Source organism: Lucilia sericata, unplaced genomic scaffold (assembly GCF_015586225.1).
Source record: "Lucilia sericata isolate MDLA Ls3-8-SP2 unplaced genomic scaffold, ASM1558622v1 Contig000444F_arrow, whole genome shotgun sequence".
Lineage (NCBI taxonomy): Eukaryota > Metazoa > Arthropoda > Insecta > Diptera > Calliphoridae > Lucilia > Lucilia sericata.
Genome location: NW_023994459.1, coordinates 86,235 through 230,413, shown reverse-complemented (window position 1 = coordinate 230,413; position 144,179 = coordinate 86,235). Strand labels below are relative to the sequence as shown.

The window sequence follows — 144,179 nt, the reverse complement described above, 5'->3', positions numbered from 1 at the left end:
ATGCAAGTATAGCGATGAAATTCGGTATAAGTATGTTTCTTACGAACCAAAATCTCTCTACAAATATTTTTTTGGATCGGCCCATAAATGACCCTACCCCCCATGTAAGGTCCTCTTTAAAAAAATGACTTTAACACTCATTACTAGCCCAAAAATTCGAGTATAGCGATGAAATTCAGTATAAGTAAGTTTCTTACGAACCAAAACCTTTTAACCAATCTTTTTAGGATCGGCCCATAAATGACCCTACCCCCCATATAAGGTCCACTCCTGAAAATGACTTTAACACTCATTACTGGCCCCAAAATGCAAGTATAGCGATGAAATTCGACATAAATAAGTTTCATGTAAGCCAAAATCTTTCTACTAAATTTTTTGAGGATCGGTCCATAATTGACCCTACCCTCCATATAAGGTCCCCTTTAGAAAATTACTTTAACACTCATTACTGGTCCAAAAATGCTAGTATAGCGATGAAATTCGGTATAAGTAAGTTTCTTACTAACCAAATCGCTCTACGAATTTTTTTTAAGATCGGCCCATAAATGACTCTATCCCCCATATAAGGTCCCCTTCTGAAAATGACTTTAACGCTCATTACTGGCTAAAAAATACGAATATAGCAATAAAATTTTACACAATTAAGTTCCTCGCGAGCCAAAATCTTTTTAATAACTTTTATGTGAATAGGTCCATAATTGGCCCTACTCCCCCTATTGGGTCCACTTCAGGAAATAGCTTAAACGCTTACTACTGTCTTAAAAATACGAGTAAAGCGATGAAATGCTACACACGTAAGTTTCTTACGAGCCAAAACTTCTGTACCAATTTTTTTGGATCGGCCCATAAATGACCCTTCCCCCATATAAGGTCCCCCTCTACAAATAACTACAATGCTCATTACTGGCTTAAAAATATGAATGTGACGAAAATTGACGCACATAAGTTTAATGTCTCCACCAAATTTAGGGAGGATCGGTATATAATTTACCCTACCGCCCATATAAGGTCCCCTTCAGAAAATTACTTAAACGATCATTACTGGCTTAAAAATATGAGTTATGAAATACGGTTATGAAATTCGCTCCGAATTTGTTGTGGCCTCCGGTAGGTTAGTGGTTAGTGTTCTAGTCTGGTAGACCGGAGGTGGTGGGTTCGATTCCCACCTGAGGCACTGGTTAAGGAGCGCACAACAGGCCCGATAGAGGCCTAGGTGTATTTCTTCGGATTTGATGTATATTCATCCTCCTTTCAAACTAACTAACTAACTATAGGTAAGGTTTGTTTGGTATTGAAAATGGGCAATATAATATGGCTTTAACAGCCATAACTTGTTTAAAAATACGAATATAGCGATGAAATTCGACATAAGTAAGTTTCTTATGATCAAAAATCACTATGCAAAGTTTTATGAGGATCGGTCCATGATTGACCCTACCCCCCATATAAGGTCCCCTTCAGAAAGTGACTGCAACGCTCATTAATAGCTTAAAAATACGAGTGAAGCGATGAAATTCGACACAAATAAATTTAATACGAACCAATTTCTGTCTACCAAATTTTATGAGGATCGACCCATAATTAACCCTACCCCACTATATAAGGTCCCCTTCAGAAAATTACTTTAACGCTTATAACTGGCCTAAAAAATACGAGTATATAGATGAAATTCGACATAAGTAAGTTTCATTCGAGTCAAACGAGGTTTGATGGTGGATATATAAGATTCGGCATAGCCGAATATAACACTCTTACTTGTTAAAATACCAAAATAGTGATGAAATCCGTCATAAACAAGATTTATGGGACCCAAAAACTATTTACAATATTTTATGAGGATGACCCTACGCCCAACGATTTTAAAGCGCACAACTAGCTTAAAATACCAGTATAGCGATGCAATTCAACGTTAACAAGTTTTAAAGGAAACAAAATCTCCTTACTAACTACTATGAGATTCGGCCCATAATTTGCGCTATTCTCTATATCATCCCTCTTAAATCAAATCAGCTTTTTGGCAATATTTACTTCTTTTATTTTATTTTAAAAAGTATTCCATGATTTCTTACTCAATCGAATCGATTTTACAAACTACAACTATTTCATAGACGTTGATGTACAAAATGTTTGATATGTATTTCTTTTTACATTAGTCATGTAAAAATAATAGGAAATTGTAAAGACTTAGTACTTTTTATACCCACCATCAAAAAAGTAGCTACTATCTTTTGCATAGATACTTTTAGTCGATGAAGTTTGTTTGGTATTGAATATATTGGTAATATCGGTCCATGATTTCGACTAGCTCCCATATAAAGCCCCCTTAAGAAAATCGATCATAACTGACTAAAATAAGTATCTATAGCGGTGAAATTCGGCACAAACATGTTTTAGAGGAACTAAAATCTCTTTATAAAATTATATAGGCCCATAACTGACCCTACCCCCTATATAAAGTCCCTTTCAGGAAATGACTTTAACGCTCATAACTGGCTAAAAGAAGCCAGTTATGAGAGAAGAAGTTTTATAGGATGTAAAATCTCTTTGTTAAATTACATAAGGATAGGCCCATAATTAACCCTACCCCCAAATAAAGTCCTCTTCAGAAAATGGCTTTAACGCTCATTACTAGCTTAAAACTGCGAGTACAGCGATGAAATTCGACATAAACAAGTTTTGTATAAGCCGAAACCTCTCTGCTAAATTTTATGAAAATCAGTTTATACCCCTCTATAAAGTTCCCTTCAGAAACTGACATAAACTTTAATAACTGACCCAAAATGCGATTACAGCAGTGAAATTCTACATAAACAAAATTTGTGCGTGCCGCAAGCTCTTTATAAAATTTTATGGGTATCGGTCTATAATTGACCCCCTCCCCCCGTATAAGGTCCCCTTCAGAAAATGATTCTAACGCTCATTACTGGCTGCAACGTTCAAATGCGACTACAGCGATGAAATTTCACTTAAATAAGTTTTTTATGAGCAAGAATTTATGAGTATATAATTGGCCCTACCCCCCATGTAAGGTCCCCTTTTGAAAATGATTTTAACGCTCACTACTGGCTCAAAACTGCGACATAAACAATATTTGTATACCCAGCTAAAAACTTTCATATATGGCACCATACATGTTCATATATGAAGCTCCATATATGTTCAGATCCTAAAATTGGCGATATATGAACATATATGACCATATATATTCATATATTTCCATACATATTCATATATTTCCATACATATTCATATATTTCCATATATATTTATACATTCCCTTAATTTTGTTCTAAATAAAAATGCATATTTTGAATTTTTTGTTTATTTATTGTAATATTTAAAAAGTGACATAAGAGCTAAGGATATAATTTTTATAAAAATAAACTATTTCACTTACATTTATAAAAATATACATTTAAGATAAAAACTGATACATATAATGTTGTTTAAATATAGAAAAAAAGTAATAATACAAAATAAAATTTTAGCACATAATTCACGTAATTTTAGTTTTATTTTTTACTTTAATTAAAACTTCGGCTATTTACAGCATAATGGTGTAATTTATCTCATAGTTAAAGTATCCACCCTCGTTTTTGGACATACACGGAAACAAAAATATTTACCATACGCGATTCTTCGATAACAAATATTGTGTTTTAGTAGCACCATCTAAAAATAGATCAATTCAAAAGTTGTAATAATTGACAGTTACTTATATTATAGAAACAAAAAAGTGTTCTTTTAATTAATTCGAAAAATTTTAATTATAAATATTAACATTTATAGTTGACACGTTTTGAAGAACAAACTTGTCAAATATGCACAGATATACTCAGGTTTTCTTCATAATTTTCCGACATAAATGGCTGGAATACATTTTTGGCATTTCTCCAATGTGATTTTGACGATTTGATACTTCAGCTGATCTCGACAACACAGGTTCACATTTATTCACATTGCCGGCTTCGTTTGTCACGAGGTTTCCTCCGCTTTGTTGTGTTTCAGCTACTTTTTGATTTGTTTAGACCGGGTTTTTGAGATGGTAATCAAATGCCAATTAATAATCAGATTAGTTAATCTAAAAATAAATTTAATCTTATGTTAATCCCCTTTGATGTTTTTGAGTACAAGATTAAACTTCGCAGTGTTGCCATACAAAGCAACAGAAAACTTCACTGTTTGTTATCAAAACAATGCATATTTTATAAAAAGAAGAAGACAATTGTAAATTTAATATGAAAATTAATGAAAACTTAAATTAAAAACAAAAAAATGTATTTTTAATTTATATTAATCAATAAATAGAACATTTTAATGTTTATATTTATAAAAATTTTATTAATTTTTTTGCATCAGCTGTTTACACTTCTGCATTTCGTGCTTAAGATTAAACCACCTCCATTGGGCGCTTAAACTTGCAAACAAAATTAACTAATTGAGTACTCAAAAACATCTTTCGAGGTTTAATTTTAATTTAATCGCTAATCTTTCACCTAAAGATTGGCCCTTATTTTGCCAATTTTTCTTGAAGAACTTGTAATTCATGTCCTGATTCTCTCACTGTTTAATTATAGATTAATTATCACTGTATTAATTATACTTAATCAATTCACTGTTGAATTGTAACTTAATTCTATAAACGTTTAAGAAATTGAAATACTTACTTTTGTTTATTTAATACTTGCTTTTGTTTGTTTTTTTAAGAATTTTGTTTCATTGATTTTGGAAAAATCTTTTACTCTCTTTAGTTTTTTCTTTCCGAAAATTATAAAATTATCACACTTTACATAATAAAATTATATATTTGTTAACTTTTAGCACTGTCTTATTATTATTTAATTAAACACTGCGTAGAATAAAATAACATGTGTATTAAGCTTGTATATTAATGAATGGTCGCGTATATACTGAATATGAATGGCAAATAATAAACTAACATTTATTTTTACTGGAAATATCCATGAATATAATTTTTTTACCTATTTTTGAAAATTTCGATAAATACACCTGCATCTATATATATAAAAATGAATGTGTGTTTGTTTGTATGTTTGAACGTTATAGACTACAAAACTGCTGAACCGATTTTCTTGAAATTTTCACAGCGTATTCCTGTATGTCTGGAATAGGTAATAGGCTACTTTTTATTTTGAAATTTCAAGTGGGCGAGGTGCCACGCCCATATTAGAAAATATTAAATCCGTATATTTGAGATAATATAACAGTTAGAGTCCTCAAATTTTGTCGGAGCCACTTTAGTGTCAATATGATTATTTAGGACAAAAAGTAGGCGGACTTGCATTAGGGGGCGTGGCACCTCCCATATAAATTAAAAACAAAAATTCGTTTATCTTAGAAACAATTACAGTTAGAATCTTAAAATTTTTCACAAATAACTTTAACATCCATGTTAACATTTTGGGACATAAATTAACGGACTACCCATGAGGGGAGCGGCACCTCCCATAGAGGACTTGGTACCTCCCATATTAATTAAATACAAAATTTCGTTTATCTGGGAAACTAATAGAACTAGACTCTTCAAATTTTGCACCAATTACTGTAATATTCATCTAAACATTTTGGAGAAAAAAGGGCGGGCTTTTATCTTGGGGGCTTGAAACCCCCACATGAATTTAATAGAAAAATTCTTATATCTGAGAAACTATTAGATGTAGAATCTTTAAATATTACATGAAGTACTTTGACATTAATGTGAACATTTAGGGTGTAATTGGCGGACATTAAATGGGGGACTTGGCACTTCCCATATTAATTAAATACAAAAATGCATTTATCTGGGAAACTAATAGAACTAGATTCTTCAAATTTTGCATAAATTACTTTAATATTCAACTGAACATTTTGGGGGAAAACAAGCGGACTTTCATATGGGGGGCGTGGAGCCCCCATATGAATTAATTAGAAAAAATCGTATATCTTAGAAACTATTAGAGCTAGAATCTTTAAATTTTACTTGAAAAACTTTGACATTCATCTGAACAATTAGAGTATAACGGGCGGACTTTCAATGGGGAACTTGACAACTCCGATATGACTTAAATATAAAATTTCGTTTATCTGGGAAACTAATAGAACTAGATTCTTCAAATTTTGCAGAAATTACTTCAATAATCATCTGAATATTTTGGAGGAAAAAGATCGGACTTTCATCTGGGGGCTTGAAGCCTCCACATGAATGAAATAGAATAATTGTATATCTGGAAACTACTAGAGCTAGAATCTTAAAATTTTAAAAAACTCTGACATTAATGTGAACATTTAGAGAATAACGGGCGAGATTTCAATTGGGGGCTTGGCACTACATAAATGAATTAAATACAAAATTTCGTATATCTTGGAAACTATTATATTATTCAAATTTTTCATAGATAGATAGAAATTGGGGTTTTTATTTATACTGCTTTTAGTAAAGCTAGTAATGATATAAACGGGAAAAATGAAATAAATTAAAATTTTATAGAATTGATATTTTTTAAATACACTGTGGTGAAGGGTATATAAGATTCGACATAGCCGAATATAGCACTCTTACTTGTTTAATATTAAACTGAATATACATGCTTACAAACATACATTCAATGCATTTTATATATAAACAAAAAATAATTTAGGCGGAATGTATAAATATATATGGAAATATATGAATATATATGATCATATATGTTCATATATGATCATATACAGTGTCTCACATAAATATTCGAATTTATTATTTTTTATGAATTACTGTGTTATTTTATGATGCTACTTTAAAAATAATAATATTATTTAAAATTTTTATAATGAAATTTTACTAATTTATATTATTTTTACGAAATACAAGAAAAAAGTAATAAAAACTCATCCATGGTTTCCAAGAAAATGGAAAAAACCCATAAAGGGTCATTTCAGGTACTGCGCAAAAATATTCGAATTTTCTAAGAAGTACTTGAACACGTGTTTTATTGCCCATTAATTAACCCATTATGTAGGTAGTGGTTATATGGAATATTTAACATTATATTTTTTGAAAATTTGCATAATTATGTTGTAAATCCTTCCTGTGTAAGCCCTTAAAATGTTCAAAGAAAAAGAGTTGATCAATTCAAATTAAAAACTTAAAATATATCTGTATAATCAAGGCCGATCAATTAAATACATAAAGGAAATGCTTGATAGATTCCCATCGACAATATATTTTGTCATTACACGCATGGAACAAAGAATTCCATCGTGTATTTACCATTATCAAGTCGTCCAAGACTGCTGTGAATACAGGACGACAGAGAAATACTGAGGAAATACCGAAGGAACCTTCATCCATCAGCTCCAAAAATTAACAACGAACTCAGGACAGTCCTGTGAATAAGAATTAGTGTCGAAATTGTGGCCAAAATACTAAGGAGCAATAATTTGCATGGTCAAGTACCAATGTGGAAACCGCTCATATCGAATTTAGTCGATGTTAAGTGTCTTGACTCCGCAAATAGACTCATAAGTAAGAATATTGGTTTCTGGAAGGAGGTTATCTTCGACGATTAGAACAAATATAATATTTTTGGCTCAGATGGTCGTCAAATGATATGGCGAAAGCTTGGAGATGCCATGGAATTATCTAACTTAAAACCAACTGTAAAGGACCCAAGTTACTCTGCCATATTTTGGGGTTCTGTGTCTGTCCACGGTGTTGGACTCTTAAAATTTATTATTGTAATTATAGACTAGAAGGTCCACTTGTCAATTTTAGAGCAGAATTTGCATGCTAGTACCAGCAAAATGGGGCTACAACCCATTCAATTTATTTTTCAAAAAATATTTTTCCCAAAATACACGACCTGGTACGTGAAAATGTTGATCATTTACAACACTAAGTATCTTCTTTCACCAAATTTTCAATGGAGTTAATGTCTGGACTTAAACCCCATTGAAAATTGGGACATAATAACGCCAGAACTATTCCATAAATTGGTAGAAACGGTCCCACGACGCTTAGAAGTTGGTTTTAAAAACAAAGGCTACTATACAAAACATTAATTTCATTTTAATTATTTATTTTTACTTCATAATGCTAATCTAAATATGATTTATACAAAAAATTCGAATATTTTAGTGAAGCTATTTTTTTCACTTTTTTAAAAAAAGTTAAATTAGTTTAAATAAATTATTTTTTTTTTAATTTTTAAAATGTGATATAAAATTTAAGGACTGTCTGGACAACATAATAAATTTATTTATTTATTTTCCCACAAAATTTATTATAAAGTGATGTCTGTTTTCATAATACATTAAATTCGAATACTTATGAGAGACACTGTATATATACATTAATATATATATATATATTATATGCATATGTACATATGCATGTACATACATATAGTATGTATAATTTATTATTTTAAAATTATTTTTAGGCACTCTCTCATAATATTATAATAAAAAAAATACACAAAATTGAAAACGTTAAAGTATAAAATAAAAAATCTAAATATTTCTTAAACTACTTACATATATATTACTTATTAACTATAAACTTTCGGCGTTTAAGTTCGCTGATTTTATGGGTCGCATCTCATTGTCCTCAAGGAATTCATCCGACGGTTACTGTCCCTCAGGTACACCATCTGAAAATAAACAATATAAGACACTTTATTTTATGGAATTTGTTTTTTGTTATTTTAATGGCGCTCAAAGATTTTTAAATTATATGAAATCTGATTTACTTACAATTTTTCAAATTTTGTCCAAATGTATCAGCTAGCTACCTACTACAAAAGGGATGTTTCATCTCCATGGTGTTTGGTCATAATACCAATTCGATGTTGCCTTTCACTATATTTATTAATTATTATTTATTTACAACCATTTTTACATACATACATACTTTGTCCGGATCTTCAATTTGCTCTTTCTTTTTCAATTACATATTTCTGAAAATATTGAGTATTATTTCACACCAAAATTTATCACAAATTAAATTATATTTTTTTTAAATACTTGCCTACTTACTTCTGGGATTCCAGCGTTTTGTTTATAAAAAAACATAAACTTCTTTTCTTTTATGTATTGGGTATTTACTTATCAAAGATGCCACCGTATGCATTAGCAAATACTCGCTACTGAATAGTTGACGAGTGTTGCGCACAAGCGATTTACAGCAGCGGGTACATGCATATATTTATACCCTACACCACTTTAGTGGGGAGGGTATATTGGGTTTGTGCTGATGTTTGTAACATACAAAAATATTCGTCCTATACCCACCTTAAAGTATACCAATCGGCTTAGAATCGTTTTCTGAGTCGATTAAGCTATGTCAGTCTTTCCGTCTGGCTGTCTGACCTAAACCTTGTGCGCAAGGTACAGGTCGCAATTTTCAAGATAATTGGATGAAATTTGGCACACACTCCTTTTTCGGCCCAATGACGAAGTTTATTGAAAATGGTTAAAATCGGTCCATTTCACCTAGCCCCCATACAACAGAACCCCCCGAAAAGGGCTTCTGAGCTCATAATTATGTTAAATATACCTGTATATTGATAAAAAGCGGCACAACTAAGTTTTATACAAGCCTTGATGACCTTGCCAAATTTCATAGAGATCGGGCCTCATTTGACCCTAGCTCCCATACAAAGTCCCCTTCAGAAAACTACTTGAATGTCCAAAATTAACTTATAAACACAAATATAGCGATGAAATTACGCACAATAAAATATTTTGTAAATATATTCACAAAATTTTATCAGGCTTGGTCCATATTTGACCCAAGCCCCCATATAAAGCCTCTTTCAGAAAATTAGTTTTTCATCCATAAATTGCTTAAATGTATCGGAACATGGTAATAGAAGATAAATACTTTATTATGAAAAATAAATCACATTTAATATTCATAACTGGTGTAGGGTATCATATGGTCGGTCACGCCCGACTATACTTTCTTACTTGTTTAGTGAATGAATATGATTAATAATGCATTCTTTCTATTCAAAGAAAAATATTCAACAAGATAAATATATATTTAACCACATTAAGAAAATGTTTAAATGTGATTAAATTATGATCATTTGGAAAATGAAATTTTTGTATAAGAAAATGTATAATTTATGTAAAAACATATTTTTAGCGATTTTATATGCATATTAATAAACAACTATTTTGGAAAATTTCCAAATGTCAATAAATATAATTTTGATATATTTTTACCTACTTTTTGCATGTAATAAAATCAAGATCAAGAAAGGAATTGTAAAAATTCTTCTACCTAATTTTGTATATACAAATACAAGAAGTAAAGGATTCAAATAATTTCCAGACTACCTGTGACAGTCTTTGGCAAAAATAATATTTGTAAACTTGCAACCCAAAACAATATATGCACTTCATATTAGAGACGCCAACAGCGCCAACAATACAATTTCGACAATTTTACTCCTTTCAATTTCCGTCCATTTTCTTCCAAATGTTCACATGGATGGGACATGGACATACATACTTGCTAATATTAACCTCTCTGGTATGGATTCATGAACATTACATTGATTTTTGAACACATATACTTTCATATATGATCCCATATGTGGAAAAATTATTTATAAATGCATCCATATATTTTCATATATGATCCTATATATGACAAAACTGTTCATATATGCTTACATATATGACTCCATATATGATCCAATTCTCCATATATGCATCCATATATGATAAAATTTTTCATATATGTTCATAAATTTCCATATATGAAACAATATATGTTCATACATGTTCATATATAATCATATATGATCGTCTTTAACTGGGTACTTTAATTATATCTAGCTTTAAGAAACAAGTAAGAGTGCTATATTCGGCTGTGCCAAATCTTATATACCCTTCACCACAGTGTATTTAAAAAATATCAATTCTATAAAATTTTAATTTATTTCATTTTCCCGTTTATATCATTATTATAGCAATAGCAAAACGAACAACAACAACGCTAAACGAAATAAACACACAAAAAAAAAAACAAAATACACAAGGCAGTAACACCAACAGACATCCAAACATACGAAACGAAATACACAAAAAACAAAAAAAAAAATACACAACGCAATGAAACCAAAAGACATCCAAACATACGAAACTGAATACACCAAAAAACAAAAACAATATACACAAGGCAATGAAACATACGAAACGAAATACTCAAAAAAAAAGCAAAAACAAAATACGCAATTAAACCAACAGCCATCCAAATATACGAAACTAAATGCACCAAGAAACAAAAACAATATACACGAGGCAATGAAACACACAACCATCCAAACATATGAAACGAAATACCTACTTAATGAATAAGCAGTGTTGTTGTTGTTGCTTATATCAAAGCATGAAAAAAATTGAATTTTTTATGAAATTTTCAGAGGTTGTCTCGGATTTTTGCTCATATCTCCGGTATTTATGGACCGATTTTGCTGATTTTAAATAGAAGAAAACGCGAAAGCATGTCTAACAGAATTTTTGAAGATTCGGATCTCGCAGATATCTGGGGTCCTCTAAAAACTGATTTCAACAAACACACAGACGGACAGACAGACGGACATAGCTTAATCAACTCCGCTACCTATAAGGATCCAGAATATATATATACTTTATGGGGTCGGAAAATCATATTATATAAATTACAAACGGAATGACAAACTTATATATACCCTTCTCACGAAGGTGAAGGGTATAAAAAAATAAAATCTGGTTAAAACCAACCACCAAATAAACAGGTTGTTTTTTTCGTATTAGAGAATGTAAATCTCAAATACGTTACTGGCGCAGTCGGCTAAAAGAACCGTTGTGTTAAGTTTTATTTAAGTTTAGTAATAAAATAAAAATATATAATAAATTTTTTTAAAATAAACCGTGAAATTTTTGAAGGAATAACTCGTGAAAAACATATTTAAATAAAATAATTTTGAAAATTTTTTAATAAATGAACACTTAATTTAAACCAAAGGCTATATAACATCGAACTTATGAAACTTACGAACTTGAAATAAATTTAATAAAATAATTAAAATTTTAAAAGTGAACAATATAATATTGAATTTATGAACGAAGTTGAAAATTTGGCAGAAAGATTGGAAAATATTAATATATCAACCAACATGAAAGCAATAAAGGAAAGGAGAGATGTTTTTATACAAAATGTTAAACTTTTGCAACCGTTTGATGGGAACAAGAGCTATTTGGCACTATTTGTAGACAGTGTTTCCTTAATGATACCATCAGAAGCCACAAATCCTGAGGAAAGGATCAGAAGCATAAAAACTACTCTAAGGGGACCCGCTTTAGACGTATTAAGAAGAGAACAACCAACGGATTGGATCACTTTAAAACAGCTACTAATAGAAGAATTTGGTGAGCGAACGCCTGTTACAAGGCCCATATTAGAAATAAGTAATATTTAATTTAATAAAAATGTTAAAGAATTTTGCGATAAGTTGAACAGTGAGGTTTTTAAGATTAAAGATGAAATTAGATTAAAAACAGATGATATTTCTACTAGGAACTTTTTAAATACCGAATTGAATCGAGTGTGATTATCTCAATTAAAGAAAGAGTTACCAAATCATTTAACGGCATTAATAAATGCAAACTTAGCTAAAGATCTAAAAACTGTGATCAAAATTGTAGCAGAAAACGGTGAACTAAACTCCACCACACCACAAAGAACATATGTACGTTAGAAACAAAAACTATGGTTATCAATGAAACAATAAACCACAAGTTAGACACTTTCAAACAGGACAGTTTTCAGACAATTATTTAAGCAACAACTATCCACCAAACTATTCAGGAAATTATACTAACTCTTACATGCAAAGAATTCAATCAGGTAATCACCCACAAAATAATTTTAATTGTCCTAATCCAAACTACCCTCAATATAACTATGCCTATCGAAATTTAAACGGACAAGGAGAATATGACTCAACCCAATCGAGAATTAGACGCTATGGTCCAACTTTTCCTATGGAAGTTGACCCCGAAAATGTTCATGCAAGGGCCTCGGGGCAATACCAAAAATAAAATTAGTAATAGATAATATATCTTATACATTTTTGATAGATACAGGTTCCTCCGTAAGCCTGGTCAGGCTTGGAGTATTAAGAAATAAAATTAGGGAAGTAGAGCCAATAACGGTAAGTACTGTGACAGGAAATATAATATTAGGTACAAAACAAGATATATTTGATCAGAGATATGGAAAACAATTGGAATTCTATGTTTATGATTTTTCGAATAGTTACGACGGGTTGATGGGATATGACAATCTAGGACAGTTAAACGCAGCAATTGACCTGGGAAAACAAACTGCAGAACTTAACAAAGTTATTTATGAATTCATTAATGAAGAATTAGATTTTTATAATGACTTAGTGAAGAATTTTGCCATAAATAAATTGGAAGAGGAACAAACTGACAATAAATTTAGGACCGACCATTTAAATAATGAAGAAAAGGCCGAATTAGAAAACCTTTTAAACAAATATAAATCGCTTTATCATTTCGATAATGATAAATTAACGTTTACCAATAGGATTAAACACAAAATTGTAACGAAACATGAAAACCCAATATATGTCAAGTCGTATCGTTACCCACAAGTGCATAAGGAAGAAGTTAATAGATATGCTTGAGCAAAATATAATAAAACATAGCCAATTCCCTTATTCTGCTCCTTTATGGGTTGTTCCAAAGAAAATGGACGCCTCTGGAGAAGCTAAGTGGAGAATTGTTATAGATTATAGAAAACTAAAATATTGAAATATTGGATAAATTGGGACGTTGCCTTTATTTTACTACGCTTGACTTGGCAAAAGGGTTTCATCAGGTGGAAATTGATAAAGCAAGCCGTGCAAAAACAGCTTTTTCAACGGCCATTACGAGTTTCTTAGAATGCCTATGGGTTTAAAAAATGCACCTGCTACTTTCCAGCGTCTAATGAATTCGGTATTAGGTGATTTAGTTGGTACTCATTGTCTTTTTTATTTGGATGACATCATTGTCTTTGGTACCTCATTGCAAAAACATGTAGTTTCATTGGATAAGGTATTTGTGCGGTTAAAGGAAGCGAATTTAAAACTACAAATACATAAATGCAAATTCATGAGATCGGAAGCTGAATTTTTAGGACACATTGTGACTTCAAATGGCATAAAACCGAATCCAAAAAAGATCGAAGCCCTTAAAAATTTTCCAATTTCAAAAAATGAGAAACAAATCAAACAATTTCTAGGGGTTGCTTGATTTTACCGGAAATTTATAAAAGATTTTGCAAAAATATGCAAACCCCTAACCACTTGTTTGAAAAAAGGACTGTCATAACAGCGAATATGTTAAGGCATTCGGAACAATAAAACTACTAATAACAAGTGACCCTTTTTTGAAAAGTCAAGATTTTACAAAAATGTTCACTCTTACCACTTATGCTTCTAATGTAGCGTTGGGAGCAGTACTTAGTCAAGGGAATCACCCCATCTGTTTTACGAGTAGAACTCTCAACGAACATGAGATTAACTACTCTGCTACAGAGAAAGAACTTTTAGCGATTGTTTGGGCAACCAAATACTTTCGGCACTACCTATATGGTAGGAAATTTACCATTAACAGTGACCACAAACCCCTGCAGTGGTTACATAATTTAAAAGAAGCCAACTCCAAGTTACAGAGGTGGAAAATAAAGTTAAGTGAATATGACTTTGATGTGAAATACATTCCGGGGAAAGAAAATAGAGTGGCCGATGCCCTATCGCGAATAAATAATTTCGAATATCATATGAATGATATAGCTTCTGACATGGCAACCATACACTCAGCAGATGAAGACAATTCTAACTTTATTCATAACAGAGAGACCGTTAAATGTTTTTCGTATTCGACCACAGAGTTGCAAGAATGCCTTTTAAAGTCACACCTCCTACATACTATATTCGAGATAAATATATTATTGATATTTGGAAGTGGGACAATTGTTCATACCTAACCAGCATTGATGTTTTCTCTAAATATGCTATGGTAGAAAATCTAAACCACACTAATTGGGTTGAAGCAAAAAGAGCATTATTAAAAGTGTTCAATGCCACGGGTCCTCCAAAAGTAATTAAAACTGATCAAGATGCAGGATTAGTCAATGTAAGTTTATACGAATGGTATAAGACTTTAAACATTGGACTCGAAATTACAACTGGAAAAGCAGTAATAGCAGATATTAAAAGACTGCATAAAACTTTAAATGAGAAATTAAGAATTATTAACACTGGCAATGATCAGGAATTAGAGCAAGTAGCAATTGAGCAAACAGTTTTCACTTATAATCATATCATAACACACTCAACCACTGGGGAAAGTCCTTACAATATTTTCTTTAATAATCAAATTCTTACAAAAGATGCTCAAACTGTAAAGGAAAATAAGATAAATAATGCTAATAAAAATAGGAAAGATTATGAATGGATGGAGAAAATTTAAGAAAGCGATTAGATTAAAAAGCAAATCCATTCAAGCATCCACAAGTCTTGCGTAGGGAAAATGATGACCATTATATAGTTAAACTAAAAAATAGAAATATAAGAAAATATAAAACATGTTTTAAAAGGAAAAAAACACTCTCATAATAACATCTCTTCCAGGAATCAAAACAAAGATGATACTAACTATCCTAATATATCTCCTACTAGTAACGACAGTAGCTACTTAGACGATACAAATTCAGGAGATAAGCAGTGACAGGGGTTACGTAATACTGCAGAAAGGAACAATAGACATACCTGACAAGTATAATGAACTCATAATAAAGATTAATAAAACAGAAATTCAATTAGCATATGAATTATTAGAAACAGAATTTAATGAAAATGAATTTTTGCAGACAACTATGATTAGAAGATACCTTAAAATAGCTGACGCTGAAAGCAAATGTTTCAACGTTAGACACAAATGCGGACTTTTCAACGCTTTAGGTAGTGGAATTAAATTTTTGTTTGGAACTCTTGATGACGAGGACAGACATGAAATTCAGAGCCGATTGAAGACAATAGAAGATACCAAACTAAAACAGGACGACATTAACAACATTTTATATCTCATAAACAACGAAACTCAATTTATTAAAAATTTTAAAAATGCAACTAAAGCCCCCTTTACACGAGCACACAAGTAATATGATCTGTCAAAATTTTGCGTAGAAGAGAACGGATGGGATCGTCTAAAAGCAATATGAAACGAAATCATCACACATTGAGAGAGAATACGGATGGAAAATTTGACAGTCGTATGGCTCTCTTCATATTTTGAAATGATTCAAAAAACAAGCAAGTCGCATTAGATCAGGGATGTATTTTTATGTAAACACATACAAAAAAAATGAAACAGCTGTTTCATCTTACTTTGTTATTATTTTATACTAATCGTGTAAACACAACAAATATAAATCATACGACTTTTATTCTCTTTTTTGTCATACGGATCGAATTTCATTTTACTTTTTCATTAGACTTGTCGTACGTAAAGTGTGATCGTCTGAAGGGCCCTTTATGTATTACAGAATCAGATAGTTAGGAAGGTAGTATCGGATGGATTTTTGGATAACATCAAAAGTTATTACGAACATTTAAGAGCCATTCAATTAGGACTGACTTTAAGTAAACAAGGTATTCTAAATCCGAAATTAATAGACCCAGATAAAATTTCTGAATTAAATACAAATCAAATAGAATATATTAAAACTTCCTTATGGCAAGGGGAGGACGTATTGTATTTCATAGTTCAAATTCCTAATACAATGAAATCTTATCCCATTTTAAAAGTAGTTCCCTTTCCTTCACGTGATAATCATTTTGAGTTAAATTTTGACATGAATAAGAAACTTACAAATATTGATAATTTGCTCTATGAAATAAAAGGATCAAAGATAAAATTTTTAGAAAATAAGTGTATCATGAATTTGTTAAATAAAAATGAAAGTGAATGTAAATTCATAATTAAAAATGAAATAGAAATCAATTTTATTGAACCCAGCTTTATTATCACAAAAAATATTAATGAAACGATTTTGAAACATAAATACATTCATAATATTATAATAATACAAATACACAAAATTGAAAACGTTAAAGTATAAAATAAAAAATCTAAATATTTCTTAAACTACTTACATATTACTTATTAACTATAAACTTTCGACTTTTAAATTCGCAGATTTTATGGGTCGCATCTCATGTTGTCCTCAATGAATTCATCCGACGGTTATTGTCCCTCAGGTACACCATCTGAAAATAAACAATATAAGACACTTTATTTTATGGAATTTGTTTCTTGTTATTTTAATGGCGTTCAAAAGATTTTAAAATTATATGAAATCTTATTTACTTACATTTTTCAACATTTTATCCAAATGTATGTATGTACAAACATATGTACAATGTACATACATATGGCAATTCCATGAAAAGGTAAACCACGACTGAAAAAATAAAATGCTTATAACATTTGAACATAATTCAACAAAATTTGGTATGTGATCTTTAGTAGCACCAAAGACGAACACTGTTGAAAATTTTTGAAATCGGTCCATTTTTACACCTCGCCGCCATACAAACGGAGCCGAAAATATCACTTTTTAGCTCATAATTCTGTTAATTATAATAATATCCCTTCAAAAATCGGCAGATCTAAAATGTTTATAAGCCTTTATGCCGATTTTGATAACGATTGGACCTCATTTGACCCTAGTTCCATTCAAAGTTTAATTTCAGAAAAACACTTAAACGTCCATAACCATACATGGGAGTAGTTAATTATATCGACTAATTAATTGACGATTTCATTAGCATTAAATTGAAAAAAATTATAATTATTTTTTTTTCATTAGCATTATTTTGTCTAATGGTAATGGTTTTTAATGAAACGATTTCATTAGTAATTATTTAAAAATAAATTTTCATTACCATTATTCAATGGATTTTAAAAATTTTCGAACATTAGTTCGAATTTCGAAATTAATTTCGAATATCCGAACATTATAATGTATTGTCATTAGGTGAAATCATGTATGCCAAATTTCAGCACATTCGGACTAGAAGAACTAGTTTTAACAGCTTTAAAAATTTTTCGAACACGAGTTCGAATTTTCGAAAATTTTTTTTTAGGTTTTATGACACAGAGATTAATTTAAAAACATAAAAAATTTTTTGAAAATAACTTCGAATTTTCGAACTTAATTTCGAATATTCGAACATATTATTTTATTGTCATCAGATGTACTTATGACTGCAAAATTTCAGCCAATTTGGGCTACGGGAACTGGTTTTAAAAGCTTTCAAACCTCGAATCTTCGAAAAATTTTCCTTAATATATTTTTCGACAATTATAAATACTAATTAAATTCGTTTTTTAAAATTCATTATCGAATTCATTACCATTATCAAAAAAAGTTATAATGAAAAAAATATAATTTTCATTAAATGGTACTTAAAATATTTTTCATTACAATTTTTTCTATAAATGGTAATGAAATTTTAATGCTTAATGAAAAATTCCCATGTATGTCCATAACTCACCTCTAAACACTAGTATTATGATAAAATTCCTCGCCGCCATACAAACGGAGCCGAAAATATCACTTTTTAGCTCATAATTTTGTTAATTATAATAATATCCCTTCAAAATCGGCAGATCTAAAATGTTTATAAGCCTAAACCTTTATGCCGATTTTGATAACGATTGGACCTCATTTGACCCTAGTTCGATTCAAAAGTTTAATTTCAGAAAAACACTTAAACGTCCATAACTCACCTCTAAACACTAGTATTATGATAAAATTTGGCACAAATAAGTTTTATATGAATTAAAATCACACCCTAGAATTTTATGAGGATCGGTCCATATTAGACCCTAGTCGCCATATAACTCCAGTTTTTTATTTTTATCTATAAATTGCTTAAACATGTATATAGGTCGGCCATGTCCGACTGCACTTTCCTACTCCTTTTGAATTGTTGAAGTGGGAAGTGTATGCATATATTTCCAAAATATATATTTTATAACCTAAAAAAAATCAGGATAAAAATCTGTCACATACAATGTGTCACGTACGATATTAAAAAATGTTCATTATAAAATTATATTAATTTTTTTTAATTTAAAAATTATGGATTACTAATGAAAAATAGTGTAAGAAATTAAAACAAAAAAGATACACCTACAGAATTCGCAGATTTTCGTAAATATTTACATGTACTTTAAAAACACTTCCGTTTTTGTCACTCCATATTTTAATCCATATTTTGGAAAATAAGGTTCCGAATGTGATGTTTCCTTTTGAAATATAGTATTCTTTAAATGGAACAGAATGACAAAATTGTTTTCCAAGTACTCCTAATTTTATAAAATCTATACCACTCTAAAGGCGTGCGAATGTCACATACAATCGTATGGAATTGCCCATATGTATGTATCAGCTAGCTACCTGCCAGTGTCATTTGTTCTTTGTTTAGTTATCCATATTCATTAAAAGGGATGTTTCATCTCCATGGTGTTTGGTCGTAATACCAATTCGATGTTGCCTTTCACTATATTTATTAATTATTATTTATTTACAATCATTTTTACATACATACATACATACATACATACATACATACATACATACATACATACATACATACATACATACATACATACATACATACATACATACATACATACATACATACATACATACATACATACATACATACATACATACATACATACATACATACATACATACATACATACATACATACATACATACATACATACATACATACAATGAATGGAGTAGCTTCCTCTGTTATCACAATCAATTTGCTCTTTCTTTTTCAATTACATATTTCTAAAAATATTGAGTTTTATTTTACACTAAAATTTATCACAAATTAAATTATATTTATTTAAAATACTTACCTACATACTTCTGGGATTCCGGCGTTTTGTTTATAAACAAGTTAGAGTGCTATATTCGGCTATGCCGAATCTTAAATACCCTCCACCAGCAAGCTACTTTTTATTAAAACTCATTTAAATATCTAATTTTCAAATAACTTGGCAAAATTTTTGTTTCCGTATTGAGGGTACTAACATTAATGCATATGTCAAACTAATTTTAATAAGGTCGAGAAAAATGTATATTAATTCCGTAGAATGATTTATGTATATATACAAAATACACATTTATATCGAATTTTATCCCGATAACTTTGATTGTCAATGTGCATTTGAGTAATTTTCGGAAATGGTCCTTATATGGGAATTGTGACCAATTATCGACCGAAAAGGAACAAATTTCATATAATGATTTATATGCCAAAAAAAAATCAATTCGATTTTTACTATAATAGATTTACTAATTAATGAAATATGTGCGTTTAGGTGATTTTCGGAAGTGCTTTATATGTATACGAGCTATGACCTTACACAAAACATATTTTTGTCGAATTTTATCAAGATATCTTTATTTGATAATGAAATATGAGCTCTTAAGTGATTTTTTTGAAGTGGACCTTATGTAGCAGCTATTACCATATATGGACCAATCCGGAAAATTTTGGAAGAGTGATTCATATAAAGATAAAACATATTTGTGCCGAATTTTATCTAGATAACATTATTATACCCTACACCACTTTAGTGGGGAGGGTATATTGGATTTGTGCTGATGTTTGTAACATACAAAAATATTCGTCCTGGACCCACCTTAAAGTATACCAATCGGCTTAGAATCGTTTTCTGAGTCGATTAAGCTATGTCCGTCTTTCCGTCCGTCCGCCTAACTGGTTGGCTGTCCATGTAAACCTTATGCGCAAGGTACAGGTCGCAATTTTCAAGATAATTGGATGAAATTTGGCACGCACGTTTTATTTGACCCAAGGACGAAGCCCATTCAAAATGGTTAAAATCGGTCCATTATTTCACCTAGCCCCCATAGAACAGAACCCCCCGAAAAGGGCTTCTGAGCTCATAATTATGTTAAATATACAGATATATCGATAAAATACGACATAACTAAGTTTTATAGAAGTCTTGATGACCCTGACAAATTTCATAAAGATCGGGCCCCATTTGACCCTAGCTCCCATACAAAGTCCCCTTCAGAAAATTACTTGAATGTCCCAAATTAACTTATAAACACAAATATCGCGATGAAATTCATCACAATTAAATATTATGTAAATAAAAATATATTCACAAAATTTTATCGGGCTTGGTCCATATTTGCCCCTAGCCCCCATATAAAGCCTCTTTCAGAAAATTAGTTTTTCATCCATAAATTGCTTAAATGTATCGGAACAAGGGAATATTGAAGATAAATGCTTTATTATGAAAAATAAATCACATTTAATATTCATAACTGGTGTAGGGTATTATATGGTCGGCCACGCCCGACTATACTTTCTTACTTGTTTAACAATTAAATATGTGCGTTTAAGTGATTTTGGGAAGTGGACTTTATATGGGAGTTATGGCCAATTATGCCTATCAGGAAAAAAATTCGTAGAGTGACTCATATAAAGACAAAACATATTTGTGTCGAATTTTATCAAGATAGCTTTATTTGACCATGTGCTTTTAAGTGAATTTCGGAAGTGGGCTTTATATGGGAGCTATGACCAATATTGGACCGATCCGTAAAAAATTTTGTGGAATGATTTGAATGTACACAAAACATATTTTTGTCGAATTTTATCACAATAGCTTTAGTTGACAATGAAATATGTGCTTTTAAGTGATTTTATCCCGATAGCTTTATTATTCAATGAAATATATGCATTTAAGTGATTTTCGGAAGTGGGCCTTATATGGGAATTATGACGAATAATGGACCGATCCGTAAAAAAAATGTAGAGTGATTCATATTTAGACAAAACATATTTGTGTCGAATTTTATCCCGATAGCTTTATAATTCAATGAAATATTTTATTTTAAGTGATTTTCGGAAGTGAACTTTATATGGGAGCTATGACCAATTATGGGCCTCTCCGGAAAAAATTTAGACTAAACATATTTGTGTCGAATTTTTCAAGATAGCTTTATTTGACAATTAAATATGAGCTTTTAAATGATTTTCGGAAGTGGGCCTTATATGGGAGCTATGACCAATAATGGACCGATTCGTAAAAAATTTGGTAGATTGATTTGTACGTACACAGAACATATTTAACACGAATTTTATCACAATAGCTATATTCATCAATGAAATATATACGTTTAGGTGATTTTCGGAAGTGGACCTTATATGGGAGCTATGAACAATTGTGGACCGACTGAGATCTACGTTGACTGTATGATTTCTGTTCATATTATATTTGCATGTACAAAATTTTGTGTTGATACCGATATATTTGAGTTATTAACGATAAACTAATTTCTGGGAATATATACCTTTGTATGGGGGCTATGGGAAATATTCGATCGATTGTAAAGATCTTGAACATAATTGATCACAGGCATAAAAAATTAATGTGTGACCAAATTCATCGAAATATCAGGCATAAAAAATTAATGTGTGACAAAATTCATCGAAATATCTTTGGTAGTTTCTGAGAAAACTTCAAAAGAATGTTGAAAAAACGTAATTTCTTTCGAGGTAGTCTGAAATTTTTACTCATAACTTTTTACGTTGTGAACCGATTTTGCTGATTTTCAATACCAAACTGCTTAGGATAATAATAAATACTTTGGGTGAATTTGGTTGGTGTTTTACACAGACAGACAGACGGACATAGCTAAATCGACTCAGAATTTGATAAGGACCCAGAATATATATACTTTGTTGGGTCTTAGATGAATATTTCTTGGTGTTACACACGGAACAACAAACTTATATATACCCTCTATCACCACTGATGGTGGTGGAGGGTATAAATTTTAAGCCGAATTTTGAAGGGGCTTTGAATAGAGGCTATGGTCAAATGAGACCCTATAATTATAAAATTCATGAGGGTTATTAAAGCTAGTAAGAACTTGGTTTTACAGCTTTTTGTCGAGATGGGAGTATATTAAACATAATTATGAACTTAAAAGGCCTATTCGGCGGGTTCAGTTGTATGGGGGCTAGGTGAAATAATGGTCCGATGTTAACCATTTTCAATAGGCTTCGTCTCCGGTAGCTGTTACAAAAAGAATGTGATTTAGTTTTCATAATAAAGCATTTAAGTTGAATTGTACCTTGCCTCAGATATACATAAGCCATTTATTGTTGAATAAAATTGTGGACATTTAAATGGAATTTTGAAGGGGGCCTTGAATAGGGGCTATGGTCAAATGAGACCCTATAATTAAGAAATTCATGAGGGTCATCAAGGCTAGTATAGAACTTGGTTTTGTAGTTTTTTGTCGAGATAGGAGTACATTAAACACAATTATGAACTTAAAATCCCTATTCAGGGGTTCAGTTGTATGGGGGCTAGGTGAAATAATGGACCGATGTTAACCATTTTCATTCTCCGATAACATAGAAGATCATGTGCCAAATTTCATTGAATTATCTTCAAAATTGCGACCTGTAGTTTGATTACAAGGTTTACATGGACGGACGGACGAACAGACGGACGGACATAGCTAAATCGACTCAGAAAATGATTCTAAGCCGATTGGTATACTTTAAGGTGGGTATAGAACCAATATTATTGTGAGTTACAAACATCAGCACAAACCCAATATACCCTCCCCACTAAAGTGGTGTAGGGTATAAATATTAAACAAGATTAATAGATTTTTAATCACATTAAGAAATTTTTATATGTGATTAAATTATGATAATTTGGAAAATGAAATGTGTAATTTATATAAAAAAATTTTTGGCGATTTTATATGCATATTAATAAACAACTATTTTGGAAATTTTCCAAATGTTAATAAATATAATTTTGATATAGTCTTACCTACTTTTTGCATGCATATACAATTGTAATACAATCAAGAAAGGAATTGTAAAAATTCTTCTACCTAATTTTGTATATACAAATACAAGAAGTGTGTTAAAAATATAAAGGATTCAAATAATTTCCGGACTACCTGCGACAGTCTTTGGCAAAAAAATATTTGTAAACTTGCAACCCAAAAAACAATATATGCACTTCATGTTAGAGACGCAGCGCCAACCAATACAATTTCGACAATTTTACTCCATTCAATTTCCGCCCATTTTCTTCCAAATGTGCACATGGATGGGAACATTTCCCGCATAAACGAATTTTAGTATGTATTCCATATAAGTGTACCACGCAATCTATATCCATTTTTTGCCCAAAATATTCATGTCGTTACTAAAATCGTTCCGAAAAAATTTAAGTGAAAGGAAGCCTATATATAAATATTTCAGTATGAAAGGACCTAATATTTGATAAATTATTATTTTTATATTGAATATAATTACTATATTGGCAGATTAGTGCAATAAATTTAGAATTTATTTATGTAATTTTTATTACAAAAAGTACTTGTTTTTTATAGAAAATTTATTATTTGAAGATTATTATTAATTATTTTTGTATTAGTAAGAGCAGCATTTTTAGCTCTTTTAGAACGAAAGGTTTTGAGGTATATTCAAATTAGTAAGGGACCTAATAAGGTTGGAATTGCAGGAATTCCTCAGCCTTTTTGTGATCCAATTAAATTATTTACTAAGGAACAAACTTATCCTTTATTATCTAATTATATTTCTTATTATTTTTCACCAATTTTTTCATTATTCTTGTCTTTATTGGTTTGAATATGTATACCTATATTTGTTAAACTTTTTTCGTTTAATTTAGGTTTACTATTTTTTCTTTGTTGTTCAAGTTTAGGTGTTTATACAGTAATATTTGCAGGTTGGTCTTCAAATTCAAATTATGCTTTATTAGGAGGATTACGAGCTGTTGCTCAAACTATTTCTTATGAAGTTAGATTAGCTTTAGTACTATTAAGTTTTATTTTTTATGTTAAAATATGTTAATATTTTATAAGTATCAGTACCGCAATTCAGTAACTTTTTAACGACAAAATTTTGTCGTTAAATAGTCAAAATTCGTTAGTTAACTATAATTGTAGTTAAGTGCTATTCTGTAGCAAAATATTTTCGATTTTTATCGGTAATCATTGTCGGTAGTCAACGAAAACCTTCGATAAGCTAACGACTAACAAATAGTTCTTGTTAAAACATAACGATATTTATAATGTTGTTAATTCTATAGATAAATTTAACAAAAAAGGTAACTTTCAATAAAATATACAACTTTTTATCAATTGCTAACATTGTTTTATTGATCAAAAAGAAGAATAATTTAAATAAATTATTTAATATTACAAAATTGCACAAAAATGGCATTTGAATATATTGGTATGTATTTGGAAGATCATTTTCAACATTATATTCGGACTCAAGAACGAAGAATACTTCGAAATATGGAAAATCCATTTGATTTGAGTGATCGCGAATTTGTATTGCTCTATAGGATAGATAAAAGTCAAATGCATGACATTATTGATTCAATACAACACAGATTCACTTGTAATAGGATTACTGGAATTTCCCCGGAAAAACAGGTAGACAATTCATCTTTAAAATTACCAATAAGTAAATAAGACAGCTTTTTAAGATTCTTTCTGCAATTCGCTTTTATGCAACGGGATGTTTTCAAAGGCCTGTGGGTGAACAGTGGGGCATTTTTATAAGCCAACCCTCAGTTAGTCGTTCTTTACATAGAGTTACTGATGCAATCAATGATGTGTTATTGAAGCAATGGGTCAAGTTCCCGATAACAACGTATGAAAGGAACAGTGTTAAAGAACAATTTCGAAACAGTTCATATCCCTTTGACGGCTGTATTGGTGCTATTGATTGTTCTCACGTTGCTATTCTTGCTCCTCCAAACAACGAAGGAGCTTACGTTAACCACCATGGTTACCATTCTTTAAATGTGCAAATGGTATAATATGAATGGAAATTGGAATTTTACAGACTTAAAATATAAATTATACATTACTTTTAGATTTGTGATCCATACTTAAAAATATTAAATGTGAATGCACAGTACTCAGGCTCCAGACATGATGCATATATATGGAGCTCAAGTCCTGTACGAACTTTACTGGAAAGGACATTCAATAGTGGAGAGAGAAGAACGTTTTTAATAGGTCAATTATATGATAATATTTATAAACAAATACGTATAAACATAAAGGAACTATCTATAATTACATACTTCAGGTGATATGGGATATCCTTTAGAGCCTTGGCTTATGACTCCTTTGCCAGAGGAAACTCCCGGTACACCAAGATTTAGATATAATGAAGCGCTTTGTAAAACTCGTAACTGCATCGAAAGGGCTTTTGGTGTTATAAAAGCAACATGGAGATGTCTTTCAAGGCACAGAACTCTACAATACAAACCTGCTTTTGCCGGGAAAATAGTAAATGCTTGTACAGTACTGCATAACATTAAACGTCAGAATAACAACTTCTCATCTAATGAGTTTAATGATGAAGTACATTTTCAAAGTCAAGACGAATCCCTAGAACAAAACCAATCACTACTTTCAGTAGCAAGACGCATTCAAAACCAAATTATTGAACAATACTTTAGTTAATTATTTAATATATAGAATACTAAATAAATTCATAAACATTTTTAATAAAAATTAAGATTTTATTTTAAATTTAAACAATAAAAAAAGGCAAAATAAAAACAATAAATACAATTAAGGTTTAAAAACAAAGTTATTTAATTTGACGCTTTCTTCTATATTTGAAAGTACAATTTCCATTCTCTTATAAGAGGCCAAAATCTCGTTTAGAACGACGAAACTATCCGATATTTTATTTAAAGCTTTTGCCGTTTCTTTTTGCGCATTTGCTAAATTCTGAAAATGATAAAAAAGTTATAAATTATTTATGTATATTAACAAGTAAGTTTAATCAGTCAAGTCCAACTATATATACCCTACATCTTCAGTAGACCTAATATATAATCAGACACTGTAGACATTCACCATCATTGCATCAGCCTGAGTTTTTGCAATTTGTAAAAACTCTTCTTTAATAGAACACTCCCTTTTTTTGGCGCTTTTTTGGTATTTCACTTTTATTTCCGTTTCCGCAGTTCGATGTAGTGGGAACTTCTGAAATACTTGCTTCACATTCAAATTCTACTGTTTCTGTAACATTTTCCTCTTGTCCAGTGATCGTGATTTCTTCATTTAACTGTTGTATATATTGTAGAATGCAATATAAGTGTATATTAATTTAAATCGTATTCATAATTAACTTACCACAGTGGTATCAAAACTGTCTGGAACACTTTCATTCCCCATCATGTATTCCCAACCGACAATCCCTACTATTCTCTCTTCCAAGGGTGAAAGGAAATCTTCTGATAGGGGTTTATTTCCAGTCTTTGCTCTCTCTCTTCTTAAAATTTTAAATTTTGAGGAAGCTTTTGATTTCATGTCCCTCCAAACCTAGAATTTAAATAACAAATAAATAATTTGTAAAGTTATGGTAAAAATACTTACAATTTGCCATTGGTCAGCACTTTTAAATGCACCTGGAATTTTGTTTATTTCATTGGCCAAATCTTCCCATTTCTTTCTTGCCATTTCCTTACCATGCAAGGCAGCAAATTTGCCTTCAGCCAAACCTTTTTCATTTTCCAGGAAAGAAAGAAGTGCGGCATGTTGTGCTGCTGTGGCTCGAGGGCCTCGTGTTTTCTTCCTAAGGAAAAATTATTAAATTACACAAAATTTTCGCTTATAATTTAATACTTACTCTTTTTTTTCCATTTTTATGCATAAACTTTTTTTTGATAATTTTATTTATTTTTTATACAACTTTGACATTCTCACATTTGTACCGATATTTATCGTTAAAATATTCTAACGATAATATTCGTTAACTTAAATTAGAGAATAGAACATTCGTTAATGCAACCGATATTTTTCGTTACTTTACGATATCGGTAGTTAAAATTAAAAAATTACAGAATTGCGGTACAGATATTTATTTGATTTTTATACCCTCCACCACCATCAGTGGTGATAGAGGGTATATATAAGTATGTCGTTCCGTGTGTAACACCAAGAAATATTCATCTAAGACCCAACAAAGTACATATATTCTGGGTCCTTATCAAATTCTGAGTCAATTTAGCTATGTCAGTCAGTCTGTATAAAACACGCTCACATCAAAACTGAGCAAAGGAAATCAACAAAATTCACCCATTATTTATTATTATCCTAAGCAGTTTGGTATTGAAAATCAGCAAAATCGGTTCACAACGTAAAAAGTTATGAGTAAAATTTCAGACTACCTCGAAAGAAATTACGTTTTTTTCAACATTCTTTTGAAGTTTTCTCAGAAACTACCAAAGATATTTCGATGAATTTTGTCACACATTAATTTTTTATGCCTGTGATCAATTATGTTCAAGATCTTTACAATCGATCGAATATTTCCCATAGCCCCCATACAAAGGTATATATTCCCGGAAATTAGTTTATCGTTAATAACTCAAATATATCGGTATCAACACAAAATTTTGTACATGCAAATATAATATGAACAGAAATCTTACAGTCAACGTAGATCTCTGTCGGTCCACAATTGGTCATAGCTCCCATATAAGGTCCACTTCCGAAAATCACCTAAACGTATATATTTCATTGATGAATATACTAGCTATTGTGATAAAATTCGAGTTAAATCAATCTACCAAATTTTTTACGGATCGGTCCATTATTGGTCATAGCTCCCATATAAGGCCCACTTCCGAAAATCATTCAAAAGCTCATATTTCATTGTCAAATAAAGCTATCTTGAAAAATTCGACACAAATATGTTTAGTCTAAATATGAATCACTCTACGAAATTTTTTCCGGATAGGCCCATAATTGGTCATAGCTCCCATATAAAGTCCACTTCCGAAAATCACTTAAAATAAAATATTTCATTGAATTATAAAGCTATCGGGATAAAATTCGACACAAATATGTTTTGTCTAAATATGAATCACTCTACTTTTTTTTACGGATCGGTCCATTATTGGTCATAGTTCCCATGTAAGGCCCACTTCCGAAAATCACTTAAATGCATATATTTCATTGAATAATAAAGCTATCGGGATACAATTCGACACAAGTATGTGTTGTATACATACAAATCACTCTACAAATTTTTTTACGGATCGGTCCATTATTCGTCATAGCTCCCATATAAGGCCCACTTCGGAAAATCACTTAAAAGCACATATTTCATTGTCAACTAAAGCTATCGTGATAAAATTCGACAAAATATGTTTTGTGTACATTCAAATCATTCCACAAAATTTTTTACGGATCGGTCCAATATTGGTCATAGCTCCGATATAAAGCCTACTTCCGAAATTCACTTAAAAGCACATGGTCAAATAAAGCTATCTTGATAAAATTCGACACAAATATGTTTTGTCTTTATATGAGTCACTCTACGAATTTTTTTCCGGATAGGCTCATAATTGGCCAAAACTCCCATATAAAGTCCACTTCCGAAAATCACTTAAACGCATATATTTCATTAAATTCTAAAAATATAAGGATAAAATTCGACTTGAACATATTTTGTGTGCATATAAATCATTCTACCACTTTTTTCCCGGATTGGTCCATTATTGGTCATAGCTCCCATATAAGTCCCACTTCGGAAAATCACTTAAACGCACATATGTAATTGTTAAATAAAGTTATCTAGATAAAATTCGGCACAAATATGTTTTTTCTTTATATGAATCACTCTTCCAAAATTTTCCGGATTGGTCCATATATGGTAATAGCTGCTATATAAGGTTCACTTCAAAGAAATCACTTAAGCGCTCATATTTCATTATCAAATAAAGTTATCTTGATAAAATTCGACAAAAATATGTTTTGTGTAAGGTCATAGCTCGTATACATATAAAGCACTTCCGAAAATCATCTAAACGCACATATTTCATTAATTAATTAATTTTGGCATATAAATCATTATATTAAATTTGTTCCTTTTCGGTCGATAATTGGTCACAATTCCCATATAAGGACCATTTCCGAAAATTACTCAAATGTACATTGACAATCAAAGTTATCGGGATAAAATTCGATATAAATGTGTATTTTGTATATATACATACATAAATCATTCTACGGAATTAATATACATTTTTCTCGACCTTATTAAAATTAGTTTGACATATGCATTAATGTTAGTACTCTCAATACGGAAACAAAAATTTTGCCAAGTTATCTGAAAATTAGATATTTAAATGATTTTTAATAAAAAGTAGCTTGCTGGAAGATTCGGCATAGCCGAATATAGCACTCTAACTTGTTATTTATTATATTTCCTATAGCTTTAGTATGATTTAGAATTTCTTTAGCTGAAACTAATCGAACTCCTTTTGATTTTGCAGAATCAGAATTAGTTTCTGGATTTAATGTAGAATATAGAAGAGGAGGGTTTGCTTTAATTTTTTTAGCAGAATATGAAAGTATTTTGTTTATAAGAATATTATTTTGTGTAAAATTTTTAGGAAGTGATGTTTTTCATGTATTTTTTTATGTTAAATTAACATTTGTTTTTTTATTTCAAGCTCATTAACTAATTTAATAAATTATCTTATCATTTAATAATTAAAGGATTAAATATGAAATACGCAAAGTAAACTACAGTTAAAATTTGTCCTACTAAAACATAAGGTCGTCCAACTGGTCGAGCTCCAATTCATGTTAATAAGAGTACTGTTACTAATATTACTCCTCCTAATTTATTAGGAACTGAACGTAAAATAGCATAAGTGAATAAAAAATATCATTCTGGTTGAATATGGACTGGTGGATTAGCAGGAATAAAATTATCAGGATCTCCTAAAAGATAAGGATTAATTAATACAGAAGTAACATTATTGTTATAACGATAAATCCTACAATATCCTTGAAAGTGAAATATGGGTGGAATGGAATTATATCAATATTAGAATTTAATCCTATAGGGTTATTTGATCCAGTTTCATGTAAAAATAAAATGTGAATTAATGTTGCAGCTAATACAATGAATGGTAAAATGAAATGGAATGTAAAAAATCGAGTTAATGTAGCGTTATCTGCAGCAAATCCTCCTCATACTCATTGAACTAAATCAATACCTAGGTAAGGAATGGCTGATAATAAATTAGTAATAACTGTAGCTCCTTAAAGAGATATTTGACCTCTATAAATGCTGTTCCTATAACCAAAAATAAGATAATTACTCCTACTAGTCAAGTTGGAGTAAATAAGTATGATCCGTAATAAATTCCTCGTCCTACATGTAAATAAATACAAATAAAGAAAAATGATGCACCATTAGCATGTATAGTTCGTAGTAATCATCCATAATTTACATCTCGACAAATATGATTAACTCTATTAAAAGCTAAATTAATATCTGCAGTATAATGTATTGATTATATCATAAATAGATTTAACTTCTAAATTTTGGTATTGTAGTAAAATATTTTTGTCTATAAAAAATAATGTAATTATTATTATAGAAAATATTCTTAATGAAATAAATAATAATTTAATTGAAAATGAAAATATTTCATTTGATGCTAAAGAAGTTACATAAATAAATAAAACTAATATACCTCCTAGGAATACCAAAAATAAAATATATGAAAATCAAAATCTTTTAGTTATAAGACCTGATGTTAAAGTTACTAATGTAGTTTGGATTAAGAGAGTTAATCCTAATTGCTAATGGGTGTTTTATATTTATAACAAGTAAGAGTGTTATATTCGGCTGTGCCGAATCTCATATACCCACCATCAAACCGTATGCCGTAAAAGGAATGCTCCCCTATAGTCAATTATGGCCCGAGCTCTTTTGAACTAACAAAATATTAATTAAAAAAAATATATATTTTATTTCAATTCTTAAACCGTGAGCGTCAATTATGAACCGATACTCATAAAATTTTGTACATTCAGGGCTATACTCGTATTTTAAATAAGGAACACTCGTAGTTTATTAGCCAAAACTCTTTCCTAAAGGGAACCTTTTGTTTATTACCGACACATTCCGCATGAAATTCGGAGCGAATTTCATAACCGTATTTCATAACTCATATTTTTAAGCCAGTAATTATCGTTTAAGTAATTTTTTGAAGGGGACCTTATATGGGCGGTAGGGTAAATTATATACCGATCCTCCCTAAATTTGGTGGAGAGATTAAACTTATGTGCGTCAATTTTCGTCACATTCATATTTTTAAGCCAGTAATGAGCATTGTAGTTATTTGCAGAGGGGGACCTTATATGGGGGAAGGGTCATTTATGAGCCGATCCAAAAAAATTGGTACAGAGGTTTTGGCTCGTAAGAAACTTACGTGTGTAGCATTTCATCGTTTTACTCGTATTTTTAAGACACTAGTAAGCGTTTAAGATATTTCCTGAAGTGGACCCAATAGGGGGAGTAGGGCCAATTATGGACCTATCCACATAAAAGTTATTAAAAAGATTTTGGCTCGCGAGGAACTTTATTGTGTAAAATTTTATTGCTATATTCGTATTTTTTAGCCAGTAATGAGCATTAAAGTCATTTTCAGAAGGGGACCTTATATGGGAGATAGGGTCATTTATGGGCCGATCTTAAAAAAAATTCGTAGAGCGATTTTGGTTCGCAAGAAACTTACGTATGTAGCATTTCATCGCTATACTCGCGTTTTTGGACCAGTAATGAGTGTTAAAGTAATTTTCTAAAGGGGACCTTATATGGGGGGTAGGGTCAATTATGGACCGATCCTCAAAAAATTTGGTAGAAAGATTTTGGCTCACATGAAACTTATTTATGTCGAATTTCATCGCTATACTTGCATTTTGGGGCCAGTAATGAGTGTTAAAGTCATTTTCAGGAGGGGACCTTATATGGGGGGTAGGGTCATTTATGGGCCGATCCTAAAAAAAATTGGTAGAGAGATTTTGGTTCGTAAGAAACATACTTATACCGAATTTCATCGCTATGCTTGCATTTTGGGACCAGTAACGAGTGTTAAAGTAATTTTCAGAAGGGGACCTTATATGGGGGGTAGGGTCATTTATGGGCCGATCCTCAAAAAATTTGGTAGAAAGATTTTTGCTCATATGCAACTTATTTATATCGAATATCATCGCTATACTTGTACTTCTAAAGCAGTTATGCCCGTTAAAGCTGTTTTTTGGAGGTCCACTTGTATGGGGGCTATCCGAAAAAGTGCTCCGATATTGCCCATTTTCAATACCAAACAAACCTTAACAATAGAGAATATTTATGCAAAATTTCAACTGTCTAGCTCCTCTCGTGTGGTCCCTATCGTGATTTCAACAGACAGACGGACGGACGGACAGACGGACGGACATGGCTGGATCGTCTTAGAATTTAATAAGGACCCGGAATATATATACTTTTATGGGTCTATGACCAATATTTCGATGTGTTACAAACGGAATGACAAAATCAATATACCCCCCATCTTTTTTGATGGTGGGTATAAAAATAAAATTAAAAATAATTAAAAGAGTTAATAAAATTCATTGTATAATATCAAGAGGTAGTTTAAAATAAATATATTAAAATATATTTGGGGATTAATGATAAAGAAATTTCTTTTCTCTTGAAGTTTTAAAAGAAATAATCTTATTTTTGATTTACAAGACCAATGTTTTTGTTAAACTATTAAAACTAATGATAGCAATTTTAAATTGAAGCTTACGAAGTATTTTATTTATTATAGGAGTATTTAATTTTGTTTCTAATCGAAAGCATTTATTATCTATATTGTTAAGATTAGAATATATTGTTTTAAGATTATTTCTTTTATTATTTATTTATTTAAATATATTAAATTATGAAAAATTTGTTAGAATAATATTTTTAACTTTTACTGTATGTGATGGAGCATTAGGTCTTTCAATTTTAGTATCAATAATTCGTACTCATGGAAATGATTATTTTCAAAGATTTACGGCTGTATTTATAAAAACTTTTTTTTTGGTTTATTAAACAATTTTAGGCAAAATTCAGGAAAATCGTATTTATAAACGTGAAATAGCTTAAAACACCTTCAATAAACCATTGACAATTAGAAGAATTTTATTGTAGGCTCGACCCTTCTTTAAGCCAACAATAAGTTGATTTTTAACAATTTTTTCTCAGATAAAGATTTTTCCGGTAATTTTAGGTTGATTGCGAAAACTAATTATGGTTTCTTTTAAAATAAAAAATTTAAAAATTCTAATTTTAACGTTTACAAATTTGTAAATAAAATCCCAGAAAATTTTTAAACGATTATATTTTGAGGAAAAAACTCAAATCTAGGCATTATTGGATTAATGCATGAATATTTGACAATATTCCAATTGTCCAGCACTATTTTTAGGCAATTTGGAAATGCGCGTCTGTCAACCAAATGATGCACAGTGGGGCAGAATGGAAATTTTTTGGAAATAAATCTGGCATTTCTAAACGGCTGATCCGATCGGGATAAAATTTGGCGTGAGCGTAGCCAAGGAGTATTCGAGTTTAAGTTTTGAAGATGAACCCTGCAGATTCCCCAGGGACGGCGCTGTGGCGGCCCAAAGTAGGGTACCTACGACCTGTAAAATTTTTAAACTCGTGCCATTTTTTTGTTTTTCACCCAAATACAAAGATTTTTATATTTTGTGAAAGCGCTCGACGAGATCTTGAAAAAACATGCTTGGACATACTACTTATCTCTTATAATATCCGAGTTATAGGCATTTAAAAATTTAGTGATACAAAATTTACCATACCTTGGTCCGCCTTTTTTTGAATACCGGGCGTAATTTTGGACCAAATGGACTCAATTTTTTCTTGTTAGTTAGACAACAAAATTTCCAATAATATACAAAAAATTTCAGATCAATATTGTTTACAGATCCAAAAATATACGTTTTTTAATTTAAAATTTCAAAAAATTTTAGATTTTTGGCGTTTTTTTGCCAAAAATGTGTCTTAACTCTTTTATTAATAAATAAAAATTTTTATTAAGAACATATAACAATTTTATAGTTTTCTAAAAGGTATCTTTACGCAGAACGCTTTGGCGTAAAAAACTTGTCCTATTTTTTGAAAATGTTGCCACTGCGTCCTTCCGAATATGACCTATTTTTTATCAAAACTTCAACTTTGGGCGACATGTTCTAAAATCCCAAAGCTGGGATCAGAAAACTGAAAGCAGTTTTGGAAACCTCAATATGTTTTCTATTTACTCCAAAAGTATTTTCCCAGCCCTGAAAGAAATGTGGACCCTATGGGCAAAAAAGTAAAAAATCCCATTTTTGGGATTTTCATTCCTATTTTTGGGAATTGCGGGATGCCCTTTGACCTTTTCAATTTTTTTTTGCATATTCTTATTTGAAATGACAAATTTAACAAGCGTTGAAAATTTCATTGAGTTTTGTTCATAAATAAAGATTTTGTCATATATTACATATTTGTTTAATTTCTAAAACTATGATTTATATCAAAATTTTAATAGGATCGCAGATAGCTACAACAATTTAGTCCATATTTATCCCTTAATATCATTTTTTAGTTAGATATGGAAATTCTCGACCCTTTACAAAAAATTTCAAGCCAATATCTCAATTACATTCAAAAATATGTTCATTTAAACCTGTGTCCTTTAATTTCATCTTTTTCATATTTTAGTATTAAGTATGACAGCACATATTTAAATCTTATATTTACCTATTTTCTATTTGTTTGCTTATCCTTATAATTGAAAGGTCCTATTATGCTTAAATTTTCAAAAATTTATAACTATTTTTTACCTAAATTTTTTCGACAGATCATTTCGTTCTGTTTCGTTTATGATCATGTAGGTAAAAATATACAGGTAATGATAATTTCGATTCATTCACTAATAAGAAATATCAATGACTGAATTACAGGTTATAGTAATATAGTCCTAAATGTTAATAGGTAGACAATTCGTAATTTTTTACTTTGGAATACCTGTATCGGAAATGACAAGAATTGGTATATAAGTAAACTTCTCAGATTTTAAGTACCATATTTAATAAATCTACAATGAAGATTACATTAAAGTACGAAGAGTTGTGTTCCGTTTTATGGAGTATATCTTCAAAAGGGCCAGAAAGAATTGAAGACATTTCAAATTATATAAAAACTACATATAGTAGAAAAGTAGACAAAACAGGCATATCAAAAATTGAAAACTTTTTAAAACTTTTTGATGTAAAAAGTAAGTCTGTGGATGGAAATCAAAAGAAATTTCTATTAAAATTTTGTAGTTGGATGGAAACTACTACGGAAATCTCAACTTTCAACACATCAACAGGAGCGCCTTGCAAGTCATACGAAGACTTATGTTCAAGGTAAAAAAAAGAAGGTAACACAAAAACTTTTTTCAATCTCAAATGAGGAAATTGCTGATACATTTAACGAAATGCTGAAAAAGGAAAACCAACATATGGATGTCGTACATATTGCAACTATTCTTCCTAATGCATCACCAAAACGACTTAAGCGAATTGTGGAAAGTATACCAACTCCAACATCATAATCAAATTTTACTGAAGAGGAAGCAATAGCGCTTATGTTGGAACTGGGCCTCAGTCGAAATAAGTACCAAATATTAAGGAAAGCTCTGCATGAAAAAGGACACAATATATTACCATCATACAAGGCGATCCAGGAAAAAAAAACAAACTATCCTACTAAATCAACAAAAAATAATGAAGAATTGAAAGAACTGAGAGCTGCGGAAAAAAGCAGAATCCAAGAAGAATTTAAAGTTCAGATGGGATTAAACATCGACAAACCACTTTCAAGTTGAGGTAGTACAAATGACGGTAATACGTCGAGAAGGTTTTTTCGTGATTTTGAAATTACTTCAAAAATAACTGGAATCGACAAGGAGTTGCTTCGAAGAGTTAAAACTATTTTAATGGCACTGAATAGTAAACATAAAATTAATGAAAATCGATTTGGGGAATACACATCTGAGATTTCTAAATTACTTGTATCTCTGTATCCATGGAGGGAACTAACACCAACAGTACACAAAGTATTGTGTCATGGTCAAATAATAATTGAATCGAATATTCTTCCACTTGGAGAGTTAACAGAAGAAGCCCAGGAAGCGAGGAATCGAGATTTTAAGCATGTTCAACTATTCAGCTCAAGAAAATGCTCCAGGCAATCACAGAATGAAGATATTTTTAATAGTTTACTTCTATCTTCTGATCCTGTTCTTTCAACTATGCGAAAAAGATGGATTTGTTATGAAACTCTATCATCTCAAAACAAGGAAGATTTAAAGGACTTATATTACCTTCTGGATATGTATACCGATATGACAGATTATTTTATAGAAAATAAGTAGTGTTAGGAATTAACTATATAAGTAGGTTGTAAGAATTAATTGTATTATGTTTAAGATAAACATTTCAAATAAAAAAAGCTATTATACTAACTGATGATATTGTATTAAATTGTGTTTTATATTTCGGTGGGCGGGAAAGGTGGTTTGTGTGGGGTGATTTAGGTGTTGTTGTGCGTGGCTCATAATAAAATTATAATTTTTTTTATTTTATATACAATATTATAATAAAATAATTAACTGAATAATTTTTAAAAATTGTCCAAATATTTTATTCAACACCAAATGTATGTTCTGTCATAAAAATATGAAAAAGATGAAATTAAAGGACACAGGTTTAAATGAACATATTTTTGAATGTAATTGAGATATTGGCTTGAAATTTTTTGTAAAGGGTCGAGAATTTCCATATCTAACTAAAAAATGATATTAAGGGATAAATATGGACTAAATTGTTGTAGCTATCTGCGACCCTATTAAAATTTTGATATAAATCATAGTTGTAGAAATTAAACAAATATGTAATATATGACAAAATCTTTATTTATGAACAAAACTCAATGAAATTTTCAACGCTTGTTAAATTTGTCATTTCAAATAAGAATATGCAAAAAAAAATTGAAAAGGTCAAAGGGCATCCCGCAATTCCCAAAAATAGGAATGAAAATCCCAAAAATGGGATTTTTTACTTTTTTGCCCATAGGGTCCACATTTCTTTCAGGGCTGGGAAAATACTTTTGGAGTAAATAGAAAACATATTGAGGTTTCCAAAACTGCTTTCAGTTTTCTGATCCCAGCTTTGGGATTTTAGAACATGTCGCCCAAAGTTGAAGTTTTGATAAAAAATAGGTCATATTCGGAAGGACGCAGTGGCAACATTTTCAAAAAATAGGACAAGTTTTTTACGCCAAAGCGTTCTGCGTAAAGATACCTTTTAGAAAACTATAAAATTGTTATATGTTCTTAATAAAAATTTTTATTTATTAATAAAAGAGTTAAGACACATTTTTGGCAAAAAAACGCCAAAAATCTAAAATTTTTTGAATTTTTAAATTAAAAAACGTATATTTTTGGATCTGTAAACAATATTGATCTGAAATTTTTTGTATATTATTGGAAATTTTGTTGTCTAACTAACAAGAAAAAATTGAGTCCATTTGGTCCAAAATTACGCCCGGTATTCAAAAAAAGGCGGACCAAGGTATGGTAAATTTTGTATCACTAAATTTTTAAATGCCTATAACTCGGATATTATAAGAGATAAGTAGTATGTCCAAGCATGTTTTTTCAAGATCTCGTCGAGCGCTTTCACAAAATATAAAAATCTTTGTATTTGGGTGAAAAACAAAAAAATGGCACGAGTTTAAAAATTTTACAGGTCGTAGGTACCCTACTTTGAGCCGCCACAGCGCCGTCCCTGGGGCATCTGCAGGGTTCATCTTCAAAACTTAAACTCGAATACTCCTTGGCTACGCTCACGCCAAATTTTATCCCGATCGGATCAGCCGTTTAGAAATGCCAGATTTATTTCCAAAAAATTTCCATTCTGCCCCACTGTGTGATGGACAAAATCATTTGATTTGGCTCAGACCTGGGATAAATGCATTAAATGTGTTAATGCATTAACAATTTTTTCTACATTAAAAAAAATTAATGTTAATGCAAGTTTATTGCATTAACATTAACATGGGTACATTTAATGCATTAAATTTGCATTAACATTAAATATTTTTAAATTTAATGCATTAATTTTACATTAACATTAAATATTTGTGAAATTAATGCATTAATTTTGCATTAACATTAAATATTTTTGAATTTAATGCATTAATTTTCCATTAACATTAAATAATAAATAATAAAATTAATGCATTAATTATCCATTAACATTAATGTATAAAATAATTTATAAAAATAAGAATACAGCGCTAAAGACCTCGGTCTAACTAAATTCAAGTAAAATTGAATGTGTTAAAGTCCTTTCTAATAAGTCCTATACTCGATAATACATATTAGAAGAATAGTATCACTTCCCGGATATTCCTTTTTTAGTTTTTTTTGTTAAAGTCCTTTCTAATAAGTCCTATACTCGATAATACATATTAGAAGAATAGTATCACTTCCCAGATATTCCTTTTTTAGTTTATTTGGTCTGTGGAATCTTATATAAATATCATATTTAAAACACACAAGTTTAGGAGTTATTAGAAAGGACTTTAACCTATTTAATTTTAGTTGTATTTTGTTAGATCGAGGTCTTTTGTGCTGTATTTTTATTTATGTTTATCAAGTTTTATATATATTAATGTTAATGGAATATTAATGCATTAATTTTATTGCTTATTTAATGTTAATGTAAAATAAATGCACTAAATACAGATATATTTAATGTTAATGCAAAATTAATGCATTAATTTCAAAAATATTTAATGTTAATGTAAAATTAATGCATTAAATTCAAAAATATTTAATGTTAATGGAAATTTAATGCATTAAATTTTACAAATTTAATGTTAATGCAATATTTTTTACATTAAATTAATTTTTTTTTAATTTAATGTTAATGCAAAATTAATGGAAATCGCCCAGGTCTGATTTGGCTTTTTCAAAGTTTGTTGGTTAAATATAATGCCATAAAGTAATTAACCATGTAAATTATATTGATTAGTGTTATACTAATGCAAAATATATTCGCCGGCATTAAAATTAGTCAAATATCAAAGAAATTTATCAATATTTGCAAAAATTTATCAAAAATTACAAGGAAAATAAGTAAAAATAAGAAAATGTGTCATAGTGATGTATATTTTGTCGCAAAATATCCGTTATTCGGACACTTTTAATAATAATTAGAAATTATATGTTATATTTATACATCTGAACTAAATAGACATTTATTAAAGCCATATATATTTATTATACCCTACACCACTTTAGTGGGGAGGGTATATTGGATTTGTGCTGATGTTTGTAACGCACAATAATATTGGTCCTATACCCACCTTAAAGTATACCAATCGGCTTAGAATCATTTTCTGAGTCGATTTAGCTATGTCCGTCCGTCTGTCCGTCTATGTAAACCTTGTAATCAAACTACAGGTCGCAATTTTGAAGATAATTCAATGAAATTTGGCACATGATCTTCTATTGGCCCAGGGACGAAGCCTATTGAAAATGGTTAATATTGGTCCATTATTTCACCTAGCCCCCATACAACTGAGCCCCCGAATAGGGCTTGTAAACCTTGTAATCAAACTACAGGTCTCAATTTTGAAGATAATTAAATGAAATTTGGCACATGATCTTCTATTGTCCCAGAGACGAAGCTTATTGAAAATGGTTAACATCGGTCCATTTTCTCATCTAGCCCCCATACAACTGAACCCCCGAATAGGGCTTGTAAACCTTGTAATCAAACTACAGGTCGCAATTTTGAAGATAATTCAATGAAATTTGGCACATGATCTTCTATGGTACCGGAGACGAAGCTTATTGAAAATGGTTAACATCGGTCCATTATTTCACCTAGACCCCATACAACTGAAAACGACGAATAGGGATTTGAAGTTTATAATTATGTTTAATATACTCGTATCTCGACAAAAAGCTGCAAAACCAAGTTCTATACTAGCTTTGATGACTCGCATGAATTTTATAATTATAGGGTCTCATTTGACCATAGCCCCTATACAAATCCCCCTTCAAAATTTGACTTAAATGTCAACAATTTTATTCAACAATAAATGGCTTAAGTATATGTATCTGACACAAGTCAACTTAAATGCTTTATTATGAAAACTAAATCACATTTTATTTTTGTAACAGGTGTAGGGTATTATATGGTCGGCCTCGCCCGACTATAATTTCTTACTTGTTTTTCTTAAAAGTTTGTTTTTATTGTCAAAAATCTATTATAAACAAAAATATGAAATTAAGAAAACCGAATCAACGAATATTTTATTCTAATTGTACGCAACACTAACACATAAAATGACAGCCATATGGTACAGTGCTGCCAACTTAAACATAAATCAGCACAATAGTTAATATACATTTATTATTTGTTTATGAATATCACAATTTTATTAATGGTTTTTAAGGCTAAAGTGTGCTTTAACTATTGAGTGCATTAAAAGCAAAATAAGATTTTTTTATAAATACAAGCGTTAATTTATAGCATGCTCTAAGCAAAAATGTCGCAAAATATCTACTGCATTTAAAATTTCTTAATCGAAAGTCGTTTTCTTCAACAAAATCTTCTTCATTTGGACCGTTACTAGTTAATTTACGATACATTTCTTTGTAGTAGTACTGGATAGCCACTTTGAAAACTAATTTTTTAGAAAAACATTTTGTGTGTGACAATATCGTGAAGTTTTTTCATATAACGTGACTTTTAATAGCCGCGGGTAGATGGAATAAATGTGAAAAGTGCTTATATCAAAAATGGACTATAAAGCAATATTTTTATATGAAATTGATCGATAGAGACATTTAAATCTAATAAAATGTGACTATAACAGTGATGACTATATACGAAAAATACTGTATAAGAAATATATTTTTATACCCTTCACATTCGTGAGAAGGGTATATATAAGTTTGTCATTCCGTTTGTATTTTCTATAATATAATTTTCCGACCCCATAAAGTATATATATTCTGGATCCTTATAGGTAGCGGAGTTGATTAAGCCATGTCCGTCTGTCTGTCTATCCGTCTGTGTGTTTGTTGAAATCAGTTTTTAGAGGACCCCAGATATCGGCGAGATCCGAATCTTAAATAATTCTGTTAGACATGCTTTCGAGAAGATCGCTATTTAAAATCAGCAAACTCGGTCCATAAATACCGGAGATATGAGCAAAAATCCGAGACAACCTCTGAAAATTTCATAAAAAGACAATTTTTTTCATGCTTTGATATAAGCAACAACACTGCTTATTCATTGAGTATTTCGTTTCATATGTCTGGATGGCTATGTGTTTCATTGCCTTGTTTATATTGTTATAACCTACACCACTTTAGTGGGGAGGGTATATTGGATTTGTGCTGATGTTTGTAACGCACAATAATATTGGTCTTATACCCACCTTAAAGTATACCAATTGGCTTAGAATCATTTTCGAGTCGATTTAGCTATGTCCGTCCGTCTGTCCGTCCATCCGTCTGTCCGTCCATGTAAACCTTGTAATCAAACTACAGGTCGCAATTTTGAAGATAATCCAATGAAATTTGGCACATGATTTTCTATTGTTCTAGGGACGAAGCCTATTGAAAATGGTTAATATCGGTCCATTATTTCACCTAGCCCCCATACAACTGAACCCCCGAATAGGGCTTGTAAACCTTGTAATCAAACTACAGGTCGCAATTTTGAAGATAATTCAACGAAATTTGGCAGATGATCTTCTATGGTACCGGAGACGAAGCCTATTGAAAATGGTTAAGATCGGTCCATTATTTCACCTAGCCCCCATATAACTGAACCCCCCAATAGGGCTTGTAATCCTTGTAATCAAACTACAGGTCGCAATTTTGGAGATAATTCAATGAAATTTGGCACATGATCTTTTATGGTATCGTAGACGAAAATGGTTAACATCGGTCCATTATATCACCTAGCCCCCATACAACTGAACCCCTCGAATAGGGCTTTTAAAACTTGTAATCAAACTACAGGTCGCAATTTTGAAGATAATTCAATGAAATTTGGCACATGATCTTTTATGGTATCGTAGACGAAGCCTATTGAAAATGGTTAATATCGGTCCATTATTTCACCTAGCCCTCATACAACTGAACCCCCGAATAGGGCTTTTAAGTTCATAATTATGTTTAATAAACTCATATCTCGACAAAAAACTGCAATAACCAAGTTGTATACAAGACTTGATGACCCCCACGAATTCCATAATAATAGGTTCTCATATGACCCTAGCCCCTATGAAAAGCCCCCATCAAAATTTCACTTAAATGTCCACAATTGTATTCAACAATAAACGGCTTAAGTATGTATATCTAAGGCAATTTACAATTCAACTTAAATGCTTTATTATGGCAACTAAATCACATTATATTTTTTTCAAAGGTGTAGGGTATTATATGGTCGGCCTCGCCCGACTATAATTTCTTACTTGTTGTGTGTTTATTTCGTTTAGCGTTGTTGTTGTTCGTTTTGTTATTGCTATAATAATGATATAAAGGGGAAAATGAAATAAATTCAAATTTTATAGAATTGATATTTTTTAAATACACTGTGGTGAAGGGTATATAAGATTAGGCATAGCCGAATGTAGCATTCTTACTTGTTTTTAATTAGGATTAATGCATAATTGATCTTAGTTCTCATATAAGGCCCATTTCCATAAGTCACTTTTTCCAATATATATCATTCAATTATAAATATATACGGATAAAATCCGGCACAGTATGTTTTTTATCGATAAAACATTCTGTGAAATTTTTTTCGGATGGGCCATATCTCCATAAAAGATATATATGATTTCTACGTAAAAAGTTATGAGTAAAAATTTCAGACTACCTCGAAAAAATTAAGTTTTTTTCCTAATTCTTGAGTAGTTTTCTCAGAAACTACTAATGATAATGGAATGAATTTTGTCACACCTTATTTTCTTTACCCAGGGATCAAAAATGTTCAAACTCAAAACAATCGATTTAAAATTTCTCATAGCTCCCATACAAAAGTACATATTCGCGGAAATAGATTTATCGTTAAAAACTTCGGCAAAAATATCGGTATCAGCACGAAATTTTGCACATATGTATATAATAAGAACAGAAATCATATTACCAACGTAGATCTGTATAGGTCGATTATTGGTCACAGCTCCCATTTATGGTCCACTTTCGAAAAATACTTAAATACAAATAACTAATTAAGAAATAAAGATATTGGAATAATATTCAACATAAATATGTTTTGTGTATACATATATCACTTTGCAAAATATTTTTCGGATTGGTCCATAATTGGGCATAGCTCCCATAAAAGGCCCATAAGCACGTAATCGCACATATTACATCAACGGTTCCCAAAAGGGGGTCCGCGGACCCCTAGTGGTCCGTAGCAAAATCCTAGGGGGTCCGCGAAGACGAACGAAAAAAATCATGAATAAAAAATATTCTCTATATGTTACAAAATATTAAAAATATCTCCAAATTTTTCATAAATACTAAAATACACAATTTTTATTCAATAATCCCAGATTTGTTGGTGACTCTTTGAATTTTATTGTTTCGGTCGTTTATCAGGATGAAGCTAGGCCCTACAAATTTATTGTTTCACTTTTATAAAGTAAAGTATTACGTGATTTGTAATTTTTATAAATATATATGTATCGAAATAAATGTTTTTATAGCAGACGGATAATGATTTGCCTTAGAATTAAATACTGATACTGGTATCCCGGAATATGAAGTTAGGTCACATTTCATAATATTTTTTTAAATTGTAAGCAAAAGTGTTAATCTAGTTAATTTTAAATATAAATATTCCATTCCAACGTGATACACAGATTTTAACTTCATTTTGTTGTCCAATATTATTAAATCAACATCAGAAAATTCATAGCGTTTTGCGTAAATAGTCAAAACCACGCAGTAAAATAATTCGTAGGTATTTTAAAATTCAAATTTAAGATCCAAATTCACAGTACATTCGCAAAGAGTCCAGGTCATATTGGGTAACGCATTCCGCAACAACATCGAAGAAGTCTAACTTTCACATATTTTCCCGAAAACTTAGCTTACATACTCAGCTTACTCCTATGCAATCGCAAAAAAATTTAGAAACATGACTCTTTAAGCACATGTCGACAATACTTGTTAAAGAAACCTTTTCTCTACCTTGACGAGAAATGAACATGAAAGCTCTCACGATCATAAAATTAAACATCATGGTAGAAGTCATTCTATATTTAAAACCATGAAATTGAAAACATCTCCGAAATACTAAATGTTCTCAATGTACGGGAATATTTTATAGGGTTTATGGACCAGGACTTAGACAATTTTCGGACGAACAATTACACAGTGATACAGCAAAAAAATGCAGGGGTTCTCATATACCAATTCCATTTCGTTATAGTCCATAGAGTAGGAATTTATTTTTAATTTTTCCCGATCACTTCGTTTAGTTCCTTTTTAAGAGCAAAAGTTGTGAAAAAGAGCTATTTTTGAAGTTTTAACTTAAAAAAAAATATATGTTTGGTAGTTTGCAACCGATTTTCAAATTGGATATTTAAAGATACGAGTGTTGTCTTTCAACCCAAAAAAATAAATCCAAAATTTATGATTAATGTCTTGGTTACGGCCATTTAAGTAAAAAAACTCACACTTTTTTCACAATTTTTAATTTTCATACTGCTCTACACAGAAAAAAATATGCACAATTTTTTCTTAACAATCGGTTGCTTAAATTTAATTTCTATTTTTATTAATATTTTTATTTGGGTTTATAACGAATTTGTTTGATGTTCACACAGAAGGAAAATATTTTCTAACAAACACTTTATTGAAATAAATTTAACTTTCAGTAAATATTTTTACTGATTCAATAAATGTTTTTGTTTGAGTTTTATTTTTATGTCAGCATATGGAATACAACAATAAAACCAGTTTTGGAATGTACTAAAACGAATTGATATAATTCTTATTTGGTTTATAACATTTAATGTATAAGTGTTTCAGTTTTCACAGTACAAAATAATAGTTTCTAGAATTAGAAAAGTTTTCTTAAAAATGTTGTAAATATATATGTAATTTTTTACTACTTTTAGTTTTAAATATTTTTTTTAACAAAATTTTTATAGATTCAATGAAAAATTTTCTTATTATTATTGCCAAAATACAATAAATAATTTAAATGTTTCAGATAACATATTTGCTTGAATTTCAGTACAAATACTAATAACTTGTGTTATTGTTTCAGTAAAATAATTGTTTGGAAATGTTGCGATTATTTATTAATGTTTTTCGTAAATAGTATATTATTTTAATAAGAAAAATCCTGAAATTTTTTCAATAAAGAATTTACGAATTTGAGTACTTGATTTTACGAATTTCGTGATAGGTCCTATTTTAGTAAAAAAAAAATACTTGGCTTTATGAATTTTTTGTTTGATTTTGAATTCCATTTTTTTCTGTGTACGTTGGCCATGAAGCAGTAACTTTAGCTTTTATTACATTTGAAAAAAGGCACATTAAGTTGGGTTTCCAATGATGGTCAATTTATGATAATCGATGAAAAAGGTTATGAGTTGTGCTAAGTTTTATAAAAATATAGCATATTTCTTCCATACAAAAACGTTCATGTTTCTGGTTTTCTTTGTAACAAGTTTAAAAAATGTTTATAAATATTTTTATACAAAAATTAATTTGTATGGAGAAAACCAAAAATTCGAGAAACATGCTATTAGAAAAATTGGCATAAATCATCCAGTTTTTCATAGATTTTTATGAAATAACAAGTTTTAGAAACCTTCCTTTATGTGATTCTTCAGGAAAGTAATAAAAGATGAACTCACTGCCTCATGGTCAAAGTAGAGCATGATGAAAATGAAAATTTTTTAAAAAAGTGTGAGTTTTTTTACTTAATCGACCGTAACTCAGACATTTTTTTTTTTGGATTAAAAGACACTTGTATCATTAAAAAAAATATCGGATTTGAAAATCGGATGAAAACTACTAAACTTATGATTTTTCAAATTTAAAACTTCAAAAATGGCTCTTTTTCGCATCTTTTGCTCTTAAAAAGTAAGTTAACGAAGTGATAGGGGAAAACTAAAAATATATTCGTACTCTATGGACTATAACGAAATAGATTTGGTATATGAGAACGCCTGCATTTTATTTTTCTTCACTTTTGTATCACAGTGTTATTTATAACAATAAGATATCAAAATATGTATGGGGGTCCGTGAAATTAAATAAATTCCTCAAGGGGTCCGCGAAGTAAAAAACGGTGGGAACCGCTGTATTACATAACTGAATGAAATTATTGGTATAAACTTCATCATGAATGTGCTTAAATTAGATATAAAACACACTGCCAATTTTTTTCCAGCTCGGCCCATAATTGGTCACAGCTCCCAAGTAAGGTCAACTTCAGAAAATTACTTAAATGCACATAACTAATTTAGAAATAAAGATAAATTTGTATTGTGTATACATATATCACTCTGCAAAATGTATTTTGGATCGGTCCATAAATGGGCATAGATCCCATATAAGGCCCATTTCCGATAACCACGTAAACGCACATATTTCATAACTAAATGAAGATAACGGTATAATATTAGTCATGAATGTATATAGTAGATATGAAGCACCCTGCGAAATGTTTTCCGGATCGGTCCATAATTAGTCACAATTAAGAAATAAAGATATTTTAAAACAAGTAACAAATTATAGTCGGGCGAGACCGACCATATAATACCCTACACATGTTACAAAAATAAAATGTGATTTAGTTTTCATAATAGAGCATTTGGTTCAATTGTACCTTGCCTGAGATATACTTAAGCCGTTTATTGTTGAATAAAATTGTGGACATTTAAGGCAAATTTTGAAGGAGGCTTTGTATAGGTGCAATGGTCAAATGAGACCCTATAATTATAAAATTCATGAGAGTCATCAAGGCTAGTATAGCACTTGGTTTTGCAGCTTTTTGTCGTCGGGTTCAATTGTATAAGGGTATAGGACCAATATTATCGTGCGCTACAAACATCAGCACAAACCCAATATACCCTCCCCCCTAAAGTGGTGTAGGGTATAATTATAGAAATTCATTAGGGAAGTTAATTTTTAATAAATTAATCCTTTTCGGTCATAAGTTCCAAGTTATTTAATCCGTTAAATAGTTCTAGTAGAACCCAATCATTCTCTTCATTATACCCTACACCACTTTAGTGGGGAGGGTATATTGGATTTGTGCTGATGTTTGTAACATACAAAAATATTCGTCCTAGACCCACCTTAAAGTATACCAATCGGCTTAGAATCGTTTTCTGAGTCGATTAAGCTATGTCCGTCCGTCCGTCCGTCCGTCTGGCTGGCTGTCCATGTAAACCTTGTGCGCAAGCTACAGGTCGCAATTTTCAAGATAATTGGATGAAATTTGGCACGCACGTTTTATTTGACCCAAGGACGAAGCCTATTGAAAATGGTTAAAATCGGTCCATTATTTCACCTAGCCCCCATAGAACAGAACCCCCCGAAAAGGGCTTCTGAGCTCATAATTATGTTAAATATACAGATATATCGATAAAATACGGCACAACTAAGTTTTATAGAAGTATTGATGACCCTGCCAAATTTCATAAAGATCGGGCACCATTTGACCCTAGCTCCCATACAAAGTCCCCTTCAGAAAATTACTTGAATGTCCCAAATTAACTTATAAACACAAATATCGCGATGAAATTCAGCACAATAAAATATTATGTAAATATAAATATATTCACAAAATGTTATCGGGCTTGGTCCATATTTGCCCCTAGCCCCCATATAAAGCCTCTTTCAGAAAATTAGTTTTTCATCCATAAATTGCTTAAATGTATCGGAACAAGGGAATATTGAAGATAAATGCTTTATTATGAAAAATAAATCACATTTAATATTCATAACTGGTGTAGGGTATCATATGGTCGGCCACGCCCGACTATACTTTCTTACTTGTGATTTTATTTGTTAATTTTAACTGACTGACTATAAACGAACAACAATGTAATGCAGAAATGTTCCAAAATTTGGTATTTATTAACGTAAACAACCGACTTTTAAAGACTAGCTACAACCCAGCGGTAAATGAAACAAAGTACTTAGATAATATTCGATGACATCAGTATGACGTTCTAAGCGAGCAATCTAAGTACTTAGAGTGCAATGTATGCGTAATCCAACATATCATGCACTTTAATTATAACATAGATTACGATTTAAGCAAAAAGTTAGCTGCCTTCTACATGTTGTTTTTTGTTTTTTTTTTTTCTTAAAAAAAACAGAACTAAAGTACCGTTTTATTTTTCTTTTGTATACTACATGAAAAGAAGAATCTTTTTGTTTCAGTTTAAAGTTGATCTTTTGTAAGTGAAGTTGTGTTTTGTTAAAAAAGTTATTTTATTTTAAAAATTTAAAATAATTGTGGTGATCTAAATGGCAGAAACGGACTTAAAAATTAGGTAAATTTACTTCATATATTCTAGTTTTTTTTTTTTTTCTTTGTATACTACATGAAAAGAAGAATCTTTTTGTTTCAGTTTAAAGTTGATCTTTTGTAAGTGAAGTTGTGTTTTGTTAAAAAAGTTATTTTATTTTAAAAATTTAAAATAATTGTGGTGATCTAAATGGCAGAAACGGACTTAAAAATTAGGTAAATTTACTTCATATATTCTAGTTATATATAAAGGCAATATTTGTGACTAAAGTTGTAAGGATTCCATTATCTGGTAATGAGTTTTGTTCGTTTAAGTGATTTTCGGAAGGAGACCTTATATGGGAGATATGATATAAACCGATAGTGAAAAAAATTTACAGTATCATTTTGGTATATATAAGGCAATATTTTTACAAAATTTTGTAAGGATACCATTATTTAATAGTGTGTATTGTGCACTTAAGTTATTTTTGGAGGAGACCTTGTATGGGAGTTCCGGCCAATTATGGATCGATTCAGAAAATATTTGCTCTATATGTATTCAATTGACATAAAACTTTTACTTGTAAAAGTTTGTATAGATATTGTTATTCTACCGGAAGTTATTAACAAATAATGCATTTTCCGGGAATGAGGACATTTGTATGGTAGGTGTATGAAATTTTGCAGCGATTCCGCCTATTTTTAATAAGAATCAAGCTTTCATATAGAAACAATTGTGTGCTGATTTTTATGAAATTATATCGCATAGTTTTTGTGAAAATTGTATTAGAATATGTAAAAAAGCTTAATTTTTCTGAGTTTTTATAAATTTTGATTCATAACTCTTTCCGATATAAATCGATTTTGCTCATTTTCAATACCAAACTGCCTAGGACAATAATGAATCTATTGACCGAAATTAATTTATTGAGCATCGTTTTTACGTGAGCGTGTTTTACATAGACAGACAGACAGACTTAGCTAAATTGACTCAGAATTTGATAAGGACCCGGAATATATATTCTTTGTTAATGAATCTATTGACCGAATTTCATTAATTTATTTAGCATCGTATTTACGTGAGCGCGTTTTATACAGACAGACAGACGGACATAGCTAAATCGACTCAGAATTTGATAAGGACCCGGAATATATACTCAGATGAATATTTCTTGGTGTTACACACGGAATGACAAACTTATATATACCCTCTATCACCATGGTGGTGGAGGGTATACAAATTAGGCGAAATCGGACAATTTCCACCCCCATCCCATGTAACAGTAAGAATAAATAATCTAATATTACCCCACCGAAAGATTGAAAGTGATGGCCAGGAGATTTTTTTAAGGCAAACCCAAGAGGTCAAATTCAAATTTTCATATTTTTGTGAATATAATTTATATTTCAAAAATATTATATAATATTTACATGAGTTGCATATATTTACATATGGTTGCAGTACCTGTTTAACGCCTTTTTATATTTAAGCTAGGTACTCTGTTCAAAATTTCGTGCGAAATGCTGTCAAACTACATATAAAATATTTGGTATGAAATATTTGCGAAATAATTTCGCAAAAGCAGTACTCTGTTCTTATTGTGAAAAACACAGTGAAATTTATCTGGCAACCTTGTTTTCCAACTAATGAAATAACATAAGAACTTCTTTCGCACGAAATTAAAATAAACAGCTGATTACATTTTATTGTTTTTCCCAAAATTATTATTTCTCCAGCCGAAAAAATGAAAAAATTACAAAATCATTAAAAAATTGTAAACAAAAGAAAAAATTGACTGCACAAGCGGTCAATAATATATTTTCATTCATTTTAAATAAAAAAAACACTGAATAGTTTATATTATTTTTTTATCTTCAGCTTTCAAAAAACATATGGTTTTTGTTTTCGTATTTAAAGCAATGATGCATACTTTATAGCAATAAAAGCGACAAACTTTCCAAACTTTGAACAGACCCAGCAAAAATTTTCATTACCTAGTAATCTAGAAAGTAATATTGGAATCACGTGGAAACTAATTACTTTTGGGGTGAATAACTAATTATTTTTGTTCGACGAGCTTCAAATAATATGTACCTACCTTAAACAAATTAATAAATGGTTACTAATTTGATTACAAAAACTATGCGAAATAACTAGTTACAAATAAACCTACAAATATGTTATGTGATAGCTAGTTATTTTGGGCCGACTTTGTATGTAGAAAACAAAAAATAAAAAAAATTCTCGGCCGGGATTTGAACCCAGGCATTCAGTTGTTTTCTATGTTTCTCACTCCAGCCACTTACTCGATGCTCCATTAACATGTTGCTTTTTGTAATTTTGAGAACGGCATTTTACAAAAATATATAAATGAATGTCATTTTGAAAAAAAAATAAACAGTATCCAGCAGGGCTCGAACGACCTAGACAATTGAGCCATAACAAATCCAAATTGTTTTGTTCTTTACCAGTTTCTTTATTTCAGCTAAATGAAATAATGTGGATGATAATGAACACTCATTACCAAGTAATGTATGAAATAACTACTGGCTATTACCAAAAATTTCAGATTTTTTGCTGGGGAGTACAAGGCTTTATAAGTTACAGTACTTTTCGCTTATAGTCACAACCCTTAAGTGCACACAAATTGAGGACTATATCGCTTAAGTGATTATAAAACATTTTTTTGTAGATCCCAGAATGAGCTTATAAAGAAAATCATATATATTAATTTTTCGTGAATATAAACAAATTTTAAATTCATGTTTATTAAAGAAATAAATATTATTTTTATAAATACATTTCATTTAAAAAATCAATAATTTTAGTATGTGTTAGCTTGGAGATGTTAGTTACAGTTGTATCTTCTATTTTTTTCAAATAAAAAATTTGAATTTATATCTTGCTCTAAGCAAAAATGTCGCAAAATATCTACTGCATTTACAATATTTTTAATCTTCTTCAACAAAATCTTCTTCATTTGGATCGTTACCATTTTTTTTTTTTTGTTGTAGTAGTGGTTTGCGATTTTGAAAACAAATTTTTTAGAAAAAATTTCGTGTGTGACAGTATCGTGAAGTTTTTTCATATAACATGACTTTTAATAGCCACGGGTAGATGGTATATACATATGTGAAAAGTGCTTATATCAAAAATGGACTATAAAGTAATGTTTTTATATGAAATTGATCGACAGAGACATTTAAATATAATAAAATTGACAATATAACTAATATGACTATAACAGTGATGACCAGTGTTGCCAATTTAGCACTTTTAGTGCTAGATTCAGCACTTTTTAAACTCATTTAGTACCCAAAAATGTAATCTAGCACCTAGCGACTTTTTTAGCATTTTCAAACGGTTTTGGCACGTTTATAGCACATTTTAGAATTTTTTGTATATATTCTTGTATGCCAATTTTAATTGTTCTTCTGTAAAAATATGGAGAAAAATTTATTATTAATTAATTATGTACAACATAAAAATTAATGTTTACTGGTTATCTGTAGAAATATCGGTTCGTATTTGATGAGCTTAAGTTACATTTTAAAAGGGCCACTTCCTATGGAAAATGGCACAAAGCTAAACTAAAATCTTATATTCAATATACATTTCCAAAAATTTTTTGAATTGTAATATTCTTTACAAAGGATTTCATTTATGTCTTCCCTTTAGATTTTTAGTTAAAAATATCATTATAATTGTAAACTCAATTTCACAAATATTAACCAAAAATTTTTGCGTTACGCATCAACAAACTCGTTCAATAGAACGTTTCTGGAACCAGTTCTTTAATCAATGAATTAAGTTCGAGTTTGCTATCCTCAAATAGTTCTAGAGAAGCTTTAGAGAACATATAAACCTTCTTTAGAACTAGATCTTTTTCCAGCGATTTATGATTCAAATTGTTGAGATTGAGATCAATTTTTGAAACGGTCAATTATAATTAAAATTTCTTACAATAAATTTGAGATATTTATACCCTACACCACTTTAGTGGGGAGGGTATATTGGATTTGTGCTGATGTTTGTAACATACAAAAATATTCGTCCTAGACCCACCTTAAAGTATACCAATCGGCTTAGAATCGTTTTCTGAGTCGATTAAGCTATGTCCGTCCGTCTGGCTGGCTGGCTGGCTGTCCATGTAAACCTTGTGCGCAAGGTACAGGTCGCAATTTTCAAGATAATTGGATGAAATTTGGCATGCACGTTTTATTTGACCAAGGACGAAGGCTATTGAAAATGGTTAAAATCGGTCCATTATTTCACCTAGCCCCCATAGAACAGAATCCCCCGAAAAGGGCTTCTGAGCTCATAATTATGTTAAATATACAGATATATCGATAAAATACGGCACAACTAAGTTTTATAGAAGTCTTGATGACCCTGCCAAATTTCATAAAGATCGGACCCCATTTGACCCTAGCTCCCATACAAAGTCCCCTTCAGAAAATTACTTGAATGTCCCAAATTAACTTATAAACACAAATATCGCGATGAAATTCACCACAATAAAATATTATGTAAATATAAATATATTCACAAAATTTTATCGGGCTTGGTCCATATTTGCCCCTAGCCCCCATATAAAGCCTCTTTCAGAAAATTAGTTTTTCATCCATAAATTGCTTAAATGTATCGGAACAAGGGAATATTGAAAATAAATGCTTTACTATGAAAAATAAATCACATTTAATATTCATAACTGGTGTAGGGTATCATATGGTCGGCCTCGCCCGACTACACTTTCTTTCTTGTTTTCTATAAAACTATTTCTTTTGAAATATCGGTTATAGTTAGTAGATTAATGACGAAATACAAGCAATATACATAAATTGTTAAAACTATAACAACCGTTAGATATATCCATTATCTAATGGTAAAAAATTCTATTACTTATTATTTTTACTCAAGATTTTTTTCAGAATAACTATAAATATCGGACATTCGACAATAGTTAACATCTATATATATAAAAATGAATGTGTGTTTGTATGTTTGTGTGGACATTATAGACAGCTAAACGGCTGGACCGATTTTTCTGAAATTTTCACCTTACCCTTATACCCTTATATATATTACTAGATACTTATTTAATAAATTGTGAAAGTTTAAATTGTGCTTCCGTGATGAGGGTGCTATCATTTAGAAATCATATATATCTTTAATGGAGATATGGCCAATTATTGGCCAATCCGAACAAAATTTCACAGAATGATTTATCGATAAAAACACACTGTGCCGGATTTTATCCGTATATATTTATAATTGAATGAAATATATTGGAAAAATTTACTTATGGAAATGGGCCTTATATGATGACTAAGACCAATTATGCATTGATCCTAATTTAAAAAAAGATTTCTTATATACACAAAATATCCTTATTCCGATATCTTTATTTATCAATGAAATCTGTGATTTTCTGAAGTGATCATATATGACAGATATGAACAATTATGGACCGATTCGTAAAATACTTATTTTTATAGCCTATTTATACACTACACCACTTTAAAGTATAGCAATCGGCTTAGAATCATTTTCTGAGTCAATTATTGAGAATGATTAACATTGGTTCATTATTTCACCTAGCCCCCTTACAACTGAAACCGACGAATAGGGCTTTTTAAGTTCATAATTATGTTCAATATACTCGTATCTCGACAAAAAGCTGCAAAACCAAGTTCTATACTAGCCTCGATGACTCTCATGAATTTTTTAATTATAGGGTCTCATTTGACCATAGCCCCTATAAAAAAACCCCCTTCAAAATTTGACTTTAATGTCCACAATTTTATTCAACAATAAACGGCCTAAGTATATCTGAGGCAAGGTACAATTCAACTAAATGCTCTATTATGAAAACTAAATCACATTTTATTTTTGTAACATGTGTAGGGTATTATATGGTCGGTCTCGCCCGACTATAATTTGTTACTTGTTTTAAAATATCTTTATTTCTTAATTGTATATTTGCATTTAAGCGATTTTCGGAAGTGGTCCTTATTTGGGAGCTGTGACTAATTATGGACCGATCCGGAAAACATTTCGCAGGGTGCTTCATATCTACTATAAACACATTCATGACTAAAATTATACCGTTATCTTCATTCAGTTATGAAATATGTGCGTTTACGTGGTTATCGGAAATGGGCCTTATATGGGATCTATGCCCAATTATGGACCGATCCAAAATACATTTTGCTGAGTGATATATGTATACACAATACATATTTATCTTTATTTCTAAATAAGTTATGTGCATTTAAGTAATTTTCTGAAGTTGACCTTACATGGGAGCTGTGACCAATTATGGGCCGAGCCGGAAAAAATTTCGCATGGTGTTTTATATCTACTTTAATCACATTCATGATAAATTTTATACCGATAATTTCATTCAGTTATGTAATATGTGCTTAGGACAAATGTCAACATTTTTAGTGAATTTGGCTGATTTATTTTGCTTAGTTTTAACCTGAGAGTGTTTGAGGCAGACAGACGGACACAGCTAAATCGACTCAGAATTTCATAAGGATCCAGAATATATATACTTTGTTGGATCTCAGATGAATATTTCTTGGTGTTACACACGGAATGACAAACTTATATATACCCTCTATCACTACTGATGGTGGTGGAGGGTATAAAAAGATTTCTTATATACACAAAATATCCTTATTCCGATATCTTTATTTATCAATGAAATGTGCGATTTTCTGAAGTGGATCTTATATGACAGATATGAACAATTATGGACCGATACGTAAAAAACTTATTTTTATATCCTATTTATACACTACACCACTTAAAAGTATACCAATCGGCTTAGAAACATTTTCTGAGTCAATTAGGGCTTGTAAAGCTTGAATTCAAACTTCAGGTCTCAATTTTGAAGATAATTCAATGAAATTTGGCACATCATCTACTATGGTACCGGATACGAAGCCAATTGAAAATGATTAACATTGGTTCATTATTTCACCTAGCCCCCTTACAACTGAACCCGACGAATAGGGCTTTTAAGTTCATAATTATGTTCAATATACTCGTATCTCGACAAAAAGCTGTAAAACCAAGTTCTATACTAGCCTCGATGACTCTCATGAATTTTATAATTATAGGGTCTTATTTGACCATAGCCCCTATACAAAACCCCCTTCATAATTTGACTTAAATGTCCACAATTTTATTCAACAATAAACGGCTTAAGTATATCTGAGGCAAGATACAATTCAACTAAATGCTCTATTATGAAAACTAAATCACATTTTATTTTTGTAATAGGTATAGGGTTTTATATGGTCGGCCTCGCCCGACTATAATTTCTAACTTGTTTTAAAATGTCTTTATTTCTTAATTGGATATTTGCATTTAAGCGATTTTCGGAAGTGGTCCTTATTTGGGAGCTGTGACTAATTACGGACCGATCCGGAAAACATTTCGCAGGGTGTTTCATATCTACTATAAACACATTCATGACTAATATTATGCCGATATCTTCATTCAGTTATGAAATATGTGCGTTTACGTGGTTATCGGAAATGGGCCTTATATGGGATCTATGCCCAATTATGGACCGATCCAAAATACATTTTGCAGAGTGATATATGTATACACAATACATATTTATCTTTATTTCTAAATTAGTTATGTGCATTTAAGTAATTTTCTGAAGTTGACCTTACATGGGAGCTGTGACCAATTATGGGCCGAGCCGGAAAATATTTGGCAGGGTGTTTTATATCTACTTTAAACACATTCATGATGTATTTTATACCGATAATTTCATTCAGTTATGTACTATGTGCGATTACGTGGTTATCGGAAATGAGCCTTATATTGGAGCTATGCCCAATTACGGACCAATATTTTGCAAAGTGATATATGTATACACAAAACATATTTATGTTGAATATTATTCCAATATATTTATTTCTTAATTAGTTATATGTATTTAAGTATTTTTCGAAAGTGGACCACATATGGGAGCTGTGACCAATAATCGACCTGTACAGATCTACGTTGGTAATATGATTTCTGTTCTTATTATATATATTCACTGGTGGCCAAAACTAAAGCAACCGAAATCAATCAATCACTTATTCCAATAAAACATTTGATTTTTTGTGTAAATCAATATTTTTTTCTTCATAGTGTGATAGATATTATTACAATCTACATATTCCAAAAAAAAAATATATTGATCTTCAATTAACTTCGTGGAATTTTTTCCACTTTTCTCAAATTAAAGCATATTTTATATGGTCAAAACTAAAGCAACTTTATTATAACATTAGTGTTTACAAAAACAATTATTGTTTTTACCGTTATATTTTTCATGTTTTGTTTTTTGGTCTTATTTTACATTTCAAAAAACATTTTTTTAAAGTTTACTTACAACACCACGTGAAAAATTTTCGATTTAGAGTAATTTTATTATAAATTATGGAAAATGGCTAGGAACAAGTACTCTACTTTTCTTAAAGAGCAAATTATAAGTGACTTTCAAAATGGTTTGTCCCAAAAAGAAATTTCCGAAAAGTTTTCAATATGCAAATCAGTGATTTCTCGAATAATATGTCGATTTCAATCAACCGGATCAGTAGTGACAGTACATTCTGGAGGTAGACCGAGGAAAACTTCACATCGTACAGATAAAAAAATAATCCGTGAAATAAAAAAGAAGCCTTTTGTCACATCAACTGAGTTAGTGAGAGAATTATCTTTGGAAGTGAGCTCAAGAACTGTAAGAAGAAGAGCTGTAGAAGCAGGTTTAAGAGCTCGGAAACCATCAAAGAAGCCATTTATTTCTCAAAAAAATCGCAGAGCCAGGTTAGCTTTTGCAAAGGCCCATATTGGTTGGAGTCCTGCTCAGTGGAGAAACATATTGTTCTCAGATGAATCCAAATTCAACATAAAAGGCTTAGACATGAAGAACTTTACCGTAAGGAGACCTAAAAATGAACGTCTTAAACCGCAATATTGTAAAGGAACGGTTAAACATGGTGGAGGCTCAATAATGGTGTGGGGTTTTTTTTTTATGCGATGGAGTTGGGCCAATTTACCAAATTACTGAGAAAATGGATAGATTTGTTTATAAAAATTTGTTGGAAAACATAATGCTGCCATATGCAGAAGAAAACATGCCACTGATTTGGGTTTTCCAACATGACAATGACCCAAAACATGCTTCTAAATTTGTTAAGCCAGCTCAATCGCCAGACCTTAACCCCATTGAAAACCTTTGGAGCATCGTTGACCGTAAAATAAAAAGAGATTCAGGGACAAATAAACACACCATTTTTAATCGTATCCAGAACGCATGGAACAGCATTTCTAAAGATCAAATTGATAGGCTAATTGATTCAATGCCCCGTAGATGTGCTGCCGTGATTAAAAATAAGGGTTACGCTATTGACTATTAATTATATGTATTTTTATATTTTGTCACAGAAATACAAAAGTTGCTTTAGTTTTGACCACTAGAATTTATGGTTATTTCGTTATTTTGAAAAAAAAAAAAATCTTTTAAGCAAATGGATTTTAATTTTTTTTTGCATTTACGTTTAATATGAATAATGTCTAAATATAAAAACCAAAAAACATCCCGTTTTAACCTTTTTAGCAGAATATATTTTCTAAAACATCAAAGTGTAATGTCAGTTGCTTTAGTTTTGGCCACCAGTGTATATATATATATGTACAAAATTTCGTGGTGATACCCCCCATATGAATTAAATAGAAAAATTCGTATATTTGAGAAACTATTAGAGCTAAAATTCTCAAATTTTGCTAGAACCACATTCAACGTTCATGTAAATAAATTGGCGTTGTCGTTTGTCTGGGAAACTAATGGACCTAAAATCTTAAAATTTTTGACATTTTAAGGAAAATGATCCGACTTTCATTAATTTGGGGGGGGGGGATGTACCTCCCATATTAAATAAGCAGAAAAAATCGTATGTCTGGGTAACAATTAGAGCAAAAATTCTTTGACATCATTGTGAATATTTGGAAAATAAATTGGCAGACTAGCAAATTGGAACCTCCCATATGAATTAAATATAAAATTCATATATCTGAGAAACTATTAGAGCTAACAAAATTAACATGAAAAACTTTGACATTTATGTGAACATTTAGAGAAAAATGGGCGGACTTTCAATGGGACCTTGACATCTCCCATATAAATTAAATACAAAATTTTGTACATCTGGGAAACTATTTGGAAAAATTGGCGAACTTGCAATAATTTGCGTGGCATCCCCAAAATGTAAAAAATGTATAACTGGAAAACTATTATAGTTAGAATCTTCAAAATCGTAATGAGCTCATAATTCTGTATAATATAAATGTATCTCGATAAAAGTTCGCACAACTAAGTTTTATACAAGCCTTGATGACCTTGCCGAATTTCGAAATGATCGGACTTCATTTGACCCTAGCCCCCATACAAACCCCCCTTCGGAAAATGACTTGAGTATCCGCAATTCACTTATTAATACTGTTATTGCAATAAAATTTATCACAGACAAATATTATATAAATATAAATCTATCCAGCCCATATTATCGGGATCGGTTCACATTTGCTCCTATCCCCCATATAAAGCCTCTTTCAGAAAATTAGTTTTTCGTCAAAAAATTGCTTAAATAAATCAGAATCAAGGTAATATTCCAGACAAATGCTTTATTATGAAAAATAGATCACATTTTATATTCATAACTGGTGTAGGGTATCATATGGTCGGCCACGCCCTACTTGTTTTATATACATTGATTTTAGGGTAGCAAAACACACTGGGTATATAGCTAGTACAGTAGTTTTCGTTTATAGTCATCACCAGTGTTGCCAAAACCTAATTGCGAAAAAGTGCTAGATTGTTTTGAAAAAATACTAGAAAGTGCTAAAAATAAAGAAAAAATGCTAGAAAACGTGCTAACCAAAATAAGGCTTTCTATTGTAAAATATTTAAATTATAATTTTTAAAATAAACTACATAAGTAATATTTTTAGCTTAGTACGTAAATAGACCAACTCCACTTATTATGGGTCGATTTTAATACAAAACAAAATGTTTATAATAACTAGTTTTAGAGATTTTCGATTCTTACTTTATCCCAAAAAGAGGATTTTTTATATGGCTCCCCTAGAATTTTTCTAAAATAGCTTTATTTTTTGGTATTTTTTTAACTGCATAAATTATGATTTTACCTTAATACGCAAACGTACCAAATCCACTTATTATGGGATGATTTTAATACGGAATTAGAAATGCTTATTCAATAATTTTTTTTAAATTTTTTAGATCGGAAGTAAACAACCAGAGTCTGGAACTGCGAAATTGCAACTAATAATATTGTCATTAATTTTCGAAACAGTTCTGTATAAAAATGTTGTGATTAAAAAGTTCCGATGAAATCATTTCTTTCAATATTTCCATTGTTACAAATATTTACATTGGGATACTAGTCCAGATTTTAAAAACAACTACTTCAATCCAGTAGAAAACAAGAAAGTGTAGTCGGGCGAGGCCGACCATATGATACCCTACACCAGTTATGAATATTAAATGTGATTTATTTTTCATAGTAAAGCATTTATTTTCAATATTCCCTTGTTCCGATACATTTAAGCAATTTATGGATGAAAAACTAATTTTCTGAAAGAGGCTTTATATGGGGGCTAGGGGCAAATATGGACCAAGCCCGATAAAATTTTGTGAATATATTTATATTTACATAATATTTTATTGTGGTGAATTTCATCGCGATATTTGTGTTTATAAGTTAATTTGGGACATTCAAGTAATTTTCTGAAGGGGACTTTGTATGGGAGCTAGGGTCAAATGGGGCCCGATCTTTATGAAATTTGGCAGGGTCATCAAGACTTCTATAAAACTTAGTTGTGCCGTATTTTATCGATATATCTGTATATTTAACATAATTATGAGCTCAGAAGCCATTTTCGGGGGGTTCTGTTCTATGGGGGCTAGGTGAAATAATGGACCGATTTTAACCATTTTCAATAGCCTTCGTCCTTGGTCAAATAAAACGTGCATGCCAAATTTCATCCAATTATCTTGAAAATTGCGACCTGTACCTTGCGCACAAGGTTTACATGGACAGCCAGCCAGCCAGACGGACGGACATAGCTTAATCGACTCAGAAAACGATTCTAAGCCGATTGGTATACTTTAAGGTGGGTCTAGGACGAATATTTTTGTATGTTACAAACATCAGCACAAATCCAATATACCCTCCCCACTAAAGTGGTGTAGGGTATAAATATCTCAAATTTATTGTAAGAAATTTTAATTATAATTGACCGTTTCAAAAATTGATCTCAATCTCAACAATTTGAATCATAAATCGCTGGAAAAAGATCTAGTTCTAAAGAAGGTTTATATGTTCTCTAAAGCTTCTCTAGAACTATTTGAGGATAGCAAACTCGAACTTAATTCATTGATTAAAGAACTGGTTCCAGAAACGTTCTATTGAACGAGTTTGTTGATGCGTAACGCAAAAATTTTTGGTTAATATTTGTGAAATTGAGTTTACAATTATAATGATATTTTTAACTAAAAATCTAAAGGGAAGACATAAATGAAATCCTTTGTAAAGAATATTACAATTCAAAAAATTTTTGGAAATGTATATTGAATATAAGATTTTAGTTTAGCTTTGTGCCATTTTCCATAGGAAGTGGCCCTTTTAAAATGTAACTTAAGCTCATCAAATACGAACCGATATTTCTACAGATAACCAGTAAACATTAATTTTTATGTTGTACATAATTAATTAATAATAAATTTTTCTCCATATTTTTACAGAAGAACAATTAAAATTGGCATACAAGAATATATACAAAAAATTCTAAAATGTGCTATAAACGTGCCAAAACCGTTTGAAAATGCTAAAAAAGTCGCTAGGTGCTAGATTACATTTTTGGGTACTAAATGAGTTTAAAAAGTGCTGAATCTAGCACTAAAAGTGCTAAATTGGCAACACTGGTCATCACTGTTATAGTCATATTAGTTATATTGTCAATTTTATTATATTTAAATGTCTCTGTCGATCAATTTCATATAAAAACATTACTTTATAGTCCATTTTTGATATAAGCACTTTTCACATATGTATATACCATCTACCCGTGGCTATTAAAAGTCATGTTATATGAAAAAACTTCAGGATACTGTCACACACGAAATTTTTTCTAAAAAATTTGTTTTCAAAATCGCAAACCACTACTACAACAAAAAAAATAAATGGTGACGATCCAAATGAAGAAGATTTTGTTGAAGAAGATTAAAAATATTGTAAATGCAGTAGATATTTTGCGACATTTTTGCTTAGAGCAAGATATAAATTCAAATTTTTTATTTGAAAAAAATAGAAGATACAACTGTAACTAACATCTCCAAGCTAACACATACTAAAATTATTGATTTTTTAAATGAAATGTATTTATAAAAATAATATTTATTTCTTTAATAAACATGAATTTAAAATTTGTTTATATTCACGAAAAATTAATATATATGATTTTCTTTATAAGCTCATTCTGGGATCTACAAAAAAATGTTTTATAATCACTTAAGCGATATAGTCCTCAATTTGTGTGCACTTAAGGGTTGTGACTATAAGCGAAAAGTACTGTAACTTATAAAGCCTTGTACTCCCCAGCAAAAAATCTGAAATTTTTGGTAATAGCCAGTAGTTATTTCATACATTACTTGGTAATGAGTGTTCATTATCATCCACATTATTTCATTTAGCTGAAATAAAGAAACTGGTAAAGAACAAAACAATTTGGATTTGTTATGGCTCAATTGTCTAGGTCGTTTATTTAACAAACAGGGGGTTCGTGGTTCGAGCCCTGCTGGATACTGTTTATTTTTTTTTTCAAAATGACATTCATTTATATATTTTTGTAAAATGCCGTTCTCAAAATTACAAAAAGCAACATGTTAATGGAGCATCGAGTAAGTGGCTGGAGTGAGAAACATAGAAAACAACTGAATGCCTGGGTTCAAATCCCGGCCGAGAATTTTTTTTATTTTTTGTTTTCTACATACAAAGTCGGCCCAAAATAACTAGCTATCACATAACATATTTGTAGGTTTATTTGTAACTAGTTATTTCGCATAGTTTTTGTAATCAAATTAGTAACCATTTATTAATTTGTTTAAGGTAGGTACATATTATTTGAAGCTCGTCGAACAAAAATAATTAGTTATTCACCCCAAAAGTAATTAGTTTCCACGTGATTCCAATATTACTTTCTAGATTACTAGGTAATGAAAATTTTTGCTGGGTCTGTTCAAAGTTTGGAAAGTTTGTCGCTTTTATTGCTATAAAGTATGCATCATTGCTTTAAATACGAAAACAAAAACCATATGTTTTTTGAAAGCTGAAGATAAAAAAATAATATAAACTATTCAGTGTTTTTTTTATTTAAAATGAATGAAAATATATTATTGACCGCTTGTGCAGTCAATTTTTTCTTTTGTTTACAATTTTTTAATGATTTTGTAATTTTTTCATTTTTTCGGCTGGAGAAATAATAATTTTGGGAAAAACAATAAAATGTAATCAGCTGTTTATTTTAATTTCGTGCGAAAGAAGTTCTTATGTTATTTCATTAGTTGGAAAACAAGGTTGCCAGATAAATTTCACTGTGTTTTTCACAATAAGAACAGAGTACTGCTTTTGCGAAATTATTTCGCAAATATTTCATACCAAATATTTTATATGTAGTTTGACAGCATTTCGCACGAAATTTTGAACAGAGTACCTAGCTTAAATATAACAAGTTAGATTGCTATATTCGGCACTGCCGAATCTTAAATACCCTCCACCTGCAAACTACTTTTTATTAAAACCCAAAATAAATATGTTATAGGGCCGAATTTATAGTTTATACTAAAGAAATAAATTTTACTTAAGTATTAAAGTACATACTAAGTACTTAAGTACTTTATTTTCCTTATGGAGAACTGTAAAACCCGGCACATGTTTTGTTTCCGTAATTAAGATACTATTTATCATTTTGTAACTTATTTATGCATGTATGTATGTAACTAATTTTGATTAGGACAAGAAACATTTGTATTAAGTGATTTTCAGATATCGACCGATTATTCTTCGACCTATTATGTTCCGATCCTGCCAATAACTTATATGGGAACTATGACCAATAATGTACCAATTCGAAAAAAAATTCAAAATGATTTATCTATACACAGAACATACTCATGTCGAGTTTAATAATAAATTATGTGGTATTATGTGGTTTTCAGAAGTGAACCTTATATGGGAGCTAGTTATAGACCGATGCTGAAAAAATTCCTTATATGGAATGTAACCAATTATGGACCGATGTGGAAATTTTTCACGAATGATTTACATATACAAAACAAATTCACGTCGAGTTTTACCCTGATAGCTTCATTTATCAATGAATTATGCGCATTTAAGTGATTTTCGGATGTGGACCTTATATGTGAGCTATGACCAATTATGGACCGATCCGAAAAAAAAAATTCGTAAAATAATTAATATTTACACACAAAACATATTCATATCGAATTTTATCCCGATAGCTTTATTTATCAATGAATTAAGCTTGTTTAAGCGATTTTAGGATGTGGACCTTATATGGGAGCTAGTACCAATTGTGAACTGATCCGGAAAAAATTTCACTGAATGATTTATATCTATATACAGAACATATTCACCTCGGGTTCTACCCTGATAGCTTTATTAATCAATGAATTATGCGCATTTGAGTGATTTTCGGATGTGGACCTTATATGGGAGCTATGACCGATTATGGACCGATCCGGAACAAATTTCGTAGAGTAATTCATATACACACAAAACACATTCATGTCGAATTTTATCCAGATAGCTTTATTTATCTATGAATTATGCTCGTTTAAGTGATTTTCGGATGTGAACCTTATATGGGAGCTATGACCAATTATGGACCGATCCGGAAAATAATTCCGTAGAATGATTTATGTATATACAAAACATATTCATGTCGAATTTTATCCCGATAGCTTTATTTTTCAATAAAATATGTTCATTTAAGTGATTTTCGAAAGTGGACCTTATATGGGAGCTATGACCAATTGTGGACCGATACAGATCTAAGTCGGTAGTTTTAATTCCTGTTCATATAAAGTCAATATGTACAAAATTTTGTGTTGATACCGATATATTTGAGGAAGTTATTAACGATAAATTAATTTCCGGAATATGTACCTTTGTATGGGGGCTATGGGAAATTTGGGATCGATTGTTACAATTTTAAACATAATTAATCTATAGATGGACAAAATAATCTGTGACAAAATTTGTCGAATTATCTTTGGTAGTTTCTGAGAAAACTACTCAAGAATTGGGGAAAAAAACTTAATTTTTTTGAGGTAGTCTGAAATTTTTACTCATAACGTTTTACGTTGTGAACCGATTTTGCTGATTTTCAATACCAAACTGCTTAGGAAAACAATGAGTACTCTCAGTGAATTTGGTTGATTTTGTTTGCTTAGTTTTAGCGTGAGCGTGTTTTAACCAGACAGACAGACAGACAGACAGACAGACGGACAGACGGACATAGCTAAATCGACTCAGAATTTCATAAGGATCCAGAATATATATACTTTGTTGGGTCTAAGATGAATATTTTTTGGTGTTACACACGGAATGACAAACTTATATATACCCTCTATCACCACTGATGGTGGTGGAGGGTATAAAAATTGAAAAGGTCAAAGGGCATCCCGCAATTCCCAAAAATAGGAATGAAAATCCCAAAAATGGGATTTTTTACTTTTTTGCCCATAGGGTTCACATTTCTTTCAGGGCTGGAAAAATACTTTTGGAGTAAATAGAAAACATATTGAGGTTTCCAAAACTGCTTTCAGTTTTCTGATCCCAGCTTTGGGATTTTAGAACATGTCGCCCAAAGTTGAAGTTTTGATAAAAAATAGGTCATATTTGGAAGGACGCAGTGGCAACATTTTCAAAAAATAGGACAAGTTTTTTACGCCAAAGCGTTCTGCGTAAAGATACCTTTTAGAAAACTATAAAATTGTTATATGTTCTTAAAGAAAATTTTATTTTATTAATAAAAGAGTTAAGACACATTTTTGGCAAAAAAAACGGCAAAAATCTAAAATTTTTTGAATTTTTAAATTAAAAAACGTATATTTTTGGATCTGTAAATGATATTGATCTGAAATTTTTTGTATAAATTTTGTTGTCTAACTAACAAGAAAAAATTGAGTCCATTTGGTCCAAAATACGCCCGGTATTCAAAAAAGGCGGACCAAGGTATGGTAAATTTTGTATCACTAAACTTTTAAATGCATGTTTTTTCAAGATCTCGTCGAGCGCTTTCAGAAAATATAAAAATCTTTGGGTGAAAAACAAAAAAATGGCACGAGTTTAAAAATTTTACATGTCGTAGGTACCCTACTTTGAGCCGCCACAGCGTCCCTGGGGCATCTGCAGGGTTCATCTTCAAAACTTAAACTCGAATACTCCTTGGCTACGCTCACGCCAAATTTTATCCCGATCGGATCAGCCGTTTAGAAATGCCAGATTTATTTCCAAAGAATTTCGATTCTGCCCCACTGTGGTATGGTGGACTTCAACTAAGAAGAAGTTTGTTGTAGATCAGCTATACAAAGTTCAGAGATCAGCATGCATTGGGAAAACAGGGGCTATAAGAACTAGTCCATCAGAAGCTCTGAACACTATATTGCACATCCTATCTATATATATGCATATAATGGCCATATCTGCTTGCAGCGCAGTAAGGCTTAACTCATCCGGAAGTTGGAGATCAAGAACATATAGACACGCAATGATTTTAAGCTTGTTACCTCCAATCTTGAACCAACCATCCGACTATATTACCCCACACACTGTCTTTGATAGAGTCTTCAAAGTCAGAATTCCTTCCAGGAGCGAGTGGTGCAGAGGTAATCTACCAAGCGAATATACCACCAGAATCTTTACAGATCGTTCTAAAATGAACTGCGGTGTTGGTTCTGGTGTCTTCTGCTGAAAGCTGGGTGTATTCTGCAAAGAAGATATAAATCACTGAATGATTTATATCTATATACAGAACATATTCACCTCGGGTTCTACCCTGATAGCTTTATTAATCAATGAATTATGCGCATTTGAGTGATTTTCGGATGTGGACCTTATATGGGAGCTATGACCGATTATGGACCGATCCGGAACAAATTTCGTAGAGTAATTCATATACACACAAAACACATTCATGTCGAATTTTATCCAGATAGCTTTATTTATCTATGAATTATGCTCGTTTAAGTGATTTTCGGATGTGAACCTTATATGGGAGCTATGACCAATTATGGACCGATCCGGAAAATAATTCCGTAGAATGATTTATGTATATACAAAACATATTCATGTCGAATTTTATCCCGATAGCTTTATTTTTCAATAAAATATGTTCATTTAAGTGATTTTCGAAAGTGGACCTTATATGGGAGCTATGACCAATTGTGGACCGATACAGATCTAAGTCGGTAGTTTTAATTCCTGTTCATATAAAGTCAATATGTACAAAATTTTGTGTTGATACCGATATATTTGAGGAAGTTATTAACGATAAATTAATTTCCGGAATATGTACCTTTGTATGGGGGCTATGGGAAATTTGGGATCGATTGTTACAATTTTAAACATAATTAATCTATAGATGGACAAAATAATCTGTGACAAAATTTGTCGAATTATCTTTGGTAGTTTCTGAGAAAACTACTCAAGAATTGGGGAAAAAAACTTAATTTTTTTGAGGTAGTCTGAAATTTTTACTCATAACGTTTTACGTTGTGAACCGATTTTGCTGATTTTCAATACCAAACTGCTTAGGAAAACAATGAGTACTCTCAGTGAATTTGGTTGATTTTGTTTGCTTAGTTTTAGCGTGAGCGTGTTTTAACCAGACAGACAGACAGACAGACAGACAGACGGACAGACGGACATAGCTAAATCGACTCAGAATTTCATAAGGATCCAGAATATATATACTTTGTTGGGTCTAAGATGAATATTTTTTGGTGTTACACACGGAATGACAAACTTATATATACCCTCTATCACCACTGATGGTGGTGGAGGGTATAAAAAGGCGTTAAACAGGTACTGCAACCATATGTAAATATATGCAACTCATGTAAATATTATATAATATTTTTGAAATATAAATTATATTCACAAAAATATGAAAATTTGAATTTGACCTCTTGGGTTTGCCTTAAAAAAATCTCCTGGCCATCACTTTCAATCTCTCGGTGGGGTAATATTAGATTATTTATTCTTACTGTTACATGGGATGGGGGTGGAAATTGTCCGATTTCGCCTAATTTGTATACCCTCCACCACCATGGTGATAGAGGGTATATATAAGTTTGTCATTCCGTGTGTAACACCAAGAAATATTCATCTGAGTATATATTCCGGGTCCTTATCAAATTCTGAGTCGATTTAGCTATGTCCGTCTGTCTGTCTGTATAAAACGCGCTCACGTAAATACGATGCTAAATAAATTAATGAAATTCGGTCAATAGATTCATTAACAAAGAATATATATTCCGGGTCCTTATCAAATTCTGAGTCAATTTAGCTAAGTCTGTCTGTCTGTCTATGTAAAACACGCTCACGTAAAAACGATGCTCAATAAATTAATTTCGGTCAATAGATTCATTATTGTCCTAGGCAGTTTGGTATTGAAAATGAGCAAAATCGATTTATATCGGAAAGAGTTATGAATCAAAATTTATAAAAACTCAGAAAAATTAAGCTTTTTTACATATTCTAATACAATTTTCACAAAAACTATGCGATATAATTTCATAAAAATCAGCACACAATTGTTTCTATATGAAAGCTTGATTCTTATTAAAAATAGGCGGAATCGGTGCAAAATTTCATACACCTACCATACAAATGTCCTCATTCCCGGAAAATGCATTATTTGTTAATAACTTCCGGTAGAATAACAATATCTATACAAACTTTTACAAGTAATCGATCCATAATTGGCCGGAACTCCCATACAAGGTCTCCTCCAAAAATAACTTAAGTGCACAATACACACTATTAAATAATGGTATCCTTACAAAATTTTGTAAAAATATTGCCTTATATATACCAAAATGATACTGTAAATTTTTTTCACTATCGGTTTATATCATATCTCCCATATAAGGTCTCCTTCCGAAAATCACTTAAACGAACAAAACTCATTACCAGATAATGGAATCCTTACAACTTTAGTCACAAATATTGCCTTTATATATAACTAGAATATATGAAGTAAATTTACCTAATTTTTAAGTCCGTTTCTGCCATTTAGATCACCACAATTATTTTAAATTTTTAAAATAAAATAACTTTTTTAACAAAACACAACTTCACTTACAAAAGATCAACTTTAAACTGAAACAAAAAGATTCTTCTTTTCATGTAGTATACAAAGAAAAAAAAAAAAAAACTAGAATATATGAAGTAAATTTACCTAATTTTTAAGTCCGTTTCTGCCATTTAGATCACCACAATTATTTTAAATTTTTAAAATAAAATAACTTTTTTAACAAAACAAAACTTCACTTACAAAAGATCAATTTTAAACTGAAACAAAAAGATTCTTCTTTTCATGTAGTATACAAAAGAAAAATAAAACGGTACTTTAGTTCTGTTTTTTTTAAGAAAAAAAAAAAAAAAACAAAAAACAACATGTAGAAGGCAGCTAACTTTTTGCTTAAATCGTAATCTATGTTATAATTAAAGTGCATGATATGTTGGATTACGCATACATTGCACTCTAAGTACTTAGATTGCTCGCTTAGAACGTCATACTGATGTCATCGAATATTATCTAAGTACTTTGTTTCATTTACCGCTGGGTTGTAGCTAGTCTTTAAAAGTCGGTTGTTTACGTTAATAAATACCAAATTTTGGAACATTTCTGCATTACATTGTTGTTCGTTTATAGTCAGTCAGTTAAAATTAACAAATAAAATCACAAGTAAGAAAGTATAGTCGGGCGTGGCCGACCATATGATACCCTACACCAGTTATGAATATTAAATGTGATTTATTTTTCATAATAAAGCATTTATCTTCAATATTCCCTTGTTCCGATACATTTAAGCAATTTATGGATGAAAAACTAATTTTCTGAAAGAGGCTTTATATGGGGGCTAGGGGCAAATATGGACCAAGCCCAATAACATTTTGTGAATATATTTATATTTACATAATATTTTATTGTGCTGAATTTCATCGCGATATTTGTGTTTATAAGTTAATTTGGGACATTCAAGTAATTTTCTGAAGGGGACTTTGTATGGGAGCTAGGGTCAAATGGGGCCCGATCTTTATGAAATTTGGCAGGGTCATCAAGACTTCTATAAAACTTAGTTGTGCCGTATTTTATCGATATATCTGTATATTTAACATAATTATGAGCTCAGAAGCCATTTTCGGGGGGTTCTGTTCTATGGGGGCTAGGTGAAATAATGGACCGATTTTAACCCTCCCCACTAAAGTGGTGTAGGGTATAAAAATGAAACTGTAAAATTTTTTCATAATCGGTCCATATTTGGTCTTAGTACCCCTCCCGAAAATCACTTAAACTCACATAACTCATTATTAAACAATGGTATCCATACAAATTTTGGTACAAATATTGCTTTTATATATAGAAATTATATTGTAAAATTTTTGCAATATCGGTCCCTATTTGGTCATAGCTTCCATATAAGGTCCCCTTCCAAAAATCACTTAAACGCACATAACTCATTACCAAAAAATGGTATCCATACAAATTTTGGCACAAATATTTCTTATATATGTATATAGAAATGATACTGTAAAATTTCTATACAAAATTTTCCACAAATATTACTTTTGTATACAAAAATGTAATTTTAAAATTGTTTTTCGATCGGTCCATATTTGGTCATAGCTCCCGTAGAAGATCTCCTTCAGAAAATCACTTAAACGCACATAACTCATTACCAAATAATGATATCCTTACAAAATTTGGCACAAATATTAATTTAGTTTACAAAAATTTTATTTAAAAAGAAATTCACGATCGGCCTATATTTCGTCATAGCTCCCATATAAGGTCCCGTCCCAGATATCACTTAAATTCACATTACTCACTACCAAACAATGATATCCATGCAGAATTTGACACAGACATTTCTTTTGTATACAAAATGTTGTTTAAATTTTTTCACGATCGGTCCATAATATAGGTCCGATCGGTCCCATACAAAGCCTATTTCGAAAATCACTTTAATGCACATCACTTATTATCAAATAGCTATATATGTATATACATACTTAGATACAAATTTAGACAGAAATATAGCTTTTATTTACAGAAATATTACTGTAAAAAACAATTTAACCGTATATAATTAATTGTACCTAATAAATTGTAATGCTGCGAAAAAACTTGCAATTCACAGTGGGGCAGAATCGTAATTTTTTGGAAATAAATCTGGCATTTCTAAACGGCTGATCCGATCGGGATAAAATTTGGCGTGAGCGTAGCCAAGGAGTATTCGAGTTTAAGTTTTGAAGATGAACCCTGCAGATGCCCCAGGGACGGCGCTGTGGCGGCTCAAAATAGGGTGCCTACGACATGTAAAATTTTTAAACTCGTGCCATTTTTTTGTTTCGAAAAAACATGCTTGGACATACTACTTATCTCTTATAATATCCGAGTTATAGGCATTTAAAAATATAGTAATACAAAATTTACCATACCTTGGTCCGCCTTTTTTGAATACCGGGCGTAATTTTGGACCAAATGGACTCAATTTTTTCTTGTTAGTTAGACAACAAAATTTCCAATAAATTTCAGGTCAATATCATTTACAGATCCAAAAATATACAGTTTTTAATTTAAAAATTCAAAAAATTTTAGATTCTTGCCCTTTTTTTACCAAAAATGTGTCTTAACTCTTTTATTAAGAAAATAAAATTTTCTTTAAGAACATATAACAATTTTATAGTTTTCTAAAAGGTATCTTTACGCAGAACGCTTTGGCGTAAAAAACTTGTCCTATTTTTTGAAAATGTTGCCACTGCGTCCTTCCGAATATGACCGATTTTTTATCAAAACTTCAATTTCGGGCGACATGTTCTAAAATCCCAAAGCTGGGATCAGAAAACTGAAAGCAGTTTTGGAAACCTCAATATGTTTTCTATTTACTCCAAAAGTATTTCCCCAGCCCTGAAAGAAATGTGGACCCTATGGGCAAAAATGTAAAAAATCCCATTTTTGGGATTTTCATTCCTATTTTTGGGAATTGCGGGATGCCCTTTGACCTTTTCAATTCTTTTTTTGCATTTTCTTATTTGAAACGACAAATTTAACAAGCGTTGAAATTTCATTGAGTTTTGTTCATAAATAAAGATTTTGTCATATATTACATATTTGTTTAATTTCTAAAACTATGATTTATATCAAAATTTTAATAGGGTCGCAGATAGCTACAACAATTTAGTCCATATTTATCCCTTAATATCATTTTTTAGTTAGATATGGAAATTCTCGACCCTTTACAAAAAATTTCAAGCCAATATCTTAATTACATTCAAAAAAATGTTCATTTCAACCTGTGTCCTTCAATTTCATCTTTTTCATATTTTAGTATTAAGTATGACAGAACATACATTTGGTGTTGAATAAAATATTTGGACAATTTTTAAAAATTATTTAGTTAATTATTTTATTAAAGACTATAACATTGTATATACGATAAAAAAAATATAATTTTATTATGAGCCACGCACAACAACACCTAAATCACCCCACACAAACCACCTTTCCCGCCCACCGAAATATAAAACACAATTTAATACAATATCATCAGTTAGTATAATAGCTATTTTTATTTGAACTGTTTATCTTAAACATAATACAATTAATTCTTACAACCTACTTATATAGTTAATTCCTAACACTACTTATTTTCTATAAAATAATCTGTCATATCGGTATACATATCCAGAAGGTAATATAAGTCCTTTAAATCTTCCTTGTTTTGAGATGATAGAGTTTCATAACAAATCCATCTTTTTCGCATAGTTGAAAGAACAGGATCAGAAGATAGAAGTAAACTATTAAAAATATCTTCATTCTGTGATTGCCTGGAGCATTTTCTTGAGCTGAATAGTTGAACATGCTTAAAATCTCGATTCCTCGCTTCCTGGGCTTCTTCTGTTAACTCTCCAAGTGGAAGAATATTCGATTCAATTATTATTTGACCATGACACAATACTTTGTGTACTGTTGGTGTTAGTTCCCTCCATGGATACAGAGATACAAGTAATTTAGAAATTTCAGATGTATATTCCCCAAATCGATTTCCATTAATTTTATGTTTACTATTCAGTGCCATTAAAATAGTGTTAACTCTTCGAAGCAACTCCTTGTCGATTCCAGTTATTTTTGAAGTAATTTCAAAATCACGAAAAAACCTTCTCGCCGTATTACCGTCATTTGTACTACCGCAACTTGAAAGTGGTTTGTCGATGTTTAATCCCATCTGAACTTTAAATTCTTCTTGGATTCTGCTTTTTTCCGCAGCTCTCAGTTCTTTCAATTCTTCATTATTTTTTGTTGATTTAGTAAGATTCTCTGGCACACTTCTATATTTGAGGTCGTATGCTATGTGTAAAAAGTAATCCAAAAATCGTATTCTGGCATGAAGTGGTGAAATTCCGAAAGACAGGACTTCTTCATTAATACTTCTGGTTTTGTTTATATTTGAGAATTGCGACTTTTTCTCATTACATATTGAGCATCTCCAGAAGGAAGAAGTTTCTGTTATAGCATTGCTGACCTTTCCATCAATCATTGTTAAGCTTAGCTGATATGATACGTTAATAGAGAATTCCTTTATTTTTATGCAAATGGGCTCCAGTGCATTTATTTCATCTTTTAAATATTCCACTAAATCTTTTGTTGTTTTCTTTGACTCCTTTATATATTCAAATCCAATGGGTCTACTTTTTTGAACCCGGAGTTGTATTGATCCATATATCTTCAAATGAATTTCCGATGCTTGACGATGATGGATTAAGGGAATATGAACGAATTCGTAATGGCACTAATGATGAAATACACTTTTGTAGTCTGCTAATGTCCGACTTCCACAAGCTTGTTTGTATTCTGGAAGTGCTGATAAACCGTCACATCCCCACTTACACATTAAGACAACATCACAGTTATGAATTTTCCTTAGTTGGTCTTCCGAAAAATCTGACACAAATCTTGATGGTGTGTTTTCGAGCAAAGATGATATATCAATACAAGCTTCCACATCATTAACAGCAATAGGTGATGGTAGGATAGTTTTGTTTGTTTGTTTTTTTTTTCCTGGATCACCTTGTATGATGGTAATATATTGTGTCCTTTTTCATGCAGAGCTTTCCTTAATATTTGGTACTTATTTCGACTGAGACCCAGTTCCAACATAAGCGCTATTGCTTCCTCTTCAGTAAAATTTGATTGTGATGTTGGAGTTGGTATACTTTTCACAATTCGCTTAAGTCGTTTTGGTGATGCATTAGGAAAAATAGTTGCAATATGTACGACATCCATATGTTGGTTTTCCTTTTTCAGCATTTCGTTAAATGTATCAGCAATTTCCTCATTTGAGATTGAAAAAAGTTTTTGTGTGACCCTCTTTTTTTTTTTTGACCTTGAACATAAGTCTTCGTATGACTTGCAAGGCGCTCCTGTTGATGTGTTGTAAGTTGAGATTTCCGTAGTAGTTTCCATCCAACTACAAAATTTTAATCGAAATTTCTTTTGATTTCCATCCACAGACTTACTTTTTACATCAAAAACTTTTAAAAAGTTTTCAATTTTTGATATGCCTGTTTTGTCTACTTTTCTACTATATGTAGTTTTTATATAATTTGAAATATCTTCAATTCTTTCTGGCCCTTTTGAAGATACACTAGGGTGATCGACTCGATTTTTCAACCGGTTTTAAAACCGGTTTTTTCTGCTTTACCAGTGTCGGTTTTTTCTTAATGTTGATTTTTCGAATATCGAATAACCCGGTTTTTTCACTTTTTAAAAACCGGTTTCGAATACTTTTATTTGCTTTGTATTCAAAGATTATTTAAATGAAATTTTTAAGTAAATAATAATACAGCTAAATTTGAAAATTATTTGAGTCGAGGAACTAGCGTATATTTTTCTAAAGCTCCTTTGGTTAAACTTTTTTGATTTTCCTAATTAATTAAAAAAATTTATTTGTAAAATTGATAACTGTTTGATAAAATTTTATCAATCTTAAGATTATATTCAATTTACAATAATTAATTTACGGCTGAAATTTTATGGAAGTGTTGTCCTAAACAGGGCTTTTGAAATAAGCTAGGATTACATAGTACCTTATGTTTAACAGAAGTGTCCCACCTTTTTTCCTAATTTTTAATATTAATGAAATAATGTAAATCAGACGACTAGATCTATAGTTATAATCTTTTAAACTGTTAAAAATCATTTCTGGCCATGTTTTATTAATCAAATTTAAACATAAACATTAAGTTTTTCAAATTAAAATAATTTTTTTATTTATAATGAAAAACCGGTTAACCGGTTTTTTCTGAATTTGAAAAATATCAACCGGTTTTTTTTAAATGTCAACTATTCGAACTATTCGAAAACCGGTTTTTGGAAAATGTCGAATAATCGATCACCCTAAGATACACTCCATAAAACGGAACACAACTCTTCGTACTTTAATGTAATCTTCATTGTAGATTTATTAAATATGGTACTTAAAATCTAACAAGTTTACCTGTATATTTTTACCTACATGATCATAAACGAAACAGAACGAAATGATCTGTCGAAAAAATTTAGATAAAAAATAGTTATAAATTTTTGAAAATTTAAGCATAATAGGACCTTTCAATTATAAGGATAAGCAAACAAATAGAAAATAGGTAAATATAAGATTTAAATATGTTCTGTCATACTTAATACTAAAATATGAAAAAGATGAAATTAAAGAACACAGGTTTAAATGAACATTTTTTTGAATGTAATTGAGATATTGGCTTGAAATTTTTTGTAAAGGGTCGAGAATTTCCATATCTAACTAAAAAATGATATTAAGGGATAAATATGGACTAAATTGTTGTAGCTATCTGCGACCCTATTAAAATTTTGATATAAATCATAGTTTTAGAAATTAAACAAATATGTAATATATGACAAAATCTTTATTTATGAACAAAACTCAATGAAATTTTCAACGCTTGTTAAATTTGTCGTTTCAAATAAGAAAATGCAAAAAAAGAATTGAAAAGGTCTAAAGGCATCCCGCAATTCCCAAAAATAGGAATGAAAATCCCAAAAATGGGATTTTTACTTTTTTGCCCATAGGGTCCACATTTCTTTCAGCGCTGGGAAAATACTTTTGGAGTAAATAGAAAACATATTGAGGTTTCCAAAACTGATTTCAGTTTTCTGATCCCAGCTTTGGGATTTTAGAACATGTCGCCCAAAGTTGAAGTTTTGATAAAAAATAGGTCATATTCGGAAGGACGCAGTGGCAACATTTTCAAAAAATAGGACAAGTTTTTTACGCCAAAGCGTTCTGCGTAAAGAGGGTCCATTTGGTCCAAAATTACGCCCGGTATTCAAAAAAAAGCGGACCAAGGTATGGTAAATTTTGTATCACTAAATTTTTAAATGCCTATAACTCGGATATTATAAGAGATAAGTAGTATGTCCAAGCATGTTTTTTCAAGATCTCGTCGAGCGCTTTCAGAAAATATAAATCTTTGTATTTGGGTGAAAAACAAAAAAATGGCACGAGTTTAAAAATTTTATATGTCGTAGGTACCCTACTTTGAGTCGTCCCTGGGGCATCTGCAGGGTTCATCTGCAAAACTTAAACTCGAATACTCCTTGGCTACGCTCACGCCAAATTTTATCCCGATCGGATCAGCCGTTTAGAAATGCCAGATTTATTTCCAAAAAATTTCCATTCTGCCCCACTGTGCACTGTGCAATTGTAACAGATTTAAAATACTTACATCTTTGCTTGTTCTATTAGTATTTAAGATTCGGCTCAGCCGAATATAGCACTCTAACTTGTTTAAAGAGATTCGTTTTTTCATGATAATAAAAAGTTCAAAAATTCGTACCTTTACCATTAAGTTTCCGAAATACAGAGTTTAGTCCCCCCAAAATGGCAAAATCTGACACTGTGCGGGGAGGGATAATAGTAAAATGTCATTAAACATTCAAAAGCGTTTTTCTCGAAACGAGTTTTGTGGGTTATGCCGGTCTTGTAGTAAATGAGTTATATACCCTACAGTACGAAAAGAGAAAATTTGCACCTTTCACTAGTTATATTACCTCATTTCCAACTAACTAGTTACCTTTGGTAAAGTGGTCAATATTATGTCTAAACGTTCACTACATTTCACCATTCTAATCAGTATTTAACATTTGATAAATTTTCGCATGAAGTTTATGAAGATAAATTCTAAATAAATAAAATGTTTTAAAAATGTCACTTTGATAGCCACATGTAGTGCTTAAAATAACCACATGGCACATTTCTGACGTAATGTAATGCTGAAAGTATCCCTTTACATTTAATGACGCAGAAAATACAAAAATTGTTATAAAAATTACATGTTCTTCATAACAGCATCTAGGGCTCTGTATGAACAAGAGATCAATAGCTCAGTGGCAAGAGCTTCTAACTACAAATCGATAGGCACCAAGTTCAACCCCAGTTTCAGAATTCATTTTTTCTCTTTATTTTTTAATTTTTGTTGGAGAATTTGAACTAGTGATATTAATGGAAACTCGCAATGACATCCCCATGTTAAATTCAACAGTAAATAATATTGCTAGTGGGATGAAAATCAGGGATGGCAAAATTGGTACGATGGTACTTTTTATGGTACTTTTTGATGTTCAAAAGTACCGTGATACTCCCGAGTCTTATTTGATACTCTCAAAGCATCTTTAAAATTTCAAATTATTATTCAAATTTAAAATTCCTAGAATGTTTTAGCACATATCTACATATAATTATCAAAAACGCATCAACTGAAAGTTCTAAAAAAAAACGGCGAATAAAATTATACAGTAATGGAATTATCTTCACTATTACCAGAATTAAAGAAATATTTGGACTTTAAAGCAAATTATTGTTTGTTGTCATATTCAGAATCGGATGTACTAGGAAATATCCTATGTAAGGTCTCATGTCATGGAGCGCAATGTGTAGAATTTGATATGACAATCGTTTTTTAAAAAATTTACACCTACATATTTTAATTTAATAAATATTAAATATTTACAAAGTACAATATCGGGATGATATTTTTATTGGAGCTATTTGATACCATGTACCCATTTCCTGGACAAGAAATTTCATCAAATCATATCTAAAAGGTTAACATTGAGGGATAGACAAATATTCATCATATCAACATATAATGCCCTTTCGACTTCCGTTGTTTATTGTTTAAAATTGTCTAAATATATGTAAATGCATTTAAGAAATTACCAACTTTCAGCAAAAAAAATTATTTTAGTACTCTGAGATCCAAAAAAGTACCCTCAGAAATATTTTTTGATACTGAAACACAATCTCATTTTCCATCCTTGTTGAAAATTCAATAGTTGTAGTTCTTAGTGGCTGTTGTCGAACTAGTTCGTCGTACTGCAGGGTACATATATGTATGTAGTGTAAAAACTAGGCTGTCAAAGCATTTAGTCTAATGTCAAAAATGTAAGAGGTGAAAAGATGTAAATTAAACTATTTGAAAACATAAACCCGTATGTATGTGTATTTTTTTAAGCTCTTTGGTAGATGAGCTTTTTTGACTTTCTGCTCATGTGCCTATCCATTATTAGAGCTTTTTGTTAAAAGTACTCTTGCAGCATCTTGCATAAAAATATGTTTCAAAACAATAACTACGTTACAAGGTTCCAACAGTTTCTCTCAAACGAAATGTTTGTTACCACATCTAACCAAACGCGTGTGTGATTGTAGTCATATGATGATAAACACGAATCCTTAGATAAATTAAACACAATAATCCTAGCAGCGAGTAATAATGTAAGAGAAATTCAATTAAATAATATTGCTTTAACAATCATTATTAAATGGAAAATATAAAAACACAAAAACTTGAAAAATAAATAAATTGTAAGTGCAACAAAAAGTTCTAAAAAGAGTTTTAGAGAACAAAATAAAACAAATCATCTCAAGCTAAGAAAGCTTTCTACTATATCCAAACGATGCTTACTGGAACAAAGTTAAAAAAAAATCTTATAATATTTGATTTTTTAAAACGTAATCAAATAAATACAAACTACAATGCTAATAATGATAAATTACTAAAACCAAAATTTTTGTTAAAATTAATACAAATTTAACTGAAAGACTATAATATTTATATTATAAAAGACCAGTACAAAAGAAAACAAAATAATAAATACAATATGTCGAATATGTTAAGGACATTATAAACCACTCCCTTCCTTACAACAGCAACAAAAGCAAGTTTTAAGCAGCAACACATTACACTATACAGAGCACAGTATTCAGTACACGAAAATAACACACAAAAATTACATTCATCTACTAGTTATCGCAATATATACATATGCATTTGTAAACATGTTTTCCTGAAAGTAAAACTCAGTTCCAAACTACTGAGAAAATATTAATTAAAATTCAAACCAATGTGCATTAGCCATATTTTTTTTTAAATCTATATATAACAAGTTAGAGAGCTATATTTGGTTGAGCCGAGTCTTAAATACCCTCCACCAGCTTCTTTTATATTAATAACCTTTTAGTTAAACAAATATTTGTGGAAATAGGGGTTCTCATCTTTTCTAATACAGCAAGCAAAGATTTAAATATTTTAAATCTGTTACAATTGCAAGTTTTTTCGTAGCATTATAAACACCATTTTCTACAATATTTTATAGAGCATTAAAATATTTAATAACTTCCAGGTATGCATGTATGTGAAATATTTAAGGAAATTTAGATATGTGTACTGTTGTTCAGAATGTGTTTATACTAAACTAGCTGCGTTGCCCGGGTTTCTTCTAAAATAAAATTATTCTGTCTGTAATGACTATACTTTTTTTAATAGATGTCAAAATTTAGCTTATAACGATAAAAAAATTATTTTATTTTTCTGCATTTTGTTTAATACTTAAAGTCAGTTTCTGGATAAAAATATCCCTTAAAAATTTACAAATTGAAAATGAGCTTTAATTAGGAAATTTTGACCAATTTTTAGAAACATTTAGGAAACTTTTTTTTAGAAATTATACTGAAACCAGCATTCTCAATCACTGGTAGGGAACTAAGGACACTTTCAAATTAGTTTTTTTATTTTTCCCATGTGCAGACACTGTACTTTGAATTGTAATACCCTGGTGTATAGAGACAAAAGGCTTCGGGGCATTTTATTAACTACAAAAACACGTACCATTAACCGTTCAAAATTTCAAGCGATTTTCTTTCTATTTGAAAAAGTACGGGCAATTGAAGAAACTCTGAAACTCTGAATTTTCTAAAAATATAAAAAGATATCAAAAGATCAATTTATCCAAATTTTATATGAACAATGCTTTCTATGCATCGTTTGAGATGTCTACCTATTTACGATTTGCAAAAGTGCTGTCTTTCGGGACACTCTAATGAGTAGTCAAATACATATCTTCATGGTTTTTTAGATTTGAGCTGCATTTGAAAAATGGCAGCCGAATTTATATCAATATAATTTTTTGATGGCATATTTACCTGATCATAGATTTTTATTGTTATCTAGATTAACAATATATTTAATTTTTTTATTTTTGATATAAAACTCGATTTGTATGGAAAATATGAGTGATTACGGTGTTAAAGGAAGGAACCACAGCCGATTTAAAATTCGAATTTAAGTGAAAATGTAATATGATTATATTATTTTCCCTATTTTAGAAGCGGTTTTTGTTCAGTAGTTTTTATTCTGCATACAAATGTGGCATCGTAGACATTCATTTAAGATCTAATAAAGATTATGTTTTAAAATAGTTATTTTCTGATAATATTCAGCGGATTTAATTAAATAATAATTCTTATATATTATATATCATGATCTTTAGCATTATAAATGTAACAAAAAGTAAATGTAATGTAAATGTAAAAGTAAATGTAAAAGTAGGTAAAAATAAAGTAATGTAATGTAAATGTAAAAAAAAGGTCATTGCATTTCATTAAGATCACAACAGGCCCGAAATTAGTCCTATAGGTGTATTTATTCGGATTTGGTGTATTAAACATTCTCTTCCTCAAACATTGTATGTTGCCAAATTTCTTGAAAATCGGTTCATGTTTTTTTATATTTAGCCTAGAAATTTGGTGTTATAGCAGTTATTCAAAAAGTGAACATAAAAATGTGCGTATCATCCACTCAATATCATATAGAGTTTTTTTATACCCTCCACCATCATCAGTGGTGATAGATGGTATATATAACTTTGTCATTCCGTGTGTAACACCAAGAAATATTCATCAGAGACCCAACAAAGTATATATATTCTTGATCCTTATGAAATTCTGAGTCGATTTAGCTATGTCCGTCTGTCTGTCTGTGTAAAACACGCTCACGTTAAAACAAAGCAATAAATATTCACGAAACTCACCCAAAACATTCCTTATTATCCGGTCCAGTTTGGTATTGAAAATCAGTAAAACCGGTTCACGACGTAAAAAGTTATGATTAAAAATTTCAGACTACCTCGAAAAAATAACGTTTTTTTCCCAATTCTTAAGTAGTTTTATCAGAAACTACCAACGATATTTCGATGAATTTTGTCAGACAATATTTTTTGTGCCAGGGATCAAGTATGTTCAAACTCATAACAATTGATCCAATATTTCCCATAGCCCCCATACAAAGGTGTATATTCCCGGATATAAGTTTATCGTTAATAACTCCCTCAAATATATCGGTATCAACACAAAATTATGTACATACAAATATAATATGAATAGAAATCACCAACGTAGATCTCAGTCGGTCTACAATTGGTCATAGCTCCCATGTAAGGTCCACTTCCAAAAATCACCTAAACACACGTATTTCATTGACAAATAAAAATAAAGCTTTCGTGATAAAATTCGAGCTGAATATGTTTTATGTACATACAAATCATTCTACCAAATTTATTTTCGGATCGGTCCATTATTAGTCATAGCTCCCATATAAGGCTCTCTTCCGAAAATCATTTAAACTCACATAATTGTCAAATAATGGTATCTTGATAAAATTCGACACAGATATGTTTTGCGTACATACAAATCATTCTACAAAATCTTTTACGGATCGGACCATTATTGGTCATAGCTCTCATATAAGGCCCACTTCCGGAAATCACTTCAACGCACATATTTAATTGTCAAATAAAGGTATATTGATAAAATTCGACACAAATATGTTTCGTCTATATATGAATCACTCTACGAAATTTTTTTCGGATAAGACCATAATTGGTCATAGCTCCCATATATGGTCCACTTCCGAAAAACATTTAAACGCATATGTTTCGTTGATAAATAAAGCTATCGGTATAAAATTCAACTTGTATGTTTTGTATACGTATAAATCATTCTATTAAATTTTCCCCGGATCGGTCCATTATTGGTCATAGCTCCCATATAAGGCTCTCTTCCGAAAATCATTTAAACTCACATATTCATTGTTAAATAAAGCCATCTTGATAAAATTCGACACAAATATGTTTTGTGCACATACATATGAATCACTCTACGAATTTTTTCTGGAGAGGCCCGTATTGGTCGTAGCTCCTATGTGAAGTCAAGCTATCTAAAAATAAGATAGTTAAATGGTTTTTAATAAAAAGTAGCTTGCTGGTGGAGGGTATATAAGATTCGGCATAGCCGAATAGAGCACTCTAACTTGTTAACTTCTGAGGTTAGACCTATTAAACGCCAAATTTTATGTAAATAAGTTTATTAGTTATGTAGTGCAAGAGTATAAAAAGAGTTTCATATATATTTATATTATAGGTTTTGAAGATGTAATGTGTCGTACTGTTCATACCACAACATTCATTATAATAGATTTCATGAAAATCGGATCAGTAGTTTTTTGTATTCCTGAACGTAAATTTGGTTTAATGATTGTTTTACAAAAAGTTGGTGTAAAAAGGGGCGTGGCGTCCGATCCTGAGATAAGACCTATCGGTTCAGTAGTTATCTGTAAGTCTCGAATGCAAATTTTGTATAACAATTATGTAGAAAAAAGTGAGCATAATAAGAATCGTGACGTCAAATCATTATTTTATATAGGCTCTTGTTCTACTTTAGAATAGAACTATTAGTGTTCGAAATTTCGTGTAAATCGGTTCAGTAGTTTGTCCGTGAAAGCGTAACAAACAGACATTCTCTTTCATATAATTATAGGATAAGATATAGGTAATGATAGTTTTATAAAAATCGGGCGTAGAAAGGGCGTGGCATCGGATCAAGTTCTTATATATAGCCTATAGCTCTTTCCAAGCTTATACCTATCGGTATGCAAAATTTCAGGTTAATCGGTTTAGTAGTTTTTGCATATTGTGATTGTAAAATTGGTGTAATAATAGTTTTACAAATAGTGGGCGTAAAAAGGGGCGTGGCATCCGATCAAGATCTTAATTAATTAATTAATTTTACTAAACAAATTACAATTATGATATACGGTTAAAGTGTTTTTACAGTAACATTTCTGTAAATAAAACTTGTATCTGTTAAGTGATTTTCGGAAGAGGCGATCGGACTCATATACAAAAGTAATGTCTGTGTCAAATTTTGCATGGATATCATTGTTTGGTAATGAGTAATGTGAAATTAAGTGATATCTGTGTGGGGACCTTATATGGGAGTTATGACAAAATATGGACCGATCGTGAAATTTTTTTAAATAAAATTTATGTAAACTAAATTAATATATGTGCCAAATTTTGTAAGGACATAAATGATATGTGCGTTTAAGTGATTTTCTGAAGGAGATCTTCTACGGGAGTAGAAGTAATATGCGAGCTATGACCAAATATGGTCCGATCGTGAAAGAATTATACAGTATTTTTGTATATAAAGACAATATTTGTGCAAAATTTTTTATGGATATTATTATTTGGTAATGTGTGCTTAACGATTTTCGGGAGGGAACCGTATGGAAGCTACGGCCAATTATGGACCGATTCAGAAATTTTTTCCTCTATATGAATTCAATTGACATAAAACTTTTACTTGTAAAAGTTTGTAAAGATATTGTCATTCTACCGGAAGTTATTAACAATTAATACATGGGAATATGTACATTTGTATGGGAGGTATATGAAATTGTGGACTGATTCCGCCCATTTTTAACATTAATCAAGCTTTCATATGGAAACAATTGTGTGCTGATTTTTATGAAATTATATCGCATAGTTTTTGTGAAAATTGTATTAGAATGTGTTAAAAAAAGTTTAATTTTTTCGGAGTTTTCTTTAAAATTTTTATTCTTTCCGATGATTTATATATACAAAATACACATTTATGTCAAATATTATTCCGATAACTTTGATTGTCAATGTGCATTTAAGTAATTTTGAGAAATGGTCCATATATGGGAGTTGTGACCAATTATAGACCGATCAAAAAATAATGACATATGCAAAAAAAAAATCAAGTCGAATTTTACTCCAATAGATTTATTGATTAAAGAAATATGTGTATTTAAGTGATTTTCGGAAGTGGACTTTATGGACTTAATATATATCCGGAAATTTTTTGTAGAGTGATTTATATGTACACAAAACATATTTGTGTCGAATTTTATCAAGATAGCTTTATTTGATAATTAAATATGTACGTTTAAGTGATGTTTTGAAGTGGACCTTATATAGGAGCTATTACCAGAAAAACTATTACCAGATGCTATTACCGGAAAACAAACAAAGTAAGTATTAAAAGTAGTCTATTTCAGAAACTGCTACAGCTAGAGTCCTCAGATTTTGTATGGACAATTTTGACATAGATATGAACAATTGTGTGCAAAATGGGTGGACTGGGTATAGTGGGCGTGGCACTTGCTATATACAGAAAATATTGAATTAGTATTTCTGAGAATATATATGTATAAGTTAGAGTCCTCACATTTTATGAGAGCCACTTCAGTAATAATATGAATATTTTAGACAAAAATGGGCGGACTAATAATAAGGGGGCGAGATACCCGCATATGAATTAAGTACACAAATTCGTATATCTGGGAAACTATTAGAGATAGAATCATCAAATTTTGCAAGAACAACTTGAATTGTTGTACAAGTAGCTTTAGCATCAATATGAAAACTTGTTTTTGATATTGAAAGATGAATTCATCTATGTTTTATATGAACAATGCTTTATATGCATCGTTTCAGAGGTATACCTATATAAGATTTGCAAAAGTGCTGTCTTTCAGGACACTCTAATGAGTAGTCAAATACATATCATGTTTTTTTAGATTTGAGCTGCATTTAAAAAATGGCAACCGAATTTATATCAAGATAATTTTTGATGGTTTTTTTAACTTATTGCTGATTTTTATTGTTATCTCGATTTAGCAATAAATTTAAATTTTATATTTTTGTATTAAAAATATGAGTGATTACGGATCATTATTTTTTTCTCAAATTGAGAGTTACTTAAAGTAATTTTTTAAAGAGTTATATAAATAGAAATTTTAAGGGGAGATATAAATGATTTTCTAGATGGTTTTGTAGATTTAAATTTAAAATTTGAATTTTTGTGAAAAATGTAATATGAATATATTATTTACCCTATTTTAGGAGCGGTTTTTGTTCAGTACTGCATACAAAAGTGACATCGTAGACATTCATTCAAGATCTAATATAGTTATAGTTTTTTTGTTCGGTACTGCATCGTAGACATTCATTCAAGATCTAATATAGTTTATAGTTTTCTTGATCGTAGAAAACTACATCCGATTCTCTTTTAAAATTTTTATTTTCTGAGGTATACAGCAAATTAAAGGTTTTGAAATAAAAATAGTTTACCGGTGGAAAATATAAGTGATGGGAGTAATATATACAGATATATACAACAATATAACTTTGATAAAAAATTTCCGATTCTGTTTTAAAATAGCTTTTTTTGAGGATATGCAGCGGAATACAGGTTTTGAAATAAGAATAATTTTCGCGTGGAAAATGTAAGTGATGGGGTATACGAATCCACAACCGATTTTACGCTTTAGATGAAAATAGATTTTTGATAATAAAATAAATTGATTACAGATTTTTATTCTACCTACTCGTAGAGCAAGTTAAGGACCTACAAACATTTTAGAGTTTTCAAATCAAAATAAATTTTTGATTAAAATTTTAACTACCTAAGATGTATATATCATGAGCATTATAAATGTAACAGAAAATGGTCGGAAAAAGGTCATTGCATTTCATTAAGATCATAACAGGCCCGAAATTAATGGTATAGGTGTATTTATTCGGATTTAATGTGTTAAACATTCTCTTCCTCAAACTAACCTAACTTTCCACGATAGAACTGTTGTCATGCAAAATTTCATGAAGCATAAAATCCAGATCAAAAAGTTGATTCTAAAAATACACTGTCTGTTGCCAAATTTCTTGAAAATCGGTTCATGTTTTTTTATATTTAGCCTAGAAATTTGGTGTTACAGCTGTTCATTGTTATTAAAAAAGTGAACATAAAAATGTGCGTAGCATCAACTTCTGAGGTTGAACTATTAAATACAAAATTTTATGTAAATAAGTTTATTAGTTATGTAGTGATAGAGTAAAAAAAGTCTCATATATATTTATTATTATATATTATAGGTTTTGAAGATGTAATGTGTCGTACTGTTTATTCCACAACATTCATTATAACAAATTTCATGAAAATCGGCTCAGTAGTTTTTGTATGCCTGAACGTAAATTTGGTTTAATAATTATTTTACAAAAAGTTGGTGTAAAAAGGGGCGTGGCACCCGATCCATATCCTGAGGTCGGTATACCAAATTTCATGTAAAACGGTTCAGTAGTTTTATGTAAGTCTCGAATGAAAACTTGCTATAACAAATATATAGAAAAGAGTGAGCATAAGAAGAATCGTGACGTCAAATCATGATTTTATATAGCCTATTGTTCACTTTGAAAAAGAAATATGAGTGTTCTAAATTTCATGAAAATCGGTTCAGCAGTTTGTCCGTGAAAGCGTAACAAACAGACTTTCTCTTTCATATAATTATAGGATAAGATATAGGTAAAGATAGTTTTATAAAAAGGGCCGTGATATCGTATCCAGTTCTTATATATAGCCTATAGTTCTTTCCAAGCTTATACCTATCCTATACCTATTTCAGATTAATCGGTTTAGTAGTTTTTGCAAATTGTGATTGCAAAATTGGTGTAATAATAGTTTTACAAAAAGTGGGCATAAAAAGGGGAGTGGCATCCGATCAAGATCTTATATAGCCTATTGTTCCTCTTGGGGTTAGACCTATTAGCGGCCCAAATTTCATGTAAATCGATTCGGTAGTTTTGCCGTGAAAGCGTAACAAACAGTCTGTTTTATATATATAGGATAAGATATAGGTAAGGGTAGTTTTATAAAAAGTGGGCGTAGAAAGGGCGTGGCATCAGATCAAGTTCTTATATATAGTCTATAGTTCTTTCCAAGCTCTTATCTATCGGTATGCAAAATTTCAAGTTAACCGGTTTAGTAGTTTTTGCATATTGTGATTGAAAAATTGGTGTAATAATAGTTTCACAAAAAGTGGGCGTAAAAAGGGGCGTGGCATCCGATCAAGATCTTATATAGCCTATTGTTCCTTTTGTGGTTGGACCTATTAGCGGTCCAAATTTCATGTTAATCGGTTCAATAGTTTTGCCGTGAAAGCGTAACAAACAAACAAACAATAGGGTATATAAAACAGACTGTTTGTTTGTTTATTTGTTACTCTTTCACGGCAAAACTACTGAACCGATTTACATGAAATTTATATGTAAAAACTACTAAATCGATTAACCTGAAATTTTGCATACCGATAGGTATAAGCTGGGAAAGAACTATAGGCTACCGATTCACATGAAATTTAGAACTCTAATAGTTCTATTCTAAAGTGGAGCAAGAGGCTATATAAAATCATGATCTGACGTCACAATTCTTCTTATGCTCACTTTTTTCTATATAATTGTTATACAAAATTTTCATTCGAAACTTACAGAAAATTACTGAACCGATTTACATGAAATTCGGTATACCGATAGGTCTGATCTCAGGATCTGGATCGGACGCCACGCCCCTTTTTACAGCATTTTTTTGTAATACAATTATTAAACCAAATTTACGTTCATGCATACAAAAAACTACTAATCCGATTTTCATGAAATCTGTTATAATGAATGTTGTGGAATGAACAGTACGACACATTACTTGTTCAAAACCTATAATAATAAATATATATGAGACTCTTTTTTTACTCTTTCACTACATAACTAATAAACTTTTTTACATAAAATTTGGCATTTAATAGGTCTAACCTCAGAAGTTAAAAAAACTATATATGATATTTTTGAATAACAGCTATAGCAACAAATTTCTAGGCTAAATATAAAAAACATGAACCGATTTTCAAGGAACTTGGCAGCATACAGTGTATTTTTGGAATCAGCTTTTTGATTTGGATTTTATGCTTCATGAAATTTTGTTCTATCGTGGAAGTTTAGGTTAGTTTGAAGAAGAGAATATTTAATACAGCAAATCCGAATAAATACACCTATAGCACTAATTTCGGGCCTGTTGTGATCTTAATGAAATGCAATAACCTTTTTCCGTCCACTTTTTGTTACCTTTATAATGCTAAAGATCATGATATATAATTCTCATAGTATATGAGAATTATTATTTAGTTAAATTTTTAATCAAAAATTAATTTTTATATGAAAACTCTAAAAATTTTGTAGATCCTTAACTAACTTTACGATTAGGTAAAATTAAAATCTGTATTCAATTTAATTTATTATAAAAAATCGATTTTCTTCTGAAGTGTTTTCCACCAGAAAACTGTTTTTATTTCGAAACCTGTAATCTGCTGTATATTCTCAGAAAATAACTATTTTAAAACAGAATCTTTATTAGATCTTGAATGAATGTCTACGATGCCACATTTGTATGCAGAATAAAAACTACGGAACAAAAACCGCTTCTAAAATAGGGAAAAAAATATATTCATATTACATTTTCACTTAAATTCGAATTGTAAATCGGCTGTGGTTCCTTCCTTTACCACCTAAATCTATCTAGAAAATCATTCATATCTGCCCTTAAAATTTCTATTTATATAACTCTTTAAAAATTTACTTTAAATAACTCTCAATTTGAGAAAATATTAAAAAAAAAATCCGTAATCACTCATATTTTCCATACAAATCGAGTTTTATATCAAAAATATAAAATTTAAATTTATTGTTAATAGAGATAACAATAAAAATCTATGATCAGGTAAATATGCCATCAAAAAATTATCTTGATATAAATTTGGTTGCCATTTTTTAAATGCAGCTCAAATCTAAAAAACCATGAAGATATGAATTTGACTACATATCATTGTTCATATAAAATTTGGATAAATTGATCTTTCGATATCTTTTTATACTTTTAGAAAATTATCCACCAAAAATTCTGCACAAGGTTTTCTGTATGTAGCGCCGTATTTATTCCAAGCTTTTCAAATTAAATTATGATTTTGAATAACTACAGCGCATATTTTCCTTTTACAAATTCCGAAAATTTTTTTTATTAGAGGAAGACGTGGATATTTTAATAAGTAAAATTATTTGAGTATCTGCTTTGTACATCTAACGATATTTGACCTTTATTTCGTCGGATTTAATAAGTGGTGTCTAAATTCAGCCAAAACCTTAGTGTGGATGTATAAAAGTTAATGATTGAAAATAATATGTTTAAACATACTTTTGTATAAATGGATGTATTTTTGAGAAACAATGATGAGACAAAACCGGTGGATTTATTCTTTAATGACCTACTCAAAATTTGTGTCAAATTAAAAGATGTTTTGTTTTCTCTGTCGAGATTCAAGGATTCTTCATATTTTTTAGAACAGAAAAAAACTGAATTTTGTTATTTTGAAAGGAATTTGAAATCTTCCAATGAGCTCGAGTTTTTCATGATTTTGTGCAGAATTTTTCATAATCGTTTCAGAGTTTCTTCAATTGCCTGTACTTTTTCAAATAGAAATAAAATCCCTTGAAATTTTTTACGGTTAATGGTACGTATTTTTGTAGTTAATAAAATGCCCCGAAGCCTTTTGTCTCTATACAAAAGGGGCACTACAATTCAAAGTACAGTGTGACCGAATTTAAACTAAACAGTTCTTTAAATCAACTGCACATGGGAAAAATAAAACAACTAATTTGAAAGTGTCCTTAGTTCCCTACCAATGATTCAGAATGATGATTTCAGTTTAATTTTTCTAAAAAAGTTTCCTAAATGTTTCTACAAATTAGTCAAAATTTCCTAATTAAAGTTAATTTTCAATTTGTAAATTTTTAAAGGACATTTTGGTCCAGAAACTGACTTTAAGTATTAAACAAAATGCAGAAAAATATAATAACTATTTTATCGTTATAAGCTAAATTTTTACATCTATTACAAAAGGTGTAGTCATTACAGATAGAAAAATATTCTCTTTACTTTTAGAAGAAACCCGGGCAACTCCGGGTACGCGCAGCTAGTTTCTATAATATAATTCTCCGACCCCGTAAATTATATATATTCTGGATCCTTGTAGGTAGCGGAGTTGATTAAGCTATGTCCGTCTGTATGTTTGTTGAAATCAGTTTTTAGTGGACCCCAGATATCCATAAATACCGGAGATATGAGCAAAAATTCGAGACAACCTCTAAAAATTTCATAAAAAAGGCTATTTTTTCCTAATTGCAGTCGCAAATTACTAAATATTTGACTAAATTTAGTACCATGCTTAAAAATAGTAACTCGTTAAAATTTCCCCTTACAAACTAACTGAAGTCAGTCAACTCCGTGCCAGCAACTCAACTAACTTTAAATGCATTAAAAGCCGACTTTTTCATCAACTAGTTATGGTTGATTCTTGGATTATTTTTAATGGAGCCAACTGACTATTTTAACATGGCGATGTCCTACGTAGTAGTCAATTGTCCGACTCTGCATGACTTTTCAACTAGCTTAAAGTTAGTTACTAAAAAATTAGCTTAAAGGTAACTCTTCATTAACTAACTTAAAGTTAGTTGCAGAAAAGTCAAGTAATAGTTTTCTTTTGTATTCTCTACTGTATTAATTAATTAAATTTTAATTAAATATATTTAAAATTTAACTACTAGTTATCTAAATTACATTTCGCTTTAATACAAGTTATGATATTAGTTCGTTAAAATTAATAGACATCAGTTTTCTGCAGGGGAACTAATAATAACACCGGTATCCATAAAACTATGAATGATTTGTTCATTATTTCCATGATTCCCATTGATCCAAATCTAAAATAAATTTTAAAATGTTATGTGTAATGTTAACTGTTAATGTATTATATTTACAGTATTAATCAGCATAATTTAGAATTTAGGGACCGAGTTTTGAAATATTTAACCTTTTATAATTAATTTTTCCAATTTACTGACTCTAATTTCACAACGTATACAAGAAAATGACAAAAATGTAAAACAAAATTCCAAATAATAAAGAAACATGAGAAAACATGTCGAAACAAAATGCTCTCCAGATAATTTTGGGGTACTCCCGCATTATATGATAGTTAGCTTCCCAGCGGTAAAAATACACATTATGTACTCGCTTATCTAAGTGATATTTCGTGGCAGTCAGTGGTGATGCTTTCACTTATTCTTCCACTTAGATTTAACATAAAAGTGTCCTAGGCTGCCTCATCGATGTGCTCTCGCTTAGAATGTAAGCCACAATATCATTAAGACAAATTAAAATTTCACTTACATAATGTGTGGAGTTCTAAGCGAAGTTAATGAGACGCCTATAAACGCTTGCAAATAAGAATGTAATGTATATAGATTACAACCCTATTTGCATTTCTATAACAAAGTCTTCCGATTTTGTTATAGAAAAAATATATACTTTTTATATTTATTTTAAAATTATGCAAGTTTATTTAAAAATGATCATCAAATAATAAACATGTATTATAGTTAATTCAATAAAAATATAATTAAACAATTTTAACGAAGATAAATTAAATGATTCTTAATTTTCTTTTGAAACTTTCAGTCATCTTCCTTTAGAGATCCTGTAAATAATCAAGAGGAAATTGTCAGTATTAAAACTAGAATATATGAAGTAAATTTACCTAATTTTTAAGTCCGCTTCTGCCATTTAGATCACCACAATTATTTTAAATTTTTAAAATAAAATAACTTTTTTAACAAAACACAACTTCACTTACAAAAGATCAACTTTAAACTGAAACAAAAAGATTCTTCTTTTCATGTAGTATACAAAAGAAAAATAAAACGGTACTTTAGTTCTGTTTTTTTTAAGAAAAAAAAAAAAAAACAAAAAACAACATGTAGAAGGCAGCTAACTTTTTGCTTAAATCGTAATCTATGTTATAATTAAAGTGCATGATATGTTGGATTACGCATACATTGCACTCTAAGTACTTAGATTGCTCGCTTAGAACGTCATACTGATGTCATCGAATATTATCTAAGTACTTTGTTTCATTTACCGCTGGGTTGTAGCTAGTCTTTAAAAGTCGGTTGTTTACGTTAATAAATACCAAATTTTGGAACATTTCTGCATTACATTGTTGTTCGTTTATAGTCAGTCAGTTAAAATTAACAAATAAAATCACAAGTAAGAAAGTATAGTCGGGCGTGGCCGACCATATGATACCCTACACCAGTTATGAATATTAAATGTGATTTATTTTTCATAATAAAGCATTTATCTTCAATATTCCCTTGTTCCGATACATTTAAGCAATTTATGGATGAAAAACTAATTTTCTGAAAGAGGCTTTATATGGGGGCTAGGGGCAAATATGGACCAAGCCCGATAACATTTTGTGAATATATTTATATTTACATAATATTTTATTGTGCTGAATTTCATCGCGATATTTGTGTTTATAAGTTAATTTGGGACATTCAAGTAATTTTCTGAAGGGGACTTTGTATGGGAGCTAGGGTCAAATGGGGCCCGATCTTTATGAAATTTGGCAGGGTCATCAAGACTTCTATAAAACTTAGTTGTGCCGTATTTTATCGATATATCTGTATATTTAACATAATTATGAGCTCAGAAGCCCTTTTCGGGGGGTTCTGTTCTATGGGGGCTAGGTGAAATAATGGACCGATTTTAACCATTTTCAATAGGCTTCGTCCTTGGGTCAAATAAAACGTGCGTGCCAAATTTCATCCAATTATCTTGAAAATTGCGACCTGTAGCTTGCGCACAAGGTTTACATGGACAGCCAGCCAGCCAGACGGACGGACGGACGGACGGACATAGCTTAATCGACTCAGAAAACGATTCTAAGCCGATTGGTATACTTTAAGGTGGGTCTAGGACGAATATTTTTGTATGTTACAAACATCAGCACAAATCCAATATACCCTCCCCACTAAAGTGGTGTAGGGTATAATAATAATAGAGAAACAAGAGAAAATATGTTGAAATACAATTTATTCTCTCCAGATAATTTTGAGGCACTTCTGCATTGCATTATAGTTAGCTTGTAGCTAGTATTTAAAAGTCGGTTCTTTACGTTGCCAAATACAAAATTTCGGGACAGCTCTGCATTACATTGTAGTTAGCTTATAGTCAGTATGTAAAAGTAAACTAGAAGTGAATTTTTCTCGTAGTCGACTACAAAATTGCTGGCAGGGTTAGTTCTTGGTTTCGTGTTCTTACTAAGGGACGTAAACAAAACTATTAATTTGACTGGTTAGTACAAATCAAGCCGACTGAACAACAAAACTTGATGGGTTGTTTGTTCAGTAAGACTTTGTTATTGTATGCAATTTGTTTTGGTATATTGTATGTTTTGTGTATGTATGTATGTATGTATGTATGTATGTATGTATGTATGTATGTATGTATGTATGTATGTATGTATGTATGTATGTATGTATGTATGTATGTATGTATGTATGTATGTATGTGTATGTATGTATGTATGTCTGTTGTATGTTTTGTGTCTGTATGTGTATGTCTGTCTGTCTGTCTGTCTGTCTGTCTGTCTGTTCTGTCTGTCTGTCTGTCTGTCTGTCTGTCTGTCTGTCTGTCTTTCTGTTGTCTGTCTGTCTGTCTGCTGTCTGTCTGTCTGTCTGTCTGTCGTCTGTCTGTCTGTCTGTCTGTCTGTTGTCTGTCCTGTCTGTCTGTCTGTCTTTCTGTCTGTCTGTCTGTCTGTATGTCTGTCTGTCTTGTCTGTCTGTCGTCTGTCTGTCTGTCTGTCTGTCTGTCTGTCTGTCTTCTGTCTGTCTGTCTGTCTGTCTTCTGTCTGTCTGTCTGTCTGTTCTGTCTGTTTTTGTCTGTCCTGTCTTGTCTGTCTGTCGTTCTGGTCTGTCTTCTGTTCCTTTCTTTCGGTCTGTTCTGTCTGTCTGTCGTCTTGTCTGTTCTGTTGTCTGTCTGTCTGTCTTCTGTGTCTGTCTGTTGTCTTTGTCTTTCTGTCTGTCTAGTTGTCGTCTTCTGTTGTCTTTGCTTCTGGTCTGTCTATATGGGTGGGTCGGGCTTTTCGCTCGGATCCACTTCTAATGTGACTTGTGTTGTATTTTACGTCAATTGAAGACTGTAAATATTATTCATATTTTGAGGATAAGAGCCCGCGCAACGCCGCCACAAAGTTTTGTAACTGCGTTTATATGGGAAAATAATGGCACCTTTTGGAGTTTTCTCACAAATGAGGCTTTTAAGTATTAATTATTGCACCAATTTTTATAGCAATAATAGTAATGTCTACAAAATTCTCTTTCCAAAAAGATGGAAAAACTCAAAATTGGTTAAAAAATGGTTGATTTTTTGAATGGTTTGTGATTCTGAAGACATATAAAAGTAAATATAAGAAAATTTGTTTCAGTTTTGAAAAATTTTACAAACAAATATTATGCTTATCTTCATAAGATTCATAAATGTGCTAGTACGAATTTTTGTTCAAATTGGATAACGTTTAATTGGTTTAGTCTGTGGTCCAAAAAGCGCCATTACTTTAGCAGCATCTCCAAAACTCCATTTTCAAACTTTAAAAAATTTTGTTAAATGGATTTTTAAAATTTAAAGTTTTCTATACTGGATATTATAAAGGAATATATAAGAATTAAACACAGAAAGAATGAGCTTAATACCTCTCATAGCTTTACCGTACCTGCGATGTGAAATTGAAGGATTTCGGGAAAAAAAGCAGTTTTTGCCATTAATTAAGTAAAAATTATATTATTACCAATTGTTGCTTAATTTTGATCAATTAAATTCCGATTATTATTTCCGAGTCCATGAAAAGTTATTTCTGATAAAATTTCCGAAATTAAAAATCATCAACCCTCTAAAAACCGGGGTCAAAATCAAGATTTTGTATATTTAATATTCTTCATTAAATATAGCAAAATATTGTGTATTTAATTATGAATTCACTTTGACAAACTACACGAAAATATATCCAGAAATCTAGGAATCAAACTTCTTCAAATATTAACCCTCTGTCATACTTGGGGTCAATTCAAGACCGATTTTTTTTAAACACTACAAAAACACTTTTAAAAAGGAATTTTTTAAAATTAATTTTCTTAAAGAATTAATGGATATATATCCAGTATTTGGTTTATCGTATTATTTGAATGTAGTAAAAATAACTTCTAAGAAGTTTCATCAATATCCATCAACAAATTAACAACATCATGCTCTTATTTTTTCAAGAGCATAAAATATTCAAAATTTTGATTTTGAGCCCGGTGTTTAGAGGGTTAATGATTTTTAGTTTCGGAAATTTGATCAGAACTAACTTTCCATGGACTCGGAAATAATAATTTGAACAAAAATTCGTACTAGCACATTTATGAACCTTGTAAAGATAAACATAATGTTTTTTTTTGTAAAATTTTTCGAAACTAACAAAAATTTTCTCATATTTACTTTTATATGTCTTCAGAATCACAAATTCTCGGGGGAAATTTTAATTACTCAAAAGTTTTTTAACCAATTTTGAGTTTTTCCATCTTTTTGGAAAGACAATTTTGTAGACATTACGATTTTGCTATGTGAAAAAACTCCAAAAAATGCAATTTTTCCCATATAAACGCATTTAAAAACTTACGACGATGCGCTGGCTCTTACCCTCACATACATACATACATACATACATACATACATACATACATACATACATACATACATACATACATACATACATACATACATACATACATACATACATACATACATACATACATACATACATACATACATACATACATACATACATACATACATACATACATACATACATACTACATACATACATACTACATACTACATACATACATACATACATACATACATACACATACATACATACATACATACATACATACATACATACATACACATCCATACATACATACATACATACATACATACATACATACATACATATACATAACACATACATACATAATACATACATACATACATACATACCATACATACATACATACATCAGACATACATACATACATACATACATACATCATACATACATACATACATACGTACATACATACGTACATACATACATACATACATACATACATACATACATACATCATACATACTACATACATACATACATACTACATACATACATACATACGTACATACCTACAACATACATACATACATACATACATACATACATACATACATACATCTACATACATACGTACATCCATACATACATACATACATACATACATACATACTACATACTATACATACATCCATACATACATACATACATACATACATACATACATACATACATACATACATACATACATACATACATACATACATACATACATACATACATACATACATACATACATACATACATACATACATACATACAGACATACATACATACATACATACATACATACATACATACATACATACATACATACATACATACATACATACATACATACATACATACATACATACATACATACATACATACATACATACATACATACATACATACATACATACATACATACATACATACATACATACATACATACATACATACATACATACATACATACAGACATACATACATACATACATACATACATACATACATACATACATACTACATACATACATACATACATACATACATACATACATACATACATACATACATACATACATACATACATACATACATACATACATACATACATACATACATACATACTACATACATACATACCTATACTACACATACATACATACATACATACATACATACATACATACATACATACATACATACATACATACATACATACATACATACATACATACATACAACTACATACATACATACATACATACATACATACATACATACATACTACATACATACATACATACATACATACATACATCATACATACATACATACATACCTACATACATACATACATACATACATACATACATACATACATACATACATACATACCTACATACTACATACATACATACATACATACATACATACATACATACATACATACATACATACATACATACATACATACATACATACATACATACATCATACTACATACATACATCATCTACATACATACATACATACATACATACATACATACATACATCATTCTGAAATAATTCTTATACTTTATCAGATTTTTAACGAATTTCTACATTTTCTTTAGACATTTTTAGAATAATCGGCAAACTGTTTGTTAGACTTTTCTGCACGTTTTCTGAAGTATTAAACGATTAACATCAGACTTGTCTGCACATTGTCGAAAGGGAATTTCAGTGTTACGACAATTATGACAATAATCTGCACATTGGCGGAGAACAATTTGTTTTTTATTCATATATTATTTTTTAGACATAAAGGAGAATAGTCTGTACATTTTCTGAAGTAAAATATAAAATGGCTTAAGAATTATATCCGGTAAATCTGCACATAATCTGAAGAGAATTGTTTTTGTAACTTCGTCAGACAATTAAGCGAATAATATATCTTTCCTTTAGATATTTAACAGAATAGTCTGCACATTTTCCGATACTTTTTGCTTGGTCATTTTGTTCCCATTTTCAGTACTTTTATAAGAAAACTTTGCGACAACTCTGCACATTATCTGAAGGAAATTGTGTTTTTTTAAATAAAAATCGTGCACAAACCTGTGTATATTTTGAAATTCGTCAACTGTTGTTGGTTGGTTGGTTTACGTGGTAGTTCACTACACGCGAACTGTCAAGTAGAATCGAAGAGACTCCGTTTTGACCGGACCACTCCACTCGTCAGATGTTGAATTTGTAGTATTAGATCCAGCCCGTAGCTGTGAGAAATCTGAGGATATCATTAAGCCTAAAGACAGATATCTCGCCAAGGTTAGATATGAAGTAATTGCAAAGGAAGCGGTTTCTCTTTACGGCCAGAGCAGGGCATTCACAGAGGAGATGGAAGACCGTTTCTTCCTTTTCCCTGTCTTTGCAACTGCGACAGTGATCATTGAAAGGGAGCCCAAGCCGACTTGCGTGTCTGCCTATTACCCAGGGTCCTGTTATTACTGCTATCAGCCTCGATATGTCCCGCCTACTTCGGTTTATAAGGTGTCTTGTGCGTTTTTCATTGAAGGAGGGCCACAATAACTTGGCCCCTTTACATGTGTCTAGGTTATTCCACCTATTTTCAGCTTTTTGAAGAAAGAATCTGAGGATATTGCTCTTGATATAACTTAACGGAGTTGCTACTGGAACGGCGTCGGAGATATCAAGAGCAGATCCCGTTCTTGCAAGCTCATCTGCCTGTTCATTACCGTAGTAGTCCCTATGTGCAGGGACCCAGACAAGGGTAATGTCAGACAGCCGACCCATTGACAGATCCTTCTTGCATTGTCTAACTAATAAGGAAGTAGTAGTATAAGAGTTTAGTGAGAGAAGTGCCGCTTGACTATCGACAAAGATTCCTATGTTGCCGCGAATATTGAGGTCATGTAATACCCTACAGGCTGACATTATCGCAAAAATTTCAGCCTGAAAGACACTACAGTTATTGGGAAGACGGTGGGATATACTTACCCCAGCTTCTTCACAGAAGACACCAGAACCAACGCCGCAGTTCATTTTAGAACCATCTGTAAAGATTCTGGTGGTATATTCGCTCGGTAGATTACCTCTACACCACTCGCTCCTGGAAGGAAATCTGACTTTGAAGACTCTATCAAAGTCCGTGTGTGGGGTAATATAGTCGGATGGTTGGTTCAAGATTGAAGGTAATAAGCTTAAAATCTTAGCGTGTCCATATGTTCTTGATATCCAACTTCCGGATGAGTTAAGCCTTACTGCGCTACAAGCAGATATGTCATTATGTGCAGATCTATGGGTAGGATGTGCAATATAGTGTTCAGAGCTTCTGAAGGACTAGTTCTTATAGCACCTGTTATCCCAATGCATGCTGATCTCTGAACTTTGTATAGTTGATCCTTTATATAGTTGATTCGTCAACTGTACTTTAAAAGGAAATTTAATTTTTATTTTATTTTCTCAGTTGGTCTTTGGAAATCAAGTAAATAACATATACATATGTGAGGATTATTCTTTAACTTTGTTAATACACAACAAGTTAGAGTGCTATATTCGGCTCTGCCGAATCTTAAATACCCTCCACCTTTAAACTGGTTTCATAAATTATCAAATTTTATTGGTTGATTCAAATTTACCTTAATATTTTAGACTTACTTTCATTACGCATTCAAGATGCAATTAAAAACAAAACTACCACTTAACAGAGTGTTATAGAGCGTACTAAATTTAACGTATGTTCTGTATTTAAAATAATTTCTATATGTGAGAGAAATGTATGGTAATATTTATAGTTATAAAACTTATATAATTTTGTACGGGAGGTACAATAGATTTTCAACATTGTTGATCCTATGAAAAAAAATTGCTTTTAAATTTTTACTGTTGAACCGAAAAATTTAATTATTAATGACAAAAACAGATAAATCGACCAGGAATCGAACCTGCCTCCAGGAATCGAACCTGTCCTCCGTTAACTAATATTTTTCATATAAAAATGCCATGTTATTTTCTGTTTGTACAAGACATTGCTGCTGAATAACTTTTATCAACACTGATGTTGCTGAATAGCATAAGAAATTAAACAGTTACACTTTCTCAATATGCACATTTTATTTGACCTTGGGTTAACAACAATTTTTTACACAAACAAGAAAGAGAGCTTCTATGTGAACATTAGTTGCAAACAATTAAGAAGCAAGTTAATAGTGTAGTGGGAATGGCGTAAAACTAGCAACTGGGAGTTCGAATCCTGTTCGTTTTGGACAGTTTTTATTTATTTTTTTGCGAAAAATAATCAATTTTTAATCCCTATGGGTGGTACAAGAAATTGTGGACTGATTTCGATTTTCAACACAGTGGATTCCCAAACTATATGTATGACAAAATTCAACAATAAATATTTGTGCCACATTTTTTATGGATTTCATTATTTGGTAATTAGTAATATGCGTTTAAGTTATTCTCGAAAGGGGACCTTAAATGGGAGCTATGACCAATTATGGATTGACAGTAAAAAAAATTATAATAAGATTTCTGTAGATAACAGCAATATTTGTGCCAAATTTTGTATGGATATCTTTATTTCGTAAAGAGTTTTATGCGTTTAAGTGATTCTCGAAAGGAGACCTTGTATGGGAGCTACGACCAATTACGGACCGATCGTAAACAAATTTTACAGTATCATTTCTGTATATAAAAGCAATGTTTGTGCTAAATTTTGTATGGATACCTTTATTTGGTAATGAGAAATATGCGTTTAAGTGATTTTGAGAAGGAGACCTTGTATGTACCGTGAGATTTCTGTATATAAAAGCAATATTTGTGCCAAAGTTTGTATGAATTACTTGGCTATGATTTTGATGATTATATTAGTATGCGTCAGATTGTTTTATTTTACAAAATTCTTAAATATAACTGTCCACTTTTCTTAGTGGATAAGTTTGAATTTGGAAGGTCAAGCAGATCATCACAATTAGTATATCCAATATATTCTACAGTAATAATGAGTAGATCTTTCGTTGTAAAAGTGGCACATAAATTAAAAGTCATGTTTCTCTATATGCATAGAGAAATTTTTTGGGGGGAAAGCACTTGGTGCGATTAAAGGAGTAAAAAAATAACAAAATTATAAATAAAAATTATTATAAGTTTAGAAACAATGAAAAGTACTATTAAGTATATATTTTTAAGCTAAGTTGAATTAATACTGTCATATTTACTGTTTAACTGCAGCTATTTGGCCCATTGGACTTACAGCTTGCATGATAATGAAATAAATAAAAAAATAAAATATCGTTATTTGGTAATGAGTTATGTGCGTTTAAAAGTTTTTCGAAAGGTATCCTTATATGGGAGCTATGACCAATTATGGACCGATTCAGAAAATTGTTTCTTTATATGAATTCTATTGGCATAGAATTTAAATTTGTAAAATTTCGTAAATATATCGGCATTATTTCGGAAGTTATTAATAATAAATTAATTTCGGGGAATATGTACATTTGTATGTACATATCGGTTTGTGAACCGATTTTTCCGATTTTTAACAATGTTGATCCTGGCACCAAAAGTTATATCTCTGACAAAATTCATAAATTTATCTGCAGTAGTTTTTGTAAAAAATACAAATAAATATGTGAAAAAGCACAATTTTTTTTGAGGTTGTCTCAAATTTTTACTCATAACTCTGAACCTATTTCACCGATATTGCTGATTTTCAATAGCAAACTGCTTATGATACCAATGAATATTTTGGGTGAACTTCATAAAGTTCCGTTGCTTCGTTTTAACGTGAGCGTGTTTTATACAGACAGACAGACGGACATGTCTAATTCGACTCAGAATTTCATAAGCACCAAGAATATATATACTTTGTTTGGTCTCAAATGAATATTTCTCGGTGTTACAAACGGAATGACAAACTTATATATACGCTCTATATCCACTGATGGTGGTGGCGGATATAAAAATTAGAAAAAAATTACATCATTTTTTATGGTTTAGTTTTATAATTTTAAATAGATATACATATATAATGAACTCTATTTTCGTATGTAATATGTAAGTAGTATGGTTTAGTTTTATTAATTTTAAAAATAATCTAAAAGTTTATATTTTTTATAGATTATAATCTAAAAGTTTCTATTTTTTATAGATTATAATCTATAAGTTTCTATTATTTATTTATGTGCCCTTAAGAAGTCATGAATAATGGAAGCTTATAAATTATTATTAAAATTAATAAACTTAAACCATAATAAATTATATTTATGAAAATAGTTTTCATCAGATGTTGATCAGAATAGTCAGGCCATTTTCTTATACTTGATCAGACTTTTGTACTAACTGTCGGACATTTTATCAGATATTAATCCGACATCTATCAGACTTTCTTATATTTGATCAGACGAAATGTCGAAAGAATGTCAGACATGGTATCAGACATTTTTCCGACTTCAATCAGATTTGTCGAAAATTCCTTCAGAATTTCCCCAGGAATTTACATCAGATTTCGTACCGAATTCTGACCAACAACTCTGCACATATTTCCGAATTTCCTCAGACAAAGAGTTCCGAATTCCGAGCAACCTTTCATACGATTTTCGTAACAAATTCTGACGGAATTCGGATACGAAATCGGTAACTTGTGCAGGCTGTCGGTACGAATTCGGCAAAAAAATGTTTAGTGGGCAGTTTCGAATTTTTGGATGTCTGTTGGTTTCATTGCGTTGTGTATTTTGTTTTTTTTTTTTTGAGTATTTCGTTTCGTGTTTTTGGATGTCTGTATGTTTCATTGCTTTCTATATATTGTTTTTGTTTCTTGGTGCATTCAGTTTCGTATGTTTGGATGTCTGTTGGTTTCATTGCGTTGTGTATTTTTTTGGAGTATTTCGTTTGGTATGTGTCATTGTCTTGTGTATATTGTTATGGTTTCTGTATGTGGTGTATTCAGTTTCGTATGTTTGAATGTTTCATTGCATTGTGTATTTTGTTTTTATTTTTTTGTGTATTTCGTTTCGTATGTTTGGATGCTGTTGGTTTTACTGCCTTGTGTATTTTGTTTGTGTTTTGTGTGGTTATTTCGTTTAGGGTTGTTGTTGTTCATTTTGTTTTGCTATTGCTATAATAATGATATAGTCGTGAAAATGAAATAAATTTAAAATTTTATGAAATTAATATATATTAAATAAGTGAGCGTGTTTTACACAGATGGACAGACAGACGAACATAGTTAAATCGACTCAGAACTTCATTCCGTGTGTAACACCAAGAAATATTCATCTGAGACCCAACAAAGTATATATATTCCGGGTCCTTATGAAAATCTGAGTCGATTTAGCTATGTTCGTCTGTCTGTCTATCTGTGTAAAACACGCTCACGTAAAAACCATGCTAAATAAATTAATGAAATTCGGGCAAAAGATTCACAATATTCTTAGTCAGTTTGGTATTGAAAATGAGCAAAATCGGTTTACATTGGAAAGAGTTATGAATCAAAATTTAAAAAACCCGAAGAAATTAAGCTTTTTTAACACATTATAATACAATTGTCACAAAAACTATGCGATATCTATGTATGTATATAAAAATTAATGTGTGTTTCTTCGTATGTATGTATGTACATATGTTTCTTTGAAGTCTACAGCCGTCTAAGATATTTTGAAATTTCAAGTGGGCGAGGTGACACGCCTACTTACTAAATCACTACTAAAAATCTTATATCTTGGAAACTGGTGCAATTAGAGTCCTCAAATTTTGCACGGACAACTTTGACATCCATAAGAATATTTTTTGACAAAATGGGCGGAATGGTTATAGTGGGCGTGGCACCTTCCATCTTAGGAAAATATTAAATCAGTATATCTCAGAAAACATTACAGTAAGAGCCCTCAAATTTTGTCGGAGCCACTTAAGTGGATAAAAAGTGGGCGCACTAGCAGCAGGGGGCGTGGCACCTCCCATATTAATTGAATACAAAAATTCGTTTATCTTGGAAACTATTCGGACTACCAATGGGGGGAGCGGCACCTCTCATATGAACTAAATATAAAAAAATCTTTTATCTTGGAAAGTAATAGAACTAGATTCTTAAAATTTTGCACTAAGGACTTACATATTCATCTGAACATTTTGGAGAAAAAAAGCGGACTTTTATCAGGGGGTGGCTTGGAACCCCCTTATGAATTAAATAGAAAAAATTGTATATCTGTGATACTATTGAAGCTAGAATCTTCAAATTTTACATGAAGAACTTTGACATTCATGTGAACATTTAGAGAAAAATTGGCGGACTTTCAATGGGCGATTGATTAATTAAAACAATCTCATTTTTCATAGCTTACATTAAAATCCTTATTAGCGTTCGGAAAAATTGGCGAACTTGCAATAATTTGCGTGTCACCTCCCATGTGTAAGTGTATTTTTATTTATATGCTTATAGGGTAGCAAAACACACTGAGTACAGCTAGTAATTTCATAAAAATCAGCGCACAATTGTTTCCATATGAAAGCTTGATTCCTGTTACAAATGGGAGGAATCGGTCTACATTTGCATATACCTCTTATACATATACCCGGAAAATTAATTAATTGTTAATAACTTCTGGTAGAATGACAATATATTTACAAACTTTTACAAGTAAAAGTTTTATGTCAATTGAATTCATACTGCTCCCGAAAATCGTTTAAGCGCACATTACACATTACCAAATAATGATATCCCTACAAAAATTTTCACAAATATTGCCTTTATATTCAGAAATGATACTGTAAAATTTTTTAATGATCGGTCCATATTTGGTCATAGCTCCCATACAAGGTCCCCTCTCGAAAATCACTTAAACGCACGTAACTTATTGTTAAATAACGATACCCATACAAATTTTGGAAAAAATATTGCTTATATACACAGAAATGATACTGTAAAATTTATTCACTATCGGCCCATATTTAGTCATACAAGGTCCCCTCCCGAAAATCACTAAAACGCACATAACTCATTACCAAATAATGGAATCCTTACAAATTTAGGCACAAATATTTCCTTTATTTTTTCATGATCGGTCCCCTCCCGAAAATCTCTAAAACGCACATAATTCCTTATATATAGAAATGCTACTGTAAAATTTCTATTCCAAATTTGCCACAAATATTACTTTTGTAAACAAAAATGTAATTTTAATATTGTTTCACGATCGGCCCATATTTGGTCATAGCTCCCATAGAATATCTCCTTCAGAAAATCACTTAAACGCACATAAATCATTACCAAATAATGATATCCTTACAAAATTTGGCACAAATATTAATTTAGTTTATATATTTTGTCATAGCTCCCATATAAGGCCCCGCACGGTACAGGTCGCAATTTTCAAGATAATTGGCTAAAATTAGGCACACACGTTTTTTTTTTTGGCCCAAGGACAAAACCTATATAAAATGTTTAAAATCGGTCCATTATTTCACCTAGCCCCCATATAACAGAACCCCCCGAATAGGGCTTCTGAGCTCATAATTATGTTAAATATACCTGTATATCGATAAAAAGCGGCACAACTAATACCCTTATTCTATAATTTTTCGATCGTTTCTGTAAATGTACAGAAACGAAAGCGTTAACATGAATATTTTGCATTAAGTGTTAAGTGAATCTAACTCGCTAAATTCTGGTCATTTATATGTTTATATGGATGTTAAAATTGTCCATACAAAATTTGCAGTTGCAGGTTCTGAGATATTCAAATTTTGCTACTTATGTATTTTGTATGTGTATCCTAAATGACCATCTGCTTTTTTTAGACGCAGATGAATGCAAAATTTCTCTTGTATTTCTAATAGTGTGTAAATGAACACCTGTTTCGCCTATTTTTCCCTTTTTTAGCACTAAATATTTGAATTTCCATAAATCTCATTTTTTCTGCAATTTTAAGAAACAAATTAAACGACTATCACTACAAAAAAAATATTGTTGAAATTAACATTTAATTTAGTTACTAACAGAGCACTTTTATGATGAAAAAACATAACATTTTACACAAAATGTTTATAAAATACAAATTTATGTTAAGAATGGTAACTGAACGAACGTTTAAGTTATAGAATAAGGGTATAAGTTTTATACAAGCCTTGATGACCTTGCCAAATTTCATAAAGATCGGGCCTCATTTGACCATAGCTCCCATACAAAGTCCCCTTCAGAAAATTACTTGAATGCCCAGAATTAACTTATAAACAAAAATATCGCGATGAAATTCAGCACAAATAAATATTATATAAATATATTTACAAAATTTTATCGGGCTTGGTCCTTATTTGCCCCTAGCCCCCATATAAAGCCTCTTTCAGAAAATTAGTTTTTCATCCAAAAACTACTTAAATGTATCGCAACAAGGTAATATTGAAGATAAATGCTTTATTATTATTAAAATAAATCATATATGTATAAGTTTGTCATTCCGTGTGTAACACCAAGAAATATTCATCTGAGACCCAACAAAGTATATATATTCTGGATCCTTATGAAATTCTGAGTCGATTTAGCTGTGTCGGTCTGTCTGTCTGCCTCAAAAACTCTCACGTTAAAACTAAGCAAAATAAATTAGCCAAATTCACTGAAAATATTCACTATTGTCCTAAGCATTTTGGTATTGAAAATCATCGGTCCACAACGTAAAAAGTTATGAGTAAAAATTTCAGACTAGGTCGAAACAAATTAAGTTTTTTTCCTAATTCTTGAGAAGTTTTCTCAGAAACTACTAAAGATAATGGAATGAATTTTGTCACACCTTATTTACTTTACCCAGGGATCAAAAATGTTGAAACTCAAAACAATCGATTCAAAATTTCTCATAGCCCCATACAAAGGTACATATTCTCGGAAATAGATTTATCGTTATTTATTTGCATTTGAAAATTAAAATTTTTACCGTCCTTACTTTAGTTTTTTGATAATAGCGGGTCCAAATATTCCCGATTATTCGCTTAACAACAAGTTTATATATCAAGCAGTGAAAGAATTATGTAAAAATCATGACTGAGTCCAAAGTTATAGGCATTTTAATTTAAAAAATTAAAAAAATGCGATTTTTTGCCATTTTTTTTGGGAAAAAAGTATCTTTTTCTTTTTAAGTTATCTAAAAAGTTTCTAAGAAGATGTATATAGAATTTATACTTTTGATAAATGAAACAAAACCTAAAAATTTTTGATACCGAGGGGAAAAAAAACCCTATTTTTTATGGAAAATTCAATTTTGAGCAAAAATTCTCAAATCGCATAGTCGATATCAAATTATAGTGACCTGTTTTATATGACCCAATATGTTCTTAATCATTTTGTAACGGGTTTCGATAACCCCGCCCCTGGTATGGATATAATAGACAAAAACCAAAAAATCCCATTTTTGGGATTTTTTAAAACTTTTTTGGGAATTCCGGGATTTCTAATAAGAAAATTCGAAATTTTTATTTAATTTTGGATTTTGAGTAAAAAAATCTACCTAACTGTAAAATTTCATCAAAAAATATTCATAAATAAAATTTTTATTGCAATTTGAAAAATTTGTATCTTCGCAAAAAATGAATAAAAAACATTTTTTAATTTTTTTTTTAAGTATTCCGCGAATTTAAAAATTTGTATCTTCGCAAAAACTGAATAAAAAACATATTTTAATTTTTTAAAAAAAAAAGTATTCCGCGAATTTAATTTTCAAAAATATATACAGTTTTGAAAAATAGACAAAATTACCTTTCCATTGATATATAACATGCCTACCTAATGTTTTTTAAGTGACGAATTAATTAGGGAAAACTCAACATCTTTTAGAAAATTTACCTAGCACTATTATTTTCATCCATAAGGTTAACTCTTAAATTTGTTACATATATTAAAAAATGTTCAGGTATTATTTTTTAAACTGTAATGATTTTTACCCCTATAGGTCACTTTAATAGGTAGCTTATTAAAGTGACCTATTGAGGAAAAATTCATTACATAAGGAAACGTTAGACATATTAGGTAGAATATCATAACCCTTCAAAAAATAATTTAATTTAAGTACCTCTAATTAATATATAAGACAGGTTTATATCTGTTTGTAATTATTTGTAATTTTCTAACCGTGGCGACCGTACTAAAAAAATGATTTGTGCTCCATTTTATTTGAACACTCTTCAGCTCCTTTTCCAGATAAAGTCAACTTCTTATTGAAATATATTGAAACTGCACATAAAAATAAAGTGGATAAAACTGATGTATGTAAAATTGAAAATTTTATAAAATCAGTTGATATAAAACTGAAGAGTGTTCGGTATTCCATTGCTAAATTTCGATCGAAATTTTCTGATTGGCTGGATGAATGTGTAGAAGTTGCTATTTGCGTATCAACTGTTGGTGCTCCCTGTAAGCAGTATGAGGATTTGAGCTCAAAATCAAAGAGGAAAAGGTTATCAACTTCACTAGAAACCTTATCTAACGAAGAAGTTTCGGACACTTTTAAACCAATGTTAAGAAGAGAAAAACAGCCTTTGGATGCCATAAAAATTGCAAATATTCTTCCAACCGCATCACCAAGACGACTGAAAAGAATTGTAAAGAGTATACCCACACCATCATATGATACAACGTTCACTGAGGAAGAAGCTATTGCGCTTATGTTGCAGCTGGGATTAAGTGATAACTACATAACGTTAAGAAAGGCGCTATCTGAAAAGGGAGTGGATGTGTTACCATCATATGACAAAATAAATGAAAAGAAGAAAAGCATTATACCATCTCCTATTGAAATAACTGATAGGAAGGCTGTTATTGGACTCGGCGCTCTACTCGAAAATACTGCTTTAAGGATTGCTTCTGACTTTTCTTCAGACCAACTAAAAAAAATAAATTCTTGTGATCTTCAACACAAGTGAATCATCTTCCGAGTATAAAAGTGTATTTATGGCATCGCTAGTTCCATTAAGAATTCGAAAGTATGCTGACAGCGATTCTCCATCAAAAATTTTTGATACCGAGGGGACCAGGTCCATCCAAAAAAACCCTATTTTTTATGGAAAATTCAATTTTGAGCAAAAATTCTCAAATCGCATAGTCGATATCAAATTATAGTGACCTGTTTTATATGACCCAATATGTTCTTAATCATTTTGTAACGGGTTTCGATAACCCCGCCCCTGGTATGGATATAATAGACAAAAAACCAAAAAATCCCATTTTTGGGATTTTTTTAAACTTTTTTGGGAATTCCGGGATTTCTAATAAGAAAATTAGAAATTTTTATTTAAGTTTGGATTTTGAGTAAAAAAATCTACCTAACTGTAAAATTTCATCAAAAAATATTCATAAATAAAATTTTTATTGCAATTTGAAAAATTTGTATCTTCGCAAAAAATGAATAAAAAACATTTTTTAATTTTTTTTAAGTATTCCGCGAATTTAAAAATTTGTATCTTCGCAAAAACTGAATAAAAAACATTTTTTAATTTTTTTTAAAAAAAAGTATTCCGCGAATTTAATTTTCAAAAATATATACAGTTTTGAAAAATAGACAAAATTACCTTTCCATTGATATATAACATGCCTACCTAATGTTTTTTAAGTGACAAATTAATTAGGGAAAACTCAACATCTTTTAGAAAATTTACCTAGCACTATTATTTTCATCCATAAGGTTAACTCTTAAATTTGTTACATATATTAAAAAATGTTCAGGTATTATTTTTTAAACTGTAATGATTTTTACCCCTATAGGTGACCTATTGAGGAAAAATTCATTACATAAGGAAACGTTAGACATATTAGGTAGAATATCATAACCCTTTAAAAAATAATTTAATTTAAGTACCTCTAATTAATATATAAGACAGGTTTATATCTGTTTGTAATTATTTGTAATTTTCTAACCGTGGCGACCGTACTAAAAAAATGATTTGTGCTCCATTTTATTTGAACACTCTTCAGCTCCTTTTCCAGATAAAGTCAACTTCTTATTGAAATATATTGAAACTGCACATAAAAATAAAGTGGATAAAACTGATGTATGTAAAATTGAAAATTTTATAAAATCAGTTGATATAAAACTGAAGAGTGTTCGGTATTCCATTGCTAAATTTCGATCGAAATTTTCTGATTGGCTGGATGAATGTGTAGAAGTTGCTATTTGCGTATCAACTGTTGGTGCTCCCTGTAAGCAGTATGAGGATTTGAGCTCAAAATCAAAGAGGAAAAGGTTATCAACTTCACTAGAAACCTTATCTAACGAAGAAGTTTCGGACACTTTTAAACCAATGTTAAGAAGAGAAAAACAGCCTTTGGATGCCATAAAAATTGCAAATATTCTTCCAACCGCATCACCAAGACGACTGAAAAGAATTGTAAAGAGTATACCCACACCATCATATGATACAACGTTCACTGAGGAAGAAGCTATTGCGCTTATGTTGCAGCTGGGATTAAGTGATAACTACATAACGTTAAGAAAGGCGCTATCTGAAAAGGGAGTGGATGTGTTACCATCATATGACAAAATAAATGAAAAGAAGAAAAGCATTATACCATCTCCTATTGAAATAACTGATCGGAAGGCTGTTATTGGACTCGGCGCTCTACTCGAAAATACTGCTTTAAGGATTGCTTCTGACTTTTCTTCAGACCAACTAAAAAAAATAAATTCTTGTGATCTTCAACTCATTTGTAAGTGCACATTCCCACTTGGATTATCAGCACTCTCGGAATATAAACAAATCAACACAAGTGAATCATCTTCCGAGTATAAAAGTGTATTTATGGCATCGCTAGTTCCATTAAGAATTCGAAAGTATGCTGACAGCGATTCTCCATCAACCAGTTTCGATGATATTTGGAAGAATTCGACTCCAGGATCCAAAGCTTTTTGTAGGCCAATAAGCTTTGAGTATATAAAAGAATCCAAAACAACAACGCAAGATTTTATAAATCGTATTGAAGCAGAAATTAAAAACTTGGAACCTATAACAATCGAAATAGAAAATTATTCGTTTAGCATGTCCTATGATTTAAAACTTACAATGATTGATGGGAAAGTTGAAAATGCCATTACAGGAACATCATCTACTTGGTACTGCTACATATGTGGTGATAAAAACTCAGAATTTTTGAATATTTCCAAGCAAAGGTCATGAGGAAACATTACAATTTGGAATATCCCCCTATATGCTCGCATACGATTTCTGGAACATTTTCTACATTTAGCATATGATTTAAAGTACAGAAGCATACCGGAAAATGCAAACAAAAGGGCAAATAACAATAAGGAGTTAATGGAAATGAGAGCCAGTGAGAAAATAAGAATTCAAGAGGAATTTAAAAAGCGGATGGGATTAATTATTTATAAACCACTCACAGGATATGGAAGCACAAACGATGGTAATACCGCTAGACGTTTTTTCAAACATTTTGAAACTACTTCCGAAATAACCGGAATTAATAAGGATTTACTGCAAAAGGTCAATATAATTCTAATGGCGATAAATAGCAAGCATAAAGTGAACGCAACAAAATTTGGGGAGTATTCTGCAAAAGTTTCTAAATTACTTTTGGAATTATATCCCTGCAAAGAAATGACACCTACAGTTCACAAGATATTATGTCATGGAAAGGTCATCATAGAACATAATATTCTGCCTTTAGGAGAGCTTACAGAAGAACCCCAAGAATCGAGGAATAGAGACTTTAAGCATATTCATCAGTTTAGCTCAAGGAAGTGTTCTAGGCAGTCTCAAAATGAAGATATTTTTAATAATCTGATTCTATCTTCTGATCCTGTTTTATCTACTATAAGCAAACGTTGGATTTGCTACAAAACGTTAGCATTTGAAAATATTCATGAATTTAAAGATTTACTTTATCTTTTAGATATGGACTACTGTGATACCGATTATTTTACAAAATTATATTAATTTATAAAAAAAATAAATAAAGACTATTTTTATATAAAATAAATACTTGTTAATTTTTTAGGGATAAATAATAAAAGATTAATCGTAAAAAGTGGCTGTAAAAATTCATAAAAATTTAGGTAGTAAAACATGCCTAACAAATGTATGGATAAAAATAATAGTACTAGGTAAATTCTCTAAAAGATGTTGAGTTTTCCCTAATTAATTTGTCACTTAAAAAACAATAGGTAGGCATGTTATATATCAATGGAAAGGTAATTTTGTCTATTTTTCAAAACTGTATATAATTTTTGAAAATGAAATTCGCGGAATACTTTTTAAAAAAAAAAATTAAAAAATGTTTTTTATTCAGTTTTTGCGAAGATACAAATTTTTCAAATTGCAATAAAAATTTTATTTATGAATATTTTTTGATGAAATTTTACAGTTAGGTAGATTTTTTTACTCAAAATCCAAAATTAAATAAAAATTTCGAATTTTCTTATTAGAAATCCCGGAATTCCCAAAAAAGTTTTAAAAAATCCCAAAAATGGGATTTTTTGGTTTTTTGTCTATTATATCCATACCAGGGGCGGGGTTATCGAAACCTGTTACAAAATGATTAAGAACATATTGAGTCATATAAAACAGGTCACTATAATTTGATATCGACTATGCGATTTGAGAATTTTTGCTCAAAATTGAATTTTCCATAAAAAATAGGGTTTTTTTGGATGGACCTGGTCCCCTCGGTATCAAAAATTTTTAGGTTTTGTTTCATTTATCGTATTTTATGTAAAGTCAGCTTTCCAAAAAGTATAAATTCTATATACATATTCTTAGAAACTTTTTAGATAACTTAAAAAGAAAAAGATACTTTTTCCAAAAAAATGGCAAAAAATCGAATTTTTTTTAATTTTTTAAATTAAAATGCCTATAACTTTGGACTCAGACATGATTTTTACATAAATATATAAACTTGTTGTTAAGCGAATAAAAAAAAAATGGCGAAAATCGGGAATATTTGGACCAGCTATTATCAAAAAACTAAAGTAAGGACGGTAAAAATTTTAATTTTCAAATGCGAATATCTCCTAAACTATAAGAGATAATTTACTGCTACGCGGACATTTTCTATAGTGCTCGATGAGGAGATTCTATATACGAAATTTTTTTAAATCGGAACTCAAATGAAGAAATAGGATCGTTTTTAAAATTTAACATAGCCGAGGTGTCCTAATTTGAGGACCCCCCGCCGGGCCCCTGGTTGCCTATAAGGTCCAAATTCAAAACCTAAACTCGACAACACCTCCTCTTTGTGCATACCAAATTTCATTAAAATCGGATTAACCGCTTAGAAGTTACCGAATTATTTCCCTCTTTTTTGTTTTCCTATACCACTGTGCAACGTAGATCTGTATTATTATTAGTTATTAGTTACAGCTCCCATATATGGCCCACTTTCGAAAAATACTTAAATACATATAACTAATTAAGAAATAAAGATATTGGAATAATATTCAACATAAATATGTTTTGTGTATACATATATCACTTTGCAAAATATTTTTCGGATTGGTCCATAATTGGGCATAGCTCCCATATAAGGCCCATTTCCGATAACCACGTAATCGCACATATTACATAACTGAATGAAGATATCGGTATTTTAGTCATGAATGTGTTTAAAGTAGATATAAAACACCCTGCGACATTTTTTCTAGCTCGGCCCATGTAAGCTCAACTTCAGAAAATTACTTAAATGCACATAACTAATTTAGAAATAAAGATAAATATGCATTGTGTATACATATATCACTCTGCAAATGTATTTTGAATCGGTCCATAATTGGGCATAGATCCCATATAAGGCTCATTTCCGATAACCACGTAAACGCACATATTTCATAACTGAATGAAGATATCGGTATAATATTAGTAATGAATGTGTTTATAGTAGATATGAAACACCCTGCGAAATGTTTTCCGGATCGGTCCATAATTAGTCACAGCTCCCAAATAAAGACCACTTCCGAAAATCGCTTAAATGCAAATATCCAATTAAGAAATAAAGATATTTTAAAACAAGTAAAAAATTATAGTCGGGCGATGCTGACCATATACTACCCTACACCTGTTACAAAAATAAAATGTAATTTGGTTTTCATAATAGAGTATTTAGATGAATTGTACCTTGCCTCAGATATACTTATGCCGTTTATTGTTGAATAAAATTGTGGACATTTAAGTCAAATTTTGAAGGGGGTTTTGTATAGGTGCTATGGTCAAATGAGACCTTATAATTATAAAATTTTTTGCTTTTTGTCGAGATACGAGTATATTGAACATAATTATGAACTTAAAAGCCCTATTCGTCGGGTTTAGTTGTAAGGGGGCTAGGTGAAATAATGAACCAATGTTAATAATTTTCTATAAGCTTCGTCTCCGGTACCATAGAAGATGATGTGCCAAATTTAATTAAATTATCTTCAAAATTGAGACCTGAAGTTTGATTACAAACTTTACAAGCCCTAATCGACTCAGAAAATGATTCTATGCCAATTGGTATACTTTAAAGCGGTGTAGTGTGTAAATAGGCTATAAAAATAAGTTTTTTACGGATCGGTCCATAATTGTTCATATCTGTCATATAGGATCCACTTCAGAAAATCGCACATTTCATCTATATATATAAAATTCTAACGTTACTGACTGACTGACTGACTGATTCACTGACAGATTCATCATCGCACAGCCTAAACGTTGAAGCTAAAGAGCTGAAATTTGGACAGGAGGTTGGTCTCCCGCCAAATAGATCCACTAAGACGGGATTTTTGGAAATACGAATGTTTAGGGGGTAAAAAGGGGTAAAAACGGGTAAATTCGGTAACCTTATATCTCCTAAACTAGAAAAGATACAAAAACAGTTTAAAGCTTCTCGCCGTTCATTTAAAAAATAAACGGACAGGTGTCTGGTACTTTTTTAAAATTCGGCCCCTTTAGGGAATAAACGGGTAAAAACTGTATTTTGGTACTTTTTTCGCACCCCATGTATCTTTAAACCAGTGCACATTCAAAAAATATTTTTGACTCCTTCATAACTTAACGAAAAAATAAAAATAGGAATTTAGTACTTTTTGGATATTCGGACATTTAAGGGGTTAAAATTGTACCTATTTTTGGTACTTTTTCATAAAACATTGTTTTTGGTTTATTAACTTATACATATGAATACATAAAAACGAGCTCCCACTACGATGTTGCAAATTTTTGGAATAGAATTTTTATTTCGTTAATGGGGAAGAAAAAAGTACCAAAAGGGGTAAAAACGGGAAATTTGATTTTATTCAACCACAATGATCCAATTTAGATAAAATTTTTAAATTTAGAAACACTAAATATCCTAATGGGGTGTTATTTGGAACCCCGGTATCAAGTGATATTTTTTGGTACTTTTCATTTTCCAACTGGTCCTTTTTGAGTTTTCTATGATATTGAAATAGAAACATGAAATTAATAATAAAGGGACTTTTCGCTACTTTTTCGTTCTACACAGGTACTTTTTTGAGTTTTCTTTAAAATTAAACCTAGAAACATGAAATTAAGCATGTAGAGCTCGGAGTAAATGAGAATCTATAAAATGGGACTTTTTGGTACTTTTTCGTTCTTCAAAAGGTACTTTTTGAATTTTCTATAATATTGAACCTAGAAACATGAAATTAAACATGTAGAGACCGGAGTAAATGAGGATCTATAAAAGGGGACTTTTTGGTACTTTTTCGTCCTTCGACTGGTACTTTTTGAGTTTTCTATAAAATTTAACCTAGAAACATGAAATTAAGCATGTAGAGCCCGGAGTAAATGAGAATCTATAAAAGGGGACTTTTTGGTACTTTTTCGTCCTTCGACTGGTACTTTTTGAGTTTTCTATAAAATTTAACCTAGAAACATGAAATTAAGCATGCGGAGGCCTTAGTTAATGAGAATCTATAAAAGGGGACTTTTTGGTACTTTTTCGTCCTTCGACTGGTACTTTTTGAGTTTTCTATAAAATTTAACCTAGAAACATAAAATTAAGCATGTAGAGCCCTTAGTAAATGAGAATCTATAAAAGGGGACTATTTGGTACTTTTTCGTCTTTCGACTGGTACTTTTTGAGTTTTCTATAAAATTTAACCTAGAAACATGAAATTAAGCATGTAGAGCCTGGAGTAAATGAGAATCTATTAAAGGGGACTTTTTGGTACTTTTTCGTCCTTCGACTGGTACTTTTTGAGTTTTCTATTAAATTGAACCTAGAAACATGAAAATAAGCATTTAGAGCCCGTAGTAAATGAGAATCTATAAAAGGGGACTTTTTCGTTCTTCAAAAGGTATTTTATGAATTTTCTATAATATTGAAAATAGAAACATGAAAGTATGCATGTAGAGCCTGGATTAAGTGAGAAACTATAAAAGTGGACTTTTTGGTACTTTTTTGTTCTTCAAAAGGTACTTTTTGAATTTTCTATAATATTGAACCTAGAAACATGAAATTAAACATGTAGAGACCGAATTAAGTGAGGACCTATAAAAGGGGACTTTTTGGTACTTTTTCGTTCTTCAAAAGTTACTTTTTGAATTTTCTATAATATTGATCCTAGAAGCATGAAATTAAGCATGTAGAGCCTGGAGTAAATGAGAATCTATAAAAGGGGACTTTTTGGTACTTTTTCGTTCTTCAAAAGGTACTTTTTGAATTTTCTATAAAATTGATCCTAGAAGCATGAAATTAAGCATATAGAGCCTGGAGTAAATGAGAATCTATAAGAGGGGACTTTTTGGTACTTTTTCGTTCTTCAAAAGGTACATTTTGAATTTTCTATAATATTGAACCTAGAAACATGAAATTAAGCAAGTACAGCCAATATTAAGTGATAACCTATAAAAGGGGACTTTTCGGCACTTTTTCGTTCTTCAAAAGGTACTTTTTGAATTTTCTATAATATTGAACCTAGAAACATGAAATTAAGTACGTAGAGCCCGGAGTAAGTGAGAACATATAAAAGAGGACTTTTTGGTAATTTTTCGTTCTTCAAAAGGTACTTTTTGTGTTTTTTATAACATGAAATTAACCATGTGGAGCCCGGAGTTAATGAGAATCTATAAAAGGGGACCCTTTAGTAATTTTTCGTTCTTCAACTGGTACTTTTTTAATTTTCTATAATATTGAACTTAGGAACATGAAATTAAATAAAAGAGGTCTTTTGTTACTTTTTCGTACTTCATTGGTACTTTTTGAGTTTTCTAAAATATTGAATATATAAACATAAATTTAAATAGGGGACTTTTTGATATTGCAGATATATATACATTTACAATAATATTTATTTTATTCCATTACGATGAGGGTAGCGAAGCACACTGGGTATAGCTAGTTGATAAATAAAGATATCGGAATAAGGATATTTTGTGTATACAGTACTTTTCGCTTATAGTCACAACTCTTAATTGCACACAAATTGAGGACTATATCGCTAAAGTGATTATAAACAAAATTTTTTGTATATGCCACAATGTGCTTAAAAAAAATCTTATATTAAAAAAATTAAATTTAAAAAATCTATAATTTTAGTCAGTTTTAGCTTGAGCATGTTGGTTACAGTTGTCTTCTTCTTCATTTGGACCGTTACTAATTAGTTTACGATACATTTCTTTATAGTAGTAGTGGATAGCCACTTTGAAAACTAATTTTTTAGAAAAAAATTTCGTGTGTTACAATATCGGGAAGTTTTTTCATATAACGTGACTTTTAATAGCCGCGCGTAGATTGAATATATGTGAAAAGTGCTTATATCAAAAATGGGCTATAAAGCAATATTTTTATATGAAATTGATCGATAGAGACATTTAAATATAATAAAATTGACAATATGACTAATGTGACTATAACAGTGATGACTATAAACGAAAACAAGTAAGAAATTATAGTCGGCCGAGGCCGACCATATAATACCCTACACCTGTTACAAAAATAAAATGTGATTTAGTTTTCATAATAAAGCATTTAAGTTGAATTGTACCGACCATATAATACCCCACACCTGTTACAAAAATAAAATGTGATTTAGTTTTCATAATAAAGCATTTAAGTTGAATTGTACCTTGCCTCAGATATACTTTAGCCATTTATTGTTGAATAAAATTGAGGACATTTAAGCCGAATTTTGAAGGGGCTTTGAATAGGGGCTATGGTCAAATGAGACCCTATAATTATAAAATTCATGAGGGTTATTAAAGCTAGTATAGAACTTGTTTTTACAGCTTTTTGTCGAGTTTGGAGTATATTAAACATAATTATGAACTTAAAAGGCCTATTCGGCGGGTTCAGTTATATGGGGGCTAGGTGAAATAATGGTCCGATGTTAACCATTTTCAATAGGCTTCGTCTCCGTAGCTGTTACAAAAAGAATGTGACTTAGTTTTCATAATAAAGCATTTAAGTTGAATTGTACCTTGCCTCAGATATACTTAAGCCATTTATTGTTGAATAAAATTGTGGATATTTAAGTCGAATTTTGAAGGGGGCTTTGAATAGGGGCTATGGTCAAATGAGACCCTATAATTAAAAATGCATTCATCAAGGCTAGTATAGAACTTGGTTTTGTAGGTTTTTGTCGAGATAGGAGAACATTAAACACAATTATGAACTTAAAATCCCTATTCGTCGGGTTCAGTTGTATGGGGGCTAGGTGAAATAATGGACCGATGTTAACCATTTTCAATAGGCTTTATCTCCGATACCATAGAAGATCATGTGCTAAATGTCATTGCATTATCTTCAAAATTGCGACCTGTAGTTTGATTACAAGGTTTACAAGCCCTATTCAGAGGTTCAGTTGTATGGGGGCTTGGTGAAATAATGAACCGATCTTAACCATTTTCAATAGGTTTCGTTCCTGGGACAATAGAAGATCATGTGCCAAATTTCATTGAATTATCTTCAAAATTGCGACCTGTAGTTTGATTACAAGGACGGACATAGCTAAATCGACTCAGAAAATGATTCTAAGCCGATTGGTATACTTTAAGGTGGGTATAGAACCAATATTATTCTGCGTTACAAACATCAGCACAAACCCAATATACCTTCCTCATTAAAGTGGTGTAGGGTATAAATACTGTATAAGAAATATTATTTTTTTTTAATTAGGATCAATGCATAATTGGTCTTAGTTCTCATATAAGGCCCATTTCCATAAGTCACTTTTTCATTAAATTATAAATATATACGGATAAAATCCGACACAGTGAGTTTTTATCGATAAATCATTCTGTGAAATTTTTGTTCGGATTGGCCAATAATTGGCTATATCTCCATAAAAGGTATATATGATTTCTAAATGATAGTACCCTCATCACGGAAGCACAATTTAAACTTTCACAATTTATTAAATACGTATCTAGTAATATTTATAAGGATTTTCATAAAAAGTAGCATACAGCTGGAGGGTATTTAAGATTCGGCATAGCCGAATATAGCACTCTGACTTGTTTTAAACATACTTTTGTATAAATGGATGTATTTTTGAGAAACAATGACGAGACAAAAACGGTGGTTTTACTCTTTAATGGACAACTCTATATTGTTTGTCAAATTAAAAGTTGTTTTGTTTTCTCTGTCAAGATTCAAGGATTCTTCATATTTTCCTAATCTTCATAATGATTTCAGAGTTTTTTTCAAATAGCAAGAAAATCGTTTAAAACTTTTGTACGGTTTATGGTAAGTATTTTTGTAGTAATATATAATAATGTAATAATATTTTGTAGTAATCAAATGCCCCCGAAGACTTTTGCATCTTTACACCCAGGGTACTACAATTCAAACTACAGTGTGAGAAATTTAAACTGAACAGATAGAAGAATATTATCTTTACTTTTCGAAGAAACCAGGGGATCACCGGGTACACACAGCTAGTTTCTAATAACACTAAGTTATATGATTCTTCCCTACAAACATTTTCTATTGCGGAAGTTACCCGTGTGAAACTTCTAGACATGCTAAATGCTCGTCAGCGATATTGGGGAAGTGCACGAATACTTGTCACCAGTCGGGAACAACTGATGCCGAGCTGGGTAACGTCTAAGCGTAACGTGGAATATACTTCTGGAAGACCCGCAGAAGAAACTTCTAGATATCTCTTGGAAGTAAGGTATTGACAAAGACTCTTCTAGATGTGACTTCTTAGTATCATCTAGATGTGTTCTTATCGTATCTTCCAGAAGTGTTCCTATATTATCTTCCAATAATTGTAAAACGTTGGACTCTAAAGTATTTTGTAGTTCTTCAGAAATTTTATGATCAATCCATCAAATTGTAAGAGTTGTATTTTGGAAAGCATTAATCCTTCAAAGAAATGAACAGTAATAATATTATAATTGATGTTGAATAAACATACTCTTGTATTTATTGAAATTACCTGTTATACTTTAGGAAGCAATAAAAACAGGATTCTCTTGTGCTCAATACATTCACCACCAAAGTTTAAACGGTCAGATCCATTTTTTACGTTTTCTGCAAATAATCAACCTTTTTAATGGAACCGCGTAATGACTTATATAACTTACCAGATTCCTTTTTATACCCTCCACCACCATTAGTGGTGATAGAGGGTATATATAACTTTGTCATTCCGTGTGTAACACCAAGAAATATTCATCTGAGACCCAACAAAGTATATATTCTTGATCCTTATGAAATTCTGAGTCGATTTAGCTATGTCCGTCTGTCTGTCTGGTTAAAACACACTCACGGTAAAACGAAGCAATGGAAATTCACGGTACAGCTTGGTATTGAAAATCAGAGATATGAGTAAACATTTCAGACAACCCCTAAAAAAATCTTGCTTTTTCAACCGGTTTTTTTGTATTTTTTACACTACCGCAGATAAACTAATGAATTTTGTAAGATATATGGCTTTATATACGAGGATTAACTATGTGGAAAATCGGACCAACCATAAAATAGGTCGAAAAGGGGGTTAGAAAGTTGTATCATTTTACAAAAAATATACAAGCAGACTGGGTTTGAACCTAGACCCTTACAGATGCCGGTTCTATGTCCTGACCACTACACCATTCATTAAACTTGATTTTGCTCGTTAACTGGTGGTTTTTACATAAAAGTAGGCCGTGAAGGCTAATGTGCAATCAAAGAAATGCGCTCATTGAGAAAACGTAACTGTTTAATTTTTTATGCATTTCAGCAACATCAGTATTGACAAAACAACTGTTTTTTTGTACACACAGAAAAGAATATAATATATAGTATTTTTATATGACTAACATTAGTTATTGAAGAGAAAAGTAAAGCAGTGGTGTTATGGGTAGAACAAGTGAGAGTGTTATATTCGGCTGTGCCGAATCTCATATACCCACCATCAAAACGTATGCCTTAAAAGGAATGCGCCCTTATAAATATTAGGGTGATATTCCTCATCAAATTAACTGAAGAGGACCTTATATGAGATATAGGTTTAAAAATTAACCGTTTTTCATAAAATTTTTTTAGACCAATTTTGGTTCATACAAAACATCTTTACATCGAATATCACTTCCCGACACTTTCAGCATGAAATTCGGTAGGAAGATTTACGTTCCTATAAATGTTTATTATATAAGATTTCATAACTGTTCACGTATTTTTAAGTCAGCAAAGATCGATAAAGTAATTATCTTATGGACCGATCATCAATACATTTGGTAGAGAGGTTTTAACTCCTATAAAATATATGTGTGTCGAATTTCATCGCTTTTCTGTATTCTGTATTTTTAAGCCAGTAATGATCGTTTAAGTAATTTTTTGAAGGGCACCTTATGGGATCAATTATGGACCGATCCACATAAAGTTTTATAGAGAGATTTTGGCTTCATTGAAACTTATGTGTGTCGAATTTCATAACCATACTCGTATTTTTAAGCCAGTAATGAGCGTTAAAGTCATATTCTGAAGGGTCAATTATGGACCGATCAACATAAAATATGGTAGGGAGATTTTGGATCATATGAAACTAATGTGTGTTAAATTTCATCACTATACTCGTATTTTTAAGACAGTAATGAGCGTTAAAGTAATTTTTTGAAGGGGACCTTATATGGGGGGTGGGGTCAACTATGGACCGATCCACATAAAACTTGATAGAGAGATTTTGCCTACATTGAAACTTATGTGTGTCGAATTTCATCACTATACTCGACACTAGACTCGACTCGACCGATCCACATAGAACTTGATAGAGAGATTTTGGCTACATTGAAACTCATATGTGTCGAATTTCATCACTATACTCGTATTTTTAAGCCAGTAATGAGCGTTGAAGAAATTTTTTGAAGGGGGCTTTATATGGGGGGTAGGACCGATCCTCATAAAATTTGGTAAGGAGATTTTGGATCATATGAAACTTATTTATGTCGAATTTCATTGCTATACTCGTACTTTTGAAACAAATATGCCCATTACAGCTGTTTTTCGGTGGTCCGAAAAAGTGGGCCAATATTGCATATTCAATACTAAACAAACCTTACCTATAGAGAATATTTGTGGAAAATTTCCTCTATCTCGTTCCACTCGGACTCTAACGTGCTTTCAACAGACTGACGGACGGACAGACATGGGTAGATAGTCTTAGATTTTAATAAGGACACAGAATATATATATTTTTGTGGGTCTATGACCAATATTTCGATGTGTTACAGACGCAATGACAAAATCAATATACCCCTCATCTTTTTTGATGGTGGGTATAAAAATGGAGCATAAGTGGTGCGAAATTCGGTCAACTCAGTATTTTTATTATTTTTTAAGAAACAAAATTAATTGTCGCAAAATTTATAAGTACTTTTGTAATTCCTCTTCAAAAAATTAGATTTCTGAAAGGAAATCTTCTGTATCTTTTCAAAATTTGATTATTATAACCTCCACCACCATCACAGGAGCATGTTTGTTATTCTGAATGTAAGACTGAGAAATATAAATCTCAGACCCAACAATGTATAGACATATGAATATTGTGGGTCCTTATGAAATTTTGAGTCGATTTAGCTATGTACGTTTGAATAAATAGTGTTTAAATTTATAGAATCAAATTAATTATTTAAAGTATTTTTTCCATACATGGGCCAAATCAGAATAAAACGAAGTTCTTCCGAAAGAATTACATTTTCTGTCGAAGTGATGTTAAATGACTTTCAAAGAAGCGAAAATAATTATATTTTTTGATCTTACATTTTTATGAGATAAAAAATATTATTTTTGGGCTTTTATGTTAAATGTGTCTATTTCTCTTATTAATGTTAATATTATTTATATCAAATTAGTAATATTCTACAATACTACAATTTCAATTCCATATAACTTCCGAAAAATAATATAAAATTTACTTCTTGAGAATGACTTCAAAAGTAGTGAAATTGGAATCAAAATTGGAATCCTATGAAGAGTCTGTTTTAAGATCATCACTTCTGCAGGTCTTTTTTAGTACTTTCATAGAGTAAATTCTACTTCTATTTCACTTCTTTGGCAGTTCTTTTTTGCTGGGTAAGTGCATTTACATAAGGCTGAGGTTAATAATCGTTTTTCACAATTTGTTGTTAATTATTTACAAAAGTAATGCATATCAATGATCTTGTCCTACATATATATAGATTTTGGTACTAGGACAAACAATGGAGAAAGTCGTAAAAATCGGATCACATGTTTTTACAAACAAAATTATATAAAAATTTTGTAATACATAATTTCCATTTTCACACAGATACACAACATTTATCATAATTTAACATTTGTTAAATTTAGTACATTATGTAACAGTCAGTTAAGTGTTAGTTCCGTTTTACATGGTATATTTTCAGGCGTAATGAAAATGAAAGATATATCATGCTGAATTGAAATCCATCGTTAAAATTTGATGATTCATATAACCTGTTTATGGTGGAGGGTATTTAAGATTCGACACAGCCGAATATAGTACTCTAACTTGTTATATATAAATTGGGCTAGAAGTATTTTAATAGGGGGTACAATATTAGGTACTGTTTTCCAAAAAAATCAAATAATTAAAAATTAATTAATTTATTTATAGTTTTGGATTAATACAAACACTACCTTTCATGAAAATTTTTTAATACATTAAAATAACTTGGAATTAAACCGGCTATATAAATAGACCTGAAACTATTGAGTCATGGATTATTTTTAAAATTATTTACAGTGACTAACGATAGGAACACGTTAACGACCCTAAACGGGACATTGCTTTTGATACTAATACTACAATACTATTTTTTGTTTGATCTCTTCTAATTAACCCTGTGTCTATATTGGACAAATATTTATTACTGCACTAGACAAAACGTCGGCAGAAACATTGAGAGTTTTTATACCTTCCACCACCAGCAGAGGTGATAGAGGGTATATATAAGTTTGTCATTCCATGTGTAACACTAAGAAATATTCATCTGAGACCCAACAAAGTATATATATTCTGGATTCTTATAAAATTCTGAGTTGATTTAGCTATGTCCGTCTGTCCGTCCGTCTGTCTGTCTGTGTAAAACACTCACGTTAAAACGAAACAATGGAAATTAACGAAATTCAGCAATAACATTCATTATTGTCCGGTACAATTTGGTATTGAAAATGAGCAAAATCGGTTCACATCGGGAATAGTTATGAATCAAAATTTAAAACAACTCCGAAAAAAATAAGCATTTTTTATACATTCTGATGTAATTTTCTCGAAAACTAGCAAGCTAATTTCATGAAAGTCATCATACATTTGTTTCTACACAAGATCTTGATTCCTGCTGAAAATTGCCAGAAGCGGTCCATAATTTCATATACCTCCCATACAAAAGTACATATTCCCGGAAAATGAGTTTTTTGTTAATAACTTCCGTCAGAATGCTGATATCTTCACAAAATTTTACAACTTAAAATCTTATGTCAATAGAATTCATTGAGAGAAAAAATTCTCTGGATGGGTCCATAATTGGACATAGCTCCCATACAAGGTCCCCTCCCGAAAATCACTTAAACGCACATAACTCATTACTAAATTAAAACATCCATATAAAATTTTGTACAAGTATTGCTCTCACATACAGAAATATTACTATGAAATTTTTTTCCGATCGGTCCATAATTGTTCATAGCTCCCATACAAGGACCCTTCCCGAAAATCACTCAAACACGCATAACTCATTACTATCGGTCCATAATTGGTCATAGCTCCTATACAAGGTCCCCTCCCGAAAATCACTTAAACGCACATAACTCATTACTAAATTAAGATATCCATATAAAATTTGGTACAAGTATTGCTCACATATACAGAAATATTACTATGAAATTTTTTTTCCGATCGGTCCATCCTTGGTCATAGCTCCCGCGCAAGGTTCCCTGCCGAAAATCCATACATTTAGCACAAATATTGCTCTTATGTACATAAATTACACTATAAAATTGTTTTACGATCGTTCCATATTTGGTCATAGCTCTCATACTAGGTCCCCTCCAGAAAATCACTTAAATGCACAATATTCATTACTAAATAATGATATAGATACGGAATTTTGAAATTTTGTCTTTATATACATAATTGGTCATAGCTCCCATACAAGGTCCTTTTACGAAAATCTCTTAAACGCCCATTACTCATTACCAAATAAAACTATTGATACATAATTTGGCACAAATATTAGATTGGTATACAAAAATTCTATTTCAAGATTTTTTCACGATCGGTCCATAACATGGGTCGGTCCTATGCAAGGTTCCCTTCAGAAAATCACTTGAACACACATTACTTATTACTAAATTACGATATAGATACAAAATTTGACTGAAATATAGCTTTTATGTACAGAAATTTTGCTTAAAAAATATAAAAGAAAATGTAATGTTCAATAAATTTTGGAATTGTAACAGATTTAAGCTGTTTAAATCTTGGGGTTTTTCTATTTAAGACATGAGAAAACTTATTTCTACGAATTTTTGATCAATTAAAAAAATATTAATATAAAAGTAGCTGGTGGAGGGTATTTAAGATTCGGCTCAGCCGAATATAGCACTCTAACTTGTTTGTTTATGTTAATACATTGGGGTAACAAAATGCTTATTTTAGCACGACAACTCACAGATAATTTTACTGAAATAATGCTATATTTTATAAAAGCAATGAAAGTTTTGTAAATAAACACTAATTTTAGTAAAAATTATGTTAAAAATAAATTTTAATTGCACAAAAACAAAATTCTACAGAAATTTTACAATACAATGACGTTTGTTATCAAGACGACGCACAGTGGGGCAGAATGGAAATTTTTTGGAAATAAATCTGACATTTCTAAACGGCTGATCCGATCGGGATAAAATTTGGCGTGAGCGTAGCCAAGGAGTATTCGAGTTTAAGTTTTGAAGATGAACCCCCCAGATGCCCCAGGGACGGCGCTGTGGCGGCTCAAAGTAGGGTACCTACGACATGTAAAATTTTTAAACTCGTGCCATTTTTTTGTTTTTCACCCAAATACAAAGATTTTTATATTTTGTGAAAGCGCTCGACGAGATCTTGAAAAAACATGCTTGGACATACTACTTATCTCTTATAATATCCGAGTTATAGGCATTTAAAAATTTAGTGATACAAAATTTACCATACCTTGGTCCGCCTTTTTTTGAATACCGGGCGTAATTTTGGACCAAATGGACTCAATTTTTTCTTGTTAGTTAGACAACAAAATTTCCAATAATATACAAACAATTTCAGATCAATATTGTTTACAGATCCAAAAATATACGTTTTTTAATCTAAAAATTCAAAAAATTTTAGATTTTTGGCGTTTTTTTGCCAAAAATGTGTCTTAACTCTTTTATTAATAAAATAAAATTTTTATTAAGAACATATAACAATTTTATAGTTTTCTAAAAGGTATCTTTACGCAGAACGCTTTGGCGTAAAAAACTTGTCCTATTTTTTGAAAATGTTGCCACTGCGTCCTTCCGAATATGACCTATTTTTTATCAAAACTTCAACTTTGGGCGACATGTTCTAAAATCCCAAAGCTGGGATCAGAAAACTGAAAGCAGTTTTGGAAACCTCAATATGTTTTCTATTTACTCCAAAAGTATTTTCCCAGCCCTGAAAGAAATGTGGACCCTATGGGCAAAAAAGTAAAAAATCCCATTTTTGGGATTTTCATTCCTATTTTTGGGAATTGCGGGATGCCCTTTGACCTTTTCAATTTGAAATGACAAATTTAACAAGCGTTGAAAATTTCGTTGAGTTTTGTTCATAAATAAAGATTTTGTCATATATTACATATTTGTTTAATTTCTAAAACTATGATTTATATCAAAATTTTAATAGGATCGCAGATAGCTACAACAATTTAGTCCATATTTATCCCTTAATATCATTTTTTAGTTAGATATGGAAATTCTCGACCCTTTACAAAAAATTTCAAGCCAATATCTCAATTACATTCAAAAATATGTTCATTTAAACCTGTGTCCTTTAATTTCATCTTTTTCATATTTTAGTATTAAGTATGACAGAACATACATTTGGTATTGAATAAAATATTTGGAAAATTTTTTTATTTAGTTAATTTTTATTTAGTTAATTATTTTATTATAATATTGTATATAAAATAAAAAAAATATAATTTTATTATGAGCCACGCACAACAACACCTAAATCACCCCACACAAATTACCTTTCCCGCCCACCGAAATATAAAACACAATTTAATACAATATCATCAGTTAGTATAATAGCTTTTTTTATTTGAACTGTTTATCTTAAACATAATACAATTAATTCTTACAACCTACTTATATAGTTAATTCCTAACACTACTTATTTTCTATAAAATAATCTGTCATATCGGTATACATATCCAGAAGGTAATATAAGTCCTTTAAATCTTCCTTGTTTTGAGATGATAGAGTTTCGCATAGTTGAAAGAACAGGATCAGAAGATAGAAGTAAACTATTAAAAATATCTTCATTCTGTGATTGCCTGGAGCATTTTCTTGAGCTGAATAGTTGAACATTCTTAAAATCTCGATTCCTCGCTTCCTGGGCTTCTTCTGTTAACTCTCCAAGTGGAAGAATATTCGATTCAATTATTATTTGACCATGACACAATACTTTGTGTACTGTTGGTGTTAGTTCCCTCCATGGATACAGAGATACAAGTAATTTAGAAATTTCAGATGTGTATTCCCCAAATCGATTTTCATTAATTTTATGTTTACTATTCAGTGCCATTAAAATAGTTTTAACTCTTCGAAGCAACTCCTTGTCGATTCCAGTTATTTTTGAAGTAATTTCAAAATCACGAAAAAACCTTCTCGACGTATTACCGTCATTTGTACTACCGCAACTTGAAAGTGGTTTGTCGATGTTTAATCCCATCTGAACTTTAAATTCTTCTTGGATTCTGCTTTTTTTCCGCAGCTCTCAGTTCTTTCAATTCTTCATTATTTTTTGTTGATTTAGTAGGATAGTTTGTTTTTTTTTTTCCTGGATCGCCTTGTATGATGGTAATATATTGTGTCCTTTTTCATGCAGAGCTTTCCTTAATATTTGGTACTTATTTCGACTGAGATCCAGTTCCAACATAAGCGCTATTGCTTCCTCTTCAGTAAAATTTGATTATGATGTTGGAGTTGGTATACTTTCCACAATTCGCTTAAGTCGTTTTGGTGATGCATTAGGAAGAATAGTTGCAATATGTACGACATCCATATGTTGGTTTTCCTTTTTCAGCATTTCGTTAAATGTATCAGCAATTTCCTCATTTGAGATTGAAAAAAGTTTTTGTGTGACCCTCTTTTTTTTACCTTGAACATACGTCTTCGTATGACTTGCAAGGCGCTCCTATTGATGTGTTGTAAGTTAAGATTTCCGTAGTAGTTTCCATCCAACTACAAAATTTTAATCGAAATTTCTTTTGATTTCCATCCACAGACTTACTTTTTACATCAAAAAGTTTTAAAAAGTTTTCAATTTTTGATATGCCTGTTTTGTCTACTTTTCTACTATATTTAGTTTTTATATAATTTGAAATGTCTTCAATTCTTTCTGGCCCTTTTGAAGATATACTCCATAAAACGGAACACAACTCTTCGTACTTTAATGTAATCTTCATTGTAGATTTATTAAATATGGTACTTAAAATCTGAGAAGTTTACTTATATACCAATTCTTGTCATTTCCGATACAGGTATTCCAAAGTAAAAAATTACGAATTGTCTACCTATTAACATTTAGGACTATATTACAAAACCTGTAATTCAGTCATTGATATTTCTTATTTGTGAATGAATCGAAATTATCATTACCTGTATATTTTTACCTACATGATCATAAACGAAACATAACGAAATGATCTGTCGAAAAAATTTAGGTAAAAAATAGTTATAAATTTTTGAAAATTTAAGCATAATAGAACCTTTCAATTATAAGGATAAGCAAACAAATAGAAAATAGGTAAATATAAGATTTAAATACAGTGGACGTCCACTAGTACGAATTATATAGTGTCAGGCCCTTTCGTAATACCGAAAAATTCGTATTATTGAACAACACATTTTGTATGTTTAAATTCAAATAATACACATAAAATATTGGATTTTATTTATTTTTGTTTTATTTTTCATGAAAAATTACATAACGGAACAAAATATAATAAATGTGTATTATTTTAAATAAATTTCTTGTACATAAACAGGCATAAAAGGGACATATTTACGTATATGAATTGTTAATTTTGAAAGTATCGTGAGTCCAATGGTTGAAATGAGATATATGTAGAAGGTTTTAAATTTTAATGTTTTTAAAAAGATGTGTGCCAAAGACAATTTGCAGTTTAAATATGTGTTCAGATTACATAAAACTTTTATTAGAAACTTGAATGGAATATACCACAATTCTCTAATTTATAATTTTCTCTTAAAAATTAGAATAGTTATCCTTAAACCCATTGTTTGGAATGTGGAGTCACACTACTTTCAAAATTAACAGTTCATACATACATATGTATATAAATATCATTTTACTTATTAAAAAATCCATCATTTAACATCGATGTTTATTACATTGTAAAATGATTCTTACGGCTTTTTCAATAACAGCGCTTTTGAGGCTTCAATATTGTTCTCAGTAGAGTTATTGTCGGGAACTAATAAAATACTTTCCTCATTGGCGTTATCATCCAATTTAATTTCTTCTCTTGGGTCATCAAAATTCCAATAAAATAAATTAATAACACTAAATAATTGTTGATTTGTAAATATACATGCAGTAAATTGTGTGTATAGAATTTTTAAAAATACAAAACACTTGTAATAAATACAAAAAAACTTTAAAATTACTGAGCTTAAGGTGAATGATACCGACATAATAAAATAAATACATAATAAAAACTTCATTCATACGTAAAAAAAACCAAAATTCCCATAAAAAATGCGTTATTCGTACTATCGAACAGAAAAATTGTGACTTTATTCGTACTATAGAGTAGACAATGCAACAATTTTGCCATTCGTATTATTGGATATTCGTAATAAAGAGTATACGTACTATTGGACGTCCACTGTATGTAATATATGACAAAATCTTTATTTATGAACAAAAGTCAATGAAATTTTCAACGCTTGTTAAATTTGTCATTTCAAATAAGAATATGCAAAAAAAAATTGAAAAGGTCAAAGGGCATCCCGCAATTCCCAAAAATAGGAATGAAAATCCCAAAAATGGGATTTTTTACTTTTTTGCCCATAGGGTCCACATTTCTTTCAGGGCTGGGAAAATACGTTTGGAGTAAATAGAAAACATATTGAGGTTTCCAAAACTGCTTTCAGTTTTCTGATCCCAGCTTTGGGATTTTAGAACATGTCGCCCAAAGTTGAAGTTTTGATAAAAAATAGGTCATATTCGGAAGGACGCAGTGGCAACATTTTCAAAAAATAGGACAAGTTTTTTACGCCAAAGCGTTCTGCGTAAAGATACCTTTTAGAAAACTATAAAATTGTTATATGTTCTTAATAAAAATTTTATTTTATTAATAAAAGAGTTAAGACACATTTTTTTGGAAAAAAACGCCAAAAATCTAAAATTTTTTGAATTTTTAAATTAAAAAAAGTATATTTTTGGATCTGTAAACGATATTGATCTGAAATTTTTTGTATATTATTGGAAATTTTGTTGTCTAACTAACAAGAAAAAATTGAGTCCATTTGGTCCAAAATTACGCCCGGTATTCAAAAAAAGGCGGACCAAGGTATGGTAAATTTTGTATCACTAAATTTTTAAATGCCTATAACTCGGATATTATAAGAGATAAGTAGTATGTCCAAGCATGTTTTTTCAAGATCTCGTCGAGTTTAAGTTTTGAAGATGAACCCCGCAGATGCCCCAGGGACGGAGCTGTGGCGGCTCAAACTAGGGTACCTACGACATGTAAAATTTTTAAACTCGTGCCATTTTTTTGTTTTTCACCCAAATACAAAGATTTTTATATTTTCTGAAAGCGCTCGACGAGATCTTGAAAAAACATGCTTGGACATACTACTTATCTCTTATAATATCCGAGTTATAGGCATTTAAAAATTTAGTGATACAAAATTTACCATACCTTGGTCCGCCTTTTTTTGAATACCGGGCGTAATTTTGGACCAAATGGACTCAATTTTTTCTTGTTAGTTAGACAATAAAATTTCCAATAATATACAGAAAATTTCAGATAAATATCATTTACAGATCCAAAAATATACGTTTTTTAATTTAAAAATTCCAAAAAAGTTAGATTTTTGCCAAAAATGTGTCTTAACTCTTTTATTAATAAAATAAAATTTTCTTTAAGAACATATAACAATTTTATAGTTTTCTAAAAAGAATCTTTACGCAGAACGCTTTGGCGTAAAAAACTTGTCCTATTTTTTGAAAATGTTACCACTGCGTCCTTCCGAATATGACCTATTTTTTATCAAAATTTCAACTTTGGGCGACATGTTCTAAAATCCCAAAGCTGGGATCAGAAAACTGAAAGCAGTTTTGGAAACCTCAATATGTTTTCTATTTACTCCAAAAGTATTTTCCCAGCCCTGAAAGAAATGTGGACCCTATGGGCAAAAAAGTAAAAAATTCCATTTTTGGGATTTTCATTCCTATTTTTGGGAATTGCGGGATGCCCTTTGACCTTTTCAATTTTTTTTTTGCATTTTCTTATTTGAAATGACAAATTTAACAAGCGTTGAAGATTTCATTGAGTTTTGTTTATAAATAAAGATTCTGTCATATATTACATATTTGTTAAATTTCTAAAACTAAGATTAAATCAAAATTTTAATAGGGTCGCAGATAGCTACAACAATTTAGTCCATATTTAACCCTTAATATCTTTTTTTAGTTAGATATGGAAATTCTCGACCCTTTACAAAAAATTTCAAGCCAATATCTCAATTACATTCAAAAATATGTTCATTTAAACCTGTGTCCTTTAATTTCATCTTTTTCATATTTTAGTATTAAGTATGACAGAACATACATTTGATGTTGAATAAAATATTTGGACAATTTTTAAAAATTATTTAGTTAATTATTTTATTAAGGACTATAACATTGTATATACAATAAAAAAATTTATTATGAGCCACGCACAACAACACCTAAATCACCTCACACAAACCACCTTTCCCGCCCACCGAAATATAAAACACAATTTAATACAATATCATCAGTTAGTATAATAGCTTTTTTTATTTGAACTGTTTATCTTAAACATAATACAATTAATTCTTACAACCTACTTATATAGTTAATTCTTAACACTACTTATTTTCTATAAAATAATCTGTCATATCGGTATACATATCCAGAAGGTAATATAAGTCCTTTAAATCTTCCTCGTTTTGAGATGATAGAGTTTCATAACAAATCCATCTTTTTCGCATAGTTGAAAGAACAGGATCAGAAGATAGAAGTAAACTATTAAAAATATCTTCATTCTGTGATTGCCTGGAGCATTTTCTTGAGCTGAAAAGTTGAACATGCTTAAAATCTCGATTCCTCGCTTCCTGGGCTTCTTCTGTTAACTCTCCAAGTGGAAGAATATTCGATTCAATTATTATTTGACCATGACACAATACTTTGTGTACTGTTGGTGTTAGTTCCCTCCATGGATACAGAGATACAAGTAATTTAGAAATTTCAGATGTATATTCCCCAAATCGATTTCCATTAATTTTATGTTTACTATTCAGTGCCATTAAAATAGTGTTAACTCTTCGAAGCAACTCCTTGTCGATTCCAGTTATTTTTGAAGTAATTTCAAAATCACGAAAAAACCTTCTCGCCGTATTACCGTCATTTGTACTACCGCAACTTGGAAGTGGTTTGTCGATGTTTAATCCCATCTGAACTTTAAATTCTTCTTGGATTCTGCTTTTTTCCGCAGCTCTCAGTTCTTTCAATTCTTCATTATTTTTTGTTGATTTAGTAAGATTCTCTGGCACACTTCTATATTTGAGGTCGTATGCTATGTGTAAAAAGTAATCCAAAAATCGTATTCTGGCATGAAGTGGTGAAATTCCGAAAGACAGGACTTCTTCATTAATACTTCTGCTTTTGTTTATATTTGAGAATTGCGACTTTTTCTCATTACATATTGAGCATCTCCAGAAGGAAGAAGTTTCTGTTATGGCATTGCTGACCTTTCCATCAATCATTGTTAAGCTTAGCTGATATGATACGTTAATAGAGAATTCCTTTATTTTTATGCAAATGGGCTCCAGTGCATTTATTTCATCTTTTAAATATTCCACTAAATCTTTTGTTGTTTTCTTTGACTCCTTTATATATTCAAATCCAATGGGTCTACAAAAATTTTTTTAACCCGGAGTTGTATTGATCCATATATCTTCAAATGAATTTCCGATGCTTGACGATGATGGATTAAGGGAATATGAACGAATTCGTAATGGCACTAATGATGACATAAATACACTTTTGTAGTCTGCTAATGTCCGACTTCCACAATCTTGTTTGTATTCTGGAAGTGCTGATAAACCGTCACATCCCCACTTACACATTAAGACAACATCACAGTTATGAATTTTCCTTAGTTGGTCTTCTGAAAAGTCTGACACAATTCTTGATGCTGTGTTTTCGAGCAAAGATGATATATCAATACAAGCTTCCACATCATTAACAGCAATAGGTGATGGTAGGATAGTTTGTTTTTTTTCCTGGATCGCCTTGTATGATGGTAATATATTGTGTCCTTTTTCATGCAGAGCTTTCCTTAATATTTGGTACTTATTTCGACTGAGATCCAGTTCCAACATAAGCGCTATTGCTTCCTCTTCAGTAAAATTTGATTGTGATGTTGGAGTTGGTATACTTTCCACGATTCGCTTAAGTCGTTTTGGTGATGCATTAGGAAGAATAGTTGCAATATGTACGGCATCCATAGGTTGGTTTTCCTTTTTCAGCATTTCGTTAAATGTATCAGCAATTTCCTCATTTGAGATTGAAAAAAGTTTTTGTGTGACCCTCTTTTTTTTTGACCTTGAACATAAGTCTTCGTATGACTTGCAAGGCGCTTCTGCTGATGTGTTGTAAGTTGAGATTTCCGTAGTAGTTTCCATCCAACTACAAAATTTTAATCGAAATTTCTTTTGATTTCCATCCACAGACTTACTTTTTACATCAAAAAGTTTTAAAAAGTTTTCAATTTTTGATATGCCTGTTTTGTCTACTTTTCTACTATATGTAGTTTTATATAATTTGAAATGTCTTCAATTCTTTCTGACCCTTTTGAAGATACACTCCATAAAACGGAACACAACTCTTCGTACTTTAATGTAATCTTCATTGTAGATTTATTAAATATGGTACTTAAAATCTGAGAAGTTTACTTATATACCAATTCTTGTCATTTCCGATACAGGTATTCCAAAGTAAAAAATTACGAAATGTCTACCTATTAACATTTAGGACTATATTACTATAACCTGTAATTCAGTCATTGATATTTCTTATTAGTGAATGAATCGAAATTATCATTACCTGTATATTTTTACCTACATGATCATAAACGAAACAGAACGAAATGATCTGTCGAAAAAATTTAGGTAAAAAATAGTTATAAATTTCTGAAAATTTAAGCATAATAGGACCTTTCAATTATAAGGATAAGCAAACAAATAGAAAATAGGTAAATATAAGATTAAAACATGTTCTGTCATATTTAATACTAAAATATTTAAAAGATGAAATTAAAGGACACAGGTTTAAATGAACATATTTTTGAATGTAATTGAGATATTGGCTTGAAATTTTTTGTAAAGGGTCAAGAATTTCCATATCTAACTAAAAAATGATATTAAGGGATAAATATGGACTAAATTGTTGTAGCTATCTGCGACCCTATTAAAATTTTGATATAAATCATAGTTTTAGAAATTTAACAAATATGTAATATATGACAAAATCTTTATTTATGAACAAAAGTCAATGAAATTTTCAACGCTTGTTAAATTTGTCATCTCAAATAAGAAAATGCAAAAACAAAATTGAAAAGGTCAAAGGGCATCCCGCAATTCCCAAAAATAGGAATGAAAATCCCAAAAATGGGATTTTTTACATTTTTGCCCATAGGGTCCACATTTCTTTCAGGGCTGGGAAAATACTTTTGGAGTAAATAGAAAACATATTGAGGTTTCCAAAACTGCTTTCGGTTTTCTGATCCCAGCTTTGGGATTTTAGAACATGTCGCCCAAAGTTGAAATTTTGATAAAAAATAGGTCATATTCGGAAGGACGCAGTGGTAACATTTTCAAAAAATAGGACAAGTTTTTTACGCCAAAGCGTTCTGCGTAAAGATTCTTTTTAGAAAACTATAAAATTGTTATATGTTCTTAAAGAAAATTTTATTTTATTAATAAAAGAGTTAAGACACATTTTGGGCAAAAAAAACGCCAAAAATCTAACTTTTTTGGAATTTTTAAATTAAAAAACGTATATTTTTGGATCTGTAAATGATATTTATCTGAAATTTTTTGTATATTATTGGAAATTTTATTGTCTAACTAACAAGAAAAAATTGAGTCCATTTGGTCCAAAATTACGCCCGGTATTCAAAAAAAGGCGGACCAAGGTATGGTAAATTTTGTATCACTAAATTTTTAAATGCCTATAACTCGGATATTATAAGAGATAAGTAGTATGTCCAAGCATGTTTTTTCAAGATCTCGTCGAGCGCTTTCAGAAAATATAAAAATCTTTGTATTTGGGTGAAAAACAAAAAAATGGCACGAGTTTAAAAATTTTACATGTCGTAGGTACCCTAGTTTGAGCCGCCACAGCTCCGTCCCTGGGGCATCTGGGGGGTTCATCTTCAAAACTTAAACTCGAATACTCCTTGGCTACGCTCATGCTAAATTTTATCCCGATCGGATCAGCCGTTTAGAAATGCCAGATTTATTTCCAAAAAATTTCCATTCTGCCCCACTGTGCGACGTAGTCTAAACAATTTTATAGACAACACTATCATAACGACGCTAAAATACTATACCTGTTAATTTTTTGTCATGATAAGAATTTGACGCTTAGCATAATAAATATTTGTCTAATATAGACAGGGGTAAGGAGTTATACACGGCCATATGATACCCTACACCAATTGCGAATATTAAATTTGATTCATTGGATCCAAAGAAAAGTATGTGACAAATTTTAACAAATTATATTGAAAATTCTGAACCAGGTGGTATACTTAATGAAACATATTTTTCAGTGTTACAAACATTAGCTCATTGTGCCGATTTTATGATAGGTAGTAGAATATTAGACGTAGTTAAGAGATAAAAGGCTAAAATCGGAAGGTCCGATTGTATGGCGGCTAGGGCAGAAATGGAGCCGAGCCTTATAAAACTTATTGTTGTGAATTATGTTTATATAAAACTTATTTGTGCCAAATTTCATCGAGATACTATGGACATGTGGATATTCAAGTCATTTTCTGAAGGGGACTTTGTATGGGGGCTAGGGACAAATGAGGCCCGATCATTACTTAAATTGAAACTGTTATTTAGGATTATATCAAACTTAGTTGTACCAATTTTTGGAAAGATAGTGGTATATTTGACGTAGTTATGAGATAAAAGGCCCAAATCGGAAGGTCCGATTATATGGGTGCTAGCGCAAGACTTGAGAAATAGTATGAGCTTTCTTTTCAGCAAAAAAGAAAAGCTCATTTTGAAAAAAAAAATTAACTTAAAAAAAATTAAAAATTTAAATTTGTTTCTTTTTGGAACATTGAAGAAATAGCTATCTAAACTCCTTTGGTCAATTGATATACATAAAAATAAATGAAAGCTATGAGTGTTTTCTATCAAATGATGGTTTAAAAAAATCATTTTTTTCAAATTTATCAAATCAATTATAATATAGTACATACATACATATATACATATGTATACACTAGCTGTGTGTACCCGGCGTTGTCCGGGTTTCTTCCAAAAGTAAAGAGAATATTTTTCTTTCTGTTCAGTTTGAATTGGGCACATTGTAGTTTGAATTGTAGTACCCTTGGTGTAAAGAGGCAAAAGTCTTGGGGGCGTTTTATTAACTACAAAAATACGTACCATAAACCGTACAAAATTTCAAGCGATTTTCTTGCTATTTGAAAAAGTACATGCAATCAGAATTTGTTTATACTAAATTAATTTTACTAAATAAATTACAATTAATTATAAGTATAAAATTTATGTAAATTAAATTAGTATTTGTGCAATATTTTGTAAGGATAATCATTATTTGGTAATGATTTATGTGCGTTTTAAATGGATTTTCTGAAGGAGATCTTCTGCGGGAGCGATGACCAATATGGACCCGATCGTGAAACAATATTAAAATTACATTTTTTTTGACAAAAGTAGATTTGTGGCAAATCTGTTAGAAATTTTACGTAGATATATATATATATATAATATATAATAATATATATTATATATTAGATAATATATAGATAATATATATATATATATATATAGATATTATATAATATATATTTATATATCTATATATATATATATAGATATATATATATATATATCCTCTATATATATATATATATATTATATCTATATATATATAATATATATACATATTATATAATATACTATATATATAATATATCTTCTCTTATATATATAGAGTAATATATATAGATATAACAGCAATATTTTGGTGCCAAATGTGTGGATCCATTATTTGGTAAGGAGTTATGTGCGTTTGAGATTTCGGAAGGGGACCTTGTATGGGAGCTAAGACCAAATATGCACCGATCATGAAAAAAAGGCAATATTTGAGCCTAAATTTGTAAGGATTCCATTATTTGGTAATGTGTTATGTGTTTTAGTGATTTTCGGGAGGGGATCTTGTATGGGAGATATAATAGGGACCGATAGTGAAAAAATTTTACAGTATAATTTTTGTGTATATAAGCAATAGAGGGGACCTTGTATGTGAGCTATGACCGATCATGAAAAAATTTTACAGCATCATTTCTGTATAAAAAGGCAATATTTGTGCAAAATTTTGTATGTTATTATTTGGTAATGTGTAAAGTGCGCTTAACCGATTTTCGTGAGCGGACCTTGTATGGGAGCTACGGCCAATTATTGACCGATTGAGAAAATTTTTCCTCTATAAGAATTCAATTGACATAAAACTTTTATTTGTCATTCTACCGGAAATTATTAACAATTAATGGTTTTTCCGGGAATATGTATGGAAGGTATATGAAATTGTGGACCGATTCCGCCCATTTTTAACAAGAATCAAGCTTTTATATGGAAACAATTGTGTGCTGATTTTTATGAAATTATATCGCATAGTTTTTGTGAAAATTGTATTAGAATGTGTTAAAAAAGTTTAATTTTTTCGGAGTTTTTTAAATTTTGATTCATAACTCTTTCCGATGTACACCAATTTTGCTCATTTTCAACACTAAACTGCCTAGGACAATAATGAATCTTTTGGCCAAATTTCATTATTTTATATAGCATGGTTTTTGCGTGAGCGTGTTTTACACAGACAGACGCACGAACATAGCTAAATCGACTAAGAATTTGATAAGGACCCGGAATATATATACTTTGTTGGGTCTCAGATGAATATTTATTGGTGTTACACACGAAATGACAAACTTATATATAACCTCTATCACCACAGGTGGTGGTGGAGGGTTATATGAAGGAATTTTGATAAAATTCGACACTAATATGTTTCCGAAAATCACTTAAACGCATATGTTTCATTGATAAATAAAGCTATCGGTATAAAATTCAACTTGAATATGTTTTGTGTACATATACTTCATTCTACCAATTTTTCCCCGGATCGGTCCATTATTGGTCATATCTCCCATATAAGGCCCTCTTACAATAATCATTTAAACTCACATATTTCATTGTCATGTAGGGGTGTGATCGCAACAGATCCAGGAAGATATTTTGACAAATTTTAATGAAAAATTGAGGGTTAGTTTTGGGGGTAAATTAATTATTTATGTTCTATTTAACGAACCTTTTATTTCGGGGGACAATTGGTAATTAAGATAAAGTTACATTCTTTTGGTTTACATTGATATGGGAAAGACAATGAAAACAGAGTGGAGACTACCAAATGTGTTCATTGTCTCTCGTACACATCGGTTAATTAAGATACGGGCACTTAAACTGTAATTAGATTTCACACTTAAACATCCCGGCCCCCTTGCTATTATGCAATTTCAGAACCGGAGAGTGTTAAAAAAAATAAGTTTAGATTCTAGATGTATGTATTACAAAATCATTGATAATTAATTAATTCATTTAGTTTAATACAATATCAGAATAATCATAAAAAAACTTGAAAAAAAAAACATAAAAATAATAAAAACAAGTAAGAGAGTAAGTCGGGCGACCATATGATACCCCACACCAGTTATAAATATTGGAGTGTTACGGTGCGGGCACTAGGGCATGACGGACCATTAGATAGGGGGATGTCTGGCTTGGGAGTACGTAGACGTTCATGACGATGCAGAAGAGTGTGGTGTCTACTTTCACATTGGCGTCATCGATCAGTATTTCTGCATCTTGTGACTTGATGAGAGTGAGCCAAGCAATTCTCGCAATACCGGTACCTTTTGACCACACTTAACTTCTCGGTCACATTCATCTTTTTAAATTTTATGCATCTTCGAAGTGGGTGGTCCTGGCGACACAAACGACAGTCGTTGTGGTATGAATTACGGCGCTGGTGATGGGATTTGTAACTCATCTCCAATGGCGAAAGGCTTCTTCGTTGTCTTTGTGGCATTGTAATAGATGAAAAATGTATAGTTAGTGTTGTTCAGGACTGGGTAGTAAAACTAATTTTACTATTGGCCTAGTTACGATGCCATTGGCAATTCGTATATCGGCGACTCTAACTTTGTTATCTTTACCGCGGATAACGTTTTCAACGCGATTAAGTCGCCATTGATTTGGGGTTAAATTATAAAAAATTATAACGACAAGGTCGCCGTTAGCGTAATCTCGCTGGGGGTATTTCTATTTGAATCTTTTGTGGAGTTCTTTTAGATACTCATCTTTCCACCTTTTAGCAAAGTCGTGGTGAAGAACTTTAAGTTTCTGCCACCGACTGACATACGATAGTGAATGATCTGATAGATCAGGTTCAGGGAGAGATAAAATTGGGTTTCCTATAAGGAAATGACCGGGGGTAAGAGCACATAGATCTGCAGAGTTTTCGCTGATTGGGCTAAGTGGTCTAGAATTTAAGCACGCCTTGATTCGAGCTAACATCGTAGAAAACTCTTCGAAGGTGAAACTCTGATTATAAGCAATTCGTTTCAGATGCATCTTGACAAAGTGATCAAGATGATTTTGATCAGAAGATTTAATCTGGGAACGTAGTAATAAAGCCGCAATATAATATTCATGAAGATATGATAGGAATAATCGGCATCCATGATAGGGGAGTAATATTGGAAATTTTTCATCATATCTCAGAGAGGGAGAATTAGATAATCGACCATTAATCCGCATAATGCCATCGGTATCTAAAAAGGGTTTAGAGGACAAACGATGGCTTTTTCGGGATATTTCTAAACCTTGCGATAATAAGGTATATTCATTTTCGAAGTAAAGCTTCTGACAAGCAATCACCATAAGGGATTTTGCATGTTCCAATTCAGCACGAGTTAATTCGTTGGTCAAAACTAATTTGTGACGTAATCTTCGGTTACATCCGTAGGAAAAACGAAATACGCGGCAGATAACACGCATAGCCTTTGGAAAATCAGAAAAGCCCTTTCAAATATCCGTATTTTCGATCTGAGTCAAGGGAGTGTGAACAGGTTTTGCTTCCTCTTCAGTTGAGAAACTCGATGACGAACTTTTCGGCCATTGGCTCGGTGGTAACCTAAGCCATGAGGGACCATGCCACCATAATTCGCTAGACTTAAGTTGTGATATTGTGAGTCCACGTGATGCCAAATCGGCGGGATTACTTTTGGAGTCAACATGAAACCATGATTCACTCCCTACTTTTTCGACTATTGAGGAAACCCTGTTTTCAACGAAGGTTCTCCATCTATTAAGGGGGTTTTGCAACCATGCCAAGACTATTGTTGAATCGGTCACAAAAATAACTTAAAGTTTCGCAAATTGAGTTTTGATTGGATAGAATCGATCATCTTCGCCATTAACTCTGCTCCACGGAGTTCCTTTCTGGGCAGTGACACAAATTTAACTGAGGCCACTCTCGTTCTCGAGGTGAAATGAAACGTAACCTGAGCTTTCGGCGCGTATATATAAAGTTGCAGCATATGCTTTATCTGACGCGTCGCATAAACCATTCTATAGAAAACGACGGATCAAAATCTACGAATCGGGGGATTTGTATTTGTTCTATATATTGATAATCATCTAAGAATGCTTGCCATTGAAGTAATGTAGATGGTTTAAGATCTTCATCCCAGTTATCTTCACCTTTCCAGATTTGCTGCATGATCATCTTTGCAACGATTATTTTGGGGGAAAGCCAACCGGCGGGATCGAATCTCAGACAAAACTGATCTTTTAGTTATCGCATTTCGATCGGGGGAGCTTTTCAGTTGAAAGTAGAAATCATTCCTTCCTGCGTTCCAACGTAAGCCTAAAGTCTTTGTGGTACTACAGTCTGACAGTTTCATGAACTCTATATCTAGTAAATAATCGGGGGAAAGATCTTTCAACAAATAATCGTGGTTTGCCGTCCATTTGCGAAGCGAGAAACCAGCGGATTCAAGAACTTCGATAAGTTCATCTCGGGCCTTTAGCGCAGAAGAGAGGTTATGAGAGCCGGCTAGTACGTCATCTACGTACATATAATTTCGGAGAATATTTGACACGGCGGGATTTGTTTTCTCACAAATTATAGCTAAATCAGGCAGTGTTCGAAACGCCAGATAGGGTGCGCAATTTACACCAAATGTTACCGTGTTAAGCTCAAAATCTTGTAGATCTTCTTGGGGAGAATTTTGAAAAATAGTTCTCTGAAATGGGGTGTGAGCTGAATTGACTTGTATCTGACGGTACATCTTTTCAATATCTCCATTGAAAACATATCTGAATAGTCTCCAACACAACATGAGTATGGTTAAATCTGATTGTAGAATTGGACAGGGGTAGAGAAGATCGTTGAGGCTATTTCCGTTTGATGTGGGGCTAGAAGTATTAAATACTACACGCAATTTCGTAATAGGTGCAATTGGCACTAGATGGGGTGACATTAGTCATTTGCTTCAGAGATGAGTATTCGGAAATAACACGGTCGTATTCGGATTTTAAAGGAAGGTCTTTCATCAATCGAAATGGGAGAGAAACAACAAAGCGACCATCTTCAGTACGGTATGTTGTAGACGATATATGTTCTCACAATAACTATCTTCTTCAGAAAGTCGAGGTTTGTTTGGAAATTCTTCAAGTTCCCAAAACTTTTGAAGTTGAGTATTCA

The 144,179-nt window shown here is 30.8% G+C and overlaps 2 protein-coding genes and 1 pseudogene across 2 annotated transcripts; 1 reads left to right on the top strand and 2 right to left on the bottom strand.

Moving 5' to 3' along the window:
• The first annotated feature begins 25,390 nt into the window (after nucleotides 1-25,390).
• LOC119604931 (putative nuclease HARBI1) lies at nucleotides 25,391-26,659 on the top strand. Its single transcript, XM_037957838.1, has 4 exons — nucleotides 25,391-25,615; nucleotides 25,669-25,998; nucleotides 26,062-26,206; nucleotides 26,280-26,659. Exons 1-4 carry the CDS (start codon nucleotides 25,391-25,393, stop codon nucleotides 26,657-26,659), a joined length of 1,080 nt encoding a protein of 359 aa, XP_037813766.1.
• A 111-nt stretch (nucleotides 26,660-26,770) lies between these two features.
• On the bottom strand, nucleotides 26,771-27,907 carry LOC119604930. The gene is made up of 4 exons (XM_037957837.1): nucleotides 27,900-27,907; nucleotides 27,584-27,782; nucleotides 27,341-27,529; nucleotides 26,771-26,932 (listed from the first exon to the last, which is right to left on the bottom strand). The coding sequence occupies exons 1-4, from the start codon at nucleotides 27,905-27,907 to the stop codon at nucleotides 26,771-26,773; spliced, it is 558 nt and encodes a 185-aa protein (XP_037813765.1).
• Nucleotides 27,908-30,887: 2,980 nt separating this feature from the next.
• On the bottom strand, nucleotides 30,888-143,955 carry LOC119604929 (annotated as a pseudogene).
• Nucleotides 143,956-144,179: the final 224 nt, after the last annotated feature.

Coding starts and splice junctions, on each gene's coding strand:
- LOC119604931 (XM_037957838.1), top strand. CDS start 25,391: ATGGCATTTGAATATATTGGTATGTATTTGGAAGATCATTTTCAACAT. Junction 25,616..25,668: donor GAATTTCCCCGGAAAAACAG/GTAGACAATTCA, acceptor CAGCTTTTTAAG/ATTCTTTCTGCAATTCGCTT. Junction 26,207..26,279: donor GAGAAGAACGTTTTTAATAG/GTCAATTATATG, acceptor TACATACTTCAG/GTGATATGGGATATCCTTTA.
- LOC119604930 (XM_037957837.1), bottom strand. Junction 27,530..27,583: donor GTGCTGACCAATGGCAAATT/GTAAGTATTTTT, acceptor TTTAAATTCTAG/GTTTGGAGGGACATGAAATC. Junction 26,933..27,340: donor ACAGTTTTGATACCACTGTG/GTAAGTTAATTA, acceptor TATCATTTTCAG/AATTTAGCAAATGCGCAAAA.